A 144,179-nucleotide genomic window follows, 5' to 3' on the forward strand; every position below is an offset into this window, starting at 1 on the left:
TAAGTGTCAAAGTTAACTTGCTTCATGGAATTAAATGTGTTTTCAGTTCAATAGGGATATACCTTATTAAAGGTGTTTGAGAAGATTTATAAGGATAGTGGTTGGAAAGTTTTGAAAAGGATCACATTTATGCAATACACCTGCTGGAAGCTTATAAATTTATTTTGAGAGTTAAGGGAAAGTTGGAACAATAACTCTTGTTTGTTAAATTAAATTTTACTGAAGCTGGTTATTGTTTTTTTTTTTCCCCCAAGATAGGATTTAAACCCTGCACTGTAAGTACATGCTGTAATTTGAATAGAGTTTGAAGATAAGTCTGTTTTCTATTTGGGGAGATTCTAAAGTATTAAAATCGTCAGTAACATGACTGTGATGGTGATCTGATTATTTTTTTCTGCATAAGATTAAATCTAATGGTCAAATATTTACAACAAATTAAGGCTGGTTACTTTAAAAGTCTTGTTTCAAGAATCAGATGGTTTTTATCATCAAATTGCATTTTAAAAATTACTGAAACACTGTATGTAACACAGGCATAAATTAGTCGTGAGATTCAAGAGCAGTTTTCTGATACTTTTTTCTTTTCAGCAAGGGCTCAGTACCCGAAAACAACTATGGAGAGGAAAATACTTCCCATTTACTTTTTGTTGCTGCTTTCTGTTTTCTTGATTCAGAAAGTTTCTTCTCAAGGTAACTTAACCATCAAAAATACTTTTATTTAACAACTATTGCTAATCATTCAGTTCTGACTTTTATGACAACAAAAGAAATAGATTTCTAAAAACGTATATTTGTTTGAGTTTAATACATAATAAAACCTTAAAATTATGTATAGAATATATAGCATATTTATAAGCATTTTGTATTATGAAGTTTTTCAAGAAGTTTTGAGCTTTTCAATGGAATTTTGTACTAATTATTCCTATAGTTCTCTCAAAGGTTTAAAAAAATATAGACACTTACACAATAAAACTATGCTGAAATGATAAAATATCATTAGATGAACTGAAATGAACAATATGTATATAATTTTTTCCTACATGTTTACAAAGAAATTTAATCTTTTACATCAAATAAATTATGGCATCATGTCGATATATTACAATGAACATTTACAATGTTTCAAATGACATTTTATTAATCTTGAAAATGCCCCTTCTTTCTTATAAGGACTGTTCATCCAGATATAAATTTACACAGGTATGAATGTCATTTTATATTATAATATTGAACCATTCACAGCCATCCAAAAACAGAGTTAGTCCTGGATGAACAGTTCTTGTTATTCATTTTTAGAGAATGTTAAGGTACATTCAGTGTAATCACCTTAACAGAAGTCTCTAGCATCACAAGATAAATTACTTAACAATAACACCAAGCTTTGGATTTTTGTTTCCTTTTCTTTTTTTTTTTTTTTTGGTTCAAGTTATTGGTTTTTTTTTAAATTAATTTTTATTGGAGTATGGTTGCTTTACAATGTCCTTTTCTTTTTTTCTTTTTCTTTGATAAGCAAAATCTGAGAGAAGAAAAATCAAGGTGCATGACTGTTATGGCATTGTTTACATTTCCAGTAAAATACTTAAATAAGCCTGAGCATGTGAGATAGCTGCCTGCCATGGACATAGTTTCAGAATCACTTAGATAAGGTGGGAAAACGCATGAAAGAAAATATAAATATTTAATCAGGAATGACGAATACCAGGGTGTATCCAAACCCTCTGCTCTCTCAGAATAATATTACAAGGTTCATAACACTGGGTGCATTTCCTGAGCTACCTCTCCTCTGTGATACAATTGGCTGTTCACTAGAACAGTTTTACTCTCCTTTAAATAAATGAAATTAAAATTAGTTGTTAAAATCAACATCAATAAAAGTAGGACAGCCATTAAATCTATGGAAATAAATTTTCCTGTAAAGATGATTGACTTCCTATTTCAGAAATCTGCTAGTTATAAAAGAATAACCTTTTGATGTTGTCTGCTTTTCTTGCGTTCTCAGCCTCTTCCCATTCATTTTCTTTATATATATGTATTTATATACATACACTATATATAATATGCATTTTTGTATGTATTGTGCATATGTGTATGTAAAAAGTTCTGAAAGTTGTCCTAATGTTTACTGTTTTATTTGCATATTAAGACTTTAACTTTCCTGGACTCATTATTTTGAGTAATTTTTCAGTGTGCTTCTGCGTCCCTCTATGGATTTAGGACATTGCACCTGCCAGTTTCTATTCCAGAGATGGATTCAGTTGTTACATTTCTGAGGTTATCTTTCAGGGAGGTTTTCAAGGTGTTTTCTAAATGACTTAAAAAATATATTTAAGGATAATTATGCTTTTGTTTTTGTTTTGTTTTACCCAAAATAACTCTGTTCATGACCTTTATTCAAGTCCAGATGCTTTTCAAGAGTCACCTATTTGGTACTCTCTTTAGTGGTGGTCTTAAGCATCTGACTTCCCCAACACTCATAGCGCCCAGTTATCCCCACGCATGAGAGGAGCAGGGGCCTAGGGAAGTTTGTGCTGGCATGACTAGCTTGCTGTAAACGTATGATCAGAAATGAGAGGCAATGTGATCAGGACAAGTTTGGGTATCAGAATCAGATATATTAGAGTTCAAATTCTAGGTGGGCTGTTTACTTAGGATGACCATATAATTTACTATGCAAATCAAGACACTTCTAAGAGTGAAAGAGGTCACTATGAATGATTTTTAAAATTTTATTTATTTTATTTTTGGCTGCGTTGGGTCTTTGTTGCTGTGACCAGGCTTTCTCTAGTTGTGTCGAGTGGGGGCTACTCTTGGTTGCGGTGCGCGGGCTTCTCATTGCGGCGGCTTCTCTTGTTGCAGAGCACGGGCTCTAGGTGCGCAGGCTTCAGTAGTTGTGGCTCGCAGGCTCTAGAGCGCAGGCTCAGTAGTTGTGGCGCACGGGCTTAGTTGCTCCGAGGCATGTGGGATCTTCCCAGACCAGGGCTCGAACCCGTGTCCCCTGCATTGACAGGAGGATTCTTAACCACTGTGCCACCAGGGAAGTCCACTATGAATGATTAATAGGTGTTAATTGACCTGTAATACATATATACTGGAGTTATTAAGTAGCTGGGTGCCCTTGAGCAAGTTATTAAAATTTCCGTGTTTCAGCTTTCTTACCTCTAAAAAAGAGACTACTAATACTCTCCTGGCAACGTTTCATAAGCATTAGAGATAATGTATGACTCAGTGCCCAGCACAGAGATGCTCAGTAAATGGCAACTAGTCATCATCCTAGTAGCAGTATCAGTAGAGCTGTAGCTGCCAGCCCTCCTCCAGGAATACCATCCTCTTTTGTGCAAAGCCATTACTCAGCCTGATTTTCAAAAGTGCATTTATCTTCTCAGTCTAGTAATGAATAAAATGGCATGATCAAGGTCACCTAGGAGACCAGGCAAAAGTCACCTGGACCCATTGCTTACCATCATTCCCAACCTTTCCAATTGATAAAATTCTGCCTCATCAAGCAGCTTTGTCCTCCTCCCTAGATTTCTTCCTTTTTACAAAGTGGCTTGGCCCTGTTTACCCTAGTATTGTATAATTTTAGATTTATCAAGCTGTGCAGGGAGATGTGGGGAAGGGTATTCTAGAGATGCCACCTGCAACTGTGATTATAACTGTCAACACTACATGGAGTGCTGCCCTGACTTCAAGAAAGTCTGCGCTGTAGGTAAGTCCTGAGAGCTGGTGTCTCCTCTGTCAAGCACATGTCCTGTGAGAGTCTCCTTGCACCCCTTGCAGTGCTGTTGTCACACTATTTCACTTCTCTGTGCTGAAGTGCCTTTCCCTTCCCTTGCGTAAATGCTGCAGTGTGCTGTGCCTGAGGGTGGTGTCAAAGCTTGTGATCACTGGGGGAGGTTAAGGGGAGCCTGGAAGTCTGTCACTTGCACAAGGTTACTGACTAGTGCCAAGTATCATGTCTTGTTTTAAATAGAGACAATACTATGACTCAGGAATCATTAAGTAAATAGTAATGAGTAATTCTTTGCTATTAACCAGAGAGGTAATTGCTTAGGGATGGAGCCCTTCAATAGCTTCATCAAAAAATTCATGGACATAAAATAATCTTGCTGTTTAACTTTTTGTTATTAATATGTTTCTAAATTACCCGAAAAAGGCACTTTAAAAGTGTTTAATAATGAGTGTATAATGATTTCAGTTACATCCCAAAGGGTATGAATTTTAAATTATGATACTTCATTTAAACATACTTTGAACCATTTTCTTGTTAATGTGCAAATATTTCATATTTAATTTATGAAAGTTATAATTAAAAGTGGCTCAAAGTTATATTTGCTTCAGGATTTTCATGTGAAGTTGATATATATATTGTTGTACAATTTGTTTGTTGAGTAAGGTAATTATTTCAAATAGGCCTGGGTAAATCATCGTGGCTTTAACCAAGGCTTTTTTGGAAGTGAGCAGCCTTCTTATATAGTCCATATCATGGGATTAGGCTGAAATCTTTCAACTCTACACCATACCCAGTTTGTCATGACAAAGATTTCTGTATTATAAATGACTTTTGAGCCTAAACAGTGACCTATTTATATTAAGCCACCTCTTTAGAATATATTGTTGTAGAATATGCATGCTCAATTGACAAAAATCTACTTAAAAAGTAGCAGTATCAAAAGGAGAGAATGGTGGGAATTCATATGAAGTGTACTTACCTCTTTAGGCATTTCCCAATTTTCCACTATCCATACATGAAATGACTCAGACAGCACTGGGCTGTCTCTTGGAGCCTTGAAGGGCAAGAAAATTTTCCTTAGTCACCATATTTCTTTCTTGACCAGGGCTGTCTCCACTTGGGAAACCATCTATCTTCCAAATTCCAAATAAAAGACTTAGCTATGCACTTTTGGAACTCTAGTCAGCTATAGGGTGGGAAATGGCTATCAATACATGGGCATGACTGATTGTGTAACCAATAATCCATAATGTTTTGTTTTGCTCTGGGTAGAGTTTTCCTGTAAAGGCCGCTGCTTTGAGTCCTTTTCAAGAGGGAGGGCGTGTGACTGTGACTCAGAATGTAAGAAGTACGGCAAGTGTTGTTCCGATTATGACAGTTTTTGTGAAAAAGGTAAGCATCTCAGTACCAATCAGTGCCTCTCAGTACAGCCAGATCTGTGCACCTGTCTTAGCTTCACTGATAATATCTTAACATGCGGTACAACTCAGGTCGTGATTTTACTAACATATACGCTATTTCATATTAATTTTGTTTCACCAAGATGAATTAAAGAAGGAATGCTTCTTCTAAAGCACTCCCTGGCTCAGCCAGGCTCCAGGAGTGCAAGTGATTGCAGGCTGAGTAATGGAGAGGATAGGGGCTGGGCATACATGCTTTTCTCCTCCAGGTGTGGTTCAATTTCAGGTTAAATCGACAGTAAGCAGCTCATTTGATGATTTCTTGTCTAATCCTATGGTGATGACCCCACAAAGTCACCTGTCCTTTGAGCTATCTGTGCTTTTGCTCTCAGTGTTTTTGAGTGTATATTTGAGGAGAGAATCAACACGTCCAGCTTCTCTGAACTAGTAAATTTGAGTCAGTTTAAAGTACTAAGTTGATAGGCAAACCAAGAAGCTAACTGTCCATTGTATTTCCCTTCTGATCTTTACAGTCCTCTCAGTAGTCTCTATCTAAATGCCTGTGTGTGAAGGAGTCAATAAAAATAGGTAGTTCCATTTTAAAATCCTCTTCTCTGGTTTTGGTCCTGAAGGAGTACTCTTGAGGGCATAATAAAACCCTCCAGATTTACCAAAAAAAAAAAAAAACAACAACAAAAAAAAACAAGGACTTTTAACAATGTACTTAAATAATGAATTCCTTTCTTTTACCAAATGTTTGTTCTTAAATCCTACTCTGTTAAAACAAGAATATCTATGGGGGTAAAAGTGAAAATAAGCATTGCTTGCATAATCTTATTTTATTTAAACAAGGCTGCACCTTCTGCTTCTTTCAAACAGTGGAGAAATAGGGTGGAAAACTATTAATCAGCATAGTTAAGGAATATTTCTTAACTCTTCAATGTTTTCATTGGAGAGCATTCCAAAAATAATGGAGACAACCCCCTGTAATCAAAATCGCAGAGTTCAGAGTTCCTACAGCTTTCAGAAGGACACATGAGATGAGTGTTCCATATTTACTCATCACTCTGATAGTTGTTTTGGCTGTGAGACAAAAAAACTAAGAATTTATTTTGGGCAGAGGATGGATGGGGAGGGAAGATAGTTAGAGAATGACAAAGCATTGAGAGAACATGTTAATAAAGACAATAGTTTATGCTACCAAGTGGTGGGTCAGATTACTTGAAGTTTTTGTAAAACTCAAGGATAAAAAATTGATGAAGGTAGTGCATCATTTACAGAATTCACAGAGATAGTCAGGGTCCAACTGAAAATGAAGGCATCAGCTAGATCTTCAGTACTTCATTTTTCTTTATTTTCTTTTAAATTTTATTTTACTTATCTTTTTATACAGCAGGTTCTTATTAGTCATCCATTTTATACATATTAGTGTATATATGTCAATCCCAAACTCTCAATTCATCTCACCACCATCCCCCCCTGCAGCTTTCCCCGCTTCGTGTCCATACGTTTGTTCTCTACATCCGTGTCTCAATTTCTGCCCTGAAAACCAGTTTATTTGTACCATTTTTCTAGATTCCACATATATGTGTTAATATACGATATTTGTTTTTCTCTTTCTGACTTACTTCACTCTGTATGACAGTCGCTAGATCCATCCACATCTCTACAAATGACCCAATTTTGATCATTTTTATGGCTGAGAAATATTCCATTGTATATATATACCACAAATTCTTTATCCATTCGTCTGTCAATGGGCATTTAGGTTGATTCCATGACTTGGCTATTGTAAATAGTGCTGCAAAAAACATTGGGGTGCATGTGTCATTTTGAATTATGGTTTTCTCTGGGTATATGCCCAGTAGTGGGATTGCTAGGTCATATGGTAATTCTATTTTTAGTTCTTTAAGGAACCTCCATACTGTTCTCCATAGTGGCTGTATCAAATTATATTCCCACCAACAGTGCAAGAGGGTACCCTTTTCTCCACACCCTCTCCAGCATTTGTTGTTTGTAGATTTTCTGATGATGCCCATTCTATCCGGTGTGAGGTGATACCTCATTGTAGTTTTGATTTGCATTTCTCTAATACTTAGTGATGTTGAGCAGCTTTCCATTGTCACGTTCCTGATCTCAGAGGAAATTCTTTTAGTTTATCACCATTGAGAATGATGTTTGCTGTAGGTTTGTCGTACATGGCCTTTATTATGTTGAGGTAGGTTCGCTCTATGCCCACTTTCTGGAGAGTTTTTATCATAAATTGGTGTTGAATTTTGTCAAAAGCTCTTTCATACGTTTTTTCCCCTGTAATCGATTTCTAATCTCATAGCATTTTGGTCAGAAAAAATGCTTGATATGATTTCAATTTTCTTAAATTTACTGAGGCTTGATTTGTGACCCAAGATGTGATCCATCCTGGAGAATATTCCATGCACACTTGAGAAGAACGTGTAATCTGCTGTTTTTGGATGGAATGTCCTATAAACATCAATTATATCTATCTGGTCTGTTGTGTCATTTAAAGCTTCTCTTTCCTTATTCATTTTCATTTTGGATGATCTGTCCATTGGTGTAAGTGAGGTGTTAACATCCCCCACTGTTATTGTGTTACTGTTGATTTCCTCTTTCATAGCTGTTAGCAGTTGCCTTATGTATTGAGGTGCTCTTATATTGGGTGCATATATATTTATATTTGTTTTATCTTCTTCTTGGATTGATCCTTTGATCATTATGTAGTGTCCTTCCTTGTCTCTTGTAACATTTTTTATTTTAAAGTCTATTTTATCTGATATGAGTATAGCTACTCCAGCTTTCTTTTGATTTCCATTTGCATGGAATAACTTTTTCCATCCCCTCACACTCAGTCTGTATGTGTCCCTAGGTCTGAAATGGGTCTCTTGTAGACAGCATATATATGGGTCTTGTTTTTGTGTCCATTCAGCAAGCCTGTGTCTTTTGTTTGGAGCATTTAATCCATTCACGTTTAAGGCAATTATCGATATGTGTGCTCTTAAGACCGTTTTCTTAATTGTTTTGGATTTGTTTTTGTAGGTCCCTTCTTCTGTTGTGTTTCCCACTTAGAAAAGTTCCTTTAGCATTTGTTGTAGAGCTGGTTTGGTGGTGGTGAATTCTCTTAGCTTTTGTGTGTCTGTAAAGCTTTTGATTTCTCCATCAAATCTGAATGAGATCCTTGCCGGCTAATCTTGCTTGTAGGTTTTCCCCTTTCATCACTTGAAGTATATCATGCCACTCCCTTCTGGCTTGTACAGTTTCTGCTGAGAAATCAGCTGTTAACCTTATGGGAGTTCCCTTGTATGTTATTTGTTGTTTTTCCCTTGCTGCTTTCAATACTTTTTCTTTGTCTTTAATTTTTGCCAGTTTGATTATTATGTGTTTCGGTGTGTTTTTCCTCTATGGGACTCTCTGTGCTTCCTGGACTTGGGTGGCTATTTCCTTTCCCATGTTAGGGAAGTTTTCGACTACAATCTCTTCACATATTTTCTCCAGTCCTTTCTCTCTCTCTTCTCCTTCTGGGACCCCTATAATGCGAATGCTGTTGCATTTAATGTTGTCCCAGAGGTCTCTTAGGCTGTCTTCATTTTTTTTCATTCTTTTTTCTTTATTCTGTTCCGCAGCAGTGAATTCCACCATTCTGGCTTCCAGGTCACTTTTCCATTCTTCTGCGTCAGTTATTCTGCTATTGATTTCTTCTGGTGTAGTTTTCATTTCAGTTATTGTATTGTTTATCTCTGTTTGTTTGCTCTTTAATTCTTCTAGGTCTTTGTTAAACATTTCTTGCATGTTCTCAATCTTTGCCTCCATTCTTTTTCCGAGGTCCTGGATCATCTTCACTATCATTATTCTGAATTCTTTTTCGGGAAGTTTGCCTATGTCCACTTCATTTAGTTTTTCTGGGGTTTTATCTTTTTCCTTCATCTGGTACATAGCCCTCTGACATTTCATCTTGTCTATCTTTCTGTGAATGTGGTTTTTGTTCCACAGGCTGCAGGATTGTAGTTCTTCTTAGTATTTCATTAAAAAAAATAATCAAACTATCTTGCATCTCACCCCTTAGTCTTTTTTTTTTTTAATTAATTAATTTATTTTTGGCTGTGTTGGGTCTTTTTTGCTGCATGCGGGCTTTCTCCAGTTGTGGTGAGCAGGGGCTGCTCTTTGTGTCAGTGAGTGGGCTTCTCATTGCAGTGGCTTCTCTTGTTGCAGAGCACAGGCTCTAGGTGCGTGGGCTTCAGCAGTTGTGGAATGTGGGCTCAGTAGTCGTGTCCCATGGGCGTAGTTGCTCCACGGCATGTGGGTTCTTCCCGGACCAGGGCTCCATCCCATGTCCCCTGCATTGGCAGGCGGATTCTTTTACCACTGCACCACCAGGGAACACTTACTTGTTTTAAGATTGCTATAGATACCAGTTGTAGGCATCTATATATCTCAAAGTCATAACACTTCAAGAATTGAAGCAGTCAAGTGCCTCTGAATATGGGTGAGAAAACAATCCAAGAAGTTAAATAGTTTGCTCAAGATCACTAGTTAGAATGTGATAAAACTGTTTCTTGAGTTGAGGTACCTGGTGTTTTTGTGGGGTGGGAGGAGAAAGAGGGAAAGGTATGGTGGTCGGTTCATGCAGATTGCAAAAACAGAGTTCTGAGGAGAAGTTTGGTAAGAGCAGGAGGATTTATCACCACTGTCCTCTACCAGAGTGCTTCCTCCTACCCCATTCTCTGCTTTCTTATCTTTCAGAATTCCTTCTTTTCTTCTGGTTCCTAATGGTCAAAACATGTTCCATGTAGGTTAAAAAGATACACATCAAACCACTAAGCTGTTTATCTTGGAGAAGGGCAATACATTTTGAGGAAAGCATAATGTGAAATTCTTCCATGAGTTAATATTTATGTAGAACTTTTGTAATTAAGAAAAAGAAAAAAAGAAACGTAAATTGGTATCATTTGATTTAAATGAATATGAAAACAGGAAAATGTAATTTTTATATTTATCTTCTCGAGAGCACAAACATCTGTCAGCCACATGCAGTGATTATTTTGATATCACAGGAGGCTGGCACAAAGTATACAGCTCATAAAGTATTCTTTAGGCAGGCAAATACCTTCAGAAATCATCTAGAAGAAACACCTCTGTTTACAGGCAAGAGGAGTTCAGGAGGGTTTGCCCATTTGCCCAAGGTCACGATAGACCCTTGTAGGTCTAGAACTGGAAGTCTTCTGACTCCTGAGCCTTTGCTCCCCATCATAATTTACAATTTGAGAACCAATTTTTTTTTTTGTAGCAATGCATCTTCAGATAGCTTGGAGTAGTTGTTGGTGTTGGGCCAAGAGCCTGCCTATACAGGTTTTCACCAGCATTTACTCTTGAAGCCAGATGCATCAGTGCCTTTCACAGTTAGAGTTGCTGATGAATATGAACAAGAAGTTAACTGACCCATCTTGCTTGGTCTCAGTGCACAGTCCTGCATCACCACCACCTTCAAAGTCTGCACCTCCACCTCCAGGAGCAACTCAGACCATCAAATCAACAACCAAACGTTCACCCAAATCATCAAGCAAGAAGACTAAGAAAGTTATAGAATCAGAGGAAATAACAGAAGGTAGGAAGATGACAGATGTAAAAAAAGGAGGCTTCTGAGATGAAATAACCTGTAGGTGGACTTTTATAAGACTCCTCATAGTACAGGGTGATCTTCTGAGTCATTAAAGGCTCATCACACTGCTTGTTTTAGGGCAGAGTTTAAGCCAAAGTATAAATGCTCAGTTATTTATTTTCCTTATTTACCAAACTCAGTATGGGACTAGGTTAAAATAATCAGAAGAAACAAGTCTTACTGTTTAAAAACAAACAAAAAAAAGCCATGATTTTGTTTGCAGAACAATTTGATTCTGTAAGATATGGGGAAGTTGAGAGAAAGTTATATAGTTATACCGCTAGTTATCTGTGACAAGCTCAGGTGCCTTGCTTTTAACTGACATTTACAAGAGCTGTTGCTCATAGTACTGATAAAACAAAAGCAGAACACAGACATTTGTAGATCAATAAATAGCATTTTTTGTTGTATTTGAACTGGCAGTTCTTTTTTGCTTTAAATCACAGTTGGTGTGATCAACTTTTTAATTTGATTTATAGAACATTCTGTTTCTGAAAATCAAGAGTCTTCCTCCTCCTCTTCCTCAACTTTTCGGAAAATCAAGTTTTCCAAAAATTCAGCTGCTAATAGAGAGTTAAAGAAGAAACCCAAAGGTTTGAGCATTGATAAAGATCAGTGACTATATCAATGCCATGTTAACAATAATGACCTAAAAGTAAGGCGTGTGGGTAGAATGATTTGAGGACATTTCAATATTTGGGGGGAGGTATGTAACTTCATAAAAATTACTTTAGAAGATACCAGTGAAAATTTCCTATAGGAAATTAGTGCCAAGCAGCTAGGAAACCACTCTATAAAGCAAAGGAAGAAGATACTATAGAAGCAACTGTAGAACCACAGGATGGCACCAGATATGACTATTTTCTATTTCAAGTCCTGTCTACCTGACATCATTGCTTTCTTCTCTTTCCTCTATCTTGTCTTTTCATTTCTCCTTCCCCAGATTTATTTTATTTAACTTTTATATACTTCCTTAAGTGTTTTAAAATGTTAATCCATTAAATTCTCATACATTTCTGAGAAAGGCAATATTATTATCCACATTTTACAGATCCTCTTTATTATTTTCCTAATAAATTATCTGTCGTATCTGGCTGATTTTTCTGTAGTAGAGAAACTACAGAATTGGCTATTACCTCCTAAAAAGAGATTCCCTTTGTTCTGCTTTTTTATTATTTCCTGAATTTCTAAAGTACATCCTCATTCTCCAGGAAGTACTGGATTCTGGATACTGGAGTTTTGAAGAACTCATTTCCTGGGTGGTTATTTCCCTGAAGCCTTCTTTCCAGCTGAATAGCCAGATATTTAATCTTTGAGTTATCCAGAGAGTCTTGCACACAATAGAAGTGTTTGCTAAATGGAGCTCATCTCAGTGATGTGCCTCTTGGGCTCTGTATGTCACCTATGGGGTAGCTGCTAGGGAAATCCTGTTAAACAGGGTCCTTTTGCTGCCATGGCATCCTAATCTCCTCTCTGTATCCCGAGACTGCTGAGTTTATCCAGGTAGAGGAAAGAAAGCAGTTAAAAGCCATGTGCACAGAAACAGGCCTAAGCAGGAACCATGGGGGTGACTGGAACAGATTCCTTGGATGTAGTTATAGAGGTCTCTGAGGGAATTGGTGCAGTGAGTCTAAAAGATGTTGGAACTAGGTTTCCAGTAGGAAGGAAGTGGCACCAAGCAATAAGGAATAAGAAGAGTTGAGAAAGTGACAGGCAAAGAACACTGACATAAAGAGTAGAATTAGTGTTATTGATCATATTGATCATTTCAAAGTTGCCACTTGCTTCCATATATTCTATTGAGTTTTACTTGTGTTTTTCACCCCTTATCCCATTCATTCCCTAAAATAGCCCAATAAGATAGGTTGAGCATTTATCATTTTACAGTAAATTAATAGACATGTTAGAAATTAGCAATTTGCCTAGAGACAACACAGCTAGTCAATGATAAGGATGGCATCTTTATGTCACTATTAAAGAAAAAAAACTATACAAAAATAAAAGATGTATATTTTTTTCACTAGCAAAAGACAACAAGAAAAGAACCCCTAAAACGAAACCTACCCCAGAACCACCAGTAATAGATGAAGCTGGAAGTGGACCGGACAATGGTGATTTCAAGCTCACCCCAACTCCTAACATTCCCACCACTCAACGTAATAAATTTACCACAACTCCCAAGATTACAATAGTAAAACCAATACTTTCTAAACCCAGTATTCCACCTAATTCTGACACAACTAAAGAGACGCCTTTGACAGCCAATAAAGAGACAACAGATGAAACTAAAGAGACTTCTACAACAAATAAACAGACTTCAACTACTGCAAAAGAGAAGACTACTTCAGCTAAAGAGACACAAAATGCAGAGAAAACATCTACTAAAGACTTTGCACCCACATCTGAAGTTCCTGCTACATCTACACTCAAAGCTGAAACTATAAGCAAATCCCCTGCTCTCACCTCTCCCAAAGAGGCAGATCCCACCACCAAGGAATCTACACCCACCACCACCAAGGAGCCAGCTCCCACCACCAAGGAATCTACACCCACCACCACCAAGGAGCCAGCTCCCACCACCACCAAGGAATCTACACCCACCACCACCAAGCCCGCTCCCACCACCAAGGCATCTACACCCACCACCACCAAGGAACCAGCTCCCACCACCAAGGAATCTACACCCACCACCACCAAGCCCGCTCCCACCACCAAGGCATCTACACCCACCACCACCAAGGAACCAGCTCCCACCACCAAGGAATCTACACCCACCACCACCAAGAAGCAAGCTCCCACCACCCGCAAAGAGCTAGCTCCTACCACCAAGGAATCTACACCCATCACCACCAAAGAGCCAGCTCCCACCACCACCAAGGTGCCTGCTCCCACCACCACCAAGGAGCAAGCTCCCACCACCAAGGAATCTACACCCATCAACACCAAAGAGCCAGCTCCCACCACCACCAAGGTGCCTGCTCCCACCACCCCCAAGGAGCCAGCTTCTGCCACCCCCAAGGAACCTACTCCAAGTTCTCCTAATACACCTGCTCCAACCACCTCAGAGGCCTCTACTTCAACTATCACCATGGAGCCTCCCACTACTCCTAAGGGCCCTGCTGAATCAACTCCTGAGTTTCCTGTAGAACCCACACCAAAGACTCTTGAAAACAGTCCCAAGGAGCCTGCTGTACCTACAACCAAGGCTCCTAAAGTGACCAAACCTGAAATGACTACAACAGCTAAAGACAAGGCCACAGAAAAAGACACAACTGATACCATGGCATCATCCAAAATTACTCTTAAAGCAACAACTCTTGCACCCAAAGTAATGACTGCAACAAAAAAGACAACTGAAGAGACTACAAGCAAACCTGAACCAACAACAGCTATAACAAAAGGTACAGCTACTAACGCTCAAGTGACAACTCCTAAACCCCAAAAACCAACCAAAGCACCCAAAAAGCTCCCTTGTACCAAAAAGACAAAAACACCTAAAGTGAGAAAACCGAAGACTACACCAACTCCCCCAAAGATGACATCAGCAATGCCTAAATCAAACCCTACCTCTTTAGCAGAAGCCAAGCTCCAAACCACCACCAGCCCTAACCAAACTGCCAACTCAGAAATAATCGAAGTAAATCCAAAGAATGAAGATGCAGATGCTACTGAAGGAGAAAAACCTCACATGATTCCTAGGCCCCCTGTGTTAACTCTTATTCCAGGCACTGATTTCATAGGGAGAGGACCCAGTCAAGGCATTGGCATCAACCCTGTGTTTTCAGGTAATATGAATCAGTTACTTTCATGTTTAAAATTGACAATGTTAACTTAAATCTTTCTGAACCAGGATGCCCTGATTTAGTATTATTCTATTGATATATATTATTTAGAACCCTGAACTTGTGAAGTTTTGCATCTTCTCTACAGGTAAGCAGAGGGGTAATCACAGTAAGTTTATTTTGTTATTTGGAAAATCAAGTAATAACCTAGGATTGCAAAAATCTGCAATATTGTTTTCCAAACCAATTCCACAGGGCAATCAGAATCGAGAAACAGAATTTCACGTTGAGATCGAATATCCAATACTTGTCTAATTTAGAAGATCAGGTACCCTTACCCATTCCAGTTCATAATTTATTTTTATATAACACTTTTTGAATAATATCACCTTTAAGTAAAACAACTATGAAATATATCACTTCTTTTTCACCTCTGAAATATATGTACCTCAAATTATACTCTTCAAGAGCTTAGGAAATGGTGAACAGAGGAAATAGAACCCAGTGGGTTCTATTTTGAAAAGAACGGAACACTTTTCTCATTTTTATATTGGCTTAATTTGTGTTAATTCGTTTTAGATGAGACTAATTTATGCAACGGTAAGCCGGTAGATGGACTGACTACTTTGCGCAATGGGACATTAGTTGCATTTCGAGGTGAGTTTTGCACACATTTCTTTTTCTGCCCCTTGTTTTTTTCTTGGTGTTTATGAGAGCAAGAGCCATGGGAGAGTACACGTTTGTGCTGAGCTTCCTGGAGGGAAACCTGATTGATGAACTTACCTCACACAGTATTATAAGGACCTGAGGGTAAATACCAAAATATTGGATTAACAAAACTGGACATAGTAAAGTAACAAACAAAGTAAAGTTATTTAATTTTAACTCCTTAATGCTAACAGGTAAAGAAAATGAGAGATAAGTCATTTTCTGTAAATCACAAAGCCAGAAGGCTCTTCCTAGAGAAGCTGGGAAACTAAAATATTTTAAGTTATGCTAAATTTCAGACTTGAGAAATATCTACTCTCAGAAATGTTCAAATACTACCTTCTGTATTAGTACTAAAAATTCTGACTAAACATCATAGAATGCTTGTTAACACATTCAATCTGCTTCTTTATGATAAACTGTTTTTAAAAGATTTCATTTTGATTTCTTCTGGGATAGGTTTTAGTCTTCATTCAGTTTGTAGGCTGATCATCACTTTCAATTTTAGGTCATTATTTCTGGATGCTAAATGCATTCAGTCCACCATCTCCACCTCGTAGAATTACTGAAGTTTGGGGCATTCCTTCCCCCATTGATACTGTTTTTACTAGATGCAACTGTGAAGGAAAAACTTTCTTCTTTAAGGTAAGAAAAATATCTTTGTGAGAGAAATCAGCAAATAGTTATTCTTTATTATGACAATTTAACCTCCACTTCAGAAGGGTCTCCATATTTTAATAAACTATCATTAAAATTTAATAAATAGTTAACACTCAATTTGGTAACATTGTCAACTTATTCAAATACTTAACTAAGTTAAAACTTTCTCTCTATACTTAAATCTAAGAATGAGTTCCTAACCTTTTTTTTTCTTTTTAACCTTTTAAAAATGCTGTTCACATCATTTCCTCTTTTTAATTACCAGGATTCTCAGTACTGGCGTTTCACCAATGATATAAAAGATGCAGGGTATCCCAAACTAATTTCCAAAGGATTTGGAGGACTAAATGGAAAAATAGTGGCAGCTCTCTCAGTAGCTAAATACAAGAACAGACCTGAATCTGTGTATTTTTTCAAGAGAGGTATGTGTTACATAATTGACAAAATTAAAAAAACTTTTAAGGAGTGATCTGCCAGGAAAATTTTATTCAATATTTCCATTTATTATAGGGTTTACTGTCAAAAGATATCTTTAATGGCTAGAATCAAGTATTTTCAATTAAAAAATAAAAAGGGCAGTAAGAAGTATTTAGCTCTCTCAACATGCAAATCACAATTTCATGAGTTTTCAGGACATTGATATAAAGAATGTCATTTATTTTCAAAGTTAAATATATAACTATGCAATTTGTTGGCTTTATTCACAAGTACTTCGAGATTTAGTGATTATTTTTATAATACCTTGACTAATAACCATTATTAATGTCTGGACATACTTTATGAAAAACATTGTTTCCTATACCTTGTAAAAGCTCTTTTCCACCTCTTTTGGGAATTAAAATTAATTTTCATATTGTATGTGATTTTCTAATTCATCATAGGTGGCAGCATTCAGCAGTATACTTATAAACACGAACCCACCCAAAAGTGTACTAGAAGAAAGTTTGCTCTAAGTTATCCAGTGTATGGAGAAACGACACAGGTTAGGAGACGTCGATTTGAACGTGCTATAGAGCCTTCCCAAACACACACCATCAGAATTCACTATTCACCCATCAGAGTCACTTATCAAGACAAAGGTAATATTTTTTACTGTGTTAAAAATTCTTACACATGAAGTAGATGTAATAGTTTCTTACAGAGTATGGCTTATTAAATATAAATACTGACCATATAACCCTAATACTTAGTATTATTCTAATAATAATAAATTGATACAAAACATCAATTTGCTTCAATGAATGACCAAAGATCAATATTTTTTTCTTTGTGGCTAAGAAAGGCAATTTATTCAGGCTTGTTAATTATAATACCATTAACCAAGAACATTAAATCCAAATCTGTAATCCTTAAAACAGTCCTAAAAGGTAGATATTTGTACCATATCAGAGATAGCAAAAGCTGAGGCATTGAAGTTAACTCACCCAAGGTAACAGAGCTACTGAGTGACCAAACTGGGATTAAAACCCAGGTCTGTTTGACTCGAACAGATGCTTTTTCCAATACAGTACATTGCCTTTCAATCTGAAACCTTTAAAGTGTCATCTGCAGGTTTCCTCCATAATGAAGTTAAAGTGAGTACACTGTGGAGAGGACTTCCAAATGTGGTTACTTCAGCTATATCACTGCCCAACATCAGAAAACCTGATGGCTACGATTACTATGCCTTTTCTAAAGGTAAGTTATTAAGTAAAGTCTTAATAGCTTTCTGAAGATGGTATCTAATCTCTGAAACATGAATAAATTCAAAGCAAAAACAAGTGTTCAATGGTGACTGAAGGTGAGAAATTAAATTACATCACTTATTCTAATTATTCTGAAGAAGAGAAAGTTTAGATTTTTGCTTTACTTTCAATTAAATTGAATGGATTGCAATTCATTTCTGCCCTATCATTCATGAGATTAAAGCCTATTATGAAGAAACATCCAATTAATTGAGTAAAACTGCTACTGAAAACAATATTTTACTTCTATTATCTGTGGCATTTAACAGAGGTCTTGTTTGCCACGAAGTTGTACTGATTTACATCATTACACAGTCTGTAAGATCAGAAAGAAGTTGCTGAGAAACTAATTTTATTAACAAAATTATATTACCTGGGATATTTTTCCTTGAAAAATCCATAAAAATATAAGTTCTTCTGCCTATATAAATGTCATCAGAATGTAGAATGTATTTTTTTAAAGAATAAACCCCCCCTCCCCAAAAAAGAATAAAACCCAAATGAATTATTTTTTAAACTAACTCGGTTTTCTCAAATTCTTACTTTGAAAAAGCAGAGTTAAACCTAATTTTATTGAAAGATGGTGAAAGATCAGTCAAGCCAATTGTTTTTCTCTTTGTCAGAAAGTTCAAATTAATTAATACATTCCTGATATTAAAATGATAAATACTGTCTTTGAGTATAATAATAAATATAAACTATTTTTAAGTTCAAGTGTTTTGTTTTCTTTTTAATTGAAAAAGTGACTTCTCTTCTGTTTAGATCAATATTATAACATCGATGTGCCAACTAGAACTGCAAGAGGCATTACTACTCGTTCTGGACAGACCTTATCTAATGTCTGGTACAACTGTCCTTAGACTGATGGGCAAAGGAAGAATCGACTAACTAAAATGAAGAAAAGAATGATAAATATTGACACTGAAACACATTTTATTAATAAAGAATGTTGATATAAGCATACCAATTTAAATACAAAAATGTTTTTCAACTCAACAATCATTACACTAAAACAGATTTGACTAGCTTATTCAGTTATTATAGTTTATAGAACATTTAATTAATATTTCCTCTATTTATTCCTCCTCTCCCTCCCATTGCATGGCTCATACCTATAAGAGAGAAAAAGAATTAAACTGAATGCATCTTTTAAAAAGTTAGCTCAAAACTAGAGTATTCACTTACCCTAGTTCATTATAAAAATTTTCAAGATCAAGTGTGCAGGCATGTAGACAAAAAGCTGTTAGATATGTGACATCTTCAATGGAACTTACAACAATCAGATTAATGTTTTATTACATGAATGCAATCTCTAACAGTTACATTGGAAAACAGAGATATTGAAATTTTACATTTCTTTTACTAGCTAAACAAGTCACAAAGCTTTATTCTGCTGTATAAAAAGTATAAGAACAATAGGCAGAGATGTAACAAGTAGTTACATCTACATAGCACTGTAACAGTTTAGCTTTTCCAGATTATACCATGAATTTAAGGAAGAAATGAATAAAAATAAAATGTAAGCACATATTCATGATATACCTATAGTATACAAACTTGTCTGCAAGATGTTTACAGATTAGTAAACATCATATGCTCAATGTATACTTATTTAATCAACCCTTGGAACGTTTTAAAAAAACTAGATACACATTGGAGGTTAAGGATTAGAAAACTCATTCCATTTATTACTATCCCACAACCTATCACATGATCAGTATGTTAGAAATTTACCTCTCTGTCTGTTAAATTGACGACCACGGACACCTTGTCTCAATGTTGTCTGAAGTCTTACTCGTCTGAAAGGCTTTGGCTGACTACTGCTGGTATCTAAGAAAAGCATTAATATACAAGAAAGCAAGTTAATAAACAAGAAAGCAGTTATAGTGACAAAAACTAATTACTAAATGAATGCATGGATAAAATGCAGAGGTGCCCATTGCTTTCAATATTTAAATGTTTTTTTAACAAGGGACATTTAACAAACAGAAAAGGTAAAAAGTTAAGAAAAAAGTTCTTTTTGACTTTTTTCATTCATTCACTCTACTAATTTAATAATAAATATGTACTTGGTGCCTATCCATTTATCAGACACTGTGCTAGGGGTTGGGGAATACAATGGGAAACAAAATACCACATCCCTCAGGAAACAACAGTCCATTACAATATAACATGAGTCATATCTGACTCTTCTCTTTTCCAGATGTCCCCAATCCAATCATTAGAAAATCTTGCAAGCTCTAATTTATTTTTATTTATTTATTTTTTTATTTTGCGGTATGCGGGCCTCTCACTGTTGTGGCCTCTCCCATTGCGCAGCACAGGCTCCGGATGCGCAAGCTCAGCGGCCATGGCTCACGGGCCTAGCCACTCCGCGGCATATGGGATCTTCCCGGACCGGGGCACGAACTGCATCGGCAAGCAGATTCTCAACCACTGCGCCACCAGGGAAGCCCGCAAGCTCTAGTTTAAATATATATCCCAAATCTGACTACTTCTCACGACCTTGACTCTACCACCCTGTCTAAAACATCATTTTTACCTTGAATTATTGCAATATCCTCCAAACTTTCTCTTTGTTTGTCCATTACTCACTTTCAGTCTCTTCTCTACACAGCAGCAAAACTGATACTGTTAAGTCTTTAAAGCAGATCATGTTACCACTCTGTTTGAAGCCCTCCAAAAACCTGCTACATCCACGAAAGCCAAAGAAATTCCAATGGTCTCCTAGATCTTTCCTCCCCCACCCTGTTACCTCCTGCTAGTCTCTCTCTGTCCTTACTGTGCTCCAGCCACAAAGGCCTCCTTGCTGACCCTGAACACATCACACCGCTGCCTTATGGACTTTGCATCTACTATTTCTCTCATCCTGGAACACCTTCCCCTGAATAGCTGCACAGCTTTGCTCCCTTACCTCTTTCAGGTCTTTCCTTAAATACCATTTTCTTAGTAATGTTTCTGTGAAATTGCCTGGCACTCGGTGGGCACTTAAGTATTTGCTGACCAAATGGATAACTGCTTAGATGGGGAGGTTTAGTATTTTATGTTGTCAAATAAATTTAAGAACACCCTAATTTCATATTATACTGTAAAAGGGAACAAGAACCATATTTTCTTATGCAAGCTCTGATAAGATATAGCTAGTACCAATTCTCCTGCTGAGGAAAGACAATTCTCATGGGACATCAGGATATAACTAGAGGCACAGAACTTCAGTTACTGTATTGTATTATTAATAATATTACTGTTTTACTAGTAACTATGACAGCTACAATTTTTTGGGGCCTTCTTACTGTGTGTAAAGCATTGAGATATAATTTACATACATTATTTTAAATCTTGACTGCAAGATGAGCTATGAATGCCCATATTACACAATGAAATGAGCAGAGATTTAAAGTTACTAGCTGTTAAAAGGCAGATACAGGATCTGAACCTGGGGATGTTGGCTATAGGTTGATGTGTCACAGAAAAGCGGCTAAAAGGGAGAACATATCTTGAGATAGGAAAGTTCCATGATTGAAAAAAGTAGTAACTGAGCAGGTCTTCCATAAAACCTGAAGGTTCTATGACAGAGTTTGAGGATTACTGCTATAAACAATTTAAAATGAAAACAATCAGAGAGGATGACTGAGTATGTATTTCTTCAATAATAAAAGTAATTCCCTACCTAAAAACTTTGAGATAGATAAGCTAGTGTAGTATACTGTTTAAGAGTGGAGTCTCTGGAGTCGAACTTCTTGAGTTTGCATCCTGGCTTGCCCATTATTTACTCACTATGTGACCTGGAAGGAATTTTTCAACCTTTTGTGACTCAGTTTCCATTACAATGAAATGGGTATGCGTGCTTACCACGTTGGGTTGGTGTGAGAATTAAGCGAGTAAATATAGGTAAAGGGCTTAGAATACTGTCTGATATACAGTAAGTGCTCAATGAATGTTAATTATTTTTTAAAAGGTCCTGCATAATTAATTTTTATTGCAAGAAAGATACATAAAATAGCCCTTTTCAAAGTTAACTTCAAAAACGTGAAAAACCAAACTTTAAAACTATTTATATCAGTAAATTTCAATTTTTTTTTTTTTTTTGAAGCAACAGGCCTCCCAACCCTCAACCCTCCATACCAAATCTCATGTAGAAACTAATATGCAGAAGAAATAAAAAAGGAGCTGCTCTGGTTTAAACACAGGCAGGAGGCCTGGAGTACTACTCCTTAGCTTCTCTCCTAATAACCCGTCCCTCACAACCCCTATAGCACCTCTAATGTAACCAATTCCCATTAATATAAGCCAAGTTCCTTTTAATAAAATAAAATTTCTCTTTTAAATGAAGCATTTTAAAAATCAAGGAAAAAAGAATTATCAATTGTAACTAACAGAGCAGGATCTTTTGCAAACAAGTTTGATGTATAAAAGCTGTACTGTAGTCAAGAGCAGGAACTTACCTACAGAAGAACTGGAAGGAGGGTCCTGGCTGGTGGAAGGAAGATCTGACTCATCAGATGCCTGAACAGGCTCTTCTTCCTGCTGGCTATCAATTTCGAGGCCTGCTTCTGAACTAATACTAAGAAAGGAAAACAAAAATTGATTAGAAAATACAAAACTGATCCTAGAATGTATCCTAAATTTTTCCCAAACTTTATTTTTCGATAGTCTACCATTTAAATAACCCAGAGCTCCCCTCCAACTCAAAACTGCAGTCTCTGATATTGGTAACCATACATTTTTTTTAAAAGGCAGGGGAAAAGAGAGCTCAAGCTCCGTTTTCCTCACTCCTTTTCTCACTAGGACATGTTTAAATTTTCATTTTTGCTTTTTCCTCTCTTTTGCTGTTGTTGTTTTTTCTTTTTGACAAAAGATGTTCACATTCCTGATATTCACAACAGATATATTATCCAGATTTTGATACACCACAAAACAACTTTCTAGGGAAGCAGAGTGCTAAAATAATTCACAACGGTTACAACTACTAGTAATATACCACTATTTCACCATGGGCTCTAGCCCAGATGAGACAGGCTAGGGTAGGTGAATTCCTGGCTCAAAGCTATAACTCCATTTTTCTCTCTCTCTCTCCCATTCAAGAAAGTACATCAAAAAGCAAGTGAGGGAGATAAGAGTACAAGAATAACTTGAATCTGTTCCAGTTTTTATCGTCTGCAAACTTTAGTACACTTATTAATAACAATGTACCTGAAAGATACCTCTCATGACTCTGCTAAAGTTGAGAAGAACTGGTGAAGTGCAGCCTACGCAAGTTATTTTAATGTTCAGAGTCTGAGCTTTCTTATTTGTAAAACGGAGATAATACTTTGCAGAGATACTGTGTGGTTTAGAAATGACATATATAAAGGGACCTGCATACATGGTATGGAATTAAAGGCAGCTAATATTTTCAGCAGGATCCGTAACTTTCCCCAAATTAAGCAGCACTGTGTTAGAGGCATAATAATAGACCTGCCTTTTTTCTTATATACTAGAGTTGGCCTGTCATTACACTAAGAAAATGTTGCTAAATAAAACAAAACCTCTGAGCTCTACCTAGGAAATCTGGGTTCTCCTTATAGCTATGCTTCTGACTATGAAGCAGTCCAACTTTTTTTATTTTATGAAGAATCAGGTTCCACCTTGAAAGTTAAACTTCCCCAAATCCACTGTCCAATGGTTCTTTCCATTAAATTACTCCACCTCCTTTGGTTTAAAAAAGCCCAGATGATTTGTTATGAAATACTTCTTTTGTTAAACTTTGTTTATAACTGATGTGCTAAAAACAGTCAGGTCTTGAAGATTTCTGATTTTTAACAAGTTAGTGTTTCAGACCAAGTTCTAAATGCACATAAATAAAAAATAGGTGAGGTTTGCTTGAGAGCCCACTACTAAATGGAAAATTGAGTCATTTCCTAATATTCCCTAATTTTCACAGAAAGCCTTCTTTCTTGGGGAAAAGTTCAAGCAGCGATATTATTGGAAGGGTGATTCTAAAGAATACTTTGTTCTAGAATGCATCATGCAATTTTCAAGGAGATAACCTTTTAAAAAATTATTTGTCTTCTGTAATAACAATGTCTTAAGTCTTAAAATATGTTATTTTGTGCAAAAATTAGTTTTCCAAAATATATGGTTTGGTTTACTTTTGTAACAGGATGCTACTGAAAACACAGCTCAAGAGATTGTTGCTTCCTGGCTTAAAAAAAAAAAGTAAAAGTCTGACAAGTTTAAGCAAGCAAAAATTACACGGTAAACACTTACCCTTCAGATTCTGCCTCCACAAATACTTCATCTCCATCATCACCTGTTGCTGTTTCATTTGTTGTGGATAAAGTGCCAGTGGATGTTGTCACCATTGGAACAGACTGAGAAGCATGCTCTGAAGCATCAGAGGTGGTACTCTCAGTAAATACAGTCACTTGAAAAAATGAAAGACCAGAAAAGCAATGAAAACTTTAACAACTTTGTGGTTTCTCTAATTTTTAGCTAGAAGATATATCACAGGTTTCCATTTTACCATTATAACACATAATCTATTGATCTGCCTTTGATACCTACCCGGGGCTGCTACTTGCAGAGGAGTAGTGGGAACACTTCGGCCACCCGACTCCTCTTCGTGAGCTAGGAAGAGGGGTGTTTCATACATTCCCAAACCTAAAGACAATTCTGAATATTAATGATTGAAAGAACAAAATATTGTCAATATCCCAGACATCTAAAAGAAAAAAACTAATCAGTGGAGACACACAAATTTGTTGGAGCCCACAATTAGCCCATCAAGCAAAAATCAACCCCTCAAAAATGTAAATACAATTTAAATGTTTCCTTTAAGCTCCCTAACACTAAGTTAAGTAACCCTAAATAAAAAACAGCTAAATGCTCTTATAAGTTTTGTACAAGCTAACTTTACTGAGTGCCCAACTATGAACTAGGTACTGTGTTTGAATCTACTCTACACCAAAACAGCAAGGTATTATTAGTCTCCTTTTCGCTAAAGAAACTGAATTTCAAGGAGATTAATTAACTTTCCCAAAGTTACTAGTAAACTGGTAGCATTCCAATTTAAGCCTAGATCTGACTTCCAAGTCTTGGAAGTGTCCTATAATAAAGCCACATAAAATTGTGAATTCCTCTGAAGTCAACTCACAATTTCATATTGGTGGAGGGAAGCAGTGTTAGACCTCACATCCTAAACCACCAGGGACTAAGATGTATTGCATGACTTACACGAGGGTTGCAGATTAATCTTTGTTTTGGGCTTATTACTAAAACAGCATGCATTCCCTATTCACTTACAAAATGCCATAATTGCTTCCCAGAAATATAGCGGGTTCTATGAATGCCAACCAATGATTAAAAGGTAATTAATTCCAGAAATAGCACAATTCATGTCCAAATAACCAACTGCTATTGCTTATGTTAGGGGTCATTTTATTCCAAGTTTTTTTTAACATTTTATTTTTCTTATTTTTAATGTTAATGGAAAATATCTAACTAGTTTTATACACTTAACTAGGAATGTCAAATGTCAAACTAAACAAAAAATATGCTGTATTCCTTCCAACAACTTTAAAATGGCTGGTTAGTACCTAGGTATATTTATTAGCACAACAGATACTCCTGATACTATACTAAAAGCCAAAAGAGATACAAATGTAAAAGCTAGTCATTATGCCCAAAGAACTGAAAATTTTGCTGGAAAGACTAATATGTAAGGCAGTGCTTAATAAGTAGTAAATATATTATACTTCTTCCATAAATTAGGATAAGGTTTATTTAGATATAGACTTTTTTACATTAATATTTGCTCACTTAAAAAAAAATCATGTCAGAACAGCTTATTATCAAAATACATGCAAATCCAGGAGAGCTAAGCTTTTATTTAGCGATTTACCTCCTTGAGAAGCAAGTTGGCCAAGATCAGAGTGACTAGAACTCGTTTGTGGCATATCTTCAGGTGGTCCAAAACGGAATCTAGGAACACCAGCAACTTGTGGGGAACTAAACAGACAAAAATTAATTTGACACTTAGTTACCTTGTTTAAACTGCAATGATGGAAAGACTATAGGAAGAAGGAATAATAAGCATAAATAAAGTTGATAAAGGAATTCTCATTTATGAAAATATTTTCAAAATATCAGTTGTCAAGAATTTAGCAACAATATAAATCGTGTGATTCATATTATGTGATCTATATATACATGATTTATACATAAATAGCTTTCAGCTGTCCTGAACTACACCTCACATTTCTTGAATCTGCTAGAAATCTCTATGTAGATATATTGAAAGCAACATAAACTGAACATGAAATGTAACAAAAAAAGAATAAAGTCATGAAAAAAGTTCTGTCTCAGTTTTCAACGTTTAGTCATAGATAAGTCAGGTCACCTCTCGAGCCCATTTCTTATCTGAAAGAATTCACTAGGTGGCTCCCAAGGTCTAGAAAAAAACTTTAATATTAGATGGCTAGAAATTTGTTTTCTCGCTGACCTAATAACACTACCATACATCTTTCTGCCCATAATCCAGGATATAAAATAGCATTATCTCACTCTTTGCCCACTCCTTACCCTAACCTTTCTTGGCTAGTCAGCTACTGATGTTTATGGATTCTACCTCAGTAGTAACTCTTGAATCTATTTTTTTTTCTGTTTCACACTATTGCTTTAGTTAAGGACAGTCTCAGGTGAATTTTTAAACCTGTCTCCATAAGTTATTCTTCTATTAGAAGGACATTAAATTCTTCTGAGCTATGTGAGAATGTTGTTGATTGGCTGGCACTCAGCAGTTCTTTAGGAGTGCGTCTGTTTCTGACTGGCTGACTTTTGGAAGGATGGGGCTGACAATGATCAGCTGGCTTGTAAAATTGTGTTAGCTGAGGTGAGTTGTGGTTAACTGAGCAAGTTTAAAACTGGTTCTGACGGCCATAAGTTGCCACATACTACAGAAAAATCAATCATTCCCCACGTTTGTAGAAACATTTTTATTCTATTCTTCAGGTACATCCTGTCATGCAACTGGTACTTCAGCCACAATTAAATATGTGCACCTCCACATGGAAAGCCTTTTTATTCTTTAAAAGGAGTTGGTATAGCACAAGCGTTAAAATAGGTTCTAGAGCCAGACTGGTTTGAAATAAACAGTCACTTCCTAGCTGTCTGACCTCTGAAAAATTTGTTAGCATCTCTGTGCTTCCTTATCTGCAAATGAAATAATAGTATCTATCTTCATAGTTAGGAAGATTAAATAAACTGATTCATGGGAATGCTCAGTAAGTTTTAGGTGTTTTTTTCCAAGACTCAATTTAATGTTGTCCCCATTAAGTCCTCTCAGATTCTCTTCCCCTAAGTGTTAGAATAAATCACTCCCTCGTTTATATAAACAAAGCCTATTGCTTATGCCTCTATCCTCCTAGATTGTTTAGGTTATTGTTAGTTGTGCATATGCTTAGCTTTCACAACAATATTTTCCATCATGATCAGTGTAATTACCAATACCTTCACCAACACCTATAAAGCATTTATTATGTGCCTGGTGATATTATAAACATGTTAACATAAATTCATTTAATTCTCACAACTTATGAGGTAAGAACTATTGTATTATTATTCTCATTAATAAAATGAAGATACTCAGGAACAGAGAACCCAGCAACTTGACATAGCTAGTAAGCAGTACAGCTAGGTTCCAACCCAGGCATTCTAACTCTAAAGTCCATGCTCTTAACCATTGTTATACTGCCTTTAAATTTCAAATTCCTGATGGAAGCAACTGTACTTCATTCACCTCTATGTGATTTTCCCCAACACTACACCCTCAACCCTCCTACCCTCAACTGCTTAGTACATAGCATAGGACTTAACAAATAATGAATCAATCAAATGTAATCAAGTTAACAGGGAAACAGGAAGAATTTGATTAGTCACAAAGTAGGTTTCCCTCTCACTGACTTACTGAATTGCTTCAGCAAATCCATCAGTACGATGTGGCACAACAAGAGTTGGGGTACTTGGAACTGTTCTATCTTCATCATCAAAAAAATGCTGCTGCTAAAAACACAGAAAACAAGTACTAATCAGGCATGACAGGAGCATACGTATGGACTACACAAATAACTGTTGAACAAATGAATCACTTTTACACGACAGGTCTTACCATGCCACCTATTCCTGGAGTCAACTGAAGCCCGCGTCCTACAGACTGCCTCCGGGTCATCTGGATTCTCTATGCCAAGAAAGGAATTTCATTTGTTTTAAGGAATTAGGCAATGAAAGAAACACCAAATATTAACAGATATGGCCTATTATACGCTGGTAACAAAATAACTGAAATGTTAGCAGATAATGTAATCACTGGGATTTTTCTTAGGAAAAACTGCTACTAATCTTGTACCAGTACTAAAGAAATCCATTTTGTAAACAACATGTTTTAAATTATAGACCATAATATTAACCAAGAGACAAATATTTTATTAGCCAGTAGATAATATTAACCAATATGTAAAACCAAACTCTGATCCTATTTGTAGGTTCCGATCTAACTTAGTTCCTATCTCCTTAATTTAAGTGTTAGTAAGTATCCTTTGATCTTAAAGTTTAATTATCCTTTGGAGCTCAAACAGCCGTACTGACTATTTGTAAACTGTTTCCCAATTTAGACAATTCTAAATTGATAGAATTGGCATATTTTGCAGGATCCACAAACAATCCTGTAAGACTTTATATTTTCAGAAGATGAGGTTATCTTCATCAGTGGTATTTTAGTAGAATCTACACTTGACAGTGTTTAGTACACTACAGAGTAAGACTCAAGCTACATGATTAATAGAGCCTTTGTACTTTTCCTGCTATTTCTTCAAGAGCTTCTGATAAGAGATGTCCAATCCTACTACAAAGAGTGTTACATGGAAAGGGTTATGCACACTTTCATGAACTTTAATAGTGGATATTAATATATGTGATTGCAAAAAAATAAGAGGAAAAGAAGTTCTGTTAAGCAGAACAGAAATTTCCTTTTTTTTTAAAAGAAGTGCACCTTAGAGAAAGAAACCTTCAAAACAAATGGTGGACAGATGCTGAAATACATTTTATTTTAATTAAAATCCAAGAAAATTTTCTTTAACCTGTAAAAACAGCGAGGAGACCTTTATTTTCTATGAATATAATCATCTCACTTTATATACAACTTTAATAAGCCTTGCCTTTCCAAAGTTCACTTCCTCTATGAAGTAAATTACTGCCATATTTCAGGGAAAATAACTCAGAGATTAGTTTCAGCTCAAAAATTTTACAAAAATATACCAAACATTAGAAGGTTCACTTAATTTCTGGGGGAAAACAAAGTAATTGCTAATGGAAAGAAAGGGAGAAAAAAACCCAACATTTTTTCAAGTAAAATTTTCAGAATGACTAGTATTTTTAATACCTGAACTGGTGGTCCTAACTCTTGAGGTGGAGCATGAATGGTCAGTCTTGGGGGAAGTGGGTGTGGTGGGCGTCTTGGTGACTGAGGTGCTCGAGGGGTCTGTCTTTCAGATGCTGATGATGGCTGTTGTTCTCTAGAAATCTCCTGGGAAAAAGAGGACTCTGCAGTACCAGTATTTCCTTCACCTATAGGAAGAGAGAAGCTTACTTTGAACAATTATGTTTACCACAAAGTAACTTGGACAATCCCTAGAAGTATAAATCTTACCACAAGGAATGTTCACCTAATATTTTCAGAAAAAAAGTAGTGAGGTGTGGTAGACCCAGAGATATTGGGTGTGCAGTTAACAGTGGTATGGCCTTAGCAACTCCCTTCTATTTATTTAGTTGGTTAATGCAACAAAAATGTAATGTACAAGAAACATTTTTCTGAAGATATCAAATAATGGACATAAAGCACCTAGCTTAACACATGATAAAATAAACATTTAATAAATTTTGGCTCATATTATTAAAATAGGCAAATTACCTAAAGATCAGACCACTACAGTTATTAGTATTACACTCAAACAGAGTGAAGGAGATTGGTAAAAAGTCTTACAATAACTTTCATATTCTGGTTTTCCTAAATTTTGAATTTCAACGGCCCTTCAGATGTCTAGGTCTTCTACATACAAAGTAAAACAACAGAAGTGAAAAGTTGAATACGATATCAATTTAGTAGTTTAAAAGTCTGAGGTCTAGAATCAGATTCCAGCCCTAACACTTTTTGTTTTTTAAACGTTTTTATTGGAGTATAATTGCTTTACAATTGTGTGTTAGTTTCTGCTTTATCACAAAGTGAATCAGTTATACATATATCCCCACATCTCTTCCCTCTTGCATCTCCCTCCCTCCCACCCTCCCTATCCCACCCCTCTAGGTGGTCACAAAGCACCGAGCTGATTTCCCTGTGCTATGCAACTGCTTCCCACTAGCTATCTATTTTACATTTGGTAGTATATATAACTCCATGCCACTGTCTCACTTTGTCCCAGCTTACCCTTCCCCCTCCCTGTATCCTCAAGTCCATTCTCTAGTAGGTCTCAGTCTTTATTCCCATCTTGCCCCTAGGTTCTTCATGACCTTTTTTTAAAAATTCCATATATATGTGTTAGCATTTGTTTTTCTCTTTCTGACTTACTTCACTCTGTATGACAGACTCTAGGTCCATCCACCTCACTACAAATAGCTCAATTTCGTTTCTTTTTATGGCTGAGTAATGTTCCATTGCATATATGTGCCACATCTTCTTTATCCATTCATCTGTCGATGGACACTTAGGTTGCGTCCATGTCCTGGCTATTGTAAATAGCCAGCTTTAACACTTAATAGCTATGTGATCTTGGTTATATCACTTTGCTTCTGCTTCTCAGATTCTTCACTGGTACCTGAATCTGATAGGCTTATTTTAAGAATTAAATAGTTCAGTACAAGTATAGCTGCTCAGAAAAAGCATTTATTTTGTAATTACTAGCAATGTACCAAATCCATCCACTAACTTAAAATTATCTAGACTACTAGGCATATTTTTGCTTGATTGTAAAAAATAAAAGGAAGTCTCCAACAAGTATTCAATGAGCATCTGTTATATGTTTTGTATCTAGGAAAAATGGCTATGAACACCCACCCTCACAAGACTTAGCTTTTAGTGATATTACCTAAAGAGGCAAAAAAATTTCCCTTTATAACCCAATTATATGACACAAAAAAGGTGTTTCTTAAATCCATAAAATGTTTTAGAAAACGTAAATTATTATAATTAATCTCTCTCCTTAGCTCATCTCCCTTAAAAAGCAACACTATTTTCATTATATGGTTCAGTATTCATTAGTTTATTTTTCTCTTAAACAATTAAAAGTTGAAAAGATTGCCTGCCTTTGCTTTCTTTAATTCAAATGAGCATACAATTTGCACTTTTAAATATACAGGCCTACACAGAAACTCAGATATACTGTTTTCCCACTAGTCTACATATATAAAGTTTTTATTATATTACTATTAATGATTCTGGCTCAGTATTTGTTAAAACCAGAATGGCATACTAGACGATCACCAATTCTTTAAAAAAAACATTTTAAAACCATTCTAAAATAAAATTATTTTCTATGAATTCCATAATTCTTTACTGCCTATAACAGTTCAGCTGACCTCCAGGACTCATCCTTTCAAGAATTAACAAAAGGTGTGCTATATTGATGAAAAAATCTTTTATTCATTGGAAAACTGGACAACACTGCAAAACTCCTACACCCACAAATCTTGAAACATGTAGCCTGATTAGACTGACCTCTTCTGGTTGTGAACTGCCATTACTATTAGAAGTCCCTGACTTAAATTTCTACTTAAGAGCAGCAGCAACACATGGCATTTATAATGCTTTATAGATTTAAAATTTTTGAATCTTACAGCAGACCAATGAGGTACAAAAGATAGTATAATGACTACATTTTAGATATAAACATAGTAGACTTTATGAGAATGATAATGACAAAGCAAGAACAAGAGCCAATCTTTTGCTTGCCAGTTTATTAACCAAGTTTTATTACCTATGTGATAATTAAGTGCAGTCCTAGTTTAGAAAACGTCAGGTTAAAATATTAAAAGTGTTCAATTAAAAAGAGACTAAAAAAACAAAACAAAACATAAAGAAAGAAAAACAAAATCAAATCTCACCACTGTTTTGAGAATCAGCTGCTCTCTGATTACTTTCACCTCCACCCATACTTTCTTCTGTTTCTGTACCTGGATCAGTCCCATCACCACCCTAAAAACAAAATATGAATGCTAAATGCAAATAAATCAAGTAGTTACCTTAAAAAATAATTAACCAAACCAAACCACAGTAGAAACAAACAAAAACCCAAAGATAAGAAAAGCTGTAGCGTTCTGAGAATACAAGCCTTTTTATATTCTTGAAAAACAATACCAAGCAAGTTCTTAAAGAAAACTGATGGTCAAAATTCTAGCCAGTTTACCTCAGCATCATCAGCTTCATACCCATCGTTGCCATCTGCACTACCAGTGCCTTCATTACTATCTTCACCCTCGTCTCCCATCCCTGTGTCATCTTCATCATCATCGTCTTCTTCTTCATCTTCTTCATAATCCTAGTGAAAACCCCCCAAGTATAAATAAAGATCTAGGACATGGCACACGTGTTCTGCATATCTTGATACCATGGTCAGAAATTTAAGTGACTCATTGTTGACCAGGATACAGGAGTTGTCCTGAAAGTTATATGGGATTACTTCAGTGGCAGCAAGTATCAAAACTGTGAAGCTTACTGGAATTAGTACAGTAATAATCAACTCTGAATTCTAACTATTCATATGAGATCAATTCAAAGATTAAAGCTCCCAGATGTCTACAGAATGTCAAGTGGTCCACTTTAATTCTAAATTTAAAATGTGGCATTGAATAAGAAAATGGTGAAATTATACTATGCTATAAGCTTTTAAAAAACATTGATTAATAAAAGAATCTAAAAATGAGAAGTTGTCAATATAGGATTAACTCCCAAAATAAAATGCCAAGTTTCACTTAGAATATGTTTTAATTATCATGACATTCTTTTGAAAAGAACTATAAGGGCTCCACAAGAAAAAAAAAAAACCCTTTTTATTTCCAGAAACCACAGTGCTTACAATTAAGTCTATAGTCACTTATCAGTGAGATTTAAGATTAAGTTTAATTAATCTAACAAATCCTAAAGGACTCAGTAATCATTTAAAAAAAATGAGATTTTCCATCACTTGTTCTATGCAAAATGTTAAGTGCATAACTAATCAGGATAAAAGAAAAGCATAATAATCTATTTAAAGTGACGGGGAATCAGAATTTACTGGTTGATGCATTAGTATTCCCAAGGATTTCAGCATTTCATCCAGCAGTTTAAAACAATATGTGATTTCAAATCCAAATTTACCTCATGTTCCCCATCATTTTCATCATCATCCTCCTCTTCATCATCACTGTCAATTACAATGACATCATCTCCTTTGCCTTGACCATCTTGTGATGATGTTGTTTGCTGATCTGATTGAAGAGGTCCAAGGTCTATTTGTAGAGACTGAGAGGTTTCTTCACTGTCTTCCATTGGTGTATAATCTCCCTGGGTGACTCCCTTTAAAAGCAAAAGATAAATGAATAAACAAACAAATAAATAAAGTCAAGTATACTTAAAACTATCAGTGACATACTGTAGATATAAGTAAAGGCTAAAGAATACTTATGGACTACCAGAATTTTATTTTTAAAAATACAGTTTTGAAAGCAGAATTAATTTAAAATAAATGCTTTGAGTTTCTTTACAGTCTTCCTATAGAAGAATTATTATAAATCCCACTGGGTAATACTCCAATAAAAGAGAGAAAATACTTTATGTAGACACACATGTATATATGTGTCAAATCTACCAGTGTGGTACTGTAGATGAGTGTTGTCCATCAGAAGTATAATGTGAGCCACAATACATTTCCCATATGGAATTTAAAACATTTTAGCAGTCACATAAAAAAGAAAAAAATCAGGTGAGATCAATTTTAATAATAACTTAATATAGCCAAAAATTATTTCAACATGTAACCTATATAAAAATTATTAATCCTACATTTTAAAATTTGTAATAAGTCTTCAAAATCCAACGTATATTTCACACTTAAGAACATGCCAGTTTGGACTAGCCATATTTCAAGCGCTCAACAGCCAACATGGTTAGTTAACAGTGCGGACCAAAGGCAGAAAAAAGACTATCCATGGAACTGCAACATATAATTTTAAAAAAGACAAAAAATTTTCCCCAAATCAGAAATACTGTGTAAAACACACTAAATAAAACAAACTATTATAACTGTCTTTTTACAAAAATACTTCTCCCCCTCTCAAAACTCTATCTTAAGCCTTTAAACTGCATTAAAGATATACCAGACGTAAAAATAATTCTTCCCTTAATCTATTTCCTCACAATTCCTTTTTTTAGCTACTGAAATAAACTGCAATTTAACTTTATTTTTTGATATTTACTATAAAAAGTTAAACGTTTACTTTTTATTTTAGTTCAGCACTCAGCAAAATCTGTTTTTTTTTGGCCATGCCATGCGGCATGTGGGATCTTAGTTACGTGACCAGGGATCAAACCTATGCCCCCTGCAGTGGGAGCGAGGAGCCCTAACCACTGGACTGCCAGGGAATTCCAAAATCTCTTTTATACAAGCCAGAAACAATGTCTTATGAACTAAATGATTCATAAAGATGTTTACTGTAATGGAAAATATGAGGAAGTCATGGTATAACTAAAAGCGTAACAAACTAACATGCTTATTTCAAGAAAAGCAACACTTAGAACGTCTGCCTCATTGTCAGAAAATTAGAAAAATGAACTGTTACACTTTCACACACTAAGTAGACAGTGCAAGAAGACAAAATGGAAAGCCCAAAGGCACTTCTGAGTCACAGACAATTTTGCCAATCTCAAGAAAAAGCTTTGCACAAAAGATTTCAGTATAATTTAACCAAGCCTGGCAATAACGTAGAAATTCACATCTTATTTCAAAATTGTTATTATGCTCTTCAGATATGACCTGCTCTGAAATATACACAAAATCGATGTCATTTAGAATATTACATATTCATCTTGGAGGTTTAGTTTTCTGTTCTTAACCAAGGAAAACGGAAAAAATTAACTTACAAAATTAATGCATCTAAGAAACTAACATTTACTTGCAATCTATGGTTGCTTATGATTAGCCTGAAACAATTCATTTATTTTATACAGATAAAATAATTTTAGAATAAAATGATCCTAAAAATTTATCCAGACAGAAAGTACTGTTTCAAGCTTAACAAGACAAATGGAAACCAGACAGCCTGAGTTCAAATCCTAGCTCCAATGCTATGAAAACCTGGGTGCATGACTTAGCTGGGCATTGGTTTCTTCACCTGTAAAACAGGGAACCCTGTTGCAAGATTTCTTATGAGGATTAAATCAGTTAATAAATGCAAATATTTCAGAACCACACTTGGCATATAATAATGAGTTGTGTTAACTAATATTATAATATTACTATAAATATGAATTACTATAAATTATGAACTCTCAATTTGTAGGGCGGAGGAATGGAAGAAAAGCAATAATTTGAGTGCCTAATATGTGGCAGGTACTATTTTAGGTACTCTACAAAACTAAATATTATGTTATCTTATGACAAAATTGAGGCTTAGAGAGAATTAATGTCTTGCTTACAGTCACACAGCTTCTAAGTGGTGGAGTTAGGAACAGAAGCCAGAGCTTTGTAATTTCAGAGTCTATGCATTCCCATTAGTTAGGCTGCCTCTGGAGAAGCCTCAAGGTGAGTTCAAAAGATGAAGAGGTATACAAATGCGTTTCCTTTCACAGATTATTTTAATTCAGTAAGGGAAGCAGTAGAGGGGAGCAACAAAGGATACCAAATGGGGCACTTATGGATTAACTCAAGACTCAACCAGCTCATCCTTCCAAATAAAACAGAGTGGGTAATCTTTACTCATGACAACCTTAGCTTGGAAAATCTATGCTAACTATAAACAAAAACATTACTTTAATAAAGTTTAGAAGGCAGGATACTAATTAGAAGTAAAGCAGAAATTGCATTGGTAATTCTAACAATATTTCATTAAACATAGAAGCAGCAAATTGAAAACAGAAGTCCAAATAATATTTCAATTTGTCAAAGCTCATTTCATTCACTAAAAGCAATAATTTGTTTAAGTATGTTTTACTTACTTCTCCAATGGAATCTTGAGAATCTTGGTTGTATACTTGAGTCTCTACCTCTCCATCAGTACTTTCTTCTGCCATAACTTCTTCCTGAATCATGACATACAAGTGTGGTAACCATATCAGTTCACTAGATGAAGCATCACCTGGTCAGTGAGTTCTCCCAATAAAACAAAACTCAAATCTGTAATTTTATGAAGCTGTACATCAGAAATGTTCACTTATATTTACTTATAAAATATAAACAATCACATTCCTCTTTGGTATATACAAAATAAGGTTTATGAACATTAATTAAATATATGCAAGTGAAATTAATTTAGTAGTCTCAATGCTTGATAATAAAACAATTCATTACAACTTATCTTCAACAAAAGAAAATAAAGGAATACCATTTTGGTCAATCAGAGAAAAAGATGGCAGGTACCAGTTTAAAATTCCCATGAGACTATAACCCTTATTCTTTAAATTAAAAAAAAAATTGAAATGGAATTCATCCTACGTTTTTGTAACTGTGTTTTAAAAATTGAAATGGGAACTAATTCAATTAAACATACTCAAAGAATATAAAAGAGTGTTGGCAACAGCAACAATACCTGGGTTTTCAGTGGAGATTTTACAGTAAGTTCAACAAGAGAGTTTTCTGGATTTTGATCCCAAAAGGTCCATTCTCTTAATAATGTTGTAACTGAAAGAATATCTTGGGTCTATCGGTAGAAGTAAAAGTAAACAGAAAGATCTTTACACACCTCAGTTCCTACAGGTGTAACACTTTTCAACTTCTTTGGAAGAGGCATTTCCACTGTATCGTCAGAGATCTGGTCTGATGCTTCTATGGTGCTATCTTCTTCCTCTTCACGTGTGCGCTTCGGCAAAGAAGAACTTGGGGTAGCTGAAACTTTGAAATTACATAATTTAAACCTTGAATTAGAGCGTGATAATCACTCAATTTAGACGAAGTTAATTTTAAAAATATCTTGGTCATTTAACTAAAAAAAAACATGGTAAAAATTTGGACAGAACAACATAATTTGTTCCTGCTAATCTATGTGTAAACAAAGAGCAATTTACGCTCTGAATCAATGGTCTTAACCTTTGGTTAATAAAGCCAATCAACTTCTACAACAATACATCTGACTCACTGTGACTGTACTGATATAGAATTGCTACTCACAAAGTTTATATAGGGCCATCTTATAATTTATAAAACCCAGGACTCCTTGGATAAAAAAATTTTCCTTGTATGTTTAGACTTGAAAATTCTTACTTAATCTTCTTCTAGATATCTTTTAGTTCTCAGGACTTGTATTAAGTTATAGCTGACCCTTGAATAACTCAGGGGTTAGGGGTGCTGGCCCTCCATATCAGCTATTCCTTCGTGTCTGCAGATTCAACCAACTGAGGATGTATAGTACTGTAGTGTTTACTATTGAAAAAAATCCACATTTAAGTGGACCACGAAGTTCAAACCTGTGTTGTTCAAGGGTCAACTGTATATAAAATAAGTTTCAGGTTGTATCACCTTTAAAATTAGTCAAAAAATAACTGGAAAGGAAGAAAGATCTTAATGACAAAAACGAGTGACCTAAAATAGAAGTCAGCAGTAAACATAAAATAAGATGTTAGGAATATCGTCATCCATTTTAATACCTGGTAGAAAACAAGTAGGTACAAAGAACATTCAAACTATGTATTATACTCAAGAAACTATAAATGCACAGGTCTACTCTAACCTCATTTTAAAATTAATCTTACCAGTGCCAAACACTGCTGTGGAAGTAGAAGGCCGCTCAACTGGTGAACTCTGAACCACCTCCACTATGTTTGGGGATAGCTCCTGATTTGTAGGCTCGATCTGAGGATGACTCTGTTGAGTGGGCTGCACAAAAGCCGTAGCCTGTGTTTGTTGCTGAACAGTTAAAATGGGTTGAGGGATAGAAGGCTGGACGTTAGGACTAGTAGAACGAACAGATCCACTTGTGCTTCCGAAAACTGGAACATGTTCCACAGGCCCTTCTGATTGCATGGCTGAAAAATAATTAAAACATTTAATATATTAAGTTTTCTACTTTTACCAAAGCTGGAATTGTCCTTCCCTATTCTCTTATAAGTGACATTTTGCATAGTTATTTATGTACATGTACCTCTTCCACTCACTAGACAAAAAACACTGAGCGTAAAAGTAATGTATTATGCATTTTTGTATTGCCTATGTGACAGACACAGAGTGTGCAGTAAACTGTTGGCTGAATTAAATAAATAAACTGTTTTTGCATCTATTATTCTATGTAAATGATGACCAAATAAAATGACATTAAGAAACTCAAAGTCAAATTGTAAGTTTTTATTAACTATCATTTTGTTTTCAACTAATATAAAATGACTGTTAAGTTTAACTGGTAATATATCTCATAATTATTTTACTGAATGTAGTTCAAATAAAATATTCTGTCCTTTCACAGCATATATACATGTTATATATTTCTAAACACTTAGTTTACTGAATTCTAACATTTGTTAAGACAAGGATCTAAGAAAATTGTATTTAGTAACTTTTACTGACACCTATCTTGGGGTTGGGTAAAGGGATTAAACAATGAGAAACAAATTCCTACCCTTGAGGAGCTCAATCTAGCGGAATAAAAAAACATGTATTCAACTGAATAAAATGTGGCTGTAATTGTTGTAATGAGTAAGAAAGTGACATGGGAAGAAAGTGCAGAAAGCAATTACAAGGTCAGACAGTTTATCAGGGAAGAAGTTGATGTTTGGGTTGAACCAGTGATTTAATATGGTTTTCTAAAGTGGATTTCATATCATCCTTCTTAGCTAATAGAGGTAAAAAATTTGGTCCTGGAAAAGCATGCCATATACTTATAGGGGTGTATTTCTCTCCTTCTTTAGCTTCAAAACACAAAAGGCAAAAAGGAAGGGAGGGAGGAAATATGCTACATTAACAAGTATCCCAGGAGGCATACACCTGAAAATATTAAATGCCCACTTTTACATGATGTCTGACTTTAGCTTTAGTGGAAGCCTCATTTATCCTTGAAGTTACTGTCATCTTCTTGTAATAAATCTAAGTAAACAGTTCAATCAGACCTGTTATTATTTTACTTACCTTCTTGTGATTCCACTTGTGTAGTGGGCATCACTGTAGCTGTTGGGGTAGTAGTAGGATTTGTAACAGTTGCAGGTGTAACCATCGGGCGGATACTAGCCCTGGGTGTTGACTTATTCCCAGCCATAGCTGCAGCTGTCACTTTACTTGGAGTAGACACAACAGGAGTTGGCTTGATATTGGCTGTTGGAGGGTCTGATGTGCTGGCACTTACAGAGGGGAAAATGCAAGAATAATAAATCATAAAAAATTACTAAAAATATTCCTTATAAAATACATATACTCTATCAAAAGCAAAGCACATATGCTTCTTGAAGTGAGTGTCTAATAATTATGACCTTAATATGCATTCAGACCTTATTAACTCTGTTTTCCTAACACTGCTTTGGGTAGACCTTTGGCAGATTAGAAAAAAAAATTAAAGAGACAGTTCAGTATAGTTCTACATTTTTTGTTCACTAAATATTACAAAACTCTTATTGAAGAGGTTTTGAACTTAAGCATTAAAAACTGCAGGAAATGTTCTGCAGTGGTGCATCCTGACAATGTAGAAAGTATTCAACTGTGCTCAGTCTTTTATCCTTGTATCATATAACATCACAGGGAACATTAGTAGCCTATCTTAGAAGTCAATCACAAACTAAAAGATGAAAGACACTTTCTCTGTCACAAAGCTCTACCTATCTGATAGGACTGAAAGTATACTGAAAACAAGACTTCTGGAAAAAAAAAAATCTCAACAACTACATGATGCAGTTTTGCAAAGGATAAATGGCTCTTTAGTTACATATTTTTATTTTTTCTCCCCAAAGATCACTAGATCCTTCCCGTATTTTAAAAGAAAAACAGGGAACAGACTGCAAACAGACTGTCAAAGAACAAAACTCACATTCCTCTTTCACCAGAAGTTGGAGCTGTTTTCAACGTGATCTGTCTCTGCTGTTCTGGGACCTGTAAAAAGAAAACTATGGATTACTGTGCCTATCCCACAAGAGTCCACTAAACAATGCCATCAAATTATTTTACTTGTTAATTCTCTCTATATACCTGGTTTAGTCAAAATTCAGTCTGACAAAGGCTCCTAAATCACCAGACATCTTCAAGTAAAATGCACAGGGCAAAAATGATTTGTCACTTAAACCGAATTAGCTAATTACCTTATTAGTAGGTTCTTGAGGCTCATCTCTCTGCTCAAGGTGTCTCTCTTGATGCTCCCTGAGTTCTCTTTCCAAGCGACTAATTCGACCTTCATACTGGGACTTAAGAGCAGTCATACGAACATCCAGTTCATCTTTCTGCTGATCTAAGGCTCCATTCCTTTGTTTAAGCTCCTCATTTTCTTTAGTTAGCTGATCTTTTACACCTAAAGAAGTAACCACATGATTCTATTAATATCAAAATCAAACACTGGAAATAATTTAAATGCATTTATGTGCGTAATGAGTACTCAAAAGTCGTATCAGATTCTATTCCTGAACTTTAACATCCACAATAATTCTGATACACATCTCAATAAGTAAAGTTCTAAACCTACCTGTATTTGCTTTATTACCCCAATATAAAATATACTCCAAAATAAAACATTTTACTTTTCCTAAGATCTCAAAAAGACAAAGGATCTACCATAAACTAGTCAGCAGGAGCCCTTTCATATGGCCTTTAATATTTTAATATATTAGGAATTATAAAATTTTCATTTCATATAACCTACACCATATACTCAAGAATAATTAAGAAACTTCTTTTATGAAATAAGTTGCCAGGGGCACTATCTTAGAGATCATTTAGAAAGCTGCACATGATAAAACTCAACTGATTTGGCATTTTATTTACCTACTAGCAGACTGGTAAGCAAGGTGCAGTAAGGCCCTGAGCATTGTAGCACCGGGCTCCTCATAAATTTGACATGATATTCTCCCTGAAGGGCTAAAGGGGCCCTCAGTGAAGTGAGGCACAGAAAACTCATTTGGCTGGTAAGATCTGATGCTGTCTAGGAATTTACAGAAGGCTTCTGGACAGTATACTGTGGACCCAAAGGATCACCATCAAAAGGTAGTAATAGTTACACAGTAAAGCAGAAGGATGGCTGTACTCCCTATCTACTATCTACTACCAGTTAACAATTAAGAAAGATTTCATAAATAAATTACTGACATCCTCATCACTTGAAAATTAAAATTGCTGTAATTTGTCTAATTAAATAAACCTAAATACCTAAACCACACATGCACATACACAGAAGTCACTTTATAGTATTTACTTTTCTTTTCTATTTAATTTTTAGCCTGAATCAAGTAACCAACTTTCACTATCAAGTTCAAATCTTAAAGTATACAGAAACTTACCAGCTAAATGTGCAATTTTTGATTTTGCTGCTACAATAGCCTTTCTTGTTTTTTCTTCCTTCTCAGTTATCTGCTGTCGCAGCTGTTCCTCCTGTGTGGTTCTATCTTGAAGGTCCTGACGAAGTCGTGAAAGTTCAGATTGAAGCTGCACAGTCTGTTCCTGGAGATTTCTTGCTTCCATCTCTTTTTCAGATAATGTCTTTTAAAGGAAGATAAAGTATGCACCATGTAATTCAACGAAATCAATATAACTGTATGCCCTACAGACTTCAAATGTAAAACTTATTAATTTGCTTATTTAGATTAAATGGAAGTATAAATATAAAATGGTGGTCAAACCAAGTAAGTGAACACTTAAAGATGATTAGGTATTATTTACATACATAAGTCATTCAAAGTAAAAGGATAAAATATATACCTTTCCATATAAGAGAAAGTATCAGTGTTTAACACATTTTTTTTTCCAAAATTCCTTTTTATGACTGAGTAAAATTCCATTGTATTTCTTTAGCTTTTTAACAAGAGAACAATTCCTTCAACACCTTCCACTACTCTTCTGCTCATACCTTCTGCAGATTCTCCACCTGACTCTCGAGTGATTTTGACTTTGTTTCAGCTTGGTTAAGGGTTTCTTTGAGCTCCTGCATTTCCTGGACTGAGACATGCTGTTCCTGATGGTCTCCAGAAGACTGAGCTGAGGTCTCCATGACCTAAGATGACAAAGAGTAATAATATACTTGCACATTAGTCAACAATTCTGCAAATTCATCTAAGAAAATAATCATAAGTATGTAAAGAAATTTATTTTTAAGGGTATTCATAAATAAATCTTCTATGGAACAACTTTAATGTCCAAAAGTAAGCTATTAAACAGGTTAGGGCTTTCCATACAACTAGGTATTAACCAGCTAATCAAAATGCTGATGCATTATTTAACACAGAATTATTTGGAAAAACAAATCACTCATATGTAAACGAAAGCATACTAAAGTGCTAACAATGGTTAACTGAGAGGTAAGAATTTTGAAATTTTTTCTTTATATGTTTTTTCGTCTAATGTGCTAAATACACAATAAAGTCAATATACAAGTTTTTTACCACTGGGAATTAAAAACAAAATTCAGATCCAAAGTAAAACAAGGATTTAAAAAATCTTTTTGGTAGGTGGTTAACACAGACTACTTATTTAAAACTGTAACACAACCTGATCAATTAAAAAGAACTAGTATTTTTTTTTTTTTTTTTTGCGATACGCGGGCCTCTCACTGTTGTGGCCTCTCCCGTTGCGGAGCACAGGCTCCGGAAGCGCAGGCTCAGCGGCCACGGCTCACGGGCCCAGCCGCTCCGCGGCATGTGGGATCCTCCCGGACCGGGGCATGAACCCGAGTCCCCTGCGTTGGCAGGTGGACTCTCAACCACTGCACCACCAGGGTAGCCCAAGAACAAGTATTTTTTGATATACACAATTTCAGTCAGCAATGAGTTACAAGAACATAGTTTTGAAAAGGAGCAATATTTGAAATTGGGAAACTGAATTAAAATATCTAGCATTTACTACTATCTCTATATGAATTTATAGTTCATTTTGGGACATACTAAAGAGCAAATCTTTTTTTTTTTTAAATTTAATTAATTAATTAATTTTTGGCTGTGTTGGTTCTTCGCTGCTGTGTGCAGGCTTCCTTGCAGTGAGCGGGGGCTACTCTTTGTTGCGGTGCGCGGGCCTCTCATCGCGGTGGCCTCTCTTGTTGCAGAGCACGGGTCCTTGAGCACAGGCTCAGTAGTTGCGGCGCACGGGCCCAGCTGCTCTGCAGCATGTGGGATCTTCCCGGACCAGGGCTCGAACCCGTGTCCCCTGCATTGGCAGGCGGACTCCCAACCACTACGCCACCAGGGAAGCCCCAAGAGCAAATCTTAAACCAAATAAAGATATCACATATAAGCTTACCCTTGCTTAGAATCTAAAAACCAATAATTAAAAATTGTGAATAAGGTTTTTTAAGTTATCCAAATATTTATATATGTATCCAAATATATATCCACCCATATATCCAAATATATACATAAAACTGTGTAAACTGTGTATATCAAAACTGTGTATATCAAATAATGATGATATATATATGAAGAATATATTATTAAAAAAACCAGTTCAAAATACCTTATCTTGTTGTGCTTTAAGTTCTTCATATTGAGTCTTGTACCTACGCCCAATTTTCTTGACTTGAGTAATAGTTTTAACCTTTTCTTGAATATCAATTATTTTGGCATCTAAGTCCTTCTGGATGCTTTCCTTTTCAGTTCTTACTTTATTTAAATCTTCCTTTAGACTCTGGATTAAGTTCTGGTTGTTAGTCAAAGATGCATTTGATCTAAGCAAAAAAAATGGGGTAAAGGAGAAAGACTAAATATTTGGAACTTCCCAAATTTTAAAATCCTTTAAGTCACATTTTTATTGTGTTGCTTTAGTCTGTTTTTTATTTAGAAAATTCTAAGAAAACCATACACACTTCAAAAGATAATTCCTTAACTTATGAACCTGTGGTCCTTTAGAAAGATCTGATTTACTTATTATATGTCATACATGCCCATTTTAGGGATGAGAAAAACTGAGCTACAAATGGTCAAGTAACATGCACACTTTTACTCTGCGTTGGTATACAGAGTTTAATCCACATCTGTCTGATAGCAAAATCTATACTCTTTCCACTCTACTGTGTGCTGAGTAAGTATATTAGGCTTTATAGGCCACATACAATGTTTGTTACATGTTCCTCTTCCTCTTTTTTTACAACACTTAACAAATGTAAAAATCATTCTTAGCTTCCAGCTGTACAAAAAAAGACCTGTGGATTATAGTCTGCCAACCCCTGTACTGTTATCATGAAAAGAACTTGAAATCAGATGACCTGAATTAAGAACATGGGTTTAACTGCTACTAACCTTATGAGCTTGGGTACCTTTCTGAATCTTAGCTTCCTCAACTTTAAAATTAAGTAATATCTCTCCTATTTAAAATGCCAGACTACTGTTATGAAAAAAATAAGAGAATAAATATGACAAAAATTTGTAAGCTTATCAAGTCTCACATAAATAGGGGCTATGACAGGGACAAAGGACATTGAAGCTTAAAAGAGGTAAACCAGAAACATTAATTTTAATATTACATTTATCTTTAAAAGGCAATATTTCACTATAAGTTCATTTAAAAACTTTATTAAAAACTTTCAAAATAGATTCATGAATATATGTTAACCCAAAAAATAAAAGATAAATCTACTTGCAAAAGTCATTTTGACTATTTTAAAAAGTTTGCTTTAGATTCATACCAACTATGTAGTTTTTTAAAAAGTAATAAAATATTGAGAAATAATGCATATATGAAGGCATAAAACTAAATTACTGCTTGCTTTGCTCTATAAAGTAATAAAGGGAAAGCCACATGTAAGGGCTCCAGCACTTTCCATTCTTTATAAAATCAGGAAGCACTTAGGGGGTCACATAAAGAATAGAAACAAACTTCTTTAAGATTTCAAGAATTGTATACAACTTAAGGTTTCTTCCATATACCTTGCAATTTCAGCTTTAAGTCTTCCAGTTTCTTCAGTCAATTGTTGAATACGCTTAGCATGAACTTCCTTTTCAGAAAGGAGCTTCCGATATTCTTCTGTATCTGGATCTTTCTGTTGACTCACTAGATGCTACAACAGCAAAAATGCATAATATGGTTTTATAGGTTTTATGAAACTAATGTGCTATAACAAAATATCAGAGTATTTGTGTTTACAAATTTGCTACTTGCATACATAGTGATCAAGCACCAAACTACAAGAAAATAAGATCAAAGATTTAGTTCCTTTGTTTAGCTAAGATGTTTAGCCAAAATGGAAGGGGAAAATAAAATAAATGTCATTCACTATTATTTTTCATAGCTGCAAAGGAACATTTCAGAATCGTTACAATGGAGCCAAAAAAGGGATCCAAAGAATCTACAAGCTTTTAATATTAATATTAAATACCTAATTTCATTAAAGTGACATATACAAGGGAAAAAATGTCATAATGTATTACAATCCAAACAAAAATATGAAGATAATCCTAAATAATTGATTCCATTAACTAGGAAAGAAGGCATAATTTAACAGGAATGTATCTAGATTTGGGCAGATTATCCTCCTTTCTTGATTTTTCAGATTGCTTGTTTGATTAAAAAAAAAGAATAAATGCACTCTAAAATTCTATAGTCCTCTTCAGATATGAGTGATTCTCTAGAGCATTTTCCAGGTGCTAGGTGCTGTGTGAACTGCTTCATTTATTGTTTAATTTTTGTTACATGAAGAGGGGTATTATGTCCTCATTTTCACAAATAAGGAAAATTGTCTCAGAAAGATTAATGTCCTCATTTTCACAAATCACGTAACTAGTATGTGGTAAGGCCAATTCCCAACCTTTTGTTTGAATATAGAGCTAGCATTTCTTTTTAACATCTTTATTGAAGTATAATTGCTTTACAATAGTGTGTTAGTTTCTGCTTTAAAACAAAGTGAATCAGCTATACATACACATACATCCCCATATCTCCTCCCTCTTGCGTCTCCCACCTTCCCTATCCCACCCCTCTAGGTGATCACAAAGCACCAAGCTGATCTCCCTGTGCTATGCAGCTGCTTCCCACTAGCTATTGATTTTGCATTTAGTAGTGTATATATGTCAAAGCCACTCTCTCACTTCGTCCCAGCTTACCCTAAGAGCCTGATTGCTCCAGCTCCGTTTTTCTTTCTCAAGATTTCTTTGGCTATTCGGGGTCTTTTGTGTCTCCAAACAAATTGTGAAATTTTTTGTTCTAGTTCTGTGAAAAATGCCATTGGTAGTTTGATAGGGATTGCATTGAATCTGTAGATTGCTTTGGGTAGTACTGTCATTTTCACAATGTTGATTCTTCCTGTCTAAGAACATGGTATATCTCTCCATATGCATCATCTTTAATTTTGTTCATCGGTGTCTTATAGTTTTCTGCATACAGATCTTTTGTCTCCTTAGGTAGGTTTATTCCTAGGTATTTTAGTCTTTTTGTTGCAGTGTTATATAGGAGTGTTTCCTTAATTTCTGTTTCAGAGTTTTCATCATTAGTGTATAGGAATGCAAGATATTTCTGTGCATTAATTTTGTATCCTGCTACTTTACTAAATTCATTTATTAGAGCTGGCGTTTCTAACCATACTATGCTATATGGTTTTGTCCCTCCTAAAAAGGTAGCAGTCAGTGAACAAGTCTTCTTAAAGTGATTCAGGAAACTACATAAATCCATTTATCACATAACAAAGCATTTTAAAGATAAAGCAAAAGGCTAAATTTAGAATCCAAGTAAATAAATTAGCTGTTTTTAAAAAAATTCAAAACATAACCAAAACTTTAAGAACTGAGTTATAAGTTTAATGCCTGTCACGTATGTAGAGGTTACACGTTAGACTTTTACTGATAAACGCATAATACTTTCCACTAGCTCATCAAACATTTTTATCCCCTTAAGTTTTACCCTATTATTTTAAATCAACGTTTCCATATTTTGGAATGGGTTTAACTGCACTTACCTGGTTACGTGCTTTCCAACGTTTGACATCCTCTTCTAATAACTTCTTCTCTGCTTGCAACATACCGCTTTTCTCACTCAGCTCAGCATTTGCTTCTTGTAAGGGTAAAATATCTAACTCCAGTTTCCTCACCTGAAAATAGTTCCAGTATTTTTTTAATACCTGATGTAAGAGTTTATTTAAAATACTATTAAAAATAACGTGCCTCTTCTCTTCATTAGTAAGTTACAAACCTTGGCTTGCATCTGTTGTAGATCCTGTTCTAGCCTTTCCTTTTCTTCCCTCAGCATCTTATTGGTCTCCATAACTACATTCATTGTTTCGGTTTTCTTCATCAGTTCCTCATGCTGGGCCATTGTTTTTGCAGTTACCTAAAGATTTCAAACATGTATATAGCAACATATAATAGATTAAGACCTACCTTTTCCTACCAGTTCTAGTCTTTCCTACAAAAGTAAAAAGGTTTTAAATGTCAACTTTTAAAACAAATTCTTAGAAGTCTTACATGTTTTTCTGTAATTCATGCTAATTACAGAGTTTAAACAAATACTAGAAATTAAAAGATGAAAGTAAAAAGATACTACAAATCCTGCTGACAAATAGTTTTTACATTAGGTAAGAACATCAATCCAGATCTTTCTGTATCTATTCTTTTTCTTGCTACACTGAATTAAAATAGTTCTAAAACAATGTTATTTTGATCCTCAGTTTTTTCCCCCTTTTTCAGAAACTCTTTTTTATTTCACTCAGTTATTTCATCACTTTGGTTCTGAGAAATTTTACTGAATATTTGTTCATTTGTGAAGACCTTTTCTTCTGTTCTCATTGAGTATAATTATCCATCTTTTGCACATGTTACTTTATTCCTTCACCATTTTAAAATCTATGGTTCATGACTGCCATGCTACACTGTTCATCTCTGGTAGACATTCTATTAGTTTTGATATAATGTATGTTACTTCTTGACTCTCCTCTGACTATATGTAAGAGTTTGTTGAGCTGGGCATTTTCTACTAGTATTATTTGCCTTTCTGCAGCCCAAAGGAACAGCAAAGAAAGCAGAAGAGACTGAGAGAATATACAGTCTTTGTTAGAAACCCCGATTCTGGTCTTTTCCTCCAAGTGTTAACTCCATTGAATTACAGGGTCTGTTTATTATTTCCGTAATGAGAAATGTTTGAATTTGGGTTGTTTTCTCAATAGGATATAACTCTGGAATTTTAAATTTCTGTCTGAAAATGTAAATCCCATAAATCTAATTGTTCTTATTCACTTTCCCCTGTTTCAACGGTTTATCTCTAGCAGGCATTCCAACTATCAGTTAAAAGAAGATAAATGATTCAAGGTCTTAATTTCCTTCCTTCCAGATGTAGAGCTGTTATGCAATAGTAAGCCTTTGGGTGGTAGTGTGGACTAGGAGTTAATAAGCTTATGTTGTGATCACATATTCACTAAGCATCTTTTTTTCTCCTTTGGTCAATTGTTTTGACTACATTTTGCACCTCTGATGAGAAAGGAATATTCTGTAGCAGTTTCAACCTACCTTTTTTTCTAAAATGACTTCAATCTATAATGAAAACTACAGTAATAAATTAAGATAATTGAAATTTATTAAGCACTCACTGTGTACCAGACATGATTCTAAACGCTTCATGTGCACTAACTCAATCCTCACTATTATTATCACCCCAATATTACAGACAAGGAAGTTTAAGAGCAAGGAAGTTAAACAATGTATCCAAGGCACACATCTCATGGTGTGAAGCTAGAATTTGAAACCAGTCAGTCTGGTTACCATTAGTCTCTCACCACTGTATTGTGCCAGTGTTTACTAATGTTTAATGAATTTACACGTTTAAAAAGAGTGCTTATTTCAAACTAAATTTTATGTTATTAGAAACTGAAATGAGCTCATCTCTTGATTTAACAAGTGCTTTCTTAAAGCTTAGGATACATACCTGAACTTTCTCCCTTTCAGCATTTAGACTATCCTGCAGTTCCTGCAGCTCTCTTTCTAAAAGTTCAACCCTTTGTCGATAGCGCAGACCCTCAACCTGAGCCACTTCAAACCTAGTTTCAGCAATTTCTTTTTCTCGTCGTATAAATCTACAAGAATATGTATTTTATTTGAATAGAAAAATACCAACAACATAACATTTCAAAACTTGGATAATTTTTAAGATGATAAAAATCATTCACTTTAAAAACTATTTTTACACAATGCTTTCATTAAAAAATAATGGGGGATATATTTTATTACAGACAGTGGCTTCTATCTTTAAAATAATCCAAAAGGCAATTAATTTTCTGAAGAACCCACTCAAGTTCTTACTATTAGATTCAACTTGAACTAATTTATTTAAATTGGCATATGTCTAAATGTCAAAAGTGATCACTAATTGGGTGATAGTGGGTTTGTTGACTAATAAGAGACAAAATGAGCTTTATGCCTAAATATCGTGTAACTCCCACTTGTCTAATTTATACATTTATAGTGTCACTTCATAATTGTTGTTAACCACAGAAGTAAAAAGCATTAAGAATATATTGGATTTACCTGAGAATTTCTAAAATTTGTTCTTGAGATTTTCCTTCTTCACTGAGAGATACATTCAATGGACCTTGTACACCTTCCTTCATAGAGGCGACGACTTTGTCACTTAATTTTTCAATCTGATCATGAAGTAATCTGTTTTGTTTTTCTAGATCTTCACAGCGAGACACACTCTTGGAAACTTCATCCTATAATCCAAGAGTCTATCATAATAGCAGATTTTCCAATGTACATTAAAAAAAACTTTCAATTCTCTAAACATTCTGATGTACAATATGATTATGATGTACAATAATACCTTTAACATTCTCTCTCTTTCCTCCCAAGATGCTTTACACTCCAACAACTGTGATTCTGCTTTCTGGGTTGTTTCTTCCAAGTGCTGACGCACTGACACCATTTTGGAAACCTGTTCTTTGGCAGCTTGTAGAGCTTCAACATCAGCAGCATGTAGCATCAATTCTCTCTCATACTTATTCTGAGCTTCCACAGCTATTTTAGCCTGAAAGGAATTATTTCCCCATCGACATAGATGATTAAAAACCCATAAAGCTAGTCTTTGAAAAGATGCACATTGTATTATTTAAAATAATAAAAGTGAAGACAATCTCTAAATGTACCAAAATAGGAGAATGATTAAAAATCACACTGTAGTGGGAAGCAGCCGCACAGCACAGGGAGATCAGCTCGGTGCTTTGTGACCACCTAGAGGGGTGGGATAGGGAGGGTGGGAGGGAGGGAGACGCAAGAGGGAAGAGATATGGGGACATATGTATATGTATAACTGATTCACTTTGTTATAAAGCAGAAACTAACACACCATTGTAAAGCAATTATATTCCAATAAAGATGTTAAAAAATTGAAAAAAATCACACTATCTATTTAATGAAATATTAAACATCTGCTCAAAATGAAACTTAAGAAGATGATATAGTAACTCGGACCAGCCTTTATGAAAAAAAGACTAAATATAACTGAGTTACATAAAATACATATATATACACAAAGTGAATGAAGGTAAATGAAAATAATCTATTTGAGTACTGAAAAATGGATACATTCTTTGATTCTAATTTCCAATATTATGCTGTTTGGCAATAAGCCAAAGACAATTCATTTTTGTCTAATTTACCTTCAATTTGAAGCACTTTCCCCTGTATTCCATTTTTAAAGTAATCCTGATACATATACATGTTATGTATATAAGCAATAAAGAATAGTAACCCAACGAATGGCTATTAATATACCACCAAACATAAAAATGAGAATGTTTCCAATATCCTTACATGTCTTTCCTTCCCATTCTACCATTTCAATAATCCCCATTTTCCTGAATTGTTTTACCATTTCTTGTTCGTAAAAAATCATAAAAAGCAGTATCACATATATGTGTGTGTGCATGCTGTATGTATACTTAAATAATGTGGTTTTGTACTTTTAAAGCTTATAAACAGTGGTGTATAGAAATCTGTGTAAGCTCAGTAATGCATTAAAAAGGTATTAAAATTGTTTTGTTGAGAAAAGTATCTCTATCGTGTCTGTAGTACAGCTTTATAACCAGAATTAGTGAAGGACTACAATAGTGAAAGAATGTTTGCAAGTGAAAGCAAGTACACATGTAATCTACTACTCCTATTTTTCCCATTTATCAACTTTGTTTTGTTAATGGATATTGCTCTACAGGTATCTCCTACTTTTTGAAAGTTTGCTTTATGCCACTTTGCTTTTATGAAAAACCTACATTAGCGTCTGTTTTTGCTAACCAAAAGAAATCCAAAGAGCATTTTTGCTTTTACAAAAAAAGGAGAAAAGTGTTCAGCGTTTGTTTTGCAGGAGCCATTATAGAGGCTGTGCGCACCCCAAGTAGCAAGAGAGGCACCGCCAAGCTCCCTCCCTGAGAACTACACTGAGAATCTCAATATCAAGCTGTCAGAGCTTTGAACTGTGTCTGTGAGCATCTATGCTTTATCTCAATTTATTTTGTGCTTCCATTAGCAAGATGTGTCCTAAGATAATTGTTTCTTCACTTCATGACACTGCAGTTTACACACGGCTTCATAGGAACTTTCTACTTTTGGACAGCAGGGGAAACCTGTGTTTACTTTTAGCCTTCATCTATACTTTTCAACTGATGTTATTCCAAGTTCCACAAGAGTGGAAATAAACCTGTATTTCTGTAAGATTCACCAATCCCCAAAATGCATTAATATACTCCAAGAACTGTTCCCTAAGATCAAAGCTCACTTCTCAATAACTGGCTCTAAGAGTGACACTTACTTGTTCCTGACAGTCCCGTCTGGCTTGCTGCTCATTACTCAAAGCTGTGCCAGCTCTCTGAAGAGCTTCTTGTACTTCATTCTGAACACTATTGAGTGTTTTCTTTAACTCAGATAACTAAATCAGAAGAACAAGATTAAAACCAGAGTTAATTGCAAACTTACTTTAAAAATACTGAAGATAGATTTTTCAAAATACAAGTAGCCTAAAGACTTCTTACTAAATTTAAAATAGTCATAACCTGATATAATCTACTGGACAAATTTTGCAGGTCTATGTTGACCCCATATTACTATCTGCAAAAGTCAATTTTTAGGCAGAGGCTTCTAAAAAGCAGCACTGATACCTAGTACCATAAAGTAGTCTTAAATATCCAAAAGGAAACATGTACAGAGTAAAACTTAAAACTAAAATTGTTGGGTATGTGTTCATTCAATATCTGTTGAGATGAACTGAATAGTAGCTGATGAGCTAGTTAAAAGAATTTAAATTCTTACCATAGAAAAAGTGATTGATATGGTAATAACTTAATTTACCTGTTGTTCCATGCTCTCTATGGCTCTTCTCTTGTCATCCTGAAGTTCCTGTTTTTCCTTCTCTACTTCCATTAACTTCTTTTCCAGCTGTGTCTGAAACTCAGCTGACTCTTTTAAGCGAACTTCAATATTCTTATGTACTTCTTCTGTCACCTTCGCCATCAACCAAACAATAAGATACAAAGAATATACATATTTAAAATTATACAGCTACTTTCCCTAAATCTAAACTAAATTTAAAAAATACTAAAATTAATGTTTGCCTCGTATTTTTTTTTTAAAAATCCATCAAATGCGGATTCAAGAGTTCAAAAACATCACTTAAAACTATGCATAATTTACCTCTCTACCTGTTTACTGGTCATTTTTCTCTTTTGAAGTGAAATTTCCAATTTTCATTTTCCCCTCATTCTTCATATCCACTTGCCAAATCTGTCCATTCTACCACTGAAAGGGGTTTTTCTCCCCACATATTTTGATTTCCATGATGCCAGCCACGAAAGGATCTTTTAAAACTGTGGCCCTAGTCTATTGCTATAGCCTCCAAAACAAACTTCGTACCCTCCAATCTATTACGTTAATCTTTCTAGTTAAAGCAAATTCTGGTTATGACATGTTGGAAAAAAATCAATGCCTCAATAATCTTACAACGTATAATTTAGTATGACTTGAAAACCTTTCACATTTGGCTCCTAACTACATTTATAATTATATTCCTCACTATTTCACTTCATAAATGCAACACACTAACTAGCCTTTTTATCTTGGCTGATGGTGCCTTCTACGTGGAATAACTTCCTACCTTTAACTATCCAAATGATGCTTTCTTTCAAGGCTGGACACAAATGCCTTCTCTCCTGTGAAGTTATGCATACTCAAAAGACAAATAATCTCACCTACCTCCCACTCACATCAACATTTCATCTATACCTTTTCTACAGCAATACACTTTTCATGTTTCACAAATTTTGTGTGATCTTTTTGTTTGTTTTATTTGGCTTATTAGACTCAAGCACTCTTAAGAGGTAAGTGCAATGATGTCAGTCAAATCCATACTTTCACACAGTGCCTTACACATAGCAACAACCTAACTTAAAAAAAAAAGTTAATAAGTGCACGCAAACCGATTTCAAAATTGTATATACCTGTTTTTCCTTGTTGAGGGACTCTTCCAAACTAGTAACCATTGCACGATACTGTTCCACATTACTAGTGCTTGTTTTGAGTCTTTCCTTCAAGTCATTCACCTGCTCTTCTGCCTGCCTTAGCTGACTCAGAAGGTCATCCATATCTTCTTTGATGTTAGGCTGACCTAAAAGGTTTAACAGCTTTCTTAAAATGAACATTTTAAAAGATATTAGAGATGACTGTTATCAATCCTGACTGTGAAGTTAGGATTAAGGCTGAAATAAGTAGTTAACTACCTAAAAAGTATATTTCAACCCATACTGAATACCAAAATAAAAACAGGTTACTGTCAGTATGTTATTTCTTCAAAAGAACTTTGCTGTTACAAATATTTTTTTTAAAAAAAGATACTTAAAAAGAGAATACAAAATATTTCCACTAAACTGAGACAGTTACTTGCAGAAATTACCATTCTTAATTTATTTAAACGTTGTTTATTCCAAAACACTACACCTTAATCATTTAGTGCAATTTTCATTCTAAAATTCATGGAAAAGGAAGAAATTGCAGATTAGAAAGAATGTTTTCATACCATATGATAACAAGAAAGAAGTATTGGATAATTATATATATATATACTATATATATCACATATACACATATATACTTATGTTTTAAATTTCTCTTCTATTAAGAAATAAAACCATGTAGAAAATCTGGACACAATGGCTTTGCATTTGAAATAATGTATTGACAAAGAGAAGCAAAACCTAATGAGACAAATCTTTTACCTGCGGCTATCAATGAGCAAAGATTAGAAATGTTGCTCTAAAAGAGACCAAGCTAATCAATTATTTCTGTAAGTGAGCCATATCATTACAAATTCAACAAATAACCTCATCTCGAAAGGGAGAGTTAAAAATTCAAATATTAACCCTCCACAAGAGAAACATTCTTAAAGTATCAGTAAAATGGTTTCAATAATTGGAAAACTAAGAGCATATCTTGGTCAGCTGCCATATGTACAACTATTCTGAGTCTTCCAAGTCTGCAAATTTATTAATTTAAGTGGAAAACTGAGCTTTACTATAGGAACAATAAAGGTTTTTTGTTTTTTAAATCTTTTGCTAGTATCCACAAAGAATAGGCTATTTATCTACAGGATATGTTATAAACCTAAAGAGGTACTTTTTATCAGCCTACTTAATTATTTACCTTTACCAGTTCTCTGTGAGGACTGAGAAGCAAGCTGGACTTCCACATTACTGAGGTGCTGTTTCAATGTAGCAATTTCCTTTTGAGCATTTTTTAACAGTTCTTTTGTGTTAAGATGAAGATTAGTCTCAGTATCCAGCTGTCTCTTTGTATCTAAAAGTTGAACCTGTAAGAAAAAATACATTAACCCTACAAACACTTACCTTTAAGTTCTTAAGTAACTAGAGGTTCAAGTTATCTTTTTACAGAACTTTAACACTCTGGCTAAAACAGGGTAACAGAGATGAGATTTACCTCCCCATCTGAAACAACCAAAATCAAAAAAACAAACACCAACCAAAAAACCCCAGACAAAACACATTAGAACAACTGTGATACCTGAGTCAGGAAACAAAAGAGGTGAACCCTACAATTTCCCAGCTTATTGATTTAAGAGTGTGCAGGCTAAGGCATAGGGAAAGGGAAATGAGGCCCACAGGATTCCTGAATTGAGAACATAGAACTGAGAGTAGAAGAAGGCTAGTTTGAATTCATAAGACAGACTATCAGAGAGAAGAGAGCTGCACAGAGTACTGTGATTTGCACAGGATCCCTCTTGAATATTCAGCAAAATTGTGATCAGTGCATGCCTATGAAATTACCCTAGACAGGGTAAAGAATCTCCCAAAGAGACTGAATGAAGACTCTCTGGTGCTCAGAGAGAGTTATTAGGAATAAATAATGCCTGTTTCCAGCAGCCTGACTGCAAAAGCTCTTAATTCACTGGGCACTGGGACTAGTAGTCAGGAAGATACTGGCTTGGTAGCAGTGAATAATTAGTTCTAAACTGAGCACTGCTTTGGGCCTGCCTAATAAATCGTACAAAATATATTCAATAGAATCAAACTATTTTCAATGAACTTTACGGCATTCCAGAACAAAGCTCAAGATTTACAGAAATACAGAAATATCCAGCACCCAATAGGATAAAACCCAATCAAAAATTACTAAGCATACAAAAAGGCAAGAAAAACTTAAGAGTCTGTAAGAGATCTCTTCAAAACTATGCTTCAACATGAGATGACAGTTTACCTACACACCAGCTTAATTTTTAAACATAAACATTCTATAGAAATTTAGAACACAGACTCACATCTAGATTTCTAGTAAGTGTATGCCTTTGTTCCACCTCATTTTCCAACTTCTTCTTTAGATGGGATATCTCATGTTCCAGTTTTTCTATCTGGCTACTAAGCCTTTGTTTGGTTTCTGTTTCAGATCGTTCCAATATTCCCTAAGGTAAAAAAAGATTTTTGTTATACTTAAGAAAAAAGTAAACCCCCCCACCAAAAAGAAAACCCAAAGGCAATAGAAAATTATGGGAATACAACTCATTTCTACATGAAGAGGTTAATATCTAAAACATTTACCAAGAAGGTATTTTGACATTTTCCATCCTAAAACATCTATTTAATAGGGAAAATAAAAACCATATTACCAATGGACATTCAGATTTCTTGAAGTTTTAAAGACTATAAACCAAAGATTTAATCCTGTACACAATTAAACTGTACAGGACTCTAAATATAGACCTGAAGATTAAAACTGCCAATTGCATGGCTTCAGTCAGTTTTCTTTAAATGTTTTATTTAGAATATTGACGTCTTAATAAACTTCAAATTCAGTGATCATAATGCATGACGAAAATGACATGAATTTTCTCATTAAGAAACCTGAGAAAATACAATGTCAAAATTGTTCAAATATAACTTAATTTTTCTACATGTCCTTTTTCATTTGGTTACCTGAATTGTTTGCAGATTAGTTAGCAGCAAGTTTTGCCCTCTTTGTTCAGCCAACAAAGATTCTCTTTGCTGAGAAAGACGAACTTCTGACAATTTAAGCATTTCCTTTTCCTTTTTCAAATTTTCTGCTCTTACCTTGAGGCAAATACAAGTTAAAGAAAAAATATTGAAAAGCAATGTGTCAAATGTAATAACAGTTATAAAATTAAAATGATTCTTCATTACTACATATTTCTTAATGTTAGAAACTAACAGTAGAGACTATATCTCTTCACTATATAAGGAAATACAACTCTTAGTTTCATGTATTGAAATATGAAGCAAATATTGGAAATACTAATAGATCAAAGGAAAAAATCTTGCAATTACCACAAATACTTACACTATCTTTGCTCTAACAAATCAGACTTTAAAACAAATAAAAAAATCTAAAATGCCAGAGTGTAAGAGGCAAAACTGAAAAATTGTGCTATAGTCATACTGCATACTATTAAATTACGCAAGTTTAGAATCTAAGCTTGGTTTCTAAGTATCTGTTTGAAAGTGCTGACTGATCTATTTAAACTTTTTTTCCCCATAAAGACTCTGAGTTTCATGGGATATAGGAGGGTTCACTGAAAATCAATATCCTCAAATATTCATATTTTCAGGATGAGTCAAAAACTATCAATCATAAAACTTACTCCACCAGTTTGAAAAAGTGCTGCTGTCTAGTCTCCACAAAGGAGTGGGTACAAGACAAAAATGAAAGAATATAGCCAAGAGAATTAGAAAAGCTAGGTTTTAAGTCCCCACCAACCCATCTCTCATCATGGCCCCAAAACAGGCAAATTACTTAGCTTCTGCGTCTGTTTCTCGATAGGCCAAATGGGGGACAACTGTACCTAGTTCATAAGTAATGATTAAAAAGCTGTGAGAGACAATTTTATAAAAAGTAAAGCATTGTATGAAAATTTACCTTCAAAGAATTTAGAAGTTAGTTGAAAGTACTGTCAATTTCTGATTGACATTTATGTTCATCATTCATTTCATCAATTATATTTTATTCATTGAAATTCAGAAATATAATTCAATGCTAATGAAATTTTTATACTGTCCTTTATTAGAAATAAGAATGGATAAAATATTCACCCACTGCCTTTGTTGCAACTAGAGCAACAGTGACTTACAAATTTATTTTGAAATGGAAAATCTGTAAGACAATCTTAGTCTAGACAAACAAACTTCTTTCCCTCTCTAGTTTTATTAGAAACAATCACCCAACTAATCTGATGCACAAGTGGATGCCTGGAAACTATTTGATAAGGACATGTAATTCACAAACCTCAAATACCTACATTACACCAACCAGTAAAAGCAAAGTAATAATTAAAAAACAAGTGTCAAATGCAACTTATAACGCAAGTGAGATGCCGGAAATTGGTCTCACTTCTGCAACAGCTAGCTTTTCATTAGCTCCTCTCAAATCTTGTGTCATTGTGTTGATGATCTGTTCCTGCTTTTGAGTTGCTGCAGTGAGTTTCTGATTTCTCTCGTGTAGGGATGTTATTTCTCGACGATATCCTTCAACATTATCTTGTAGCATTTCATAACTTATATGAAAAAAAAAATTCCATAAGCAACTGAAGTACTATATCCCAGCTTAGTTCCTTGATTTTCACAAGAACTTAATTTTACATGATTAATAATATGAAAACAGTGGCTTGTGTAATAATGTAAAAATCTCCATTCTTTTTTCTAAATTCCACATTTAGCAGTCAAATTCAAATTCTAATTAAGCACAGTATTTCATGCTGAATTAACTTTTTAATCTTACTCATTTACAAGTATTCTAATCATATTCAAAATAATGCCATATAATGTTGATACACGAGACACCCATCACAATACAGTATGCAATTTAAGATATTCACTCATGGTTAGTGATGGATTTTTGCCAGTCCTTTTTTTCTCTCAAATTTTTCATGTTATTCTCTTATGTGCTTGAAAGCTTAGAAAATGGCTGGCTAGAGCTATCAACATAGGAAAAAAAAAGGTGCTTTTATTGGGATATCAAACTGTTGGAATGTACAGAAACAACTGCTTGTTATATACTTACAAAAACAGTTTGACCATGTAGTAAACAAAGAAATAAGTTTTTTCCTAACTTAATAAACTAACAAGTATTCAATGGCTCTGGTAATAACTATGGAATGAAATTTACCATTATTCCTTTGTTAAGTGACCAAGAAAGTGAATTTTCCCAAAATTAACTCGCTAGAGCCTGCTTCTCTTCTACCTAGACTAGAAAAGGCTGAATTTGCTCATAGTTCTCTTATCTCCTTACTTAAAATAATTAACTCCTATGGAAACAGTATCTTCTTTAATCTCAGGAAGGAAAAATAGCAACATTCCTTACATGAACTACTTCAACTTAACTAAATAACTACCTGGACTCCTTAGCAATATCCAGGATAATCATTAACCAAAAGTAAAAAATGAACCCCTGTACATCTCATCCTGGATCAGAATCCACCAAAAAAAAGTAACACTATTGCAAATTAACACTTGAATTTGATTCAACTGAAAACTAAGTATACCATTTAGACTTAATTTTTGAAAAGAAAATTTACCGTTTAGAAGCAAAATCTAGCTGGGTAGAAATTTTGGTATTTTGTGATCGCAAATCTGTGACTTGCTCCTGAAGTTTCTCAAGCTGCTCATTCTGCATTTTTTCATTATCTGCCTTTTCTTTTTTGTAGTTCTCAAAAATTTCCTGCAACTAAATATTGGAGAAATTATTAGAAGATGATAGTCCATGTTCTCAAAAAACCTGACCCAAGATAAAGCTGTAAAGGTGGGGTCTTTACCTGTTTAAGGGCAGCCTTGGCTTCTATAGCCTCTGCTGACTCAATTACAGGTACTGGAGTAGGAGTGGCAACAGTCTGTGATGTACTTGAACGTTTTTGAGTTGACACAAGAGAACTATCATCTAAGCTTGAAGCTTCAGAAACGTAAAAAGAATGATGTAACATTTCTTCACAAAATACGTCATTACCAAAAAACAAGCTGACTCATTTAAATGAAATCATAAGATTATAGAAATTATGAGACAAAGAACCTACTAAACAACTTATTAAAGTTATTTATGACTTCTAGTTAAAAAAGGTAATTTTTGCAGATTAAATGTCAAAACATAACCAGAATAAACACTGTAATTCATTGCCTCTCAGATGCATATTTTTCAACAATGATCAGCATTTTTCTTACCTAATATATTTTAGAATTGATGATGTGCTATGATCACTCATATATGGTAGTCAAATTTGAAGTTAGCACTGTTAAAGTAGATACTAGTTATATTGCAAAATCCATTCTCTAATATACATTTCAGAAATATTTCCCCCAAATACTTGGAAACTTTTAAGATACGTATAAAAACCTACCTTGTAAAGGAATGGTAACTCCTGTTGTCTGTGACAACAAAATACGGTACATATCACGCTGACGAACTATGGAATCAACAAGCTGCATTTGATGTCGCCGTGATTCACGGAGTTGTTCCAGTTCAGCGAGGGCGCTCTCAAGTTTGAGCTGAAGCTCAGTTATTCTGCAGGAAAAGAAATCAGTCTATTTCACAGGACTGAGATTGAGAGGCAGTCATAATTTCTATTGCAAATTGACTAAGCATTTTATCACCTATCATTAAGCACAGTATTTTCATCTCTCTTATCCTTTCTTTTTTCTGCTGCTATTTTAAGAATCACTTTTAAAACCCCCACCATATAGGACACAGACACTCACCAACGTCATCTGAAAAATTTGTTTGCAAAAATTAAACCAATTCCACTGAGTCCAAACTCCAGTCTTCTTACCTTCATAGCCATTCTTCCTCCTCTAGTACCAAAACCATTTTTTCCCCAAAAATTCTTTACTGTAATTCCTTAAATATCTTCTCCATGAAGCCTGGCCTGTTCCCTAAAATCTCGGCTGGGTCTCATACCCTACGCTCCCATGGATAGGCTCATCTATTACAGCACTAATCACACTGAACTAAAATTATCTATTTATTGATTTTATTATCTATTTTATCTATTATCAGTCTCATCCACAAACTGAGGTCCCTGAGAGTAGAATTTTTGTTTTTTTGGGTATTGTTGCTCAGCTGTTTTTTTTTTCTCCTAAATCACTATATTCCCAATATCCAGCACTGCTAGGGGCACACAAAAGGTTTCAATAAATGTTTGCTGAATAAACCAAAGTAGTCTATTGCTTACTTGGATGAAGTTGTTTCTTGTTCTTCTCTTTCTCTGGTTTCCCCAAGTTCCCGAAGGGCCACCAGGAGACGTTGATTTTGCTGTTGAAGCTCTTCAATGTTTCTGTAAGATACTAGGTGCTGTGATATTACTTCAGATGAACTACTTATATCAGCAGAGCTTACTTCCTCATCACGGATTACATGGTTACCCCTCGCTTCTTCAAGTTCCATTAGAAGCACTCTAATCTAAAAAAGGGTTTTAATATGTTATCAAATAGTATTAGCTTTGATTCTGGAAATGTTTAGAAGAAAAGTAAAAATTTTCAAATGACAATGTTACTTTATGAACACTGTCAACTTAGTATTAAATTATCTTGAAAAACAAAACATCAAGCTTAACATTTTAGATATTAAGGCCTAAATAAAGAAAATCTTCATGAAAAAGTTTATTTTTCATTTCTATGGACGTACATAATGAAAACTACTATTTTTTTAAAAAAGATTCCAGAAGCATGGTTCCATTTTTCTAAAACAAAGACCAAATAAAACACACAGAAATATATACTCATTTTGTGTGTGTGTGTGTGTGTGTGTGTGTGTGTGTGTGTGTGTGTGTGTGTGTGTGTATACTTGCGCTCGCATGCTTTTATATGTGTTATGTGGTGGGGCAGAAGGGGAGCATGGAAAATAGATGTTAATTTCATTCATGTGAAATTTTTATCTATGTTTGTGTGTACGTGTATATACCCACACACAAAAATTAGGGTAAAATATATGAACAAAACAGACCTACATTTCCAAACCTGTTCAGTTAAAAAAAAAAGTGGTAAGGTAATGCATTTATAGATGCATATACAAAATGCATGATTTTATTTTAGTAAAAACAAAGAATGTTTACATATGTTTACATATGCTCTTGTGTATCTGTACGTATAAGAAGACGTGAAAGAATACACCATTGGTGAAAGAATAACACCATTCTGTTAACTCTGGGACTTGGGCAGGGGGAAGAAAACTTTTATTTACCTTTGAATTACTTCATTTACTACAACCAGTACCTTCAATTTGAAAATTTATCAAACACGTAAGGAAAAGAAAAGGGGGAGCAGCTACGGGAAAACAATGACTAGGCTGCAATTCTGCTAGAGTGGTTTCTTAGTTGATGAGAATTTCATATGTGCTAGTTCTACCTTACATACCTGCAAACAGATTCAAACACTACTAGGCAGTCAGTTCAGGGAAAAAATACAGGAAAAGAAACAAAAAATTCTAACCTGTTGTGAAAGATCTTTTATTTGTACTTCCATTCTTTGATTGTCTCTTTCAAGCACAGATGAATGTTTATTGGCTTTATCTGTGTCCTCCTGCAATCGCTGAATCTCCTTTAAAATGAAAAGTCAAATGAAAATTGTTTTTCTTTCTAAGATCTATATAAATATTAGTTACACAAACAACAAAAATATACAGTGCTCAAATACCACAGTAATCAACTTATAAATAAAAAATACTCTACATAATATACTAGCCTCTAAAGAGAAATTTCTTAAAAATAGGAATACATGTATTTCTTAATCTCAAATATTGCTCATAATGTTCATCACTGTACGATAACGATGAGGAATTCCCAAGTTAACTGTGAACTACAATGTTACAGCCACACCAAATTCATAGTGTATTATCAAATGATATCAGAGAAATACTCTCAAAAGCTTCGTTACTAAGACAAAAACAAAGGACTGCATTACAATGATGATCATTATTATACTATCTGGAAATAAATGTTAAAAGTAAAAAATGTTGGGTAAGATGCATAAAAAACTTGGTTTTATTAAAAATGCATCAGGAATTAATTCTAAAGAAGCAGCAGCCAATGTAACAAGGCTGTTAAAAAAAGGAAAGAAATTACAGCATATTGCAGTGCTCTGTAAAGTTGAGCATCACAATATCATTAGGGATTTAGGGGCACAGTTTTGAGGAGCTTGATGTAAGCAAAAAATATCTTTGAAATCTTATGTTTTATCTCAAATTCATATAAAATTTGCTTCTTAATGTACTGTTTTCACATAATAATGTTTTACACACTATTCGAGTGAAAGATGGCTCATATTTTTCCTGGTGTTTAAAGTACCTCTGAGCACAGCGCCCTCAGGGAATATGGATAAACCAATTTCAGCTGACAAAATGAAGCAGGCAAATATTCATGAAAGATGGTAACGACACAAATCTACTAAGTTCAAACTGGGATAAATTAAGATGCCAAGGAAGGAAGTAATTTGGTTATAAAACTCTAAGAATCTAACAAATAAGCACCACAGAATCTAGACTGGACATGATGTATGTTATGGACAGAAGATTCAGCGATGAAAAACATACAGAAATTATCTTTAAAGTCTTCGGCAGTTATGAAAAAAGTCTGTATTTATTACTGTACCTGTATGTTAGTGATGAATTAACAAATCGGTTTTCCCCACAATGAACAGCTGCTATTATCTGATTTTTAAGCCCCTCTACTTTACTACCTCCTTCAGACAATAAGCTCCAAGCAAAATGCTCACTCTCAACAGTGAGAAAGTCAAGTAGATCCAAAGGACCTCGTTGTAAACCACATCAAAGGGGCAGAGGTGTGTCTAAAACCTAATATTCTGTCAAGGCAAGACTGCTAGACATCATTTGATTTAGGAGAAAGAGACCATTAGACACAATACACCCTGATTTAAACTGACATCTAAATTGTAATAACAACAGCAACAAAAGTTTAAGTTGAATTAAGGATACAATTTATTTATACAATATATTTATACTCTCAAAAAAATTTATCAGCTTAGATACAAGTTGATTTAACTGATTTTCCCCAATAAAACTTGCTTAATAAATCTTGAAGATTTCTCAGTAATAACAGTTGTATCCTAAAAACAACATTATCAGCATATAAATACTCTTTTTAAACCATTACCTATTAAAAAGGAATCTTAAGAGGTAAAGAATATTTACAAGCTTCTTTAGTACTTCTAATATGCAAAGGAACAGTAACAAAATAATGTATATAAAGATTTGCCAAATTGTGAAACGATATTTAAAAAAAGGAATTCTTTTCAATAAGTCAAACAATATTATCATTTCTAGACAGAATATCAGAATTGCCTGACAAAAAATGCCTATTGCTAAATTTAGAAAGGTTCTATTAACAGAGATTGTTATTTTAATCTGAAGCCCAGGGAGATCTGGCTATTTATCATCCACTAGAGAACCCTACAGAAATCATCCCAAATGTCTTAAAAAATGCTAAAGGTTTTCAATGTTAGCTGAATAAAGATAAAACATTTTGCAATTACAGATGTTTAATAATGTAATGACAAGTTTTAAAATATATAATTACCCTATCACTGAAAAAGTGGTTAGCCTTTTAACTTAAATTCTTTAATTCTAAGAAAGAACTACCCTATCTAGTAAATGGTTTCTCATATGTATTTTTTCTACAGTTAAAATTTAGGAATGGAACCAACCTTCATAGCTTGTTCAAGCTTAACAGATAAACTTGCCACAGCTTTCTGGGCACGTTCATACTCCTCACGTTGGCGTTTCAAAATTGGTGCTTTGGCTTCAACTTCTTTCACTATTTCATCTAGATACTTATTAATTCTTTTGTTCTCTAGTTTCTCCAAAAGCAGCTGATCCTGAGTTTCCACATAAGCATTATACAGCTGAAAGAAGAAGAGGGGTCATTTCAAACCTAAGCATAACAGATATATACAGTTTGTCTAGCTTCTTCATAAACATTCATTAGCAATTACACAAGATGGAAATGTTTACTGTATGTTACACAGAACCAGGAACCAAGAAAGCCTTTCCTGGGGACTTCCCTGGTGGCACACTGGTTAAGACTCCACGCTCCCAAAACAGGGGGCCCAGATTCGATCCCTGGTCCGGGGACCAAGAGTTTGCATGCCACAACTAAGGAGCCCATGAGGCACAACTAAAAACAAACAAACAAACAAAACAAAGTAAGAAAGCTTTCCCTAAAATGATCTGTTAATCACCAGGCAACTTTAAGAATAATTTTTCTGGGGCATAAGTGTCAGAGAGATGTGAACACTTTTGCTGAAGGCAAATAACAAGATTTAATACCATTTTTACCTCAGTTAGCTTCATGCCAGGTTTCACTATCTTAGCTACGGCTGCTGCAGTAGGAGACATGGCTGCAAGCTCTTCTTCAGACAAGATGGCCCCTGTGCCAACACACAGAAATCGAGTATATTTTTGTAAAATTTCAAAGTAAAGCCACTAATATTTCTTACAAGTAAAAGTGATACCTACTGTACATTACATATAAATTCCTATGAAGACTATATAAAATATGACAAGTAACACAATTCTAAAAACCATGCAGTAATTATAGTTAAAGCTATTCTGGAAATTGACACACAATTATGTGTGATCAAATGGTACTTATACCTAACAATACAATAAAGATACAGATAAAGTAATGCTGAACTAAAAATAAATAAATCGTAATGCTATAACTTAATGAGTTTCCTGCATCACAACAGGACAAACACTATTAGTGAAGTTAAGTGAGGACTATGTAGGGAAGTTCTAGTATTTCAAACCTTAATAAGCATCTATTAATCCATACCTTTACGTTTTGTGGCAGAAAGCAGGTCATTTGCATTCTCTAATTCCTTCTCTAATTTCCCTATTTTCTCAAGCATTTCTTTTTCCATTTGATCTTTAGATTCCTCTACTTCTAGAAGATGATCTTGTATTGCTTTATTGGCTAAAAACATTTTTAGAGACAGAATAATCAAGCACATAATTAAAATCTTTGAGTTACAGAATGTAACAGAATAGTCAGCAGACAATATTAAATTCTACAGAGGCTGTGGTTGACAGTTATTACCCACTGGAAGCTCTTGATGTACTTATAATTCCTGAGGTGTCCTGGCCTAGTCAATCTATTTCTCCTTTTGATGTCCCTTTTATAAGAGGGGAAAATAGGGGAACTCAAATTATAAAAAAAGTGGCTCTAAGTGTCTCTTTGGTTTTAATCTGATCTTAGATGTCTAGAACATAGGAAATGCCTGGAAAAGATCATACATAAATAACTTACATTAAAAAAAAGCAGGAATATATGAAATCAAAGACTTTAAAATACATTATAACTTAAAAAGTAAGGCTTATTTATGGATTAAGAGAGTACCCAAACTATAAACCTATATGTATTTATCAAAGGAAACGTTTCAATGGAAGAAAAATTTCCTATTACAAATCAGAATATATATACAAGGTTATCAAATGAAAGAAACAGAAAAATGTTAGCTACTTATATTTTCAAATATTTGCTGAAAATAGAATTTAAAATTTCTTGACCTAAGGATCTTTCTTCTATATCAAATTTTGTTCCTAATAAGGTATCTGACCTCCAAATCCAAAAATCTACAGAAGGGTAAAGAAAACAGTACCTTCTATCTAAAAACAAAATAATCTTCCCATAATTGGAAAGTCTTACCTTCTCCAGCTTCCTTCAAAAGTTTGTGTAATTCATCCACTGCTCGGGTCAGTTCATTGCTCTTTGCCTCTGAATCATCAGCAGCACTCTAAAATTTAATCTTAAAAAAGTTACCCAACATCCAATAATGCAACATTAGGACACTAAAGCATATGGTACGGTACCTACCTTGTAAAGATTAGAGAGCTTTATGTGAGCATTTAATTCATTGTGGAATTTCTCTTCCATACTGGCCTGCTGTTCCTTGGCCTGAGGGGAAAAAAAAAGCCAACACCAAAAACCAAATTAGAACAGTCTGATTTGAACTGAATTTAGAATGCTTATCAAATGCCAAGATAAAAAATTCAGTTTTGAAAGTAAAGAGATGAAGACTAAAACACTAAAATTAAAATCAGTTGTCATTATTATAGAGATAAATTATCTTAAGGATAAAATGTTAATGATATTTTTATCTTAAAGTAGGATATTTAAATGTCATTAAAATTAACCATACTCATTTTTAGACAGTACTTTGGATATAGTATGTAACTGATTCTAGCAATTTTAGCCTAGTTACATCATATGAAAATGCCCTGGCCATTTTGTGGTGCCAGGAATGGTTCAAAATATGAAATCATTTTATAAATCAATAGCTTCCTAAGTGTTACAATATTTTTGTAAAAGAGACATTTTAAACTGGTCAACTACACCTCTTTCAGTTTGGTCAACAGATCCTCTACATGCTTTTGAAGATTCTCATTTGATGTTTTCAAGCCATTCATCTGTTCTTCCATTCTAGAAACCTAGAAACAAAGAAGTAGAGTTGGTTGGGGGGAAGGATGTTGTATTAATTGAAATTGATTTGGTATAAAGTTTAGCTGCCAAGTACCAGGACTGAGTGAGCCAGAGACCCCTAATCAGCTGCTACTTTAACCCTGTCCTGTCTGGGTGGGGAACAGATGCCCACAGGCGACCTACACACAGAGGTGGGTCCAAATCCAAAGCTGAACCCCAGGAGCTGTGCAAACAAAGAAAAGAAAGGGAAATTTCTCCCAGCAGCCTCAGGAGCAGCGGATTAAAGCTCCACAATCAACTTGATGTACCCTGCATCTGTGGAATACCTGAATGGACAACGAATCATCCCAAAATTGAGGCAGTGGACATTGAGAGTAATTGTAGACTTGGGGTTTGCTTTCTGCATCTAATTTGTTTCTGATTTTATGTTTATCTTAGTTTAATATTTAGAACTTATTATCATTGGTAGATTTGTTTACTGATTTGGTTGCTCTCTCCCTTTTTTTTTTGTATATATATATTTTTCCTTTTTCTCTTTTTGTGAGTGTGTGTGTATATGCTTCTTTTGTGATTCTGTCTGTATAGCTTTGCTTTTGCCATTTATCCTAGGGTTCTGTCTATTTTCTTTCTTTTTTTTGTATAGTTTTTAGCACTTGTTATCATTGGTGGATTTGTTTATTGGTTTCATTGCTCTCTAATTTTCTTTCTTTCTTTTTTTTGTATAGTTTTTAGCACTTGTTATCATTGGTGGATTTGTTTATTGGTTTCATTGCTCTCTTCTTTCTTTCCTTTTTCATTTTTTACTTTCAATATTTTTTTGTTATTTATCTTAATAACTTAATTTAATTAATTTATTTTTCTTTGTTTCTTCCTTTCTTTTTTTTTCTCCCTTTTCTTCTGAGCTGTGTGGATGACAGGGTCTTGGTGCTCTGGCCGGGTGTCAAGCATGAGCCTCTGAAGTGGGAGAACCAAGTTCAGAACATTGGTCCACCAGAGACCTCCCGGCCCCACGTAATATCAAATGGTGAAAGCTCTCCCAGAGATCTCCATCTCAATGCTAAGACCCAACTCCACTCAACAACCAGCAAGCTCCAGTGCTGGACACCCCATGCCAAACAACTAGTAAGAAAGGAACACAATGCCACCCATTAGCAGAGAGGCTGACTAAAATCATAATAAGCTCACAGACACCCCAAAACATACCACCAGATGTAGTCCTGCTCACCAGAAAGACAAGATCCAGCCTCATCCACCAGAACACAGACACCAGTCCACTCCACCAGGAAGCCCACACAACCTAAAGAACCAACTTTACGCACTAGGGGCAGACACGGAAAACAACAGGAATTACAAACCTGCAGCCTGCGAAAAGGATACCACAAACACAGTAAGTTAAGCAAAATGAGAAGACAGAGAAACACAGGGTAGATGAAGGAGCAAGCAAAACCCACCAGACCAAACAAATGAAGAGGAAATAGGCAGTCTACCTGAAAAAGAATTCACAGTAATGTTAGTAAAGATGATCCAAAATCTTGGAAATAGAATGAAGAAAATACAAGAAACGTTTCACAAGGACCAAGAAGAACTAAAGAGCAAACAATGATGAACAACACAATAAATGAAATTTAAAATTCTCTATAAGGAATCAATAGCAGAATAACTGAGGCTGAAGAACAGATAAGTGACCTGGAAGATAAAATAGAGCATATAACCACTGCAGAGCAGAATAAAGAAAACAATGAAAAGAACCGAGGACAGTCTCAGAGACCTATGGGACAACATGAAATTCACCAACATTCAAATTATAGGGGTCCCAGAAGAAGAAGAGATAAAGAAAGGGACTGAGAAAATATTTAAAGAGATGATAGTTGAAAACTGCCCTAACATGGGAAAGGAAATATTGAATAAACTCCAGGAAGACAGAGTCCCATAAAGGATAAATCCAAAGAGAATCACGCCAAGACACATACTAATCAAACTATCAAAAACTAAATACAAAGAAAAAATATTAAAAGCAGCAAGGGAAAAGCAACAAATAACATACAAGGGAATCTCCATAAGGTTAACAGCTGATTTCTCAGCAGAAACTCTGCAAACCAAAAGGTGTGGCAGGACCTATTTAAAGTGACGAATCGGAAAAGACTACAACCAAGATTACCCTACCCAGCAAGGATCTCATTCAGATTCAACGGAGAAATTAAAACCTTTACAGACAAGAAAAAGCTAAGAGAATTCAGCACCACCAAACCAGCTTTACAACAAATGCTAAAGGAACTTCTATAGGCAGGAAACACAAAAGAAGAAGACCTACAATAATAAACCCAAAACAATTAAGAAAATGGTAACAGAAACATACATATCAATAATTACCTTAAATGTAAATGGATTAAATGCTCCAACCATAAGACAGAGACTGGCTGAATGGATACAGAAACAAGACCAGTATATATGCTGTCTGCAAGAGACCCACTTCAGACCTAGGGACACATACAGACTGAAAGTGAGGGGATGGAAAAAGATATTCCACGCAAATGGAAATCAAAAGAAAGTGGGAGTAGCAATTCCAATATCACACAAAATAGACTTTAAAATAAAGCCTATTATAGGAGACATAGAAGGGTACTACATAATGATGAAGGGATCAACCCAAGAAGAAGATATAACAATTGTAAATATTTATGCACCCAACATAGGAACACGTACATACATAAGGCAAATGCTAACAGCCATAGAAGGGGAAATTGACAGTAACAGAATCATAGTAGGGGACATTAACACCCCACTTTCACCAATGGACAGATCATCTAAGATGAAAATAAATAAGGAAACACAAGCTTTAAATGATACATTAAATAAGATGGACTTATTGATATTTATAGGACATTCCATCCAAAAACAACAGAATACACTTTCTTCTCAAGTGCTCATGGAACTTTCTCCAGGATAGATCATATATTTGGTCACAAAGCAAGCCTTGGTAAATTTAAGAAAACTGAAATCATATCAAGTATCTTTTCCAACCACATGCTATGAGACTACGTATCAATTATAGAAAAAAAATCTGTTAAAAATACAAACACATGGAGGCTAAACAATACACTGCTAAATAACTAAGAGATCACTGAGGAAATCAAAAAATACCTAGAAACAAATGACAATGAAAACATGATGACCCAAAACCTATGGCATGCAGCAAAAGCAGTTGTTAGAGGGAAGTTTATAGCAATACAATCCTACCTCAAGAAACAAGAAACATCTCAAATAAACAACCTAACCTTGCACCAAAAGCAATTAGAGAAAGAAGAACAAAACAATGCCGAAGTGAGCAGAAGGAAAGAAATCATAAAGATCAGATCAGAAATAAATGAAAAAGAAATGAAGGAAATGATAGGAAAGATCAATAAAACTAAACTCTGGTTCTTTGAGAAGATAAACAAAATTGATAACCATTAGCCAGACTCATCAAGATAAAAAGGGAGAAAACTCAAATCAATAGAATCAGAAATGAAAAAGGAGAAGTAACAACCGAAACTGCAGAAATACAATGGATCATGAGAGATTATTATAAGCAACTATATGCCAATAAAATGCACAATCTGGAAGAAATAGAAAAATTCTTAGAAAAGCATAACCTTCTGAGCCTGAACTAGGAAGAAACAGAAAATATGAACAGACCAATCACAAGCACTGAAATTGAAACTGTGATTAAAAATCTTCCAGCAAACAAAAGCCCAGGACCAGATAACTTCACAGGTGAATTCTATCAAACATTTAGAGAAGAGCTAACACCTATCCTTCTCAAACTCTTCCAAAATACAGCAGTGGGAGGAACACTACCAAACTTATTCTACGAGGCCGTCATCACCCTGATGTCAAAACCAGACAAAAATGTCACAAAAAAAGAAAACTACAGGCCAACATCACTGATGAACATAGACGTAAAAATCCTCAACAAAACACTAGTAAACAGAATGCAACAGCACATTAAAAGGATCATACACCATGATCAAGCCGGGTTTATTCCAGGAATGCAAGGATTCTTCAATTACGTAAATCAATCAATATGATACACCACATTAACAAACTGAAGGAGAAAAGCCATATGATCATCTAACTAGATGCAGAAAAAGCTTTCAACAAAATTAACACCCATTTATGATTAAAAAAACCTCCAAAAAGCAGGCAGAGAGGGAACTTACCTCAATAAAATAAAGGCCATATATGAGAAACCCACAGCCAACATCATCCTCAATGGTGAAAAACTGAAACCATTTCCACTAAGATCAGGAACAAGCAAGGCTGCCCACTCTCACCACTATTATTCAACATAGTTTTGGAAGTTTTAGCCAAATACATAGAGAATCTTAAAGGTGCTAGCAGAAAACTACTAGAGCTAACCAATGAATCTGGTAAATTAGCAGAATACAAAATTAATGCAAAGAAATCTCTTGCATTCCTATGCTAATGATGAAAACTCTGCAAGAGAAATTAAGGAAACATTCCCATTTACCGTTGCAACAAAAACAATAAAATACCTAGGAATAAACATACGTAAGGAGACAAAAGACCTGTATGCAGCAAACTATAAGACAACAATGAAAGAAATTAAAGATGATACAAACAGATGTAGAGATATATCATGTTCTTGGACTGGAAGAATCAACACTGTGAAAATGACAATACTACCCAAAGCAATCTACAGATTCAATGCAATCCCTATCAAACTACCAGTGGCATTTTTCACAGAACTAGAAGTTTAGCTGTCAAGTAAAAGCAAAATAATCCCCCACACCCAAAAAAGCATTTTGCATAAAATATGAATGTTTAAGAAAATGAAAAATAGCTCACAGAACAACATGTTTAGTTTTAGCTCAGAGAAACTCACCACCACTTCTTAAACATGTGTCTTAGGAAGGACACACCATAAGACAGTAGATAGTATGAAAATTCATCCAAGGATATGTAAGTTCTTTATTTAAATGCAAGTCAGAAAGAGAAAACAAATATCGTATATTAACGCATACATGTGGAATCTAGAAAAATAGTACCGATGAACCTATTTCCAGGGCAGGAATGTAGAGAATGGATGTGTGGACACAGTGGGGGAAGCAGAGGGTGGATGAACTGGGAGATTAGGTTTGACATAAATACACTACCATGTGTAAAAAAGAGAGCTAGTGGCAACCTGCTGTATAGCTCAGGGAACTCAGCTCAGTGCTCTGTGATAATCTAGATGGGTGGGATGGGGGGTGGGAGGGAGGTCCAAGAGGAAGGGGATATATGTATACATATAGCTGATTCACTTCATTGTACAGTAGAAACTAACACAGCATTGTAAATCAATTATAATCTGATAAAAAAAATGTAACTGGTTAATTTCCTAGGCCAAATATTTATGAGTTATGTCCTTCACATTGACCCCTAATCTTACAATATATTTAATTTGGTACTCCACTGAATAAATTTGTATAAGCTGGCACACAAATGTAAACTGTAACTAACATAAAGATACAATTTTACTAAATTACCTCCTCTTTTTTGTTTTCAAGATTACATTTAAGCTCAAGAATTTCATTTCCTTTATCTCTTCCAAGAGCCAGAAGTTCATCAGTTTTGGTCTTCAACTCTGTATTCAGCCAAGTATTCTGATTATGTAACAACTCCTTTTCTTGCTCCAAGCGTTTTTCTCGATACTAAGGAAATCCAAGAAAAGAAGGTTTACAGTTAAATATAATATATGGTTATTCAAAAGATTTTGTGTATAGCTAAGGTACACAAGCAGAACTTTTACAACAGAAATAAGTATTTGCATGGACTCTTAACAGAAAAGAGAATCAGGTAAGAACAATATGAAACAAACATCATATAAGCAAAACAGTTCAATTAAAATTGTCTTAAAACTTAATTCCCTGATATTAAAAAATATAGCTTTTAATTCATTTATAGATAACTTGCTTATATTTAAAATTTAATTTAGGTGAGTTTTAATCAAAAGTTGTATTCTGTGCATTAGAAATTGTTTCTCACCTTAACAGAAACATCAGAAGCTTGAAGTTCATCCAATTTTAACTGAAGCTCACCCTTTGTTGCATTGCTTTCTTTAAGTTTTTCACTTAGACGTTTAACATCCTCTAGAAAGGTCAGAAAAGAATGTGAAAATGACTAATGAATGGTCAGAGGAACCAAACATCAAAAATGCATCTCTAGGAATACAAACATTTATATAAGTAGTTCTCAACTCTTCTATTTTAACTTGTTTCTGCCATACTTAATCACAAACTTAATTTTAACAAATAGATGATGAAGTCAAATTCATGCATCCAACCAAGCATGTAAATTATACTGGTTATCTTATTTTAAATGCAGTATCTAAAGCTAAATATACAACATTAATTCCCTCATATTAACCAAAAGTCTATTAAAATGTCACAAATTAGCCATTTCTTAAGTTAAAAAGCAATGGTACATATTAAAACCTTACACTCAAAACAGCAGGAATATACATACTTAATTATTTTTGTATTCCTTACATGAAGGTTTTTATGAAAAAATTTAATTTTACCCATTAGCTGATCAAAATCATCAACAAATACTTTGAATTAATTTTTCTGAGAATAGTTACTAATTGACTATTATTGTACAGTAACATAAGTATTTGAAAATTCTTCCTTCAGTAGAAATAAAAATTCTGAAAAATCTTATAAAAAGGAACCAAAGGGAACTGGATACCATTAAACTGCTTAAGAGTCATATTCACTTGAATACATCAACTGTATTACATATTATATTCTATGTCTAAATATCTTATATTCTTGCTTCCTAATTCTTTCAGCCTGTGCTTTTAAATATGGGCTCTCCTTTTTGGTTCTTATATTGAATGCTTGTGGACAGCTTATACCAGCAAGTGTGTCTGTATCAAAAGGAGTTCAGCTTCTACAACTGAACATCTGAACAGTTTCCAATTTGATACTATAAATAATATTGTAGTACATAAACCTTGGTCCAAATTCCTTCAGATGTTTCTCATTTGTGTACTTGTCTATAGACACCTCTTTAAGGGCTCAGAATGATCTAGAGATAAATGAGTAGGAGAAACAACAGGATATTTCTCTGAACTCTATTCTGAGCTATGACAAACACCAGCTAATAGAAATGGACTGGGGATTAAATCTTAGCACTGTTAGAAGAGAAAGGAAAGAGTGAAGTTAGAGACTAAGGTCCTTTTTCATACCTGTTAAATATTCAAGTTCTTGAGATAGTCTCTCATTGGTTCTAATTAAGTCTCTTTTCTCAGCTTCTAATTCTTCCTTTGTCCTTGTAAACTGGCTCTGTCATATAAAGGAGTAAGCATAAAACATTTAAATAAGAAAATCAAGTTGATCAAATATATAGAAATGAACATGGAATTGGCACCTTAGTTAACATTAGCAGTGGTTTAAAAATGGTTGGTTTTCTTACTTATGGCTTATACATAAAAATGTTTAAAAACTACCCATAATCTCAACACTTCTGTTCATATTTTGGGTTTTTAAAAATTATTCTTCCTAGACTCACAAAATTTCCCATGCCGCTTTTTAATCACTTGAAAGTGTCATATAATTATATAATTACTTCAATAAGCCTTTATAAGAAACTTAATTTACTTCTAATTTTCGCTGTTATAAAATAAAACTTTAATGAATATCACTGCACCTTGGCTCAAATTATTTCTCAAGAAAGATCCCCAGAAACAGAATTATTTAAAACTCTTAATATATTTTGTCAAATTGTTTTGCAGCAAGACAATGGCAATTTATAGGCTCTTCTTGAAGTCATAATTGCCAATGTGAAGCCACTTATGCCAGAAGTGAAGATTATGCTTAAAAAAAAAAAAAAAAAAAAAAAAAAAAGGAGAAACAAAAAAATCAGTGTTAACATGGGGAGGTGAAAAATAAATACATTGTTGCATTATCTGCATTTTTCTGATTACAAGTGAAGTAGAATAATATTTCATATTGCTATTGGCTATTTGTACAGCTTCCTGTCTGGTTTTAAAAACCTTTGCCCATTTCCCCCTTTGAATAATTTTTCTTATAATTTGAAAGTAGTCATGTATTAAGGATATATATAGTCATATTTTTATTGAGAAAATACTTTCTATGATTTATTTGCTTTTTAATTCTTTTCATGTAGAAAATTTTAAATTTCTATTGGATCAAGTCTATCACTCTTTCCCACTATAAGTATCTTCCATATATCAAATATTTTTTAACCTCAAATCAAACGCAAATTTTTAAAAAGCAATGGCAAGAGTCTAAAGGTCTATCTGATCAAAGAATCATTGGGTATGACCACTTTATTAAACAAACTGGCCTGCAATCCTTGTAATCATATTCAATCTGTTATTCTTAATCACTACTCTAAGGAAATGATTACCAATGTGGATTCACACATATCCCCAACTGTATCACAATACTTGAAATAATGCCTAGGCAATAGTAAGCATTAAATAGATAATTTCTAAAAGAATGGAAGGAAGATAGGTAGGTAAGTGGGTGGATAGACAGCCAGATGGATCTTTGAATATCTACCCTACTTACAGATTTATGGCACTTATAATGCAAAAAATTTTTTTTAAATCATGACTTAAGAGCTACCCAGCTAAAAGCAAGTGTTTTTTTATATCAAGAACTTACATATTCTAATAAGTAAAAGGAATATCTAATCAATCATTAAAACATACAATCCTATTAAGGAATTTATGTATATACATTTTTGTTAGTAGCTTCTCCTAACTGAACATATTTCATCTTCCCCCTGACTAAATAACCAATAAGCACAATCAGAATAGAAAACTTCCTCAAGTATCAGGTTTACAATTAGCTTTATTCACAGGAATAACTTTTACCTGAATGGCAATACTGCGATCCTGAGCCACTTCAAGTTCTTTGTTTTTCTCAGTTAGCACCTTCAGTTGACTGTCTGGATAAAAGGAATTTTATGAACACACGTACATAAGCTTAAAATTTGCGATGACAGTTTGTATTCAATGGCCACCCACACACGTTTTGAAATTAAGAAACTGATTTCAGAAAGGTAGAGCTGCACAACACTGCGTTCCAAATTCGTGAGTACAACCCAAATTTACTGTATTTCTAGTACAAAGTTTTAAATATGCTATCCTGTCTTCAAAATCATATTTGTGATCATTTTAGCCAACATTTTTAGGAAAAAGTATTTGCAATTACCAATTTCCTTATTTTTCAATGACATCTTCTAAATCAATCATAAAAAAGTGAATTAATTGTATTTGCAAATTCAAAAATTAAGTGGAAAAAGACAAAATCAAGAGATAAATAATAACATTTAAATGTATACAGAGTATACATTTCAAACATGAAATGCATACAGAGTAAATCACAATAATGGATAACTAATTCAGCTGGTTTACCACGCTAAAAAGAGCTATGCTTGATACTGAATTTTCAGTCCCACAATCTCTACTCATAATGGGCTATCTCCCCTAAAGTTTCTCTTCTAAACATATTCCAATAATTAGGAAGATTATACTTTCTGAAACTTTCTTCCACTGAAACACGTCTATGTTATGTGCTGGTAATTTAATGAACAAATACATTATTATTACTTCCAAGTTAAACAATTCGTTTATTAAAAGAAAAACAAAAAACCTGCTAAATTTGTCCAAATTTTCTATGTCATTTTAATGTTATTTACTGCTTCCAAACTAAAAAAATATAAAAATATAAACTGTAAACCCCAGGAAGGCATGTCTATCTAGGTTTATCCCCATCTTCTCCTCCCTCTCCCTTTTCCAGATCTCATAAAAGAAGCTGGGATCACAGTCATTTTCTTGAAATTTTTTAGCACTATTGCTCTACAAACCTTTTTTTTTATGCCAAGACAAAACTGTGTACAGGTGATAAATCAGATGTAGCTACTCAAGTATTCATACCCTCATTACACATGTATACATACCATCATATGTATACATCACATGTTTTAAAAATGAGATGTGCCAAAATTAGTTGAAAAGTGTTTCGACTCAAACATACAGCCGATGGGCATGGACTTGGTTAAGAAAGAAGACTAATGTTTCAGCCATTCTCTTAATTATTAGCTTCTTGCATTCCCAATGAAATTAAAATCCAGCTATACCTAATAACAAATATTATGCCCATACTCTATAAAGATCTTCCTGACATTCGCTTTTTTCTCTGTAAACAAGGCACAAAAAACACATCATCCTCCCAAGAAATGTCAGGACCTTTAAGATCTTGTGTACTTTCTAGAACTTAATGATGTAAGAAAATTAATTAAGAAGCAAAATAGCTGTTCATCTTTCAATTGAATTAGGCCTTAAAGAGGAAATTACATCCTGAGGTTCATAAGTAGTTATAAATATCATAACAAGAGTTAAAACATGAATATAATAATGGAACTAATAGGCTTTAATTTTTCAACAACATAAAAATAATTAAGTCACTCTCTTTACTTTTTCAGTTGGATAATGCTTTAGCCTTTTCAAAATGCTTTCATATATACCTCATTTGACCTGTACAGCTGTTTAAGTAGATAGACAAGTGGCTCTAGCCATTTTATAAACAATAATCAAACACTGTTATGATTTACATATGACATAAGAGTTTTTAATAGCAGTCAGAATTAGAACACATGCCTCCTGACTATTAAGCCCTGGACTCTTTCAAAGTCTTTACCACTGAATGAAAAAAAATCACACTGAAAGAAAAAAACATGATATTACCAGAAATGAAAACAAGGACAATCAGTATTTTGATATACAGTAAATAAATGTTTCCAAAGCATACAAAGGAGTATCTGAAGACCTCAATACTCTAATATTAGAAAGATATAATTAAATACTTACTGAGCTTCTCCAGCTCAAGCCGCAAGCTTTGGCACTCTCGGGTTTCATTCACAAGTCTCTCCTGACTGTGGGACAGCCTCTTCTCTATCTCAAAGTACTGTTGTTCTACAGATGATCAGAGGAAAAAAAAAAAAAAAATCAAATATACATTTACACACTGTCGACACTGCTACTTATTTTTGATAACCCTGATTTTAAAATTTAAGACATAGTATTGGGACCCACACTCCAAATAAGAGAGAATTTGAGTAAAGATAAATAGATTGAATACAGAAAAGGACTTTAATCCAACATTTCCAACTGACATATGTAAAATGACAAAAGAAAATAAGGCCTGAGAAGGTTTTAACAAATTATTTTTCTGCCTATTCCACAAGATTATGAAATTCTTCAAGGCAGGCAACATGTCTCATTTATCATAGTATTTTCCCCACACATCAGTAGACTTCTTAGCATAAAGCAGACCAAAAAAATATATTTATTAAATGGAGAAAAAATTATTTAGGTTAAAAACTACTTTGCTTTAAAAAGGTTTGTCTTAAAATAGCCAAAATAATGCCTGAACATATAAAATTACTAAATTTATGTAAAAATAAACATGTTAACTTTCCAAGGGAAGCGACTGATAGTGTCCTGTTCAACACATTAGAAGCACATAGAAGACGCTCAATATTTATTGTGTAAATTAACACATAGAATGCAGTGCACTATATTCAGTGTTGGGATTCAGAGAATTAATTTTCAACATCAATTCTGCTTAGTAATTTTATTTATTTTTTTAAAATGAAAACTTCTTCAGAATTTTCAATCCACTTAGCAAAAACCAGTTACCAATCCCGCACCGCCCGCCCCCCCCCCCAAATAACCAAGACACACAACCTGGTAAACCAGGACACACAACAGATGATTTGTATTTTACTAATGATAATTACTATGCTCTTAATATTTCTTCAATGATATTCAAGTCACCATTGTGAGGAACTTTCTTATTTGAGGGTCTACTACAGGTATTTATAAGGTCTTAATATATTTTCTATCAAAGGCCAACTTTTAGAAAGAAGTCGTATATATTAAACATTTACTGCACGTGCACTGTGTTTCCAGCGCTGCCTTATGCATCTACTCGTTCTTGTGAACACAAAACGGACCAGAGCGAGACAGACTCAGAACAAGTGCAGGAAGTTATCATTAAAGACATAGGCCTTTGAAGGCAGACGACTAGAAGAGCAGAAATTACTATCATTTAACGTGCAACATACAGACAGGGTACTCTAGGCTTAGAAGCGTTAGGAGTCGCAGACCCCTAGTCCGGTGTAAACAGACCCAAATCTTCACAATTTCTGTTTGCCAGACAACGTTAGGCGTCCCTAAATGAGACCACCCTAATTACAAAGAAAACAGGAACTCAATGTGGATTCACATTTTAAAAACAAACAAACAGGCTCCTTCGTATCAAACTGTGAGGGAAGCAGTTACGAGAAGGCCTATGGTGCCCACGGAGCCGAAGAAGCGATGCTAGCTAGCAGTGAAGCCGTGGATGGTGCGAGCTTGCAAGGGGAGGAGACCAGCCATCGCTGGGGTCGCGTCCAGAAACAAGGGCGCGAAGAGCGTCGCACTTACCGCTCTCCACCTTAAATTTCTCGTGCCGCCCCTTGAGGCCATCGATCTCGGACTGCTGGTCAGCAAGGAACTTCTCAAGTTTGTTCTGGACCGACTTGGGCAGCTTGTTCAGTTCCGTGCGCTCCAGGACTTGCTGCAACACCGCCGCCATGTCGATCGGGCCGGGGACCGTGGCGGCAGCGGCCGACGGAGCAGAAACGGAGAAGAAAGGCGAAGACGAAGAGGACCCAGAAGCCTGGGCTGCCGCCTCTGCCACCTCGCTCGGTGTCTCGCGCGCGCCCGCCCGACGGAGACTCAAGCGGCGGGACCCTGGGAAATCGAGTCCCGCGTTAAGTGGTGCACCACACGCGCCGCAGCGCCCACGTCCGCGGTGCGCGCGCAATCACCGGAAGCTGTGCACCCTGGGAATCCGAGTTCAGAGGCAGTCTCTGACCCCTGTCGTGCACTCCGCTTTCCGGCCCCCTTTTCAACCCGCTTCTAGCCGCGTAGGCTTCAGGGAAACGTAGTTTTCCCCAATCCCTTCCGTGAGCCCAATTCTGCACCACCAAGTCCGCTTCCTCCTTTCTCCCCGCCCCCCGGCTCTCCTTGCCTGCCGCGCGACCACTTATCCGCGAGGTGGCGCCACATAGTACCCGTTAACCTACGTTCCTCCCTGAAGAGGAGGGCGACCTTACTGTCACAGCTCCGGGATGCCATGGGTCGTCCTCTTTGGCGGCTTTTAGACACTGGGCCGCTAGAGGGCATCGGTCCCGGCAGGGCCGGACGGCAGACGCCGGGCTACCGCCACGCTCTTAATGGCGCCCGGAAGGGGGCGGGGTGGCGACCGCAGTCGGTTTGGCTGAGGCACTGCGGTGAAAGGAGGGGGCCAGCGTGCGTCATCAATCTGAGCCACCTGACTCCAGAGACCCCGGGTGTGGAGTAGGAAGTGAGGTACGGGAAGTTCGTCGCTTTCTGATGAATTCATTGACTGTGGAATTGGGACCGGTGTGGAATCTGGTCCCTGGAGGCTGGTACTTGCACTCTGAACACCTTTCTCAGGTGGTCTGACAGTTCGACAGATTTGTCTGCCACGCGTGCACAGTCTGAGTGCAGGTGAGTCAGCCTGAGGGTGGAATCCATGTGTGTGTGTGTGTGTGTGTGTGTGTGTGTGTGTGTGCGCGCGCACTCGGGCACAGAGAATTGCCTTTTCAAGGAGGACAGAAAGGGATAGCGTATAGGAAATATATGGACGGTCACTCCTGTGCGACACACTCAAGTCCAGTTATGAGACTTATCTTACTTACATTTTTTGGTTTTTTGGTGGCGGAATTGGTAACAGTGATTTAATAGGAATTTAAGGAGCTCGGTTTATTTTCCAGGAAGAGGATTTTAAAAAGCCAAGAGGAGTTTGAGTGTAGCTTTTATTTGTATGTTTTAAGGTAACGTTACAGAAAATGTTGCCTTGTGTTTATATTGTTAAAATTGAAAAACTTTTGGAACAGAAGTTGTTGAACACGTTCGTTCTTAAAAACCATTTCTTACCCTGCCACCGTAACAGAACTACTTGTTTCCAAATTGTAGTTCTGTGACTTCTAAGCAGAATCCGTAGATTATTTCATGTTTGATTACTCTTCTAAAAGAATTTGTTAAATTCTTTATTGAAAATAAAGTATTACTAATGTCATCCTCCCTACAGTTCCCACAGTAGCAAACCTTTGAGAATAGCAGTAAGGAGCTGAAGGTTGTTTCTTTCCCCCAAAATATTTTATATAAGCACTTTAATTAAGGTTGCTGGTATGTGCAGTACTGTATTATGTCCTAGGCCCACAATATTATCATTATTGATCTACCATTTGGAAAATGCAGATGTTCTGTACTTGGACTTAGAGAATCCTAAAATTAGATTTTCCGACCTGCTATGATCCAAATTCTTTATTTTGTAGACTAGGAAATCAGAGTCCAGGGAAGTTGAGTGGTCTCAAGTCAGCGTTTGGACAACTTGCAAAGCTTCTGCTGATACACAGCATTTCAGGAAAAACTGAACTGTATAAGAGAAGATCTACATTTTTATTAGCGTCCTTTATAAAGTACGATTAGATACATTTCAAAGTTTTGAAGGAGCACTAAAGAAAAAAAATATCCGACAGTCAACCAGATTTCATAACCCAAAGATTTTCATCTTTCTGTTGCATTCAGTTTCTTACACATTAACGTGACTAGTAGATGACACCTTGGAAAAAGTAAGATTAGAAAGTTACATATCATAACCTTGGAGTCACTGTTAACTGCTATTTCTTGTAAGAATTAAGAATTATTTAGGGCAGAAGGAAAAAGAGTAGAATAGCATGATGAAGTAGAAGAAAGTTTAATACACAGAAATGCATACCTTAACGTGGTAAAAGTGGAAAGCCCTTAACTTTATAGAGGCATTAATGATTTAGACAGGCAGTCCTAGACTTCGCCAGAAAAAAAAAAGTGCAAACCTGAGAGCTAAGAAGACATTTAATGCATTTTGAGACAAAACCGAACAGGAACTTTGAAAAAAGACCATCTAATAGGCCATTTCAAACTGGAAGCGATTCTCTGGGCTTTAGTTTTAGAGTAATGCAAGTCATTGTGACTGGCAGTTTATTTTACTGATGTCAGATAAGCCACCCCAGCACATCTAGAGTTGCCTGGATTTTGTTGTCCTGAATAAGATTGGGATTTTTTGCAGGACCTAAGTGACTGTTAGCGCTATTCAGAATGCTGCAACTGTGTTTCTTCAGTCTCTCTGTGGCTATTTTATAGCTTTTTGGAATCATGTCTTTACATTTGTTTCTCCCACACTGAATGTGAACTCCTTGAGATAATCATTTATTATTTCCTACCTCTTTTATTCAGCATCTTTGATTTTAAGCTACAGAAACTCAAATCAAAGGAGTATGAGCCAGTCAGAGGAATATGCTGATTTTCATCCCCAAACTGGCGAGAGGGTAGAACAGGAGTCCCCCTTAGTGAAAGTTTAATTGAGAGACTGGGTGTGACTCCTTAGTATGAGCACAGTATTTAAGAATACTATTTAAGAAATGGATTTTAGAGCCAGACTGCCTGAAGTGAAATCCTACCTTTGCCACTTACCAGCTTTATCGCTTGGGCAAGTTATGTTACCTTTTTTCGTTTCAGTTTCTAAATCTATAAAACAAGCGTGTATATATGTCCCCTACCTCATGGGGATTTTTCTGAATATTAAATGTTACCATATGTTAAGTACTTAGAACAATGCTTTACACAAAATGGAAGCTCTACAAATGTTTATTATTGTATTGCTGTTTGTCTACTTCCATCATTCCAGTTGTACTCTGAGTTACTCAAGGGCAGAGGCCAAGTATTATTCATCTTCGTGCCATCCCACTTGGCACAACTTCTTGCACATAGTAGTTCTTTATAGTGTGCTTACTGAATACATGAATTTGATTCCGTTTACCTCCCATTGAGCAACTCAGAAATTATCATCTTTTCTGTTTTAGAAATGGACACAGTGAGGCTCAGCAGTAAATTACCAAAGATGATACAACTAAGGAGTAATAGATCTAAATAAGAAATCAGGTGTGTTGGCTACTAGTAGTTTAGTGTTCTCTTCATTATCTGAGGTATGGGAGTAGGTTTTATCGCTCATGTCAACTCTGGTTGATTGGTAGTCATTTCCTGCAACACTCTGTTGAGAATTCTGAAGCTACATTCAAACTTTGCAAGAAAGAATACCCTATTGAATAAGCAATCACTGTAAGGTATGGGGTAGTATCAGGGTAGTACAACTTCTCTCTTTATACTACCCCCATGAGGAAAACATTGCAAATTATATTTTTTGCCTAAAAATGCTCTATATTTTTTCTTGTAATTTAGGAGGTTGAATTAGTTCTTAATAATGGGAAGAACCTACATTGTAGAAGAGACTGTCAGCCAGTATCTTTCAAACATCAGTCTCCAAGGAAAAGCTTTTGTCTCTGGTCTTTTAATAGGACAGGTATGTATCTTTTCCTATGTATTTACTGATAAAGCAAATTTGTTTATTTAAAGTTAAAATATGCTATTTAACAATAAATTCATGTTAGGGGATGGAGGGATGGAATGAAGAAGAATAATGTAGCCCAGGTTTGCCCAAGTCAGAACACATTCCCTTTTGACAATGTAAAACTAACTTATAAGGTAGACACTGCAAAATTAGAATTTTACGGACCAGATTATTCATGTTTTATTGTCTTTCCAAAGTGATTTTTGCACCCCTTTAATCTTTAATTCCAGGTTGTCCCATTCTTTACAAAGGTAGCTTTTTACAATTTTATTTCTAGTTTGTCATATTTCAGACTTGTAGCAAATATAGGTCGTATATTTTATTGTATATTATCATATCCATTTATTGAATTTTTTTTTAATATTGATTCAGTGGAGATTGAGGGAAAGGGACTGAGAGAAATTTGGACGTTACACAAATTTTATTTCCGTCTTAGAGTTAAGGCTCAAAAATCAAACCAAATGGAACAGATATTTGGACAGTTACTTTAAAAAGCATAAGCACCCACTGATTTATTATAATTGAAGGAAGAATGTGTTAATCAGCAGGGAGGACTTGTCAGCAGTACACAGAAATGAAAAAAGGAGAGTCACACAAACAAACTGGCTACATACATCTAAACACTATTTAGGGGAGAGTGTACTCTGGTCCAAAGATTAATTTTGAGGCCTAATAGCAAATAAAACCCTGTTGGGGGCAGATTTCTTTCTGGATATTTTAACATGATGCCTTAGAACCTTCAAATTGGATAATTAACTTGTTCTGATTCTATCCACATTCCCAAGCTACTTTCTCATAATTTGATGCCTTATGTTGCCTACTTATAAAGAATGCACCATGCAGAGGACTTACATGTTCACATCCCTTCATGGTATTCTAGTTTTAGCATCATTCTGAATGATCTTAGGTAATGTTAGTGTAGCCCTGAGAGACAGGTACATTCTCAGAGTTTTCACAAATCCGATTTCTTAACTTGTAAGACAGAGGGCAGACCCTGCACTGTTTACCCAGGTAATACCACCCTCTGAGGCTTCTCATTAGACAGCCAGACGACCTCTCCTGGCAACAATCTGAACTTCTTTTAGATTCAGGTTACTTAACATCTAGTGTGGGGTTCTTTTTGCTAGGAACAGAAGTGATCAGTAAAGGTGAAAGGTCAGGGAGAAATACCCTCTTCCAAACTTGCCTTACAGCACATAGGCTGTTTCTAGAGCTCAGCAAAACCACCATCTTACGTATAAGTCTCCCACAGTTTAGGGAGAATTCCAATCTCTCTTCATGCTGCCTTTTCATTCCTTTCAGTATTCTACGTGCTTCTTCTTTCTCTTTATTCCAGGATTCATCACTTTTCTTGCCTTCCCCTCAAGCTTTCAGGCTTGCCTGTCTCCTACTCCTAGGGTCAGTTTCTTTTTCTTTTCAAAATCATAGATTTTATGAAAAGAAAGAGCTTTCTTAATCAGCACCTACCTTTTCCTTTCGTGCACTTCAATGTAACCTTCTGGAAATAACTTTTATTGAAATACTTTCTCTTCCTTTATTTTCTATTCCAGGATGACACTAGCGATTAGAATTTCAGGTCATGTGTGAGGATAACATCATGCTAACTTGTATTTTTACTCTTTCTTTATAGGAAATTTTCACTGTAATGAGACTGAGCTATTAAATTTTCCCTAAATTTATCTTCAGGTTTCCCACTTCTGGTTAGCATTTAATTGCTATTAAAACTGAGGAACATAAATCTAATATCACTTCACCTTTGTTTTTCTGTGGACACACATGAACAAGTTCCCCACTATCATTGTTTTTATGAAAGTAAGATGCACAGGGTCATTTGTTGCTTTATTTTATTGGGTTTTTATATTTGTTGAACTGTCTAATCTGTTCCAGTAAGCCATTTTTAAGGACCACTGCATGATTCACATTCAGGTTGCCCAAACAAATAAGGAGCTGGTATTAAATATATTAAAAGATAAATAACATGTGAGGAAAATGTTGTAAGGCTATTCATGAAAATCGTTTTCTCTGTAGATTCTGGTATAATACAGGTATTAACAATTTAAGCTGCTATAAATATTGCTCAGTTTTTGCACGTCATAAGGGCTTTGCATTCCTCAGTCAGTTATCACCCTAATAAGCTTTTCTAATTTGTTTTTAAGTGTTCTTCACAAAAGGATTACGTGATTCTTGCCACTAGAACGCCACCCAAAGAGGAACAAGATGAGAGCTCCAAACATTCCAAAGCTAAGTTGGATAACTTGGATGAAGAATGGGCCACAGAACATGCCAACCAGGTCATCACGTTTGTTTCTTTATATAATTAAGTTTGTGTTTATTGACTAACAAAATAAAAGTACCTTATCCTCAGGTTACTAGACTAGGATTTCAGAGTACTCATTCTTAAGTTTTCAAAACTTGGGTTGTATGTCAAAAATAGAAGTATTTTCTGCTCTGTTTCCTCCATGATTATATTTTTTATTTATTGATTACTTGCATCTAGTTTTTAAAAAAGCATTTTCTTACTTGAAGTTAAGTAATCCACCCAAGATTAGCGTAATAGGTAGTGAAACTGGGATTTGAACCCAGGTGGTGTGACTTGAAAGCCTTTGATCTTGTACACTATGCTTTTCCATTGTTAACTTTTATCTGTTGTGTTTTTTAACCTATATCCTGTTATTGGTCATTTACCTTATTTCCAATTTTTCCTTATTTTAAAATTATACTAGTTATTGGTAACATTGTTGCTGATCAGATTGTTTTAAAGACTTAAACCAGGTACTGAGGAAATAAAATGATGGTTAAATTTTTCTTTAAGTCCTTAGAATTTATATTTTAAGCAAAGTGAAAGACATTATTACCAAAACAAATTGTAAGAGAAGTGAATAAAAACAGGACAGTACTATAGGAATATAGAGTGGGGAATGATTAAATATCTGTCAAAGGTTGGATTCAAACAGCTTCACAGAAGGCTCTGAACTTGAAAGATGAATAGGACTTTGCTAGTAGAAGTCAGGGAGCACATTGAATGCACGAAGGACAGTGGATAAATGACCCAACGGCATGAAATTTAAAGGTATGTTAGAATAGCACGCAATTGGGTGTAATTGAAGCATGGTGTATATAAAAGAATGCTTTTAGACATAAGACTGTATGGGGCCAGTTTATGGATGGTTTTGAAGTGTCATTCTTCAAAGGAAGGAAGGAGTTCTTTTGGAGCCAGTAGCTCTATGGTAGACTTTCAGAGCTCCCTATTTTGAGAAGGATTGAGAAATAATCCTGCCAATAATTGAGAAAGTAATTGAGTGCCCTGGTACAGTGTAGATGGAGAGTAGAGGGATTGGAGAGAGAGAGAGCAGAAAATATAGTTACAGTAATAGTTCAAAAAAAGGTGGCATGAGCTAGTGACTAGACTCTTAAGCTTCCTGAGGATGGGGTCACGTCTTTTTTGTTTATGGCCATATCCTTAGTGTCAGGCATAGTGTTCCCATGGTTTATGATGAGAACTCCAAAATGTTGGATAAGTGAATGGATAAATAAGCAAACTAAAGCAGTAGGCTAAAACTTCATTGCCAAAACATTTCAGAGAAAGAGCTAGTGTTAAGATGATTCAGTGACCAAGTAGATTGGCAGTAAAAAGAGATTGTGAGAGAGTTGCTAAAGATTATTGAGATTTTTTTTTTTTAGCCTGGGTCTAGGAAGATGGCGTTGCCATTACATGAAGAGGAAGCAGATTTGGGGTGAGTCAGAGAGAATGATGAGTAAATTCACTTAAAAGTAGTTATTGAATGGATTATATCATCCAATAAAGTATGTTAAAGTAAGGTAAAAATTATTTCCTTCTCCAATTATCTTTAAATCTTCAAACACACACACATGTTTATTTGCATTTGTGATGGGGGGTAGTATGTAGTTATATTTTTGAAAAATGCAATAAATATTTAATACCATCTTCTAATGAACTATTAAATATTTTAAACTTATATTTCCAATGGTTTGTAAATAACTTTCTACTCTAATTTTGCTTTTGGCCTTCTGTAAAATTACATACCTGTATCTATATCTATGTCTAGTCTATATACATCTATATACACAAACATAAAATTTATGTAGTAAAATAGATAATCTTTTTGCCTCTAGCAAGAAATGGTTAATTTTATTTGTTGATGATTTTGAGAAGATGTGCAAGTTCCCCATGCTAAGTATGAAAACTTTATTCCTTATTTATGTATGTCAAGCTTGTGTCGCTGTAGTAAATAGAATTTATGAAATCAGAGGGAACCACCAGCAGACATAATACTAGGGGTTAGATAATAATATTAGAGGTTAGACTATGGTATCTACTTTTCTGAAGACTTAATTTTGTGATCAGTTTGCTCATACATTAAGTACATAAAAGGTAACCAGAGCACTGTGAGTATACATGGTAGAAAGGAATACATGTGGCACTAAGAACTAGCTACAATGATGTGGAAGGAAAATCACAGATATTATGCAGGACAAACTGGTAGGATGTGTCAAAATCCTTAAAAATATGTATGACCCTTTAACCTAGTTATCCACCTCAGGAGATTTATTATAAGCAAATAATCCTGTGAACACAGAAACTTGCTAGGATTTTTAACCAATATTATTTTAAGGTACAGAAAAATTGGAAATAATATAAATGCCCAATATCAATAAGAAGGTTTTAAAAACTGAGGTAAAGCTAAACAACAGGAAACAATGGAGTTTCAAGTTGGACCCCCTCTGCTCAAATCCCAGACTCTGCTGAATATTATAGGGATACAAAGGTAGTTGAGAATTAACTTCTTCCATTAAGGAGCTCTCAGATCAACTAGTAAGGTTCAGACATAACCATAGTACAGGTTCATGTGATAAGCTCCATGGGAAAACTACACTGAGGTCCTGCAGGAATTTGGAGATCAAAGGATCAGGGAAGGCAGCTTCCTCAAGCTGACTTCGAGGTATTCCGTAGAGTTCAGACATGTAGACGTGTAAGAGAAAGTCTCTTCAGGCTGAGTGAGCAGCCTGAGTAAAGGTATAGAGTTAGAAAGCCTAACCATATATGTGGAGAACAGTGAGAAGTTTGTGATTGATGCTTGAATATTTCATGGGAAGTAGTATCGAATGAGGCTCTGAATATCAGATCAGCCCGATTTTAGAGAGTCTGCAATACCAGTCTAAGATAAAAATTTGTATTTTATTTAGCTGATAGTGGAAGCCCTTGAAAAATTTAGGAGATACTTTACTTTTCGATCTTAGGAGAAAGGAGTTTATTTATTGATGTAGCTAAAGAGTGTCATTATTAAATGGTTTTATTTATAAAGTAGTTTTAAGGTAAAAAGTTAAGGACACTCTAGGAAGATTGTGTGCATAATAACACCCCATTCATCTTGGTTTTCATCCATTTTGGCTGCGTTGGGTCTTCGCTGCTGCGCACGGGCTTTCTCTAGTTGCGGCGAGCGGGGGCTACCCTTCGTTGTGGTGCGCAGGCTTCTCATTGCGGTGGCTTCTCTTGTTGTGGAGCACAGGCTCTAGGCGCGTGGACTTCAGTAGTTGTGGCACGTGGGCTCAGTAGTTGTGGCTTGTAGGCTCTAGAGCGCAGGCTCAGTAGTTGTGGCTCACAGGCTTAGTAGCCCCACGGCATGTGAGATCTTCCTAGACCAGAGCTCGAACCCATGTCCCCTGAATTGGCAGGCGGATTCTTAACCACTGTGCCACCAGGGAAGTCCCCATTTCTCAATATTTTGACCATTTTTTTCAAAGCCCCTACCTCAATGCTTTGCATATAGTTGGTACTAGGTAGGCATTTGCTGATTTAATATTTAGCTTCTCAAACACAAAAGATTGCATATAATGTCAAATGCTTTTGTTAGCTAATACTATATTTCTGTTTACAGGTATCCAGAATGCTACCAGGGGGACTTTTAGTTCTTGGAGTATTTATTATTACAACTTTAGAAATGGGGAATGAATTTCAAAATACCCTACATAGAGTAAGTCTGAAATATCAAAAATTCTTAAAGTTATATCTTAATTGATTATACTTGTATACAGTGATCCTAGTCATCTTTAGATTAATTCTCTATGCTGGGATTATGTTGAAACAGCTTTTTCCACCCAATTGCTTTGTATCTTGAGTGTAATATATGTCAGTATTTATATTTTCAACCAATGCTACATATTTTTAAAATAGTCGTTATTTTAAAGATAACTTTTTACTATTGTGAAACAAGTTATAATGGTTTAACAATTTTTCTTGTGCCGTAGCAGTATTCTGCTAGACCTTCCATTTAGTTCCAAGTGATTGCTGTAATGTGAAATTAATAGGTTTTGCAATTCTTCACCTCTTCAATTCTCTCAGGATCCTGAGAGTAAGACATAAAATAACAACAGTCAGATACTTATTCTTTATTTCTGGACCGAGTACCTATTTTGAATCCCCTGCTTTTTGTTTAATTCCTATGTCAGTCATTTGGAAACATGGTTTACAAGTAAATGTGAGGGTCCACAAGCTGTTTCCCCTTAAGCCCAGACCTAAAGTAAACTCTGTGCAGCCAGTTTTCATCTCTTTTAGTACTCAAGATCCAAATAAGCCTTCAAAAGTTATTTTCCACCCCAAGAGAGAAGGAGACCTCATTATCTTGAGAACTGCAAAACCCCACAGAATCCTCCCAAACCTTTTTCTAGTAAAAAGTGTACAGCTAAGAATCCAGGTGCTACAGATTCTTCCAGTTTTGTAACATTCTCTCCCATCAAATATCCCACCTTCAAACCTTTGATATTTGTGCTTATGGGGGTAAAGGAAGAAAATGGTGATAATCCCTCCCCTGGCAAGTTATTCAACCTTCTGCCATTTTTACCGTTTTGAATAAATGTACCTCTTTCACAATCATTCATCCTATTTGGCATTTTGAAATGTAATCTATATCCATGTGTATTTAATAGCATTGGCTGTGCATCCTCTTGTGGTTGGGTTGAATGTGGGCTCAGCGCTAGAGGGATACAGTAGATCCTCCTTCCTCTTGCTTTTTGTATCTCTTTTGTTTCTAAGAAGCATGTAAGATTTTAGAAATGCCCTATTTCAGAAATTGTAGCGTTTTAATTATCTAACTTTGTTTCCATTGACCTGCATTGAGGGACAATATATGAAGTAACCTTATAAAACTTGTCACTGTCTCCCATAAGGTCATTGCTAAGAACTTTGTTATATTACATAATATTGTCTTTGAAGAAATTTCTTTTGATATCATTATTAAGAAAGTTATGCCTCCATTTCCGGGTTATTGTAAGTAGAGCTGCAATGAACATTTTGGTACATGACTCTTTTTGAATTATGGTTTTCTCAGGGTATATGCCCAGTAGGATTGCTGGGTCTAAGTGTCCATCATCGGATGAATGGATAAAGAAGATGTGGCACATATATACAATGGAATATTACTCAGCCATGAAAAGAAACCAAATTGAGCTATTTGTAATGAGGTGGATGGACCTAGAGTCTGTCATACAGAGTGAAGTTAGTCAGAAAGAGAAAGACAAATACCATATGCTAACACATATATATGGAATTTAAGAAAAAAAAATGTCATGAAGAACCTAGGGGTAAGACAGGAATAAAGACACAGACCTACTAGAGAATGGACTTGAGGATATGGGGAGCGGGAAGGGTAAGCTGTGACAAAGCGAGAGAGTGGCATGGACATATATACACTACCAAATGTAAAATAGGTAGCTAGTGGGAAGCAGCCGCATAACACAGGGAGATCAGCTCGGTGCTTTGTGACCACCTAGAAGGTTGGGATAGGGAGGGTGGGAGGGAGGGAGATGCAAGAGGGGAGAGATATGGGGACATTTGTATATGTATAACTGATTCACTTCGTTAGAAAGCAGAAACTAACACACCATTGTAAAGCAATTATACTCCAATAAAGATGTAAAAAAAAAAAAAATAGTTATGCCTCTTCTGATCAGTTGTTTAGCTTATGGACTGTGAATTAGGGAACTGATTGGCTTTCTCTGTGCACATTATTTTTAGAAAGCTTAGAGCCAAATTTATGAACCCTGTCTCCATATCAAGTATGCATTTTTATAATTCTTACATGTGGCATAGATTTTTGTCACTATTTCTGATTTTTTTCACTTAGAATTTATGTTATTATACATTTTATGTGCCCTTATGTATTATTACCTTACATCTTTTGTGACATTTAAATAAGAAATGCCAAATGGGTGACACGCTCCATTTTTACAGGTTAAAAATCACTTGTCACTTCTCATTCTAATTAAAGTCTTTATTCTGTACTTCACTTAAATGTTAGTTGCCCAAAATCATGTTCAGTTGATCGTTAATGACAGTGAATTATATTTTTTTATTTAATACCTAATTTTTATATATCCCTAAAAATGGAATCTAAATGGTTAATAATCAGTTTCACTCTTTCTTTTGAGAAAAAGGAAATTTAATGATAGCATCATGGAATTTTAAAGCTAGATGAGTGCGTAAGGATATTATAATTGTCTTTTTCTGCACTCTGTTTCTTATTTTATTTTGCATTCAGTTGATGTGTTTTCCTCTCTTTCAGCTAGTATTTGCTGTGGAAAAATCTATGAATAAAAAGAGACTGTGGAATTTCACAGACGAGGAGGTCTCAGAACGAGTGACACTTCACTTTTGCTCTTCTACAAAAAAGTATCTTTTATTTAGGTGTTTATGTTCTAAAGTATATGATACCAAAATAATGTTCCTGCAGGTTTTTTCCCCAAACACTTATTTAAGTCATCATTTAAAAAATAAGCTTAGTTTGTACGTTTTTCTGTAAATAACACATAATTCGGACTGCCAATAATAATGGTAATAATGGTTGTTAATCATGTATCAGGGTTGTAAAGAGTTTGAGAGAGGTGGCAAGGACTGGGCATTCTGAACTCTTTACCAGCTCTCCACCCCTGTACATTAAAATACACTAGGGCCCCTACAGAAAGGTACAGCTTAGGCAAAGTAATGCTTTTATTTTGTTTACCTCCAGTTCCTATAGATAAAATGTTCAATGCAAAGCACAGGTGCACTGAGCTGGCAATTTTTATATCTTTGGCCAAGATCAAGTGACACTAAAAGCCATTTATAGGGCCTTCTTAGCTTCTTTCCTCTACATATTACCAGGGCAAGTACCTCCCAAGCATGAGGCAGCCTCACTAAGGGAGTGAAGCAATGCAAGGGCCCAATAAATTAGGACCTGCAAAAAGACAAAATTCAAAAAGTGATCATTCCTGTAGAAGGCGGGCTGTTAACTCCTTTGGTATTTAACTAGAAAGTTTCATGTACAGACCCTTTGACCCAATAAACATTCCAGGCTTGACTTCATTCAGAACAGCACTCCTATTTGTTAAAAAGGGTCTGTATTTGAGGACAGTTTTGTAAGAGCCATCATTCTATTCATTGTGATTAGCAGGATTTATAAGCAGTAGGAAATAGTTTAAAGTACCACAAGTATTATAGTCAGAGGAATTTGTATGTATGTAAGTATATGTATTTACACAAACATATACATACATATATATGTGTATACATATCTTTAAGTGTCATGCCATGAAGTGGTATGATTTTGTAAAAACTCTTGGATGCATATACTTTATTTTTTGATGGTTTATTTTCTTTTGATTATCAAGAATTGCTTTCTTATTTTTTATTTTTTTGGTTATTTCTATCCTTAATTAATAAAGAATATTTTGTCGAACTTATGATATCCATAATCCAAAGGTAAGAAAAACTGCTCTTTATAGATTTTTCTGTGTTGCAAACTATTTTTAAATAACATTCAATTTTTAGTTTTAATAATTTTCAGTGCTATCTCTTCCTATTAATGTCCACAACCACCTGTAGTTTTTTATTTTGAAATATGATTTTCACTACAGACAAGGACAATTTGTGTTTTTTTTTTAATTGTTAAAATATTTTTGTTAAGCTCTCCCTACTTTGTTTATGTGTCTGGTATTATATTTGAGAGGCTAGCAGTAAAAGTGTCTAGGCTTGTGGGAGCCACAGTGCCCAGTAAACAAGCTGTCTGTACTCAGCAGGATCCAGACTAACATTTTGCCAAGGTGTCTAAAAAGCAATGTGAGGGACTTCCCTGGTGGTCCAGTGGTTAAGATTCTATGCTTCTACTGTAGGGGGGCACAGGTTTGATCCCTGGTCAGGGAACTAAGATCCCACAGGCCATGCAGTGTGGCCAAAAAAAAAAAAAAAAAAAAAGCAGTGTGAAAGTAATGCAGTATTCTGTTAGCAAGGATAGAACAGAAAGGAAAATGTCTGGCACCTAGTATTTGCTCAGTGATTATTTACTCTCCATCAGAAGCTTCAGAATTGACACTGTTGAAGCTACATATGGGACCTACGGGACCAGAGGACTTGTCAGGATTTTAAGCAAGCCTTTCACTGGGCGAGGGAGTTGCCAAGATTGCCTGGGATGTGCTGAAGAATACTGAACTTTTAATGCATGCTTTATTTTTATTTAGTTCTAACCTATTACCCTTTGATGAAGGAATTTGGCCATATATATTAGATAACAGCTTGCGTAAGTTACTGGGTTGTACATTTTATGATGTTTTATTGCTCTGTGTGTTTTACGTAAATCACATATTTTATGTTTTTCCCCCTTTGCTAAAGAGTTCTGCAAAACCAGCAGATTGGAAGTATCAAAATGGACTATCAGCTTCATGGCTTTCTTTAGAGTGTACAGTATATATTAATATTCATGTCCCACTGTCTACTACTTCTGTCAGCTATACTCTGGAGAAAAATACAAAGGTATCAGGGTAAAATGAATTTTCTTTAGTGATTGCTGAATAGATGATGGGCCTTTATTCTGGTTGTCTATGCCATTCATTTTATAATCCTCAAAAACTGCATTCTAATTATAATAATATTGTTATGGGTAACTAATTTGTTACTCTACCCAGATTAAAAAATTAGAGGTGGGACATTGTTATCATACTAATGTATTTAGCGTAATAAGTGCTCCATAAATATTTGTTAATTAACATGTAATTATGTACATTGTAAAATATAATTATGTAGGAAGATGTACTGTTTGGTCTTTTTGCTTTCTCTTCGTCTTTAGTTTTTTTAAAAATTTATTTCATTGAAATATAGTTGATTTACAATGTTGTGTTAATTTCTCCTGTACAGCAAAGTGATTCATATATTCTTTTTCATATTCTTTTTGATTATGGGTTATCACAGGGTATTGAATATGGATTGACAGTTTGGGATTAGCAGATGCATACTGTTATATATAGAATGGATAAACAACAAGGTCCTACTGTATAGCACAGGGAACTATCTTCATCTTTAGTTTTGTTTTCCATCTTCCAGTTCTTTTTTGTATTTCTGTACCATTCTTTTGTTCATAACTTATTTCTCTTATTTCCTATTGAAAGAGGTAAATGGAACTTGCTTATTTTTTCCTCTTTAATACTGCTTTATATATTTGTTTGAGGCGCTTTCTCTTTTCTCACTTTTTTTAAGATAACAGGAATTATTGAATTTTATTTGACTGTGGTTATTAAGTCTCCTAGGTCTGTGACATAAATGTTAGTTTGGGAAAAAGATTAGAAAAACTATTATTAAATATGGGTGAAGTGCCAAAAATTGGGGGTATACTTTTTTGTTGTTTATGATATTGAATTTAAATGCCATATTGCTGATACTTAGGGATTTTTAATATTTCAGTATACTAGGTAGAAAAAAGTCGACTCGAGGGAGTTTAATTGAGATGGCATTATATTTGAATGATATCCATGTTGTGTTTCTTTTAAGAATGGACTTATACACTGGGCCAAGCAAATAGAAAATAGTATTTATTTGATTAATGGACAAGTTAAAGATGAAGATTGTGACCTATTAGAAGGACAGGTGAGTTAAGAGAACATCATCTTACTTATGAAATTATTTGTGCTTAAGGAAAAATAAAAGATGACTTTAGTTCTTTAGGCCTTGCCTTCATGAAAACAATTCATCTACTTTTTATTTCTAAGGTCTTTTAAACTAAAGTGCAAATGTTTTTCTCAGAAAATGATAGGAGATTATTTCTGAAATCATAGGAATTTTGAAACCTAAAGGAGAGAGTGTCATCTAAATAACATCTAATTTCTACAATGTAAACTGCTTGCTTAAAACTAAAGTCATGTTCTGCCCTGATAACAGTTTAAAAACTAAGTTTGGCCATTTTATAGGAGGGGTCTATATGGGCTTCTAAAATATCTTTGATTTGAAGAGGAACTTTGGTGATCTCTCCCTTTAGAGCAGGGATCAGTGAACTTAATGTAAAAAAACAAATAGTAAATATAGGCTTTGCAGGCCATGTGTTCTCTCTTACAACTGTTCAGCTCTGCTGTTGTAGCATGAAAGCAGCCATAGACAATATGTAAATGACTGATCCTGGTTGTGTTCCAGTAAAACCTTATTTACGAAGACTGGTGGCAGTCTGGATTTGACCCATAGGCCATAGTTTGCCAATCCTTGCTTTAGAGGAATAAAAGTAGGAGATTAATGGTTTTTAAGAGTGCACGTTGATTGATGTAGACGACACAAAGTTACACATCTATAGAAAAAGCTAAAGTAAAACAAATAATAAGAACTTTTTTCCCTCTGAGTTACTTAGTGTATGTTGGATAGTCCCTAAATTGTCTTTTATGTTCCACTCCAACCTCAACAATCTCATTTTTTAAATTTTTGTGTTATTTCAGAAAAAATCTTCTAGAGGAAATACTCAAGCAATTAATCATTCTTTTGATGTCAGAGTGCTAACACAGTTGGTAAATATTTTAACATACTCCTTATCTAAAATTAAAATACATTATTTCTTAGAATAAGCTTAATGAAATTGTTTCTGTTTTTATGGTGATTGTTAGAGAGTCAAAGAATTTTAGAGACGTAAAGAACTATAAAAAATGTTCAGTTCTAAGAAAGTTATTCCCAAGAAACATTTTAATAAAACCTATTTGGGTCTATTGCCTCAATCCTATTAAAATTTTAACATCAAGTAGGTAGCAATTGGGAAAAAATGTATATATGTATACATACACATATATGTACACACATATACATATATACATGTGTATGATATTTGGTGTTGTAAGTTTTATGAGCAAAGTTGCAATTCTTAACTTAAAAATAAAACGTGTGCACAGATGTGCCAAGAGTTGTTATATACCTAATTTGAAGCAGATTTATACCTCTGATTTGACAGAACCCACACAGTATTAGCAAGGTTTATGTTTTTATATGGTTGTTTTAAATTATACATCTCTTTTCTGGAACTTAACGTTACATAATTATTCCTAAAAGTATGCATACTTTTGATTTTAATCTTGCTGGACATTATCCTAGAGGCCAGATAGGGTATAAAGTACATCCATGTTTTTAGAAAACTTTTCATTTCAAAATTGTACTGAAGGGGCTTCCCTGGTGGTGCAGTGGTTGAGAGTCCGCCTGCCGATGCAGGGGACACGGGTTCGTGCCCCGGTCCGGGAAGATCCCACATGCCGCAGAGCGGCTGGGCACGTGAACCATAGCTGCTGAGCCTGCGCGTCCAGAGCCTGTGCTCCGCAAAGGGAGAGGCCACAACAGTGAGAGGTCCGCGTACCGCTAAAAAAAAAGAAAAATTACACTGAAAATGTTGAAACAGGGAAATACTACCAGGACTTATATATTTTTTTAACTGAATAAAATAGACTCAAAAGCAGTTTGTCATATGAGGATGCTTTAATTTCTTCTTTTCCTTTTCTGTGTTTAGCAATACAACATTACTAAATTGTTGTTGGCCTTATGCCACTAAACATTTCTCAATTTCTCTTCTCAGTATCTCAAAAGTACTTTAAGTCTTCAGTTTTCCTCCTCCTTTTTGATTTTAGAAGTGTTCTTTATTTTAAGGCTATTCCTCTACCTATATGCTTTTTACTAGTTATGCTTATGTGATCTCTCAGTTTATTAAACAATTCAGTTAAAATTATTTTAGTTATAAAATTGCAGTTAGAAGATGTGTAGAGGATGGGAATATAGAGAGAAGAGTAGAAGATAATATCATGAGATAATTTATTATAATTAATAGTATATGGTATCAAATATTTTTGTCAATAATTCCACCGGTCAGCCAGCTGGAAACTTTAAAATGACCAATATATAATAAGTAGTCAATAAGTATTTGATACCACGTTCCTCCCAGTCACCCTTCATCAAGTCTTGTTGATTTTTTCTTTGCAGCATAGCACCTCTTTTATTTTCCTTATAGTCCCAGTGCCATTAGCCTTACAACATAATTATTTTACCTATTTTATCACAAGTAACTCTTAACTAGTCTCTCTCCATCTATTCATTCTTGTCCAAAGTGATTCATTCTCTGAAATCCTGATACCTTTGTTTGTATATCTCTTGGAATATCTTCCATATTTCTGATCTATCCTGCATATTACCTCAGATTATCCTTTCTGAATCACAGTTTGCATTCATTCACTGTTCATTTACTTATTAGTTTTTTTTTCAGTTAGTATTTATTGTGTATAAGGGTTAGACACCGATTGTGTTACTTTGCTTGATTAAAATTCCTTAATTGCTCTATATTGACTAGTTAGGAAAGTCTAATTCAAGGCTTTTCAGGGCCTCAACATGCCTTTCTGTTATTTTCTAACTTACTGTTCTAGAGGTATGCTTTCTATGCCTTCAAAGTTCTGTGTGTTTCCCAAGCCGTCTGTCTTACCAGTGCCATTTTTTTCCCTTCTCATCCAGACTGTCAAACTCCTATTCTGTACATGAAGATCTAGCCCAAATGTTACCATTTTGGTAAGGTTTCATTTGGTCTCCATAACCAGAGGGATCTTTCCTTTTCCAAAATATCATGTCAGCATCACAGAAGTTCCTCCACTTATGAATAGGTTAGATTCCCAAAGTAGCTAGTTTGTTCCTAAGTCCAAAGAAACCAAGGCGAGTTGACCTGTATAGAGCCCAGATACATTTCCACCGAAAAGGAGTGAAGCAGTCCTTTTATTCTTTAAAAAGTCTTCTCCTTGGTGTGTGTGTGTGTGTGTAGTCTTTTATATATATAGTCTAGTCCATTTGGAAAAAAATGTTCTAATTTATGCATATATAATATATTTGCTATAAATGTGTTATATAATATGTATTGTAAGTTAGATATTAAGTATGTAAAATAGAGCATTATTTTTCTATAGTAAAGTTCTGTTTAGTGGATGAGGGAAGCCCATTACTCCTCCTCCACTCCACTTATTGATATATCAGTGATCTCTACAAGTATCATAAGAGGCTTATTCCAAATAGAGTATCAGCATCATCACCCTTTTGCTTGGTTTGATGATTGACATTTTTGCGTGGACCTGGAATCTTCTGGACTATTTATTTGGTCTGTGACAAATTTTTTACCAAGACCTTGACTGTGTTTAAGTTTAAATTCTTAAAAAAAATTTAGCCTTTGCCTGAATTACATTAGATGTTGACTATTCATGCTCTTTCAGTGGCTGCATATTCAAGTCTTTTGATTCACCATTTGTCCTCATTACTTCCTGACTGTTTCTTACTGCCTAGGCACATGGTTAGTTAGCACTGGTCACAAGTTGTATGATTTGTTTCTGTTCTTCAGAATTGACCCTATTGTTGAATATTTATTTCAGGTACACTTAGAACATATATTTTTACTATGTCCATTTTTTTTTAATCATAATTTTCGGTACCAGTGTGATTTTATGGGCCTCTAGTAGTACTTTCAAAGTTTCGATCCTCTCCTTGTTTTGGCACTTATTGAAATGATAAGGTTAAAAATGTCTGTGAAAAAGCTCAAAACCAAGCATAAACTAACCCTACTTAGATTAAATAAGGATGGGTCTGTGAGGTGAAAATGACAATCACTGGTATCATTTTCTGGTGACGGGCATAGTTGACTTGCTTTTTTTTTTTTGCTGTGAAACCTATAGCATTACTTTCAGTCTATAAAAGTTATGAGTTAAAAATGTATAAATAAATGAGTGTCTATATGTTGCTTATAATTTTATCATATTTATCACATCCTGCTTTGTATTCCAGTTATTTTTGTGCAAGTCTTGCATAGTGTACCTTCTCTTACTAGATCATATCTTCTTTTTACATCTTTTCATCTTAATAGTTCTTACTAGATCATATCTTCTTTTTACATCTTTTCATCTTAATAGTACTTACCTGAGTAATCTGCAAATAATGTATGTTTAATGAATATTGGTACTTTAGATGGTTATATTAGTAAGAAAAAAATTAGATATAGTGTATTTAATTTCAGAGTATGTTCAAAATACTCAGAAAATAACATGTAACTTATAAGGAGAAATATGAAGGCCTTTTAAAAATTTATGGGGAATATTTTCAGATACCTGGTTCAGTTAAAAATTCCTTCTTGCTTCATGAAGTGACTCACATATATAATGTTTAAATGTTTCACATAATTAATAGTCATTGGCTATTAGAATCTAAACAGATTTTATCTTTCAGCTTCTGAATTCAGACCACAGATCCACAGCCACAGTCCAGATCTGCAGTGGCTCTGTAAACCTTAAGGGTGCTGTGAAATGCAGAGCTTATATTCATAGCAATAAACCCAAGGTTAAAGATGCTGTACAGGTAAAAAAAAAAAAAAAAAAAAAAAAAAAAAAAAGGAATAACTGGTATATGAAAAACAGAAGCATGTTAACATAATTATTTAAAAATCTTAAAATCTTACCTTTTTTCAATCTCAAATTTCATAATTATTCATTTGATTTTAACTGATAAAAGTCCAGTCTGTTGGGCAGTCCAAATGTACCAGGTAATTGGTCCCAAGATTTTCATATGTAGAATGTCTATTTTTATACCTTTTTGAAGTGATGATTATACAAGTGTATTAAGTGTTCCACAGTTGTAACATATTAGTATATTTGAAATTATTTCTTCTGAGGGAAATTGAACTTTTTAAATAACAGGAAAAGTACACCTACAAAGAATTATTAGGTATTGTTCTATAATCAATATAATTTAGAAATTTAAAAAATGATGACTGGCACTTTTATCATAGTTATGCATTTTCTAATTTGGACCACTAGCATTATTTGTTCAGATGCAAAAGTTTGTTCATTTATTTGGTTTAAATTTACTGTTTAGATGAAGTCTGGGAAATGGAATGACATACTAGTTATTTTAGTGGACATGATTATACAAGGAAGTCATTTATGTGGCAGGTTTTGGTAATAAAATAATGCAAATTTAAAGAAATGGATTTTATTTCTTATTGTGGTTTGTTTTGGTTTTCCATAGGCCATGAAAAGAGATATATTGAATACAGTTGCTGATCGTTGTGAAATACTATTTGAGGATCTGCTTTTGAATGAAATTCCAGAAAAAAAAGTTATGAGTATAATATTAAGTACTTTTTTGCATGTGTTCAATTGATATATTAAGATATCAAGATATAATAGATAATATTATCTTTTTAACTGCATATATCTTTTTTAAAACAATATGTAATCTTTACTTTTCTTATTGAATGAAAATTTTCAGTTGCCACCTAAAAAAAAGTTTTTGAACACCTTGTAATAGTAAATCTGTCAACATTTAATAATTTCAGGGAGGATTTAAAAAGAAAAATTCTGTGTGAATTTTTGCCAGAATAGATAAGCTGTGTTACCATTTTTTTTTTAGTTATTTCTGAGATATACATTTTAAAGAAATAACTAGAATTATGACTTATAACATTATACCAGAACATATAAGATTTTTAGAAATTGCATGTAATGTCTGAAACATTTATATTAACATATTTCCATACAAATAACCCAAAGAAAGTTTAGTAGTAGTTGTTTTATTGTTTCTTTGTTTGTTTTTTTATACTGCAGGTTCTTATTAGTCATCAATTTTATACACATCAGTGTATACATGTCAATCCCAATAGGAAGAGACTGTGTGTGTTACCATTTTAAAGCCATTAATTTATTAGTGTTGACCATTATGTATAATAGAGTCTTTAATAGGTGTATATGCAATTGATCTTTCTTTTTCTTTCCAATTTATTTTTTTTGTGTGTGTACTAGTTTATATACTTCTCATCTATTCTCTAACAGACTTTACTAGATTTTAACAAGGCTGGGTCATGGTGTCTTAACCTTTTATAACTATTCCATCTTTTGAGAAACATGAACAGTTTATACCTTTTCAGTAATTTGTATTAGAAAAATTTTGTTTTACTCAAAAAGAAAGTATAATATTGAGTATGCTTTTTGAAGCTACACATCTATCTGCCTTTCTACTATTCAGGTGGATTTGCAATTCATGGTTGAATATGTACATAATTGAAACATACGTTATTAGCTTGTTAAGGGAATATGTTTATTTTTATAGGAGAAAAGCATTGCTCCTGTGCTAACTAACTGCTTTTAGTTATAATAGCCCATATATCAGGTTTGGTGGACTGATTATAATCTTTTTTCTATTCCTAGTATGATAGATACCTGGAATTTCCAGGTTTAACATCTGTCCTTCATGTACTTCACAAATAACCCTGAAGTTATTATTAGTGGAATAACCCATCCACTAATAATGTATAGTTTTGCTGAGACATGAATTTGAATTTTACTTTCAGCAATTGGATTGAGAGTTTTGTTTTGTGAAGTATGTAAAACCTGGTCACTTAGCCACCCAGTTAGTCTAGCAGTGTCATCTCTGTGGCTTTGTTTTTGCTGCTTGACTTTGTGTGTGATAACTCTCATGGTATTAAACACTACTTCACTTTCTGAGTAACAGTATGTGTTACAACTGAACTGTGAATTTTAGGATTTTATGGGACATTGGGATATATCCACCAATAATGCCAAAGATCTACCTTATCACACACATTAGTTAAATATTCCTTTCCATTACAAATGCTTCATAAAAAGGGTATCAAATGACTGCTCTAGTATTCTATTTAGTGAATTCGTATTTTGAAATTTTTGCTGACGTCCAATCAGTAAAATTAATTACTTCTAATAACAGTTGTTTATACATTAAATTTGATATATTAGAAGTTAATGTTATCATCTAATCTTACATTTTTACAAAATGAAAAAATATTTTCACTGATAATTGAGTGGCCTTTGAGCTTGTGGGAAGAGAGAATAGGCAATGTAGTTTGGTGGAAAGAGCAAAGACTGAAGTTCTTGGGTTCTGTGTCTACTCTAACACTACTGGAGTGACTTCAGGCAAATAATTTAGCCTGTCTAAGCATCCACTGTCTTATGTGAAAAACAGGGATTATAGTAGCTATTTTTCGAGCCTGTGAGATGAAAGAAGATGATGTTTTTAAAGTCCCTAATACAGGTTGGTAGGCCAAGCCCTCATCAAGTAGTAGTTACTATTAAGTTGGAGGTACTGAAGGAAGAGAATTACTTAACAATGGTTGTATTTAAACTTTCTTAACTTTAAGTTTTGTGGAATGTAGCCTTATATTTCAAAAATGAACCAAGTGTAAGTATACATTTTTTGAACTGTAGTAAGAGGATAATTATTCCAGCAACATGTTAGTAGATCTTAAGATATCAAGATTAAAAAATATATTGCAAGTATAATAATATGAACATGTAAAATTTGAAGTTGACTATATATACACCCAATTGTTAGATCTTAAATTTAGTCCTCATTTTACTTAGCTTATCTTTCTTTTTTCTTTTCTTTTTTAAAGGAAGAAATGACTGTCTTTATTCTCAGGTGACATGATTGTGTACACACAAAATCCAAAAGAATCTTTAAAAATAAAACTACTAGAACTAATAAGTGAATTTACCAAGGTCCCAGAATACAAGGTCAATATACATAACTCAATTATATTTCTCTATAGTAAGAAAAAACTGGAAATTAAAAAAAATTAAATACCACTTATAATAGCATTCAAATAACCATAAAATACTTAGAGATAAATCTAACAAAATATATATAAGATCTATGTACTGAAAACTACAAAACACTGCCAAGACAAATTAGAAAAGACCTAATAATTGGAGAAAGATGCCATGCTCATGGATTGGAAGACTCAATGTTATTAAGACGTCAACTTTTTCCAAATTGATCTATAGATTCAACATAATGCAGATCAAAATCCCAGCAGGACATTTTTTTTTTTTATTCCCTGTTCATCATTTTATTGGAAGTCCTGGGTAGTGCAATAAGGAAACAAAATATATACAGATAGGGACGGAAAAAATAAAACTTTTCAGATAACGTGATTGTCTATCTAGAAAAGTCACAAAAAATATACAAAAAACTCTTTAATAAGTGACCTAGCAAGATCACGGCATACAAGGTAATATACAAAAGTCAGTGTTTTCCTATATATGTAAATGAACAATTGGAATTTGCAATGAAAAAATAACATATACAATACAATAGGACCCCCAAAATGAAACTTATGTATAAATGTAATAAATATACATAGAAACTGTGTATGGAAAACTATAAAACTCTGATGTAAGAAATCAAAGATCTAAATGAATGGATAGATATTTCTTGTTCATGGATTGAAAGACCCAATATAGTTAAGATGTCAGTTCTTTCCTACTTGATCTATAGATTAAATGAAATTCCTATTGAAATCTCAGCAAGTTATTTTATGGATATCAACTAACTGATTCTAAAGTTTGTATAAAGGGGCACAAGACCTAGAATAGCTAACACAATATTATTTTTTTTGAATTTTATTTATTTTTTTATACAACAGGTCCTTATTAGTTATCGATTTTGTACATATTAATGTGTATATGTCAATCCCAATCTCCCAATTCATGCCACCACCACCACCCCTCCCCCACCACTTCCCCCCTTGGTGTCCATACGTTTGTTCTCTACATCTGTGTCTCAATTTCTGCTCTGCAAACTGGTTCATCTGTACCATTTTTCTAGGTTCCACATGTATGTGTTAATATACAATATTTTTTTTGCTTATGCTTCTTATATACTGGTAAAATCTTGTAGGTTTGTAATATGGTAAAATCTAGAATGCATGCCATGAAATTAACCTGAACTAGAATATTTTTTGCATGCATAAGGAAGTCTGCAAAGGGCATACTAACATTACATTCTTAATCTTTAAAGTAAACATAGTTTTTTAATTCTGGCTATCCAGATGAAAGAACTTAATACCTCAGGTGACAGTAAAAAAAATAATAATAATAAATAAAATATGAACTCCAGTCAGTCCTTTTACTTATTCTGGTCTTCCCCTTTTCTTTCCCTTAAGAAGTATTCCAGACTTTCTTCATTATTCTCTATCAGCCTGCATTCAGTCCTGCCCAACTTACTCTAAGTAGATGACATACTCATTGTGAAAACTGAGGTCATCAACTATGAAATCTCTTACCTTCTTCCATCCCTACATCCACATCCATCCATACTGCCTGTCCTCTCAGAACATTTATATTCCTCTTTGCCTGTAGTCATGGTTCCACTCTCTGGATCGCGCTTCTCATCCCTTCATGCAAATGTCTGTTTATCTTTTAAGAGTCAGCTCAGATATTGCCTATTCTACAAAATTTTCTGTAATATTCCAGTATGAGTTAGGATTCTAAACTTAACCAGCAAAATCTCAATTCTTATCATATTGGCTTAACTTTAAATTTTTTTCTCTGTTTTGAACTTATTTAAATAATTTTGAACAAAATACTCTGCTATGGGAATACGCCTAAAGGATTCTTTTTTTGAATACTTTTTAAGATGTATGTTTTTTTTTAAAGCTTTCCTCTCCCATTTTAAACCTCAGACCAGCTAGAAAACTTGGTCTTATTTAGATAATAAATGTTTAATTTAACTCTAAGTTGAAAATTGTAAGCGCTTTTTTTTTTAAATGAGTAATACAAGTTCATTGCAACCAATTCTTTAACATTTGATTTTATAAGCAAGCATATTTGTCTCTTTTTCAGGCAAACCTAGAATTAATGCAGTTTGAAATTGTTTTAAAATTTTGCATGCCAATTACACTTAGGCCACCTTTGAAAGTTTTGAACTTAACCTGTTTTAAGAAACTATGGCCCAAAATAAAATACTATATTCCTAATATCAATGTGTGGACAGTTTACATGCTATAAGACAAATTGCAGTAATATAATTTTACAGCTAGGAAGCAGTCTGGTCAAAGAGTAAAATTCTCCCAGTTCTCATTTGAGAACAATATATTAAGCAGAATCTGGCAGGAACACATATTTAAGTCATGGCATTTCCTATGACACTTAAGGCATTCTTCATTGTCATCTGTTTGCAGTTATATAAAGCTACCACTTGCTTCTTGACGAGGAAAGGTAGGTTACTGTTAAAGTGAGCCCTGATTTTCTACTTGGTTTGTACATTGACAGCTCTTTTAAATCATATCCATTGCTGAAAAAAGTCATTCTTTACACAAAATCTCTATCTTTGTTGATACTTCATCAGAGTTATGGTTTTGAGCCAAACAATAATTATGTGTTTATGTTAGAAATTGAGCGAAATGTGTGTGTTGAAAGAAGAATGAAATATTCATTATTTACTTAGGTCCAGATTATTTTTTCTAAAAATGATTTAAGGCTATTTACAAAAAGGCATTACAAATTAAGAAGGTAAAGTTGGTATTAATAATGAGAACGAGGCAAAGGGAAAATTAAAAAGAAAGCAAGATGGAGTTGGTGGTGAGATTAGTACAGAAAATGTGTATCTTAATGTCCTACACATGCTTGATTAGGGGGCTACATCATGTAAGATGAAGTCAGTGGTGAGATTAGTACAGAAATGAATGCTATCACGACCTATACACTTGATGTAGGTGAGCCACTAATTTGGCTCTATAAGCTTGCATGAAAAAGGGAAAAATTGTTTAGAAAATTCAGTACTTGTAAGGTTAAAACAAAGAAAAACAACTTCTGAGACAAAATTATCTCCTAGGTATTCCTTCATAGGACAGTGGATAATATAAGAATGTATAATCAACAATGTCTTCACATTGAAGGCAGTGGTGAGTTTATATTTCATGGGAGTATCATTTATGTCCCTTGCAGAGGCCTTAGGTATTGAGTTAAAGAATTCAGTAAGCAATTTTGTGCGAGATCAATTAGAAAATGAAAAGACCTTTTAAGGTTTTATTTCTTTTGGCATATGCTTTCATGTACTTACACAATATTTATCACTGATACCAGTGACAGACCTGTCTAAATATTGATGTTGTTTCTTCTCCTTTTAGATTCTGAAAAAGAGTTCCACATCCTCCCTCACCGAGTTTTTGTCCCCATTCCGGGATCCTCTGTAATGTTATGTGATTATAAATTTGGTGATGAGTCAGCTGAAGAAATTAGAGACCATTTTATAGAGATGTTAGATCATATGATTCAAATAGAAGATTTGGAAATTGCAGAGGAAATAAACACAGGTAATTATATGAGGTTATTTAAGAACCAGATTAGACTATAGCTGAGGTTACCTATGGGACATCTAGTTTAAGTATCATGTCTTTAGATTTCCTTAAAGCTAGGTCTCTTTGATACTTTTGAGGCATTTAAAAATGTGTCTGTTTTTCTACACAGTATATAAACATGCAGTGTTTTCCTGGAAAATTGTACCAAAATTTAAGATACTTTAGATTTTTCCAAGCCTAGCAAGTAGATCTTCATAAAACAAGTTCAGTCTTAAACAGGTAGAAATATATAGCTTTAAAGGATTTTTTTTATTATAAGAGAAGTTTTCTCAAAATCTGTTATTTTAATTATTTGGTTAAGCATCAGGTTACAGAAGTTTTTTTAAACACTTTATTAAACATCTCCATACTATTTGCTGTTATTTTCCTGTCCCCTTCATATAATTGGGATACTAAGCTAAAATGGGCAGTTCCAAAAATTAGATCAAGATTATTTTTACAGAGCATAGATTTGCCATACTATGTAATTGTGTACACATATTCTTCCCCTAACCATTACTTTTATATTTCATCTTATATTTTAAAAGGTTTTTTTTTGTTTTGCTTTGCTTTGCTTTGTTTTTGTTTCTATTGAGAGTAGGATATGAAAACGTGTCTATAAATAAATGTGTTTGACAGTCTTCCTGAAACATTTTAAAAATATGTGGTAAAAGTAGTTATTTGCAAGTATCCATAAATATTGAGTATCTAGACATTTATCAGTCTTGAAATTTCTGATATCATAGTAGAAAGTCTTTAGGTTACTTCTGAATATAAATGTTTATGAAATTTGAATATAACCATTTTTAAGTGCTTTTTCTAATTCTAATTTCTTAGTTAGTCTTCTATTGCTTAACTAATTCCCATTCCCCACAAGAGCAGAGTGATTGAGTCCTGTTGTTTCTATGGTGAATCAAGTAAGTATTTGGTTGGTGAATTTCAAATCTGTCAGTAAAGCCTCAGGTTAGTTGGAGATCACCAGGCTTGTTTTTTCAACAACTCCAAGTTCATATTAATCATGTGGAATAGTAAGTTTGTTTTAAAGGGAAAAAAAAAAACAACCTCTAAATTGCTCAGTAAAAGATGTTAAAGCTGCAGCTATGTTTCAGTCCCCCGAAAACTAATATTTTTAAAGGTATAGCTATAGAATATTCTCTAAGTGATAGATTTTGGAGTAGACTGGTAGAAATGTTTGCTACTTTGTGAAATATGTTTTTCCAGATTAGCGACTACGCTGTTTCTTCCAACTAATCTTAGAGTCATGAGGGCAGAGATTTTTGTTTGCTTTTGTTTACTTCTGTCACTAGTGCCCAACAGTAGTTCTTGACCAACTCTATTGTTGATAACTTGAATTAGTTTTACGTGGGATCATTAGAGTTGACCTGGTTCATCCTCTTTCATATAATACTGAAATCTGTGGGTATTTAGACTTTTTTCTTCCTTATTCTGAATTCCAGTCTGCCTTCCTGAAACCTCTACTTTTTCAGTAATCTGGAGCAATTAAACATGAGTACAGCTGACACTTGAACTGTACAGGAGCTAGGGGCACTGACTTCCATGTGGTCGAAAATTCATATGTAATTTTGCAGTTGGCCCTCCATATCTGCAGTTCTACATCCACAGATTCAGCCAGCTGTGGATTGTGTAGTACTGTAGTATGTATTTATTGAAAAAAATCCAAGTATAAGTAGACCTGTGCATTTCAAACCCATGTTGTTCAAGTGTCAACTGTACTGCTTCTTTATTGAGGCCTTGCTTTAAGTTTAAATTGAGGGCAGTTGTCATGTTCTAAATATTTCAAAGCCAAATACTCCCATATACCTTTAACTGTTCTCATTATTACAGTTTCTAGACCTCATTTTTCCTTACCGCCTTATTTACCTTTCTTTAGATTAGACATTTTTAACCTGTGGTGTCCAAAATTTTGGGGTCATAGTTGGCTATCAGGAGATCCCTAAACCGCTTGAACATAATTGTATAATGTTTTTCTAGGGGAAAGGTCTATAGCTTTCAAAGGGTTGGTGACCTAAGAAGGATTAAAAACTGCTTTTTAAAATATCAGTATAGTCTGGCTTGCCTTTCTTGAGATATGTTACCCTGAATTGAACCTAATACTCCAATAATATTAGCTGTTGTTTTTATAGAACCTGCTATGTGCCGGGCACTGTTTTAAGAGCCTTACAGATGCTAAATCATTTAGTCCTTATAAGAACCCTATAATGATTATTATACTATTGTTAGCTCAGTTTTCCCAATAAGAGAATTGAGGCTCAGAAAGGTCAAGTAATTTTTTCAGGGTTACATAGCTAATAAATGGTGGAGCTGGAATTTACACGTAGGCAGTTTGGTTTTAGAATCTGCTTTTTTTCCGACAGTTTTGTTTTACTGCCTTTCTGTGACACTTAACCAGGACAGACTATAGGGTTATTACTTTCCATGATCTAGGTACTTATTTTAGCCTAGCCCTCTTAATTCCATCATTTAAAACAATTTTTTTAACTTAAATAAATGATGTTACATCATCCTCATTTAATTTCATCTTATATCAGTGTAATTTCTCACTTGTTGGCTAGAAGCTTGGATCTGTTATCATATGTAGTTTTCATATTCTTTTGAATTATTTGTCACACTTTTAGTGCATATTACGTTGCTGAATTAAGTATGACTAAGGGAAGCACTGTATGCAAAACTTGCCCCATTCACAGCTTACTTTAAAAATCAGATATAAAAGAATAGGAAGAGAGAGATTTCATTTAGATTTTTTTAAGACTACCATCTGAAATATTTTTATCTTGTTTAATTTTGTGTCATATTTTAAACATAAGCATTTATAGACTAGTTTGTATTTTATTCAATACTTTATAAGTAATACTTTAAAAATAGTTACAGTTATTAATCTCAATTAATAACAGATTAATATCCATTGTTTAAATTGCTAAGACAGATTAAAATAAAAATCCAAGTAGCTTTCACCACTGTAATACATTCTTAAAGAGGCAACTATGGCAGCCTTGCTTGACAACCTCCCCCAAATAAAACTAAAACCTAATAAATTAAAACCCATATGAAACAATTTTATATTGCATTTCAGCAAACATTTATTGATTTTTCCATAAGGTTCACAAGGAAAGGGACTTATCCTTTCTTGCTCACTGCTGTCATTTCTAGCACTTTCCTAAGAACCTAGCCTTAACACATTGTAGGTACTCAGTAAATAATTGTTGACTGAACAAATTATTGATTTTGTCAGTCCTAGGGTTTGGGAACCAAAATTCAATAAGATACTGATTCTGTCTTCAAGGAGCTAAATAGAATTTTTTTTTAACCTGGGTAGATAATTTTATGTGCTCAGACTAGGTGAGTGCCTCCATTATACTTAATCATAGTTTTTTGCTGCTTTTTTGCATTAGTTTCCATTCTTGTAATTATTGAACTCATCAGTTGCATGTTTAATATTAATCTTTCATATTAGACTGCAAGTTTCTCGAGAGTATTTATTTCTCTATCTGAGTTCCATGCCTAAAACATGATAGGTATTCATAAATATTTGTTCCTAACTGACTGACATATACTGAATTGGTCATTTTTAGGAAACTATAGCACAGCTTTTTTAAATACTTATTTTATGCTTGGAAAATTGTAAGCTTATGCCAAGCAAGATATAAGGTTTTTAAGGTTTGTGTAGTGCACTACACTGAACATGATGAAGATTTTAAAAGGATATAATGGTCATAGCTCTATGGCTCAATAGTTCAGAATGTTTTAAGGGATATAGAACATTAAAAACATATGACAACATGTAACACTAATTGTTGCCCCGTAAATATTAATTCTAGTTTATAGCATTTAGTATGTCTATTTGTTAGATGTTTATTAAGCATTTGCTCTGTTCAAGGTAGTGTTATAGACGACAAATCAATGGCCAGATTCCTTTCCTCAAGAAGCCTATAATCTGACTTGGAAGATAGAATTGTATGCATTATTAATTATTGCAGGGCATGTAGTAAGGTCCAAAGAGGAACTAAGAACTCAAGAACATCAAGATTAATGATCATAATTTTAGGGTCTCTAGTGATTTGGCTAATAATTTATTCAGAAAAAATATTTTGATGGTAGGTTAGCAATAACCTGTAATCTATAGTAAGAAAGGTTTGACATTAGTATTTTCAAATTTTAGTAAATTCTTTCCATTTTTTCTTTCTTTATTATTACTATTACATATCACTTTAACTAGAGGTTAGTTCAAAAATATGGGAATGAACAGAGAATTATCAGAATACTTAGCACAGGCAATTATCCCTGTAAGTGATTCAGAGAAAGCTTCTCAGAGCAGATAACATTTGAGTTCATTTTCAGGGATGAATACAGTAAAAGTAACTCTAAGCTGTTTAGGAATTGAACATTGGCATCAGATTTATTGTGGCCAAGAATAGGACTTGTCTAGAATTATATTATTTTTGCTTCATCAAGTATTTGTTGAATTAGAAGGAATGATATAGTTATTTAGTAGCAAAATAACACATTCCAAATTATGGGATAGGGTAAAAACATTTTAATAGAAAAATTACGTGCTTTTACATATACATTCAGTTGGTTTAGAATTATGTTCACTTTTTCATTCTTTCATTTATTAATTTATTCAAAAATATTAGATGCATAATTTTACCAAGATGCTTTAGCTGAGTCCAGGTCTTCCACTTACAGCTGTGTAACCTTGAACAAGTCCTCTCTGAACCCCAAATTCTTTTGGTGTTGGTACTAGAATTTAGTAAAAACATTAGGGAAAATACTTTCTAAACAGAAAGAGATATATAAATGTAAGGTGATATTTACTAGAATTATTATAAAACTTTTAAATAATGGACCTTCTGAATTATAATGAAAAATATTAAAGTATAAGAATAGTGCTATATAGTGTGCATAGATTTTCCTAATTATTTGAAATTAGGGTTTCCAGGTAAAATAAACCATGAAAAGTGGAGTTCAAATGTTCAAATTCAAACTTGAAATCAATTACTGTACATTTAGGATTGTTAAACTTGTTATAAGTATCAAGCTTTATTTTCCAAGTATTTGATGTTACTATTTGCTTGATTATTTATTTCTGTTCTGTAATGTAGTTGCTATGTTTAAAATATGTATTTTGCCAAGTAAGTATTTTAAAATAACATACTTTAAAATGATTTAAGGAATGAAGAACAATTTGTTTGTCAAAATGACTCACTTAAGGTGAGGGATAACTGTGGCTTTAAAATTTCTTAAATGTATTAGTCATCTCCTGGTAGATATTAACTTAATAATTCAGATGTACTTTATCCACAGTATCAGCAAATTTGGAGACACACATTTAAAATCTGGTGAAACCTATCTTTGCCAATTCTGTCTTGATATCAGAGGTGAAATTAATTTTCATTGCTTGGTTAAACATTGATAATTCAATTATAAAGGAAAAAAAGTAATGCTGAAGATGTATTTTAATGGCTAAATCACTGACTAGTGAAACCTCATTAACTTAGGATTTAGGGATCTGGAAGATGACACCTAACTAAGGAGTTCAAGTGCTAGCATTTCATTTTAAGCTTCTAAATAGTTCTACCTATCAGCAGCTTGGAATGAAATTGAATATATATACAATTTAACATGCATTCATCATGGCCCTTGTCTTCTCCTTTGTTGACAGTTGCTTAAGAAAGGTTGCTTTCTTACATGAATAATTTGAGATTTGTCTGCAGTTAAAATTACCTGGTTTTAAGGAATGGTTAAGATCTAATTTCCTATTGAATCACATGTCCTTTGCATTTAAAGTTCAGATGACGTTAAGGTATTGGTAAAAATGACAGTATCTGAGATTTGAATTAAGTTCTTCATGGCCCCACCAAAAACAGACAAATTGTTATGGTAAGGATTTATTCATCCTTGAAAAATGCTCTGCTTCAGTAAAATTGTCTTAGCTTTGTATCAAATCTATGATTTTGAATGACAGATTTTAAAATGGAAATAGCAGAGCAATGGAATGTCTTTTTTTAATAGAAGTAAATTGTTTATACAGAGGACTTGACCTCTTAGATCATGCTCTTCTTCACAAATAACAAATTAGTATTAAATGTGTGAGTAATATGACATGACAAATAAAACCATTTTTGTGCTCTTTATCTATAGGTACTCAAGTAAAAAAGTAAAAAATTTCCTGTAGCAAATAGGTATAATTCATGCTTCATCCATTATTTTTGTTTTTATCTGAGATAAGGATTTTAGTGGCCCAAAGAAAAAGCTTTTTAGCAGTGATATTTGCTAAAAGAAAAAGCCGAAGTTCTGTGTGTGTGTGAGTGTATGTTTTTAAAATGGATAAAATTGTATTCTCCATTCAACTTTTAGACATATGGATGAAGTTAGGGGAAATTTTAAGCTGATGGGCTAATGTATTCTAGAAGTAAAGTGTTACAGCCCCCGAGAAAACTGGATGCTGTAGAAATATGGAAGACTGAATAATTCTGGAGACCGTTCATGAGAATTTGTTGGCCTTTGTGACTAGTTTGATATGGGAGTAGAACAAAAGAGAAGAACGTTTTGTGTTTGTTTTTAAAGTACTTTAGTCATATGCTCAAAGAGGGAAAAAAAGAACAGTTTTGCCGTGATTCTAATGAGGTGACTACTAAGGATTATTTCTCAAAATGGCAAACTTCATGGGAAATTGATGAGAAGCAGGCAAATTTTTTTTCATCCATTTCGGTACCACAGTTAATTATTTCAGTAAGTTATGTGTCATCCTTGTGAGCACATCTGCATGTGCCAGTATGTTGGTATACAAAGATGTCTATAAAAGATATTTTAAATCCAAGCAATAAGCTATTTTACTTTGAATTTAAACAGTAGTATTTACTGTGTCACTCTGGGGTTCTCTTCTCTTCTTTGTAAATAAAGGGATCAACATGAAGTTCAGTTAACCCTTGAACAACCTGGGGGTTAGGGGTACTGACCCTCACGCAGTCGAAAATCCACATACAGCTTCAGTTGACTGTCCGTATGGGCAGTTCCCCATCCATGGATTCAACCAACCATGGATCATATAGTATGTATTTAGTGGAAAAAAATTTGTGTATGAGTAAGTGGATCCATGCAGTTCAAACCCATGTTGTTTAAGTATCAACTGCAATTGTTTTCAAACATAGTTCCCTTGAGTTCTATAGAACAGCACTCTGCTGTCACCTCTTAGGGGAAGGAGGGAGTATGGCTCCAGGAGTCCTTCATCCCTGCTTCAACCAGAGTAATTCTGCTTTCATCTATTTTACATACTGGGATTTTCTGTCAGATTTTCTAGCACTAGTTTAAAAAAAGAAAACCATTGGTCTGTGTGATCCCTAAGGATGTTTTCAGTTCAGACACTTTTAGTCAGTGTTAAATAAATTCAGCTTGGCTAACCTACGCAAATTATTGTCACCATAATGAAGTAGAAAGAGAACTTGTATTTGAATCCTCATTCTGTTGCCTGTGACCCTCAAATACGCACTTAATGTCCCAGGTTTTATTTTCCAACTATAAATGAGATAGTGTACTTACTTTGCTTAACATTGAATTGTTTTAAGGTCAAACTTATGGTCCCAGTTTGCTTATGTAATTCAGGTTAGATCAAGAGTCAGCAAACTTTTTCTGTATAGGGCTAAATAGTAAATATTTTAGGCTTTGCAGAGCATGTAAGGTCTGGCCCATGGGCTGCACTTTGGCCCATGGCTACAGTTTGCTGATCCCTACTTTTATTATTACTGATTACTTAAAATTATTAATTGCCAAAACCATCAATAAGAATATTATAAATTAATCCCAATTAAGAGCAAAATTTACCCTTTCCTATCTAGTTTGATTTTTGGTTTCATTTATCTCCACTACCATATAGTAATCAGATTATAATTTGTGGGAGTCATTCAGAACTGGCTCTGTGGCTCCTTGGTTTTGATCAGTTATAAAAGTACATAAAGTATTTTTTTTTAAGATAGAAGCTGAGGTCATTGAATTGAATCGTTCTATCTTTTTTTAAAATTTTATTTATTTTTGGCTACATTTGGTCTTCGTTGCTGGGCGCAGGCTTTCTCTAGTTGTGGAGAGTGGGGGCTACTCTTCGTTGTGGTGTGCAGGCTTCTCATTACGGTGGCTTCTCTTGTTGCAGAGCACAGGCTCTAGCTGCGTGTGCCTCAGTAGTTATGGCACGTGGGCTCAGTAGTTGTGGCTCGCGGGCTCTAGAGTGCAGGCTCAGTAGTTGTGGCACACAGGGCTAGTTGCTGTGCGGCATGTGGGATCTTCCTGGCCCTGGGCTCGAACCCATGTCCTCTGCATTGTCAGGTGGATTCTTAACCACTGCGCCACCAGGGAAGTCCCCATAAAGTATTTTAAAAAGTACATCAGTTTGATATATAGTCCATGAAATTTAATTCGCCTGAATTTGATAAAGAGCAAGTTTAAAAAGTAAAGTAGAAAAAAAAAAAGTCAAGTTGAAGGAAAATGGAGTTCACTGTATGTTTTTTATAATGTTCTTTAAAACTCATTTTTAAGCAGTAATTATTCTTATTTAGGATTTATTTTTATTATCCTCTTGCAGCCTGTGTAAGTTCCTCTATGAATACTGAAGCTTCATTGGACAACACAGATGATGAACCATCAAAACAGCCAATTAAAACTACAATAGTGTTGAAAATTCAGCAAAACATAGGTATTATATTTCTTCTATAACATTGAAAAGATGGTATTTTGGATTTGAGTTTTCTTGTTACTTTAAAATTATTTTCATTTCATTTCTTAAAAGAGCTAGATTAAGCTAGTATTTATTGAGTATTATAGAAAGTGGTATGCCCTGAGAGATAGAAAGATTTATAAATAAAGCATTTTCTCAAGTGCCCTAAAAGATGACACTTCCTATGAAATGTTTTGGTGTTTTTAGAAGAAACACATGTTGAGTTTTGGGAATCAATTAGTATAGTAGGGCCAGTGTTTTCCAAGCTGGTGTTCCCAGGATTGCTATTGTGGAAGATTTTGATAGGTGTTCTATGAAAAAAGTCAAATTCAAGTCTGGAAATCCTAATGTATTTTAGTATTTTAAAAGCTCCAAGAAGTGTGGCAGTCACTTTAACATTTTTCAGACTTATTGATCAAAGAACATGTAGACTTCTGTTTAGTTGAATGCCAATTTGAGAAATGCTTTATAAGCATTAAGATTTTTGACTGAGAGAAGCCAGAAACTTTGGTTATTTTTCATGTCAGTTACTCATAAGTTAAGTTAATTACCTAAATTCTTTGTACCTAAGTGTGTGTGTGTGTGTGTCTGTCTGTCTGTCTGTCTGGACTACTATGGTCAGTTTTCTTTTTGTTGTTGTTTTTTAACTAAAAATAGGAAAAAAAATTAAAAGTTACCAACCCAAGCTTAATAATTCTTAGATTTTAGTTTCTGTAGTTTTCAATAGCTATATAAATGACTTCACATGGTAATTACTGAGGACTCCTGCCCATTGGAGATGTCTTTCTGGTTTAAGCTAAGTAGCATGAGACAGCTGAAATGTCAATATAAATATTTATAGAAGCCTTTTAAAGTATGTATTAGTTTGTCTCTTAGATGTGTGTGAGTGCACTCATGTATAAGAAAGATAATTTTTTATTTTAAGGTGTTAACGAAGGTGGTGAAGTATATGATTACCAGTCCAACTTTGTAAAATATAATTTTCAACCTATTGCTATATTTTCCTCTAAGACTTTGCTGGCTTTTCATGCCTGTATATTTGTGTGTGTAAGTATATGTATTTGTGTGTGTATGTTGTTCTTGTTGTTTAGGCCCATCAGTTACCGACATTTCAAAGCCTAGGATCACTTAAGCCTTTCTTTTGCTCATTCCATTTCCATTTGTTTTGTGTTTGTTTTACTTTTAGGTGTGATTGCAGCATTTGCAGTTGCAGCCCTTGCTGCGGGTATCTCCTTTCATTACTTCAGTGATTAGGGTGAGGCACAAAGAGCTTCCTGATCATCCAGAGAACACTGACCAACAATTATGAATAATAATGATGCAAACAATCCATCTGCGTCTAAGACAATAGCAGTCAGATCTGCTGCCATAATGCCTATTAGGTGTGTTTCTGACTAAAATGAAATCACCAGCTGCCTTGTTTAGCCCTGCTTATATTATAGGTGGCTCAGGCTTCCAAGAATAAAGTTATGAATCTAGATGGAAGTTGCATGTAACAAATCGTTATTATCTATTTTTTAAAATGTTCAAAATGATGGTTTATTTTCATACGTTTTAGTCCTGTTGACCTGAACCACATATTGATCAGGACATTGGAAATTTGAATAGTCAGGGTTGACTGAATATATTAGTAATAGAACAATAGAAATTTCTGCAAAGTGGGGCAAAAACTTATTGGATAAGTTCATAGTTTAGGACCTTTCTATACTGATTCCAAAATACTGATTGAGTTCCATCTGAGGGGTAGGAAACCTCTCCAGACCTCTTGAATCAGCAAGGATTGTCATAAATCATGAGCTTTCTCTGGTTAGTATATCATAACCTAATATATTAAATAAGACTTTTGCTTCCAGTAATATATTAGGTACTGCAAAACAGCTAGATCCTGAATAAAATCTCCTTTTGAATACATTAATAGGCTCAAAGAAAGTAGGGGAAATCTCCAAGAACTACACCTCTATTTTTTCTCCCTGACAAAATGAACACGTTTTGATATGGAAATTGTGAAAACTATATTAAGCATAAGGTTGACAGTGGTTGCCTGGGTGACAAATACCAATTGCAGCACTGCCATGTGCAGTTTTCCTTAGACCAGAAACAAGGAGATAAATCTGAATCTGAGATGTCCCATCCAGGACAGTTGAAGTGGGCCTCAGTTTGTAATACCCTATAGTTCCTGGCAGAAACAAGATGTAGGCCCCAGATTCCCATAGATTAAGATAAGCAATATTATTCATGGCTGGAGATGACCAGGTGCAAGTTGAAACTAGCTAGCTTGAGAAAGAACCTGTAGATATAAACTTTGGACTCAATTTTCCAAGGTCTTATCATCAACATACATGAAGGATGGAACCACAGACTGATCTGAAAAAGAAACAAGTGGAACTGCTTGATGAGAAATATGTTACTTGCAATTTAAAAAAAGAAAAACCCTTAGACATGTTGAATATCATATTAGACTCAGCTGAAGAGACAATACATAAACGGGAAGCTAGATATAAGGAAATTACCCAATGTGCAGCCAGGAGAAACAAGGTGCTAGAAAATACAAATATTAAGGAAAAGATAAGAGATATAGAAGGAAGAATTATGAATACTAGAATTACCAGCAGAAGAGAATAGAGAGGATGGAGGAGTGGCAATATTTGAAGAGATAACAGAATTTTCCACATTTGTTGGAAAAACACGAATTCATAAGTTCAGGAAGCACAATGTATCCCAAGCATATATAGATAAAATCCAAGCCTAAACCCAGTGTAGTATAACTGTGAGATACCAAACAGAGGATTCTTAAAGCAATCAAAGGGGGAAAAAGATTATCAGTGAAGGCAAGACAGATACTTCAGAAAGCTTCTCAACAGCAACAATGTACTCCAAAGGTGGTAGAATAGTGCCTTCAAAATTCTGAGAAAAACAGTTGTCAACTTGGAATCTGTATGAAGCAAAACTGAAATAAATATATATTCAAGTGAAAAACAGATTTTACCATCAGTGGAACTTCTTTAAAGAAATTGCAAAAGGATTATCTTCAAGAAGGAAAATAATTCCAAAAGGATCTGAAATTGAAGAACTAGTAAGCAAATAAATGAAAAACATGTAAATCAAAAGTGTTGTTTGTATAAAACAATCGTAATGAAAGAAGTGTTTATAAGAAGCAAGAGTGTAACTAAGTAAAACTAAATAAACATTTTATGCAACATTAATGTGGACTTTAAAAATAGGATATAATTGAAAAACTGGACAGTAGCTTATAAGATGGGGGGTGATTAGAATTAAAGTGTTCTGAAGTGTTTTATTATTCAGAAAATGGGTTAAGGTACTGTTTAACTTTGAAATTATGTTAAATATGTGTAGTAAAATTTCAGGTGTAACTGCTAAATAATAGATATGGGATGAATCATTCCAAAGAAAAAAGTTAAAAATATGGAATAAGAAGACAATACCTCAATACAAAAAAAAGGGAAAGAAATTAGGGGTGGGGGAAGTACAAAATTAGTAAGATAAATAGTAACAAGTCAAATAATTAAAATAACTATGAATAGGCTAAACCCAGTTAAAAACATTGATTCAGTTTTTTAAAAATCAGCTATAGGCTGATATGGGATTTTTTAAAGGATAAAAAAATGCACTAGGCAAATAGTAAAAGAAAACTTATGTAGCTTTGGTGCTATCAACTCAAAATTAGACTTTATTATATTATTATTAAAGATGGAGAAGACCACTAAATAATGGTAAAAGGATCAATTTATTAGGAATATATACAATTTTAGATTTGTATATGCTTTATAAAATGGCCTCAAAATGTATAAACTAGGGCTGAACCAACAAATTGAACAGCAGTGGGTGATTTTAACAGCTCTCAATTACTAATAAATCAACTAGACAAAAAAATGAATGAAAACACAGTTTTGAATAATGCAATTAACAATGCTGATTCGATGAACATATTTAGAATAATCAACAGAATATTCTTAAGCATTGTGTATTAGCAAAAATTGACCATGTATTAGGTATGAAGTAAGTTACAATAAATTTCAAAAAATTAGTATTAAATAATAAGAAATAACTTAGGTTAATTTTTTTTAATCATGGTTTTACAAGTTTAAAAAAACTTCATAGATGAAAAAAAACCATAATTAGTACCTAATTATAAATACTACATTTGGAAAAATTGGGTGATGCAGCAGAAAGAGCGCTTAGAGGGGAATGGTTTTAAATGCTTAAATTAAAGGCTAAGTGTATAACTTAGGAAAAGGACAACAGAATAAACACAGTATAGAAGCAAGGAGTCAGAGGAAAGGAAAGAAATCAATGAATTAGAAAACATAGAATCACAATGTCAAAGTTGTTTTCATGACAAAACAAATTGGCATATTTGAACAAGAAGAAAACAGAGCTAAAGTAAACAATATAAAGATTGAAAAATGGGTCCTAACCCACAGCAGAGATGAAAATGATAAGAGACTACCAGGAGCATCTTAATGTATGAAAACAGACAAAATAGACCAAGGTCTAGAAAAGTGCCATTTCCTTAAATTGGCTGAAGAAGAAATACACAAGCTACATGGACTTAATAGTATTGAATAGAAAATACTTTTAAAATTTTTGATAAAGAACATCTAGCTCATGCTTACAGATGTTTTACTCTTTCAACGACCATACTATTTCAACATATTATACAAACTCTTCCAAAGAATATATAATGAGGGAATACTCTTCAGCTCATTTTCTGAGGCCTGTATAACTTTTATTGATACTAGAACCAGACACATTTGGTAGGAGAAAAGAAAATTACAGACTAATAGCACTTATTAAGACAGATCTGAAAGTCAAAACCATTATTGATGAACTGAATTCAACATTATGTAAAAAAGGATAATGCATCATGGTGAAGTTGCATACATTAAAAATCAGGAACATGACAAGGATACCTATTATCACTACTTCTATTCATCAATGTCCTATAAAAAAATGAGTAAAAGACAGAAACCAGGTACCCTTAAACACATGAAACACATGAAAAGATGTTTAATTTCAAGTGATCAACTAATTAAGATCACAATGAATAATATTTCACCTGACAGATTGAAAAATTAAGAAATATGCAATACCAATGAAGAAGATGTACATCAAGAAGATATCTAAAGGTGGGGTTGTAAACTAATAAACTTTGGAAAGCGATTTGGCATTATCTTGTAAGGGTAAGCATCTGTGTACTCTAAAACCTAACCATTCTACTTCTACATACATACCTTAGGAAATTCTTGCATTTGTGCACGAGAGTACGTGTGTGGGAATGTTCAAGGCAGCCCTGTTTGAAACCACCCAAATGTTCGCTGACAAGAGAATAAAAAATAAATTGTGGATTTTGTAATTTTATTTGGCAGTGAGAATGACCTGAGAATAAAGTGATGATTAAATAAAGCAAGTCTTAGAAGCCTACATGCAGTTTTATAAAGATTAAAAACAAGCAAATCTAAACTATATTATGTTGGAATACATATATTTGTGTAAACTCTTTTGTTGTTTAAGTAAAGGATCATGTAAAAATTCATGGTTACGATTTCAGAGTGAGAGTGATGGCAGGATAGGAAGGCAAGAAGGAACAAATGAACAAATGAAACAGTATTGGTGATGTTTTAGTTCTTGAGTTGAAATGAGTTTTTCTTTAATTGATGTATAGTTGATTTGCAGTGCTGTGCTAATTTCTGCTGTAAAGCAGAGTGACTCAGTTATACACATACATACATTCTTTTTTTTATATTCTTTTCCATTATGGTTTATCCCAGGAGATTGGATATAGTTCCCTGTGCTGTACAGTAGGATCTTGTTTATCCATTCTAAATATAATAGTTTGCATCTGCTAACCCCAAACTCCCAGTCCATCCCTCTCTCTCCCCCGCCCCTTGGCAACCACATCTGTTCTCTATATCTGTGAGTCTGCTTCTGTTTTGTAGATAAGTTCATTTGTCATATTTTAGACTCCATATATAAGTGATATCATGTGGTATTTGTCTTTCTCTTTCTGACTGACTTCACTTAGTATGATAATCTCTAGTTGCATGCATGTTGCTGCAAGTGATATTTCATTCCTTTTTATGGCTGAGTATTATTCCTTTGTATATATGTACCACATCTTCTTCATCCATTCATCTGTCGATGGACATTTAGGTTGCTTCCATGTCTTGGATATTGTGACTAGTGCTGCTTTGAACATAGGGGTGCATCTGTCTTTTTGAAATATTGTTTTGTCTAGGTATATGCCCAGGAGTGGGATTGCTGGATCATATGGTAACTCTACTTTTAGCTTTCTGAGGAACTTCGTACTGTTCTCCATAGTGGCTGCACCAACTTACATTCCCACCAACGTTGTAGGAGGGTTCCCTTTTCCCCACAGTCTCTCCAGCATTTGTCATTTGTAGAATTTTTAATGATGGCCATTCTAATCAGTGTGAGGTAGTACCTCATTGTAGTTTTGATGTGCATTTCTCTAATAGGGATGTTGAGCATCTTTTCATGTGCCTACTGGCCATCTGTATGTCTTCTTCGGAGAAATGACTATTAAGGTCTGCCCATTTTTTGATTAGGTTTTTGTTTTTCTGTTGAGTTGTATGAGCTGTTTGTATATTTTGGAGATTAAGCCCTTGTCGGTTGCATCATTTGCAAATATTTTCTCCCATTCTGTTGTCTTTTCATTTTTTTAATGGTTTCCTTTGCTGTGCAAAAGCTTGTAAGTTTGATTAGGTTCCATTTGTTTCTTTTTTGAAATGAGTTTCTTGATCATTTTATTTACTTCATGACATTTATGTATGTGTTATTTTGGTTGTCTGTTACTAAAAAAATACCCCCAAACTTAACTGAAACAACAACCATTTCATTTTTCTAATAATTCTGAGTTGACAGGAATCAGTTGGCTGATTCTGCTCTACATGGTGTTGTCTAGAGCTACAATTTTCTAGGAACCTGATTGGGCTTGAAACATCCAAGACAACTCCTTCACATGGTTGGCAGTTGATGCTGGCTGTTTGCTGGAAACTCAGCTATCACACCTCAGTTCTCTCCATGTGTCTTGTGGTTCTTCTATCATGGTGGCTGGACTTCTTCCTGTCATGATGGCTGGGAGCCAAGAAGTAGCATCCTAAGGGTGAGAGTTCCAAGAAGAGAAAAGTAGAGGCTGTGGGTTCTCTTGAAGCCCTGGCTTGGAAGTCTCAGAACATCATTTTCACTATATTGTATTGGTCAAACTAATCTACAGGACCAGCCTAGCTCAAAGGGGACAGGGAAGAACCTTTACCTCTCAATGGTTATGCATATGCAAGAAGAAAAGGGCTTGATGGAAGCCATCTTTGGAAATTAGTTACCATAATATACCCCGGGTTATAGCAGTTCATGTTCCTGAAATGTGGAAAATGCATTCACCACCTCCCCAGACACCTGAAAATCTCATCTTGTGTTATCAGATTCAGGCTCAAGGCTCATAATTTTGTCATCTAAATTGGTTTCAGGTACACATGGGCAACCTTTACTGCAGTTGCTCTCAATCTAAAGATGCATGAACTAAAGAACCAAGTTTTCTTCTCCATACTCATCCAGCATACAATGGCAAGACAGGTAAGAGCCACTGTTGTTCAAAAAGAGGGAAAATTGGAGGTACAATGCAGTGAATGCTCCATAACAATTCTGAACTCCAGTGGGACACATGTCTAATTCGTCATGATTCTGTGAGCAGAGAATGTATGTCAATTAGAACCTAATTCTTCTTGAGAGTGGCCCTCATCTCTTGGCTCTTCCATACAAGATTTTGGCTCTACTCTCAGTCATTTTCCATGAGAAATGGCTTATATTTGAAGCTGAGTAGCTTTCTCAACCTGCCTCCTATTGAAGCAGGTTGAGAAAGGTTCAAGGCCCAGAAGCATCTTTTTATTTTGAGCTGTCTCTCCCTTTTAGACTAAACTGATGTAATTCCTTTTAAAATCATGTATTTACTATGAATCAAATTATCCATTCCATTAGACAAAAGGCACACCCACAAATGTTCAAGACGGACCTCTCTCTTTCTACTTTGAGCAGAGAGTCAAGGTGCTGAAGGACGATACCCTTAAAAATCTTAGATACCCATTGTCTAGCTAAGAGGAGTACAGTCTTTGCTCATAAGATTCTTGTAAGTCTTTTTGTATAGCTAAGAGATCTGTGAGGCACTGGCTTAAATATTTCTGAAGTCTTAAAGATTATTACAGCTGCACCCTTGATCCTAACTTACCCTGATGCTCTGTTTCACTAGCAATTCCCTAGATTTGATCTTTGCCCATAAGGCATTTCCTTCTTGAGAACCTTTTGCTGTCTGGAAAAGGTGTTCTGGGTCCTTCATAAAATTTTTTATAAATTTTTCTCCAAAACCCAACTGTTTCTGATTTAGTTCATCTCTCTCTTCTCATATTTGATCTTAGCCAGCTAAAAGAAGTCAGTTGGCATTTTCAATATTCTGCCTGGAAATCTCCTCAACCAGATCCACAAGTTTATTAGGTTACTTCTTCCCCTTAGCAATTTCCACAAGTTTATTCTACCTTTCGCATTACTGTAGGTGAAAGTGTTGCCTTTCACAACAACAATTGCCTTTTAATGACAATTTCCTCATTGTTATTCTACCACCACTGTTTCCTGAAGGTTGTACAGCCATCTCCTTCTCAGTTCCAAAGTTAAAGCTACATGTTTTGGGTTTGGCCCAACAGAATCCTATTTCTAGGTATGAATCAACATCTATTGGTTATCTCTGGCTTCATAACAACCTCAAAACTTGTTGGCATTAAAATACCATGTTTTTGTGAGTAGACTGGCTAAGCTGAAAGGTTCTTCTTCTCCCCATGGTGTTGACCAGGGCTTCAATTACCTAAGAACTGTGACATCCAAAATACCTGATCCACATGGTTGGCAGTTTATCTGTTTCTCCTCCACATGACCTCTGCATAGGTCTTAGGCTTCTCAGAGCATGGTGGTTGAATTCCAAAAAAAAAGCCCAAAAAATCAATGTTCAAAGAGGAAGTAGGTAGAAATTGTTAACTTCGTAAGGTCAGTGTTCAAAAGTGCTGGAATGTCATTCCTCCATATTCTATTGGTCAGAGCAAACAGGACCAGCCTAGTTTCCATGGGAGGGGAAAAAGCACATTTCTCAGGGGAGGAGCACATGCATACAGAGAGGGAAAGAGTTGATGGCATTCATCACTGAAGACTAACTACACATATATATATACTTTAGTATATGTCAAACTTTAAAAATGGTCAAGGGGCTTCACTGGTGGTGCAGTGGTTGAGAATCCGCCTGCCAATGCAGGGGACACAGGTTTGATCCCTGATCTGGGAATATCCCACATGCCGTGGAGCAGCTAAACCCATGCACCACAACTACAGAGCCTGCGTGCCGCAACTACTGAAGCCCGCGTGCCTAGAGCCCATGCTCCACAACAAGAGAAGCCACCTCAATGAGAAGCCCGTGCACCGCAACAAAGAGTAGCCCCTGCTCACCGCAACTAGAGAAAGCCCAGGTGCAGCAACGAAGACCCAACTCAGCCAAAACTAAATACGTAAAAATAAATAAATAAATAAGTAAAATAATAAAAATGATCAAAAATGCAGGAGAAATGGGAGACTATTAAAGAAGTTCCCAGAGAAATAATTACTATTACCTAAAAGCATAATCCAAATATTATATTTACCATAGTTTGCCTTTTACTAAAATGCGTTTGTCTGTCTTCTTTCTGTTATGACATTTCTGTGAAAATATAAAATATCTTCCCCTTTTACTTATTCCTGTAATGCTCAAATGCCAACTGGTTCAAAACCATATTACCATAATTGTTGGGGATCATCAAGTTCTATTAAAATGCTTGTTGACTATTATTTAAAGGATTTGTCTAAATATAAATTAGCCAAAATAGTAAATTTTTCTTGATTTCTAATATTAACCTAATAAGTGATTATATTGGGAATATCAAATATGGTATTAAATATTAACTAAAGGTAGTCAATGAGTTCTCATATAATTCATAACCTCTTAAAAGGAAAATTAATATTTTAATGGGTTTTGATTAATTGATTAAAGACAGGAGAAAAAAGTGGAGTTAGAAATGACAGTTATTTTTCTTGGCTTTTGCCACTTCTAAAGTGTTTTCACATACGTTATCTCCTTGGATTTTTACAACACTCTTCTGTTGTAAGCAGAGCAAGAATTTGTTGAATGGATCCAAATTTGATGGATACAATTGAAGTACACATTGATTTTTTTAAAAAACACCTTTATTGGAGTATAATTGCTTTACAATGTTGTGTTAGTTGCTGCTGTATAACAAAGTGAATAAGCTATTTGTGTACATATATCCCCATATCCCCTCCCTCTTGCATCTCTCTCACACCTTCCCTATTTCCCTCTAGGTGGTCACAAAGCACCGAGCTGATTTCCCTGTGCTATGCGGCTGCTTCCCACTAGCTATCTCTTTTACATATGATAGTGTATATATGTCCATGCCACTCGCTCACTTTGTCCCAGCTTACCCTTCCCCCTCCCCGTTTCCTCAAGTAATTATCAAAGATAAGATGACCATATGTGCATGGGTTTAGTGCTGGGCTTTCTATCCTGTTCCATTGATCTATATTTCTGTTTTTGTGCCAGTACCATACTCTCTTGATTACTGTAGCTTTGTAGTATGGTCTGAAGTCACAGAGACTGTTTCCTCCAACTCTGTTTTTCTTTCTCAAGCTTGCTTTGAGAAAGCAAAGCAATTTGGGGTCTTATGTTTTGTACAAATTGTGAAATTTTTTGTTCTACTTCTGTGAAAAATGCCATTGGTATTTTGATAGGGATTGCATTCAATCTGTAGATTGCTTTGGGTAGTATAGTCATTTTCACAATGTTGATTCTTCTAATCCAAGAACATGGTATATCTCTCCATCTGTTTGTATCATCTTTAATTACTTTCATCAGTGTCTTATAGTTTTCTGCATACAGGTCTTTGGTCTCTTTAGGTAGGTTTATTCCTAGGTATTTTATTCTTTTTGTTGCAGTGGTAAATAGGAGTGTTTCCTTGATTTCTCTTTCAGATTTTTCATCATTAGTGTATAGGAATGCAAGAGATTTCTGTGCATTAATTTTGTAACCTGCTACTTTACCAAATTCATTGACTAGCTCTAGTACTTTTCTGGTGGCATCTTTAGGATTCTCTATGTATAGTATCATGTAATCTGAAAACAGTGACAACTTTACTTCTTCTTTTCCATTTTGGATTCATTTGACTTCTTTTTCTTCTCTGATTGCTGTGGCTAAAAGTTTCAAAACTGTTGAATAATAGTGGTGAGAGTGGGCATCCTTGTTGCTGATTTTAGAGGAAATGGTTTCAGTTTTTCACCATTGAGAACAATGTTGGCTGTGAGTTTGTCATGTATGGCCTTTATTATGTTGAGTAAGTTCCCACTATGCCTACTTTCTGGAGAGTTTTTATCATAGATGGGTGTTGAATTTTGTCGAAATGTTTTCCTGCGTCTATTGAGATTATCATATGGTTTTTGGTCTGTAGTTTTCTTTTTTTGTGACATCTTTGATTTTGGTATCAGGGTGATGGTGGCCTTGTAGAATAAGTTTGGGAGTGTTCCTCCCTCTGCTATATTTTGGAAGAGTTTGAGAAGGATAGGTGTTAGCTAGTCTCTAAATGTTTGATAGAATTCGCCTGTGAAGCCATCTGGTCCTGAGCTTTTGTTTGTTGGAAGATTTTTAATCACAGTCTCAATTTCAGTTCTTGTGATTAGTCTGTTCATATTTTCTATTTCTTCCTGGTTCAGCTTCGGAAGGTTGTGCTTTTCTAAGAATTTGTCCATTTCTTCTAGGTTGTCCATTTAATTGACATAGTTGCTTGTAGTAATCTCTCATGATTCTTTGTATTTCTGCAGGGTCAGTTTTTACTTCTCCTTTTTAATTTCTAATTATGTTGATATGAGTCTCCCTTTTTTTCTTGTTGAGTCTGGCTAGTGGTTTATCAATTTTGTTTATTTTCTCAAAGAACCAACTTATAGTTTTATTGATCTTTGCTATTTTTTCCTTCATTTCTTTTTCATTTATTTCTGATCTGATCTTTATGATTTCTTTCCTTCTGCTAACTTTAGGGTGTTTTTGTTCTCCTTTCTCTGATTGCTTTAGGTGTAAGATTGGGTTGTTTATTTGAGTTTTTTCCTGTTTCTTGGGGTAGGATTGTATTGCTATAAAATTCCCTCTTAGAACTTCTTTTGCTGCATCCCATAGGTTTTGGGTCATCGTGTTTTCATTGTCATTTGTTTCTAGGTATATTTTGATTTCCTATTTGATTTCTTCAGTGATCTCTTGGTTATTTAGTAGTTTATTGTTTAGCCTCCATGTGTCTGTATTTTTTACAGTTCTTTTTCCTGTAATTGGTATCTAGTCTCATAGCATTGTGGTCAAAAAAGATACTTGACATGATTTCAATTTTCTTAAATTTACCAAGGCTTGATTTATGACCCAAGATATGATCTTTCCTGGAGAATATTCCATGAGCATTTGCGAAGAAAGTGTATTCTGTTGTTTTTGGATGGAATGTCCTATAAATATCAATGAAGTCCATCTTTTTTAATGTGTCATTTAAAGCTTGTGTTTCCTTATTTATTTTCATTTTGGATTATCTGTCCATTGGTGAAAGTGGGGTGTTAAATCCCCTACTATGATTGTCTTACTGTCGATTTCCCCTTTTATGGCTGTTAGCATTTGCCTTATGTATGGAGGTGCTCCTATGTTGGGTGCATAAATATTTACAATTGTTATATCTTCTTCTTAGTTTGATCCTTGATCATTATGTAGTGTCCCTCTTTGTCTCTTGTAATAGTCTTTATTTTAAAGTCTATTTTGTCTCATATGAGAATTGCTACTCCAGCTTTCTTTTGATTCCATTTGCATAGAATATTTTTTTCCATCCCCTCACTTTCAGTCTTTATGTGTCTCTAGGTCTGCAGTGGGTATCTTGTAGACAGCATATGTATGGGTCTTTTTTTTTTTTTTAATCCATTCAGCTATTTTGTGTCTTTTGGTTGGAGCATTTAATCCATTTACATTTAAGGTAATTACTGATATGTATGGTCCTGTTACCATTTTCTTAATTGTTTTGAGTTTATTTTTGTAGGTCTTTTCTTTCTCTTGTTTCCTGCCTAGAGAAGTTCCTTTAGCATTTGTTGTAAAGCTGGTTTGGTGGTGCTAAATTCTCTTAACTTTTGCTTCTCTGTAATGGTTTTAATTTCTCCATCGAATCTGAATGAGATCCTTGATGAGTAGAGTAATCTTGGTTGTAGGTTTTTCCCTTTCATCACTCTGAATATGTCCTGCCACTCCCTTCTGGCTTGTAGAATTTCTTCTGAATGCTCAGCTGTTAACCTTATGGGGTTAACATAAGGTTATGTATGTTATTTGTTGCTTTTCCCTTGCTGCTTTTAATATTTGTTCTTTGTATTTAATTTTTGATAGTTTGATTAGTATGTGTTGGCATGTTTCTCCTTGGATTGATCCTGTATGGGACTCTGCACTTCTTGTACTTGATTGAATATTTCCTTTCCCATAATAGGGCAGTTTTCAACTATAATCCCTTCATATATTTTCTCAGACCCTTTCTTTTTCTCTTCTTCTTCTGGGACCCTTAAAATTTGAATACTGGTGTGTTTAATCTTGTCCCCAGTGTCTCTGAGACTGTCCTCAATTCTTTTCCTTCTTTTTTCTTTATTCTGCTCTGTTGTAGTTATTTCCACTATTTTATCTTCCAGGTCACTTTATCCGTTCTTCTGCCTCAGTTATTCTGCTATTGATTCCTTCTAGAGAATTTTAAATTTCATTTACTGTGTTGTTCAGCATTGTTCATTTGCCCTCTAGTTCTTCTAGGTCCTTGTTAAACCTTTCTTGTGTTTTCTCCATTCTATTTCCAAGATTTTGGATCATCTTTACTCTCATTACTCTGAATTATTTTTCAGGTAGACTGCTTATTTCCTCTTCATTTGTTTGGTTTGGTGGGTTTTTACCTGCTCCTTCATCTGCTGCATATTTCTCTGTCTTCTCACTTTGCTTAACTTACTTTGTTTTGGATCTCCTTTTCACAGGCTGAAAGTTCGTAGTTTTCATTGTTTTTGGTGTATTCCCCCAGTGGCTAAGGTTAGGTCAGTGGGTTGTGCATGCTTCCTGGTGGAGGGGACTTGTGCCTGTGTTCTGGTGGGTGGGGCTGGATCTTGTCTTCCTGGTGGGTAGGGCTGTGTCTGGTGGTGTGTTTTGGGGTGTCTGTATTATTTTAGGCAGCCTCTCTGCTAATGGATGGGTTTGTGTTCCTGTCCTGCTAGTTGTTTGGCATGGGGCATCCAGCACTGCAGCTTGCTGGTTGTTGAGAGGAGCTGGGTCTTAGCATTGAGACAGAGATCTCTGGGAGAGCTCTCACTGATCGATATTACATGGGGCTAGGGGGTGTTTGGTGGTCCAATGTCCTGAACTCAGCTCTCCCACCTCAGAGGCTCAGGCCTGACATCAGGCTGGAGCACCAAGACCCTGTCAACCACATGGCTCAGAAGAAAAGTGAGAAAAAAAGAAAGGAAAAAGTTTTTTTGAATAAAATAAAATAAATTTATTAAAATAAAAAAGTAATTTAAAAATAGAGAGCAACCAAACCAATACACAAATCCATCTATGATAACAAGTGCTAAAAACTATACTACGATAGGGCTTCCCTGGTGGCGCAGTGGTTGAGAGTCCGCCTGATAATGCAGGGTACGCGGGTTCATGCCCCAGTCGGGGAGGATCCCACATGCTGCAGAGCGGCTAGGCCCGTGAGCCATGGCCACTGAGCCTGCGCGTCCAGAGCCTGAGCTCCGCAATGGGAGAGGCCACAACAGTGAGAGGCCCGTGTACCAGAAAAACAAAAACAAAAACAAAACAAAACTATACTAAGATAAACATAAAAATCAGAAACAAGTCAGTCACAGACAGCAAATCCCAAGTCTACAGTTGCTCCCAAAGTCTACCGCTTCAATTTTGTGATGATTTGTTGTCTATTCAGGTATTCCACAGATGCAGGGTACCTCAGGTTGATTGTGGTAATTTAATCCGCTGCTCCTGAGGCTGCATGGAGAAATTTCCCTTTTTCTTCTTTGTTCTCACAGCTCCTGGCATTCAGCTTTGGTTTTGGCCCCACCTCCTCATGTAGGTTGTCCTAAGGCTTCTGTTCCTGCCCAGACAGGATGGGGTAAAGCAGCAGCTGATTAGGGGGCTCTGGCTCACTCATGCCAAGGGGAGGGAGGGGTATGATAGTTATAACTGGAATGCAGGGCGAGCCTGCAGCAGCAGAGACCAGCATGACATTACAACAACCTGAGTCATGCTGTGTGTTCTCCCGGGGAAGTTGTCCCTGTACCACAGGACCCTGGCAGTGGTGGACTGCACAGGCTCCCGTGGTGTGGGGAGGGGTGGGGCATGTGGATAGTGACCGGTACTTGCACACAGGCTTCTTGGTGGCTGCAGCAGCAGCGTTAGTGTTTCATCCCCGTCTCTGGTGTCCGAGCTGAAAGCCATGTCTCTGGAGATCATTTAGGTGGTACTGTGCCTTCTGTGGTCAGACGGGAAAGTAATCCCCTGTCCTCGCACACCCTGAAAGAATGGTCTCTTGCCTCTGAGGCAGGTCCAAACTTTTTCCCGTACTCTCCCTCGGCTAACTGTGGCGCACTAGCCCCCTTCAGACTGTGTTCACACAGCCAACCCCAGTCCTCTCCCTGGGATCCGACCTCTGAAGTCTGAACCTCAGCTTCCAACCCCCACCCGCCCCGGAGGGTGAGCAGACAAGCCTCTTAGGCCAGTGAGTGCTGGTCAGCACTGATCCTCTGTGCAGGAATCTCTCTGCTTTGTCCTCTGCAGCCCTGTTGCTGCGCTCTCCTCCGTGGCTCTGAAGCATCCCCCCCGCCCACACCCCATCTCCGCCAGTGAAGGGGCTTCCTAGTGTGTGGAAACTTTTCCTCCTTCACAGCTCCCTCCCTGAGGTGCAGGTCCCATCCCTATTCTTTTGTCTGTTTTTTCTTTTTCTTTTTTTTGCCCTACCCAGGTACGTGGGGATTTTCTTGCCTTTTGGGAAGTCTGAGGTCTTCTGCCAGCATTCAGTAGGTGTTCAGTAGGAGTTGTTCCACATGTAGATGTATGTTTGATGTATTTGTGGGAAGGAAGGTGATCTCCATATCTTACTCCTCCGCCATCTTGAAGGTCCCCACACATTGATTATTATATGTTGTATCCAAGGACATATAGTTAGGAAGAGTAGACATTTGGGTAACTATTACATTTGGGTAACTATTACCTATCTCAATAATCAGATTATTCCTTATTTTTTCATCTTTGTAAAAATATTTTGTAAATATTTTACGTAATTAGCCCCATCAAATAAAGGTAGAGTTTATACTGTACTGTGGAACTACTTAAATTCTGATCCCAAAATAGCCCTGTACAAAAATTTTTAATTAGAAAGGCTTACCTTTTAGGAAAATATTTTTCTTTTGTGTGTGCATATGTGTGTATATGTGAATTTGTGTTTTTTAAAAATTCTTATTGAAATATAGTTGATTTACAATGTTTTAGTTTCAGCTATACAGCAAAGTGATTCAGTTATACGTGCATGCACACACACACACACACACACACACACACACACACACATATATAGTTTTTTTTCAGAAGATTTTCCAGGTTATTGCAAGATATTGAATATAGTTTCCTGTGCGATATACAGTAAATCCTTTTTGTTTATCTATTTCATATATAATGGTGCATATCTGTAAATCCCATACTCCTAACTTATTCCTACCCGTATATATATATATACTCTTTTTAGGAAAAGATTTTTCAATCCATTTGTTCAGTTTGTTAAGGAGATCTTATGTTTACAGAATTGTGAAGGGAAACTTGATGATACAGATGAAGGTACTTTAATCAGCTCAGATTCTATTTTAGTCAAATCCAATTTAGTTGTAGATACGCCTGATGCCTGTCACCATGATTAAAATTCTGAAGGTTAGGCTTCCCTGGCGGTGCAGTGGTTGAGAGTCCGCCTGCCGATGCAGGGGACACAGGTTCGTGCCCCATTCTGGGAAGATCCCACATGCCGCAGAGCGGCTCCGCAATGGGAGAGGCCACAACAGTGAGAGGCCCGCGTACCACAAAAAAAAAAAAAAAAATTCTGAATGTCAATAAACTAAGATGCTGACTGCAATATCTATATCTAAACAAAAATTATGTCATTTAAAAATATTTCTGTTCTTTCAAGTTAGTACTACTGAAAATAATTTTCTAGATTTTAATTATAAATGAAATAATAGCTGTTGATAATGGAGAGTTGAGTTGTATCCCTAGGTCTTTCAATTAGGAAACAAAACCTTGGGAAATCACTTAATTGCTTTGATCTTTAGGCTGAAACAAATTCTAACATTAAACTAACTCTCATTATGTAGTGCTTTACAGTTTACAAAGTATTTTCATTTTTATCATACTTTAACAATTCAGAAATTGAGGTTCAGGAAAGTAATTTGCTAAACATAGTAGTGGGGCATATACATATTCAGGGGAGAGATACTGATGAAAGGGAGGGATTGAATATGCAGAAGCAAGAGGGATGACCACACAGAAGAAAACATGAAAGTAAGATTCCTGCAAAGGTGGAAGGGGATAGTCTCTAAAGCATTGGCCTTGAGAGAAGGAACATCTATTCTAATGTAATAGAGAGAGAAGAAAATTAGTGCATGTGTATATAGACTTATAGGTTCAGTAGTGGAAAGTTAAAGATAATTTTATCTGATGGCTTCAGATCTCTATGAAGTTGGCAAGGTCATCTACTGTGAGTGAAGAAAGAGGAGCATAGAGAAGATTTCAAAGACTTATTGCGAATAATGGGAGGTCAATTCGAACAAACAAACATAGCAGGATTACCAGACAGTGGTAAAGTCCCATTTGAGGTTAGTAATAATAAATGAATGAACTTATATTATTTTGCCCCCAGTAGTCTTTGACTTCTCAGTTTTAAGAATAGAAAAAGTAAATAGCATTTGAGGGTCTCGTCCGACAGATAAGCTGAAAGCAAAGAAAGGCTAAGAAATGTAAGATATTGTCAATACTGTTATTTAAAGGATATTATTTAAAGGATGAACTATGAAATCTAAACTGAATAAAAAATTGAAGAGAGAGAAATGGGAGAGAACACCGTGAGAGAGAAAGAAAGAGAATGTTCTGGTGAATTGTAAGTGCATCAGTGCCATGGAGATCGAGAAAAAATAAAAGACTTAAAATTTTGATAGTTGAGGGACATCCCTGGCAGTCCAGTGGTTAAGACTCCACACTTCCACTGCAGGGGGCACAGACAGGTTCAATCCCTGGTTGGGGAACTAAGATCCCGCATGTAGTTGACAGGTAAATATGGAGACATGATTGTGATCATAAGCAAGAATGCTTGTAATAGTGATTTGGGAAGAAACACATAGATGATAGCAAACGAATTGAGTGGCTGATGTAAAGTAGGTTATTGGAGGTCAAGAGATGAGGAGGTCAAGGAGCAGAGTCCATATTATGGAAGGGTGGTCTGCTAGAATAATGATAATACCCAACATGATAATAGAACTTGAAGCATAAGAGAAGGCTGTGTGAATTGAGTATCAAAATTTTGATAAATGAGGGAGAGTGATTAGAATATCATTACTTGACAGTTCCAAGGATGGAGGAAAAATGATACAGACAAGCAGCGTGACCCTTTTAAAAAGGACATAAGATCTTTTACAGAAGCAAATGGGAACAATGATCTACAGTGTAAATGCTGTTTGGATTTTGAAAGAATAAACAATCACCACTTGAAAGCAATAAAGGGAAAGGGTACTTTCTTTGAAGAACTAGGTTTTACTTATGCCAAAGATGTAGAAGGAATGCTTAGAGAAAAGGCTGAAAATAAAGGGAAGTGTGCTGCTTTTAGAGGGGAAATGTAAGTGAATGGGGATAATGGTACAGTAGAGTATTATGGCAAACAGCAAGTTGGGAGTGGGCAAGCAGTAATGAATGGGAAGAGGTTGGGGAGCTTTCGCTTTGGTTGTTGACTGTGTTGAATGCAAGCTTGAGAATCATGGCAGATTTAATCTCAGTGTGCTAAAATGTAATCCATCTAATAGTGACATAATTTATCAACTTTTGAAAATCTTTGTGTGCTAGCTGGGAAAAAATGGTTAATTCACTAATTCTTGGTTGCACTGTTTTATATGTCCCTTAGATCAAGCTTGTTTATGTGGTAAATATCTACATAGATAATAATTTTTTGTTATTTGATCTATTAAAGATTGAAAGAACTGAACTGAAATCTCTGATGGTGGATTAGTCACTTTCTCCATGCATTTTATTTTATTAAAAAATTTTAATTAAAAAAATTTTTTTTTGGCTGAACCATATGGGATCTTAGTTCCCCAGCCAGGGATTGAACACACACCCGCTGCACTGGAAGCATGGAGTCTTAGCCACTGGACCATCAGGAAGTTCCTCTCCTTGTATTTTATTAATTTGTACTGTGTATATTTTATGACATTTTATTAGGTACGTGTAAGTTTAAAATTGATAGATTTTCCTGGTGAAATGTACCATATTATCATTATGTGATGACCATTTCTATAATAATGCTTTTTCTCTTTAAGCTTATTTTGTCTGATATTAATTTAGTGATTTGTGCTTTAAAAAATTATTTTCTTGTTATAACTTTTCCATTATTTTACTTCCAACTTTTGTGTCCTAATATTTTTTTCTTTTTTGTTGAATATTATTTTATTTTTTTATACAGCAGGTTCTTATTAGTTATCCATTTTATACATATTAGTGTATATATATCAATCCTAATCTCCCAGTTCATCCCAACACCACCCCACCCTACCCCGCTTTCCCCCTTGGTTTCCATACGTTTGTTCTCTACATCTATGTCTCCATTTCTGCCTTGCAAACTGGTTCATTGTTACCATTTTTCTAGATTCCACATATATGCGTTAATATTCAATATTTCTTTTCCTCTTTCTGACTTACTTCACTCTGTATGACAGTCTCTAGATCCATCCACGTCTCTACAAAAGACCCAGTTTTGTTCCTTTTTATGCCTGAATAATATTCCATTGTATATATGTACCACGTCTTCTTTATCCATTCATCTGTTGATGGGCATTTAGGTTGCTACCATGACTTGGCTATTGTAAATAGTGCTGCAATGAACATTGGGGTGCATGGGTTCTATTAAATTTTGGTTTTCTCTGGGTATATGCCCAGTAGTGGGATTGCTGGGTCATATGGTAATTCCATTTTTAGTTTTTTAAGGAACCTCCATACTGTTCTCCATAGGGGCTGTATCAATTTACATTCCCACCAATAGTGCAAGAGGGTTCCCTTTTCTCCACACCCTCTCCAGCATTTGTTCTTTGTAAATTTTCTGATGATGCCCATTCTAACTGGTGTGAGGTGATCCCTCATAGTAGTTTTGATTTGCATTTCTCTAATAATTAGTGATGTTGAGCAGCTTTTCATGTGCCTCTTGGCCATCTGTATGTCTTCTTTGGAGAAATGTCTGTTTAGGTCTTCTGCCCATTTTTTGATTGGGTTGTTTGCTTTTTTAATGTTGAGCTGCATGAGCTGTTTATATATTTTGGAGATTAATCCTTTGTCCACTGATTCATTTGCAAATATTTTCTCCTATTCTGAGGGTGGTCTTTTCCTCTTGTTTATAGTTTCCTTTGCTGTGCAAAAGCTTTTAAGTTTCATTAGGTCCCATTTTTTAAATTTTGTTTTTACTTCCATTTCTCTAGGAGGTCAGTCAAAAAGGATCTTGCTGTGATTTATGTCAAAGAGTGTTCTTCCTATGTTTTCCTCTAAGAGTTTTATAGTGTCCGGTCTTACATTTAGGTCTCTAATTCATTTTGAGTTTATTTTTGTGTATGGTATTAGGGAGTGTTCTAATTTCATTCTTTTACATGTAGCTGTCTAGTTTTCCCAGCACCACTTACTGAAGAGATTGTCTTTTCTCCATTGTATATCCTTGCCTCCTTTGTCATAGATTAGTTGACCATAGGTGCATGGGTTTATATCTAGGATTTCTGTCCTAATGCAATGGGATTTCCATTGATCTATATTTCTGTTTTTGTGCCAGTACCATACTGTCTTGATTACTGTAGCTTTGTAGTAAGTCTGAAATCAGGGACTCTGATTCCTTTAGCTCCATTTTTTCCCTAGAGATTGCTTTGGCTATTCGGGACCTTTTGTGTTTCCATACAAATTTTAAGATTTTTTAATTTAGTTCTGTAAAAAATTCCATTGCTAATTTGATAGAGATTGCATTGAATCTGTAGATTGCTTTGGGTAGTATAGTCATTTTCACAATATTGATTCTTCCAATCCAAGAACATGGTACATCTCTCCATCTGTTTGTGTCATCTTTGATTTCTTTCATCAGTGTCTTATAGTTTTCTGCATACGGGTCTTTTGTCTCCTTAGGTAGGTTTTTCCCAGGTACTTTATTCTTTTTGTGGCAGTGGTGAATGGGATTGTTTCCTTAATTTCTCTTTCTGGTCTATAGTTGTTAATGTATAGGAATGCAAGAGATTTCTGTTCATTAATTTTATATTCTGCCACTTTACCAAATTCATTCATTTGCTCTAGTAGTTTTCCGGTGGCATCTTTAGGATTCTATATGTATAGTACTGTGTCATCTGTAAACAGTGACACTTTCACTTCTTCTTTTCCAATTTGTATTTCTTTTATTTATTTTGCTTCTCTGATTGCCGTGGCTAGGACTTCCAAAACTATGTTGAAATAAGAGTGGCGGGAATGAACATCCTTGTTTTGTTCCTGACCTTAGAGGAAATGCTTTCAGTTTTTCACTATTGAGAATGATGTTTGCTGTGGGTTTTGTCATATATGGCCTTTATTATGTTGAGGTAGGTTCCCTCTATGCCCACTTTATGGAGAGATTTTATCATAAATCGGTGTTGAATTTTGTCACAAGCTTTTTCTGCATCTATTGAGAATGATCTTATGGTTTTTATTCTTCAGGGTTATAATATGGTTTATCACATTAATTGATTCGTGTATATTGAAGAATCCTTGCATCCCTGGGATAAATCACACTTGATCATCGTGTATGATCCTTTTAATGTGTTGCTTGAATCTGTTTGCTAGTATTTTGTTGAGGATTTTTGCATCTGTATTCATCAGTGATATTGGTCTCTAATTTTCTTGTTTTGTAATATCTTTGTCTCATTTTGGTATCGGGGTGATGGTGTTCTTGTAGAATGGGTTTGGGAGTTTTTCTTCCTCTGCAATTTTTTGGAAGAGTTTGAGAAGGATAGGTTTTAGCTCTTCTCTAAATGTTTTTAGAATTCACCTGTGAAGCCATCTGGTCCTGGGCTTTTGTTTGTTAGAAGATTTTTAATCACAGTTTCAATTTCATTACTTGTGTTTGGTCTGTTCATATTTTCTGTTTCTTCCTGGTTCAGTCTTGGAAGGTTATACCTTTCAAAGAATTTGTCCATTTCTTCCAGGTTGTCCATTTTATTGGCATAGAGTTGCTTGTAGTAGTCTCTTAGGATGCTTTGTATTTCTGCGGTGTGCATTGTAACTTCTCCTTTTTCATTTCTAATTTTATTGATTTGAGTTCTCTCCCTCTTTTTCTTGATGAGTCTGGTTAAAGGTTTATCAATTTTGTTTATCTTCTCAAAGAACCAGCTTTTAGTTTTATTGATCTTTGCTATTGTTTTCTTTGTCTCTATTTCATTTATTTCTGCTCTGATCTTTATGATTTATTTCCTTCTGCTAACTTTGGGTTTTGTTTGTTCTTCTTTCTCTAGTTCCTTTAGGTGTAAGATTAGACTGTTTATTTGAGATGTTTCTTGTTTCTTGATTTAGGCTTGTATAGCTATAAACTTCCCTCTTAGAACTGCTTTTGCTGCATCCCATACGTTTTGGATCATCGTGTTTTCATTGTCATTTGTCTCTAGGTAGTTTTTGATCTCCTCTTTCATTTCTTCAGTGATCTCTTGGTTATTTAGTAACGTATTTTTTAGCCTCCATGTGTTTGTGCTTTTTACGCTTTTTTCCCCTGTAATTGATTTCTAATCTCATAGAGTTGTGGTCAGAAAAGATGCTTGATATGATTTCAATTTTCTTAAATTTACTGTGGCTTGATTTATGACCCAGGATGTGATCTATCCTGCAGAATGTTCTGTGCACACTTGAGAAGAAAGCATAATCTGCTGTTTTTGGATGAAATGTCCTATAAATATCAATTAAATCTATCTGGTCTATTGTGTCATTTAAAGCTTCTGTTTCCTTATTTATTTTCATTTTGGATGATTTGTCCATTGGTGTAAGTGAGGTGCTAATGTCCCCCACTATTATTTTGTTACTGTCGATTTCCTCTCTTATAGCTGTTAGCAGTTGCCTTATGTATTGAGGTGCTCCTATGTTGGGTGCATGTATATTTATAATTGTTATATGTTCTTCTTGGATTGATCCCTTGATCATTATGTAGTGTCCTTCCTTGTCTCTTGTAACATTCTTTATTTTAATGTCTATTTTATCTGATATGAGTATTGCTACTCCAGCTTTCTTTAGATTTCCATTTGCATGGAATATCTTTTTCCATCCCCCTACTTTCTTATAGACAGCATATATATAGGTCTCGCTTTTGTATCCATTCAGCGAGCCTGTGTCTTTTGGTTGGAGCATTTAATCCATTCACATTTATGGTGATTATCAATATGTATGTTCCTATCACCATTTCTTTAATTGTTTTGGGTTTGTTTTTGTAGGTCCTTTTCTTCTCTTGTGTTTCCCAGTTTGAGAAATTCCTTCAGCATTTGTTGTAGAGCTTGTTTGGTGGTGCTGAATTCTCTTCACTTTTGCTTGTCTCTAACGCTTTTGATTTCTCCATAGAATCTGAATGAGATCCTTGCTGGGTAGAGTAATCTTTCCCAGCAAGATTAAATATATCATGTCACTCCCTTCTGGCTTGCAGAGTTTCTGCTGAGAAATCAGTTGTTAACCTTATGGGAGTTCTCTTCTATGTTATTTGTTATTTTTCCCTTGTTGACTTTAATAATTTTTCTTTGTCTTTAATTTTTGCCAATTTGATTGCTATGTGTCTCTGCCTGTTTCTCCTTGGGTTTATCCTGCCTGTGACTCTCTGCGCTTCCTGGACTTGGGTGCCTATTCCTTTCCCATGTTAGAAAAGTTTTCGACTCTAATCTCTTCAAATATTTTCTCAGGTCCTTTCTCTCTCTCTTCTCCTTCTGGGACCCGTATAATGCGAATGTTGTTGCATTTAATGTTGTCCCAGAGGTCTCTTAGGCTGTCTTCATTTCTTTTCATTCTTTTTTCTTAATTCTGTTCCACAGCAGTGAATCCCACCATTCTGTCTTCCAGGTCGCTTATCCATTCTTCTGCCTCAGGTATTCTGTTATTGATTCCTCTAGTGTATTTTTCATTTCAGTTGTTGTATTGTTCATCTCTGTTTGTTTGTTCTTTAATTCTTCTAGGTGTTATTTCTTCAATTCTTCTAGGTCTTTGTTAAACATTTCTTGCCTCTTCTCTATCTTTGCTTCCATTCTTTTTCTGAGGTCCTGGGTCATCTTCACCATAATTATTCTGAATTCTTTTTCTGGAAGGTTGCCTATCTCCACTTCATTTAATTGTTTTTCTGGTGTTTTATCTTGTTCCTTCACCTGGTAGAGAGTCCTCTGCTTTTTATTTTGTCTATCTTTTTGTGAATGTGGTTTTCTTTCCACAGGCTGCAGGATTGTAGTTCTTTTTGCTTCTGTGTCATTATGTTTTAAATGTATTTCTTTTGAATATCAAGTACCTTGATTTTTAAAGTCTAATTTGAGAATATGTGCCTTTTAACTAGTGAGTTTAAATCATTTATGTTTTTGTTACTATTGTTATGTTCGGAACTGTTTCTACTTTAAATTTTCACTTTGCCACTTAGAAGATAATGCTCATTTTAAATGGATAGCAATTCACTGCTATTCACCTCAGGAAAAGTCAAATCAGGTTTAAAATTCCTTTCCATTCCTCCACCAAAACAAAAGCTACAACAAAATTATTTATAAATCCCTCTTCTCCTTAAACACTCAAAGTAGGAACATGATGGGCAAAAATGGCATCTGTATTTTTAATAAATGATAAATATAGTGTAAAGCCATGGTCTTATTCTTCTGAACTTCTTGAGACTTATGTAGCTTATTATGTAAGCCTCTGTAATTTAAGTTGCCTAGTCAGTTGAATTTCATGTGTGATTATCATTGCCTGTTGAAAGTACATTAATTTATTGGAACAGGAACAGTGTAGGGGAGTTAATTATATGTTGTCAGCAATGAACAAATGTGAACGTTTAAAAACGAATTATTATTTTTGAGATACCATGGTGAAATCAAACTAGTATGTGTTCAGGGATTGGGAGTGGGGATGGACACTCTGAGAAATAAAATTGCCTAGGGTGAAACACCTGGTTTTGTGAAAACTAATTTTTGAAGCATTGTCTTACATACTATGGCAAAGTAAAAGAGCCCTGAAAGATACAAGGACTTTGACACTCATTATAACTGAGAACCTCAAGTAAAGATAAGATGCAATGTTTTCTCTAAATGCTATTGCCCAAATAAGGAAAACCTACAATTGAAAACTGAGATTAGTGTATACTTAACCTTGTTTTCTCTGCCCAGGGCTATGGCCACTGCATTAGTTGTTGGAGTTGTGAGACTTACTGAAGCTTTGTCTGGATTCCAGGTAAATTTTGTTTTGTTTTTTCTGTAGAATTGCCATATGGACTTGAATATATTAAAACATATTTTCTAATCTTACAGAATCCCATATTTGGTTGTTCCTGTATTCTTTGTACTGGTGACTGCTTTGTGAGGAGTGTGATGTAATGTGAATAGTGTAGGCAGTAGGCATTAAATTCAAACTCTACATCTTAGTAGCTGTATAAACCTGGACAAGTGAACTAACCACAAACACTTCAATTCCTCCATCCTCTGTGTTAGTTAACTTGATTTGTGGTGGGGGAGATCCTCTCACAGTGTATATGTATATCAAACCATCATGTTGTATACTTTAGATGTCTTACAATTTTGTCAATTATACCCCAAATAAGCTGAAAAAAATTGTCTCTGTCCTTGAGCAGGATGTATTAAAAATATTGCTCTGCCTATCTCATAGAGGAATTGTGAGAATCAAATGAGGTAATGTATGTGAAATTCTTATAGATCTTATAACACATTATAAAAAGGTTAGCTATGTTATTTGGAATCTCCAAAGCTACTACTGCATAGTATGGATAGTATTACCTTCACATGAATTCTTTAGTAATCACAACTTACATGGTGTTTTTGCCTTTATATTTGTTTCAGTAATTTAATATTTAATTTGTTTGTGAGGTGCTTTACTTTCATAACAGGATATACAAACAGCTGCCTATGACAAATGTAGTTGTTCTTAAATAACTTCTCAAATTTTCTTGCTAAAGTCACAAGAGTTATTGAAATAGCATATATATACCAAATTTTTTCAAGTCTAATTGCTGTAAAAATAATAACTTTTGTCATAAAACCTGCAGGTCTTTATCTAAACTTGTGTCAATACCATAGTAGTCTTTATAATCTTTTTAGGATTCCAACATTCAGTTAGGGATCAAACTCTTGAAAGTTGACTAAATCATTGCTGTTAAGTATTTTTTTTTATTAAAAAAAAATTAAATTGAGGTATAGTTGATTTACAATATTACGTTAGTTTCAGGTATACAACATAGTGTTTCACACTTTTTATAGAATATACTCCATTAAAAGTTATTAGAAAATAATGGCTAAAATTCCTAGTGCTGTACAATATATTCTTGTTCCTTATCTATTTTTACATAATAGTTTATATCTCTTAATCCCATATCCCTATCTTGCTCCTCCCCTCTTCCCTTTCCCCACTGGTAACCACTAATTTGTTCTCTGTATCTCTGTTTACATGTAGCTGTCCAGTTTTCCCAGCACCACTTATTGAAGAGGTTGTCTTTTCTCCACTGTATATTCTTACCTCCTTTATCAAAGATATAGTGACCATATGTGCATGGGTTTATCTCTGGGCTTTCTATCCGGTTCCATTGATCTATATTTGTTTTTGTGCCTGTGCCACACTGTTTTGATTACTGTAGTTTTGTAATAGTCTGTAGTTAAAATGCATGATACCTCCAGCTCTGTTGTTCTTTCTCAAGATTGTTTTACTATTCAAAGTCTTTTGTGTTTCAGTACAAATTTTAAAATAATGAAGAATGCCATTGGTTTTTGATAGGGATTGCATTGAATCTGTAGATGGCCTTTAGTAGTATGTTCATTATAACAATATTAATTCCTCAAATCCATGAACATAGTATATCTTTCCATCTGTTTGTGTCATCTTCAATCTCTTTCATCAGTGTCTTAATTTTTTAGTATTGGTCTTTTACATCCTTAGGTAGGTTTATTCCTAGATATTTTGTTCTTTTTGATGTGATTGCAAATGGGATTGTTTCCTTAATTTCTCTTTTTGATAGTTTATTGTTAGTGTATAGAAATGCAACAGATTTCTGTACATTAATTTTGTGTCCTGCAACTTTACCGACTGATGAGCTTTAGTAGTTTTTTGCTGGTGTCTTTAGGATTTCCTAAGTACAGTATCATGTCATCTGCAAACAGTGACAGTTTTAATTCTTCATTTCCAATTTGGATTCATTTTATTTCTTTTTCTGGTCTGATTGTTGTGGCTAGGTCTTCTAATACTATGTTGAATAAAATTGACTAGAATAGGCACACTTGTCTTGTTCCTGATCTTAGAGGAAATGCTGTCAGCTTTTCACCATTAAGTATGAGGTTAGTTGTGAGCTTATCATATATGGCTTTTATTATGTTGAGGTATGTCCCCTCTATGCCCACTTTCTGGAAATGGATCTTGAATTTTACCAAAAGCTTTTTCTGCATTTATTCAAGTGATTATATGGTTTTTATTCTTCAATTTGTTATTGTGGTGTATCACATTGATTAATTTGTGGATTTTGAAGCATCCTTTCTTTTGAAAAAAATTTTTTTAAATTAATTTATTTATTTTTGGCTGTGTTGGGTCTTCATTGCTGTGTGCAGGCTTTCTCTAGTTTTGACGAGTGGGGGCTACTCTTCGTTGAGGTGCGCAGACTTTTCATTGCAGTAGCTTCTCTTGTTGTGGAGCATGGGCTCTAGGTGCATAGGCTTCAGTAGTTGTGGCACACGGGCTCAGCAGTTGTGGCTCACAGGCTCTAGAGTGCAGGCTCTGTAGTTGTGGCACACGGACTTCGTTGCTCCATGGCATGTGAGATCTTCCCAGACCAGGGCTTGAACCCGTGTACCTTGCATTGGCAGGCAGGTTCTTAGCCACTGTGCCACCAGGGAAGCCCCGAAGCATC

The 144,179-nt window shown here is 34.8% G+C and overlaps 3 protein-coding genes across 6 annotated transcripts; 2 read left to right on the top strand and 1 right to left on the bottom strand.

Moving 5' to 3' along the window:
• Positions 1 to 614: 614 nt before the first annotated feature.
• Positions 615 to 19,393, top strand: PRG4 (proteoglycan 4). Its single transcript, XM_024750987.1, has 12 exons — positions 615 to 690; positions 3,584 to 3,706; positions 5,003 to 5,122; positions 10,601 to 10,747; positions 11,281 to 11,394; positions 12,826 to 14,586; positions 15,163 to 15,240; positions 15,800 to 15,936; positions 16,217 to 16,373; positions 16,833 to 17,030; positions 17,503 to 17,628; positions 18,438 to 19,393. The coding sequence occupies exons 1-12, from the start codon at positions 615 to 617 to the stop codon at positions 18,533 to 18,535; spliced, it is 3,135 nt and encodes a 1,044-aa protein (XP_024606755.1). The 3' UTR covers positions 18,536 to 19,393.
• Positions 18,591 to 80,235, bottom strand: TPR (translocated promoter region, nuclear basket protein). Of its 3 annotated transcripts, none has more exons than XM_024750984.1 (52): positions 80,135 to 80,235; positions 79,461 to 79,769; positions 77,841 to 77,945; positions 75,843 to 75,916; positions 74,187 to 74,283; positions 72,983 to 73,086; positions 72,484 to 72,648; positions 66,871 to 66,963; positions 66,350 to 66,430; positions 66,182 to 66,269; positions 65,309 to 65,449; positions 64,810 to 64,901; positions 64,179 to 64,376; positions 61,950 to 62,057; positions 60,695 to 60,921; positions 59,864 to 60,027; positions 59,288 to 59,421; positions 59,051 to 59,199; positions 57,868 to 58,030; positions 56,439 to 56,573; positions 55,787 to 55,927; positions 54,655 to 54,820; positions 53,457 to 53,623; positions 52,312 to 52,464; positions 51,776 to 51,892; positions 49,796 to 49,999; positions 49,501 to 49,685; positions 48,902 to 49,049; positions 47,177 to 47,314; positions 46,944 to 47,075; positions 44,923 to 45,053; positions 43,514 to 43,724; positions 41,919 to 42,062; positions 41,353 to 41,551; positions 40,165 to 40,370; positions 39,897 to 39,958; positions 39,008 to 39,216; positions 37,642 to 37,914; positions 36,636 to 36,784; positions 35,893 to 35,976; positions 33,058 to 33,255; positions 32,108 to 32,239; positions 31,806 to 31,896; positions 29,092 to 29,276; positions 27,823 to 27,891; positions 27,622 to 27,716; positions 25,558 to 25,664; positions 24,222 to 24,317; positions 23,925 to 24,081; positions 22,121 to 22,239; positions 19,410 to 19,505; positions 18,591 to 18,787 (listed from the first exon to the last, which is right to left on the bottom strand). In XM_024750984.1, the coding sequence occupies exons 1-52, from the start codon at positions 80,202 to 80,204 to the stop codon at positions 18,732 to 18,734; spliced, it is 7,317 nt and encodes a 2,438-aa protein (XP_024606752.1). In that variant the 5' UTR covers positions 80,205 to 80,235; the 3' UTR covers positions 18,591 to 18,731. The 3 variants fall into 3 exon arrangements, with proteins under 3 accessions (XP_024606752.1, XP_024606754.1, XP_024606753.1); XM_024750986.1 differs by lacking the exon at positions 80,135 to 80,235 and adding an exon at positions 80,105 to 80,120; XM_024750985.1 differs by lacking the exon at positions 80,135 to 80,235.
• Positions 80,236 to 80,415: 180 nt separating this feature from the next.
• On the top strand, positions 80,416 to 121,026 carry ODR4 (odr-4 GPCR localization factor homolog). Of its 2 annotated transcripts, XM_024751076.1 has the most exons (15): positions 80,416 to 80,552; positions 83,325 to 83,445; positions 85,650 to 85,784; positions 89,391 to 89,486; positions 92,073 to 92,179; positions 93,211 to 93,247; positions 94,154 to 94,294; positions 95,306 to 95,401; positions 96,235 to 96,303; positions 100,019 to 100,147; positions 100,817 to 100,906; positions 105,783 to 105,819; positions 106,731 to 106,916; positions 115,531 to 115,641; positions 116,849 to 121,026. In XM_024751076.1, the coding sequence occupies exons 2-15, from the start codon at positions 83,347 to 83,349 to the stop codon at positions 116,914 to 116,916; spliced, it is 1,401 nt and encodes a 466-aa protein (XP_024606844.1). In that variant the 5' UTR covers positions 80,416 to 80,552; positions 83,325 to 83,346; the 3' UTR covers positions 116,917 to 121,026. The 2 variants fall into 2 exon arrangements, with proteins under 2 accessions (XP_024606844.1, XP_024606845.1); XM_024751077.1 differs by lacking the exon at positions 105,783 to 105,819 and having other exon boundaries at positions 100,817 to 100,907.
• The last annotated feature ends 23,153 nt before the right edge of the window (positions 121,027 to 144,179 follow it).

This window comes from Neophocaena asiaeorientalis, unplaced genomic scaffold (genome assembly GCF_003031525.2).
Source record: "Neophocaena asiaeorientalis asiaeorientalis breed wild unplaced genomic scaffold, Neophocaena_asiaeorientalis_V1.1 scaffold67, whole genome shotgun sequence".
NCBI lineage: Eukaryota > Metazoa > Chordata > Mammalia > Artiodactyla > Phocoenidae > Neophocaena > Neophocaena asiaeorientalis.

Coding starts and splice junctions, on each gene's coding strand:
- PRG4 (XM_024750987.1), top strand. CDS start 615: ATGGAGAGGAAAATACTTCCCATTTACTTTTTGTTGCTGCTTTCTGTT. Junction 5,123..10,600: donor TGACAGTTTTTGTGAAAAAG/GTAAGCATCTCA, acceptor GCTTGGTCTCAG/TGCACAGTCCTGCATCACCA. Junction 14,587..15,162: donor CATCAACCCTGTGTTTTCAG/GTAATATGAATC, acceptor AATTCGTTTTAG/ATGAGACTAATTTATGCAAC.
- TPR (XM_024750984.1), bottom strand. CDS start 80,204: ATGCCCTCTAGCGGCCCAGTGTCTAAAAGCCGCCAAAGAGGACGACCC. Junction 64,377..64,809: donor CTGGCATGAAGCTAACTGAG/GTAAAAATGGTA, acceptor TTCTTCTTTCAG/CTGTATAATGCTTATGTGGA. Junction 39,959..40,164: donor CTCAAGAACCTACTAATAAG/GTAATTAGCTAA, acceptor TTCTTTTTACAG/GTCCCAGAACAGCAGAGACA.
- ODR4 (XM_024751076.1), top strand. CDS start 83,347: ATGGGAAGAACCTACATTGTAGAAGAGACTGTCAGCCAGTATCTTTCA. Junction 100,907..105,782: donor ATGAAATTCCAGAAAAAAAA/GTTATGAGTATA, acceptor ATCTGTTTGCAG/TTATATAAAGCTACCACTTG. Junction 115,642..116,848: donor GAAAATTCAGCAAAACATAG/GTATTATATTTC, acceptor TTTTACTTTTAG/GTGTGATTGCAGCATTTGCA.